Source organism: Cloeon dipterum, chromosome 3, assembly GCF_949628265.1.
Source record: "Cloeon dipterum chromosome 3, ieCloDipt1.1, whole genome shotgun sequence".
NCBI lineage: Eukaryota > Metazoa > Arthropoda > Insecta > Ephemeroptera > Baetidae > Cloeon > Cloeon dipterum.
This window is the reverse complement of record NC_088788.1, coordinates 7,428,018-7,536,608: the sequence shown is the minus strand read 5'-3', so window position 1 is coordinate 7,536,608 and position 108,591 is coordinate 7,428,018. Positions and strand designations below refer to the sequence as shown.

The window sequence follows — 108,591 nt, the reverse complement described above, 5'->3', positions numbered from 1 at the left end:
TTTTGAAACAGCGTCGCATTCACTATAAACTTTAAATCGAACCGTTTCTGCGAGAACTGGAAAGCTCGGAATTACTTTCTTTTAATGAAAACAAGCTATTTTTGGCTAAATAAAATATTTCCACCGCCACAGAAAAAATCAAATTGTTGAAATAAAAACCGATCATTCCTTCGAAAATAAAAACAGAAAGCCAAATAATTTTCTTCGCTGAATTATTTTTTCTCTTAGCCTGATGAAACGGTGACCATAGAAGACACCCTCACCAGGAAGCCCATTACTCTGAGGATCAACATAAACAACGTCAACAAAAAGGTCAAGCTTGAATCAATACGCCAGTTTGCCAACGAGAAAACTAAAGTTGCACCTCGAGAAGCAATGCAATGCCTAGACTGGATCCTCCACCAAGCTGGCTATTCAAAGTAAGAGATAGAGACCAAAATAAGTAGTACCGCATTTAATTCTTATCCCCTACTGCAGCTACTTGAAAGTTGGCCGGAATTATTACACTGGAGAGTTGACCGATTTGGAGGACGGAATGACACTCTGGCAAGGCTTGTTTCAAAGCACCTATCTCGGAGAGTGTGGTGTGCTACTCCCTACATCATCCAAGAAAACCAAAAGATTCGCTGATAATCTGAAGCCTCAAAAGCTCTATTTAAACGTGGATGGTGAGTTACGGTTGCTAAAAAATAAAGCAATTAATAATTTGTGTTTTCCGTGCAGCTGTCTACAAAGCCTTCGCGAAACCCCAATCGATCGAAAAACTGATGGAAGATGATCTACGAATCAACACAGAAGGAAACTATATTGACCGAAAGGATATCAAAAAGCTTCAAGATTACTTGAAAGGTAAGATTCCAAATTAAGGGCATCAAGGTTAATTCTATTCTGTTTCGTGCGATAATGATTCATCTTTTTATTTTAATTTGAAAACTTTTCTTTCAAAATTCAACCAAACTTGATATTAAAACTTCTTACTTCTGACAAGAATTTTAAAGGATACCAAGGATGCGTAGTTTCAAAATCTTTTTAGTTGGGTTTTATTTTATTTTATTTTTCGCAGGGCTCAAAATCATTTACTCCGTCCCTCAATCTGAGAAAGGGGCGGAACAGAAGACATTAGTATACATCGTGCGAGCGGTTGCACAGCCGGCTAATGCATTAAGGTAAGTTTTATCTTGAATGAAATTTTGCTGGATAGTTCCAAATCTACTTTTTGCATAAAAATTAATATTTTTTTTATACTTTATCGGGCTTAAAAAATACTGATTTAAAAAAAATAAAATCAGTATTTTTTTCAGTAAATCTGTAGCAAATCTAAATAATTCATACAGTTTGGATTTCCAATTCAACGGAAAATTGATTGATTGGGTTTACTTACGATATTCACTGTATTTTTGACAAGAAAAATGAAAAATATGGATGCTAGAAGAAAACAAGAATCTATATCTAATCCTGAAATTGTAGCTTCACTTACAAGGAACAGAAGTACACTGTGGCTAATTATATGCACAAAGAAAAGAAACGTACTCTAAAACACGCAGGCTGGCCGTGCCTGGAAGCTAGAAGTGGAGATAGAACGATCTATCTGCCCATAGAGGTAAGCTATTTTTTTAAATTTCACTTGGCTTTTGCAGAGGATATAAAGAACCTATACTATAATAATGAACTAAAAATTAAACAATATTTATGTAAATTTAGTTGCTCTATGTGCTGCGATTTTCTGCTTTTCTGAACGTTTTTTCATCATTGGGAAAACATCGAGTGCGCTGTTTTTACATTTCCATAAAAAATGGTTTCATTATTACGCGCATGTGAAAATCAGGATTTATCTCACAAGAAAGAAAATTTCATGATTCATAAAGGTTAAAAATAGCGCCAAACAAACAAGCACAAAGACAAATTAGTTAATTTTATCTAGACAGTTTTAGTAAAATATGCTTTTTATTGTTGTCCCCTGATTGAAATAAATTTTGCAAATCAAAGTGAAAAGTGGAGCTAGAGAACCCATCCGCGAAATCTTGGGATGGGTGTGTTGTTTGCCCGGTTTTTGAGTTGAATTTTGGTCCGGCGGCTGAGCATTTTTTTTGCGCAAAATAAAAGATTTAAAGTGAAAAATAGCGACCCGAAAAGCTGGAGCTAAATTTTTTCAAAGACACTTTTCATTTTCTCTTTTTTTTATATATAAACGGTGTGGCTGACACTGCTGGCGGGGCTTGCGCAGCTTAGCCAAATTCACGGTGGCCCAAAATTAGTAATAATTGTTTGGTAAAGTCATCTCAGCCTGCTGAAAAAATTGTTTTGGCCCTGAGCCATCAAGAACCATTGAAATTGATTTTTAAAAATTCGACAGCCACCGCCTCGAAATCGCGAGGCTGGCTGAAATCTATAATAATTATAAATAAAAACTTATTCCTATCTACAACGAGATCAAGAGAAATGAAATGACACTATAAATCGTTTGGTGTATGTCCTAACAGCTCTGCAGCGTGGCTAAAAATCAAGTAACGACGAAGAGACTGAACGAAACACAGAAAAGCACCATGATTTTGAAAACCGCCGTCAAACCTAGTGAACGGGAAAAAATAATTTTGACACAGGTCAGTTAGTACTCTTATATTTATTTATCTCTTCTAATTCAAAATATGCTGCCCTTTAAACTGGCTGAGCACGAGTATTGAGCTTTTTACCAGTCTTTTTCTTTAAATTTAATTTTTTATCCATCAAATCTGGAATAGCTGACAAAGCTGGATCTGAACCAAAACCCCTGCATGAAAGAGTTTGGAATCACGGTGGAGACTTCGATGACCTCAGTTAAAGGCTGGCGTATAGATTACCCTGTTCTTTTTCAAATTGATCCAAAGAAAGAGAAGCCAAACAAAGTGATAGATGGCTTCTGGGAATTGGAGAAGTTCAAGGACTCGGGGAAGGCCAACATCAACCTTGCGATTGTCGACTTGCTTGAAGGCCATATCAATAATATCACTGAAGATCAGGAAAAGCTATATTAGTATGCACCAAATAATGTTTTCTTATAAATTTTATGCAAATGTAATTAATTTTGACAGCGGAGTGCAGGCCCAATTGTTTCTTGGTAATTATTTGGGAAGTGCTGCTGTCAAAAATAGCCATAGGATTTGGCCAGGTAAGAAGTTGACTACAATGACGGAACTTGGTGAATTCTTAAAAGAAAAACTGGCAAACAAAAAGTATGACTTGGTGATCATTTTGATTCATCAAAACATCGGTGGAGAAGACCCATATGGTAAGCTTCAATTAAAAGAGCCTGATATAGTTTGTTTGTTTTTAGTCGGATGTGATTTTTAGCACGATATTTTCAGTCAAATTATGTATATTGGTAAAGTTTATTATTAAAACTTATTCCTTTATACTCCCATTTTGGTGGAATCCGGCTGTATTTTGGCCTGCTGTTTTACATCTAATATTTTCATCCATTATTTATTTTTTAAGGGACTATAAAGCAGATAATGGATCAGGAACTGAAATTGGTCTCTCAATGCATCTTGAGGTCAAATGCAGCCAAAGCAATCGAAGCAATTAGCAAAGAAAACAAAGCACTTCCAAACTCATTGAGGGCTGCGGATATAGAGAAAAAAAAATTCTCCCAGATTATGCTCAAGATCAACGCCAAATTGGGTGGCACAAACTTCGGGTTTGATGTCCTTCTAAGGTGAGGCTGACTATCCCAGAGCCAATTTGGTATTAAAACTGAATTTCATAACCGGCTTTAGAGATTCGTATATCAAGCCACGCACCATGATTATGGGCGCTGACGTCACTCACCCTGGTGCGGGATCGACCAATGTTCCCTCCTTCGCAGCCGTGAGTTGAAAAATTGAACGCAATTCAGTTTCTTCATTTCTTGAAAATGTGTATTGTTGTTTGATTAATTAGGTGACAGCGAGCTACGACGAAGATTTCTTCAGGTACCACATGAATTGGCGCGTGCAGCCACCAAGAGAGGAAATAATCGCTGACTTGAAGGAGATGACTAAGGAGCACCTCCTGTACTACTACAATCATAGCGAAAAAGAGAAACCTAACCAGAAAAGACCGCAATACATCGTCTTCTACAGGGACGGCGTCAGCGACACCCAGTTCGCCGAGGTGAGAGCTCAGTGTGTAATGTTTAAACAATGCGAGCTTAATTTTAATTTAATATTTCAGGTGAAACGGAAAGAGTTGGCAGCCATCCAAGAAGCGTGCAAAGAAGTTGCTAAACAGTATAAGTGGGAAGAAGATTTCAAACCTATAATTACTTTCTTGGTTGTCCAGAAGAGGAACCACGCCAGGTGAGAACTCAATAATTAATTGTTATTCAGAGAAATACAAAAATATCTTTTAAACTTCCGATTTTTATATTTGATGGGTACGAATTAATGGTCCATTTTAGCAGTGCCTTAAATTTGTGTCCTCCCTTGAAAACCAACTAATCTCTTTAATCTTGGAGTTTTAAGCTGATCATTAACAACAATTTTTGTACATATCTGCTTAATTAAGCCTTGAGGTGTGGTATAATATTCACTTTAACTGTTTAGATATTTTTTCACCAACATTTTTCAACATATGCAGCTTGTTATAATCACACTTCTCCAAAAATATGTAAAGTTTTTGTTGAAATTTCGATAAAAATATCATTTTTGAAGGAATTATTGCACCGCAAATGTTCGTTTTTAATTAAATTTTATTTTGATTGTTTTTTCCTTCAAACAGCAAATTTAAAAAAATGCGCTCATTTTTCTTTTCAATGCCATTTTAATCGTTTTTAGAAATAACTTCCTTTTACTTTTTTTAATACTTATTTCCACTTCTTTTGTGCCATCAAAATTGACAAAGGCAGAGGTTTTTAATGTAGCCGAATTTGTGTGTATATATTATTAAAGTTTTTCGGGAGTAGTAACATTTTCTTTGCTATATATTTACCCTAAGAATGCACTTTTCCTCGGATTTATATTCGCTTTAGATGGTTTATTAGACGTTACTTGTGGTTTGAGATGGTATGAGTGTGGGTTAAATGGCTTAAAATTGCATCAGTTGGCGCTGATTTGGTGATACGAATATGTTGGAAAAATGGTTTGTTTTAAATTCACAGCCCTCCTTATGATCCATTTATTTTTCGGCCTTTGAACCACTGCTTTTTTTCTGCAATTAATTTGAATTTGACCGGGAGCTGCAGGATATAATCTAAACCCTAAATAGAGTATTCAGCGACTCAATTTTTCCTTTCCAGGTTTTTCCCCGTCTGCCCAAACAATAAAACACCGGCGGGAGTTGATCCCAAGCAGGGAAACGTAAAGTCTGGCTTTGTTGTGGACACCATCATAACGCACCCCTGGCAAATTGATTTCTTCCTTGTCAGCCAAAATGCGGGGAAGGTGAGTAACCTAAAACCCTACATATTTTTTAAGACTTCATAAATATTTTTCCCTGACAGGGCACGGCTTGTCCAGCCAGATATAGATTGCTCTTTGATGGTGGAATAAAAATTAATGAGCTTGAAATCAAGAGAATGACCTTTTACCTGTGCTTCCTCTACGCCAGATGCAATCAGAGCGTGTCCTACCCTGCCCCCACCTACTACGCCCACTTGGCTGCCGCCAGGGTCAAGCTCTACTGCAACAACAAGTTCGATGATATCGACACTTCTGCTGGACGGTAAGTCCCACCTGCTCTGCTGCATCTTAATTTTGCAGGAAAAAAATAACGGAAGGTTTATTTTTATTAGAGAATCCACGTTCTCGTATATACGACATTCTGTATTTTATTAATTATTTTTCAAGCTTTGAAAATTTGGCAAATTAGTAGACAAACTCAGTTTATTATGGCTCTGTAATTGTAGTTTTTTTCTGGTAAATATTTAAAAGACTAATTCATATTTGTTTTAAATGCTTATAATCTTTTCTACGCTAGCAATAAACAAATTCTCTCTACTGGCGATTTTTGCAGAGACAAAGAAGAGATATATCGGGATTGGAAAGCAGCAACTGATAGAGTCAATGATGAAACTGTTAAGAATATGAAGACTTTCATCGACAATAACCCCATGTACTATGTCTAGAAACCTGCTGAGTTAACCCGCATACAGTTTTTTACTGCGTCTTTTTTACGCTCGTTTATTTGTACTTCTTGAAATTCGTTTGATTATAACAAAAATTTTATGTATGTTATTTCAAAAGGAAAAAACACGTTGGATGAATTTAATTCTACTAATTTTAAAATATGGCTTCTTCCCATAAGCAAACATCAGGCATGGAAGGCTACAAGTAGCCATTGTAAATAAATCAGAAGAATTTCATTCGTACAGTCATTGAGAGTTTAGATTCAAATTTTGGTTTATTACGGATCAGCAGGGCAACTGTGCCCCATACATCCACATCCAGAACTTAACAAGGAGTTTAAACTTCAGCTATGTTTAAAAGTTGAATATGTATTATGTTAAAAAGGATAAAGATGAATATTTGTTGAAAGAAATTTAATTCGCTTCTGTGAGAAGATTGTTATTCTAAAGAGGGCATTTATATATGTTCTTGAAAATCACTAATTAAAAGAAATCATATGTTAATATAAGCCAAGAGATTTTTATTCCTGCGCGCACCTTCCTTTTTAAACACAAATGAAGCCATTTAATTTTAAATGATCTCGAATGTAAAATTCCTTGCATCATTTTTGCACAACCTGAAAGATCTGGAGAAAAACTAACAGAAAAATATGAAGTTTTTACCCATGTTTGAAATAAAAATTCCAAAACTAGTATGGTTTCAGCGCACTTTTCCGTGCCTAATTAAATATTTTCATTAGTCTATTTTCGACAGGGAGAGAGTTTTAAAAATTATTGGTCATTTGATTCATGCTGGAATGCAAATTAAAATACTTAATTCATTTGAATCGTCATGTGTGCATTTTCCCAGTCTCGCCTTCTTTGCCCTTTACGCTGTGAAAACGGTTGCAAACTTTTGGTTTCTGCAGGCGCTCTTTATTTCATCAATAAGTGCACTCACTATCAGACAACGTTAAGAACGGAACTCTTATCAATTTTCTATTGATTATCTGCTGCAAGATAGATACGGTAGTAAATAAGAGAAATTTATGCCGATAGTCAATTGCTAGAATCAGACTGGAGCAAGATGAAGCAGCTGAGAAAAGCGGAAAATGGCCAGATGCTTTCTGAAGAAAGGGCAAGTTCCATTATTTCCATCTGACAAAATCAATTCAGATTATTTTCTATATTTTTCCGGTATATTACAAAATTCTTGCTGGTACCATTTATTTCTAATTTCTTAAAATTTCAACATTATTGGGAAAAAATAATCCCTCCTCAAAATCATTTTGTTAAATAATAAATCCAAAAATTAAAATAGGCAAACAATCTTTCAAATCAATAAAATTAAATCTGCTTCCTCAGCGTCCGAAGGCTGCAGTTGGCCAGTTGGGTCCGCGCCTGCTGTACATTCTTCACATGCTGTGTGGCCAGCACCTGCGGCTGCCGGGGGCGGGGGGCGAGTTTGGGGGCGTGCGGCGCGTGCTGATGTGCCTGCACGCGGCCACCATCAGCCTGGCCACGGTGTACTGCACGCTGAGCGGCGGCTACGCGCTTTCCAAGCACCTGGACAACTTCGGACACGCGCTCTACATCGCCACCGGATTCCTCGGCATGGCCGAATGCCTCGTTCGCATCCTCTACACGGTACTGCGTAAGAGCACCATCGAGCGCATCGCCGGCAAGCTCCACCACGCCCTCCACCAAGCACAAATCGACCCTGAACCTGAGCACTTCGTCAGGAGAACTTCCAAGTAGGGGGATTATACAAGTTTTTTTAGATTTCAAAATAAAATTGGAAGGGTATTCATTTTTTTAATTAGAAAAAACATTAAAGGATGATTTTTATTTTTTTAGGTAGTTGAAATTGTTTAATTTAGGGGTTGGAGGGTGAGTATTTGACAGACTGATAAGTGTCAAAAATTAATTTACATTGTTTGTTATTTACAATATTTTTGAGTGGGCATACCTAACAGCAGGCTGATTTTTTTATTTAAATTCTTGCTTTATTGAAAAAAGGTGGGGGTTGAGCACCTTTCTAATCCCTTCATTTCTTTAGAGGAGATAGAGACGAGTCTAGCGGTGTGCAAATTTTGCAATTCTGACGGCTAGAACCCAAGATTAACCGGTGCCAAAATCCAAAATAGGCAGATTTAAAAAAAGCGAGTTTTTTCTAGGTTGAAAATTCTCAAAAATTAAAGCAACTACTCTATTTAATTCATATAAGATTAAGGAATACTTGACAGATTTTTAAAATATTACTGCTTTTTTATAAATAAATCTATAGATACCAGCGGGGTCCAGATGACGCGCAGATATGGCGTCCGGTGGAGTAAGGCGCGAAAAAACGGTCACGTGAAAAGGCGCGAAAAGAACCAAGTTTTCATCAAAATTGTGAAATAATTTGCATCACTTGTACTAATTGTGTCTTTTGGATCGAAAAAACAAACTCTTGACACTCGTACGGCAATCCAAAGAGAGCTTTTTGTTTCCCACATTCAGACGCCATCTTGGATCTGCGCAGTGGGAACCAATTTTATCGCACATCTGGCCCCCGCTGATAGATACTTGCGATTATTGTCAAACGACACATCATGCCTTTCACTTTTCCCTTTTACTTCAAAATAAAACAACTCTAAACAAATTCAGGGTGACGGCGGTGTTTCTGGTGACACTTTTCTCGACTTTTGGCGTGGCGATTTGCTCCAGCTACACGACGATTTTCGCGCAGATCGGCACGCTGATCGACAGCTACATGCAGAACGGGACGCAGGCCGAGGACGCCGACCTGCTGCTGACCAAGAGCGAAGAGGTGTCGATCGAGATCCTGGAAGCGTGGTACTACGTGCACCGCTTCTTCAAGATGTGGCCGTACGTGGCGCTGGTCAAGGCGTACGCCGCCTTCGTCTACGCCGTCTCCTTCCTCTCATTGGGCCGCGTCGTCGTCTCGGACATCCTCTTCTACTCGTGGTACGCCACCCTGAACCACCTGTACCGCGTCCTCGTCGACGCCCTGCCCCAGGCGCTCGCCGCGGACACCGCTGCTGACAGGAAGAAGGCGCTCGCTGACTGGATCAAACACCACCACTCACTAAATCAGTTAGAAATTTAAATTTTTAAATTGATTTCAGGTCATTTAAATTTTATAAGTATGTTTAAATCAGCGGGGGCTAGATTCGTGCGACGCGCTGATGCGGCGTCCGTTGGAGTATGGCGCGAAAAACGGTCACGTGAAAATGCGCGATAAGAAGCAAGCTTTCGTGAATATTGTGACATAATTTACATTCCTTGCACTAATTGAGTCTTTTGGATCGTAAAAACAAACTCTTGACACTCGTACGCCAATCCAAAGAGAGCTTTTTGTTTCCCACATCCGCACGCCATCTTGGATCTGTGCAGTGGGAACAAATTTTATCGCATATCTGGCCCCCGCTGCTTATAAAGAAGTCAAAAATTACCTTTAAACCAGAGAATGGATTGGTACCTATTATTTAACATCATTACAAATATTTTGTAATTTTAAAAAGACTGATTTCCGTTGAAATTTGTAGATTGCTGAAGGAAATCAACTCGCTTACTTCACCAGTCATAGTGATTGCAGTCGTTTTGACCGGCTTTCGCATTTGCATTTTGTACTTCGTGCTCTTCAAGGTACACCAGCTCTATTATATGCCCTTTTCTTATACAAAATTGCATATTTGTGCTCTTTTTGTTTAAATTAAGCCAAAATAAGCCTTAAATGGGAGTGGGGGAGCTGCTGAACCCTCTGATCTGGCATCCCTTCCCCTCCAAAAGAGAAGGGAGCCAATCAGGACGTTTCTCCTCCTCCTCTCTTTAAATCCATGCTCAAATTTTTTCTTTCCATTCTTTGAATTAAATCGATCTAATTATTTATACATTTTTTAAACTCCAGCTTGCTGATCCAACCAGCATTTTCTTAATCATGGTTTACGGCCTTTCGTCGGTGCAGCAGGTCTTCGTTTACAGCATCCTTGGCCAGAGGATCAAGAACAACGTATGAATAAAAAACAATATTGTTCAATTTGCGTTAAATTAACCAATTTTAAAAGAATAGGTGACGCATTTGCACGCGCAGGCTTACAAATCGGCGTGGGTGGAGAGTGACGGGACGGTGCAGCACGCGACTCTGATGATCTGCACGGCGGCCAGTGACAAGATTGGACAGAGTCTCCCTGGGGCACCCTTTTTCTCCATGTCTCTTGAGTTTATGGCTTCGGTAATTGTTTCAAAAGAAATGAAATTGAATTTTAATAGGCATATTTTTTTTGCAGATGCTAAGCGTTGTGTTCACCTACTTTGTCGTTTTGTTTCAACTTCAATAAAAATGTTTTTTGTTCTACTCCTACAGAGTGTCTATATCTTTTATATTTGACAAAAACTTAGCAAATAAGCTTCGATTTTGCTTATCTAATGATAGAAATAAATCAATCACTTCACTCATTGTCAGTCAAAAAAAGACGGGCGCAATGGAAATCAGCAGTCTCTCGATTTCATTCCTGAAGAGCCAACAAGTGCTTTAGATACATACTTTTCATTTTTTAGTTCTAATTTAGTTAAATATTATTCAGAGCTGGTCACGAAAACCAGCTGCTTTGGCCTCCGCTAGACTGAAATCTGGGTCTTTTACCGCAATTTGTTCTCAATTTGCTCTCCCTGCTCATTTTCTTCGCGATATTCTGTTATTGCTGCTCACCCTGAAAACCCTCTTTCACAAACAATTTGACTTTTTTGTCTACATTTAGGCAAGGACTGCTCAGCTCTCACTAGACTGCTTCTTGAGACTTTTTTATACTTTTCGTATAGTGTCTCGAAAGGGGAAAATCGATGAATATAATAATCTCGGCTAAACTTCAGCTTGCACTCCACAATTTTTAAAATTCAAACCATTGACTCGAGAGGATTTATCAGTAAAAGTCCATGTGAATCGATTTTATAAGTATATTTTGTTCTGGGATAAAAATTTTCTTATTTTAAATGAAAAAATGGTTTAAATCACAATATATTAACAATAATAAAATAAAAACTTCTTACCTCAATATAATATCTTAGAAAACTTCGCAATATGGCATTCGTTAACAGATAAGATTGCAGACGACAATAACGAGCAGATAAATTTCGATTTCTCCGCCAGACCAGTTATAGAAATGGAGGAAAACAAGTATTTTATTTGCGGCTCTGATAGCTCCAGCGAATTTCAGGAAGAGGTAACAAATTTAATTTTATAAACCATTTTTATTAAATTTCAAAATATTTCAGGAGAAGATCGCAAACACGTTTGGTTCAAAACTCTTATTCCTGGTGCACCTGGTGTGTGGACAGTACCTGAACCTGCCGACACCGCGCTGGACAATAAATCCGGCTTTGAAACTAATAATTGGATTTTACGGGGCTGTCTCCTTTCTCGGCATTACCTTCTTCGTCACAGTCACCGCGTCGACTCTCGTCAAAAACCTGCACGATTTTGAAAACGCCGTGATGCTGACCGCCGGGTTTTTCGGGTTTCTGCAGTGCTTCTTGCGCATCGTCTACACAACGGCCAGAAAAGGGAAAATCGAGGAAATCGCCGAAAAGGTGCACAGAGCTTTAAACAGGCACGGACTGCAGAAGGATTCGGTTGATTTCAACAAGAAGCTGTCAAGGTTTTTTATTGCATACATTTTGTACTATAATTTTGAAAAAAATGAGTCCTAGAAAATGGATAAAATTTTAATTTCATCCGTAGATCCTGAATAATATTAATATTTAAAATGAATTCCAAGGTTGATCACGGGGTTGCTGCTTTTGTGGTCGTCGTGTTTCACTGTCGCCGTGATTTCAATAGTTTCGGACAACATTAAAGCCGTGGACCAAGTACTGGAATATATTGCGGCGAACCAGACTGGGGTTGAGAAAATTAAACTCAAGGATCGACTGACTTTCGAGACGACCCTGACATCAACCAAGGTACAAAAAAAAATTTCATCACTACATAATTAAAAATTGATTCTTTTATTACATTATTAATTTAATCAAACAAAAATTATGTCAATTTTAAGGTAATTCAGCGACTTGGAGTGCCTCCGTCACAGCTGGCGGTCAGACTGATCGTGGCCGCCATTTTGGCCTCGAACTACGTGGCCATCGGACGCCTGATCGTCTCGGACGTGCTCTTCTACTCGTGGTACAGCGTGCTCGTGCACCAGTACCAGCAGCTCATCGACTGCCTCCCAGAAGCGATTGCAGACGGGGGAAAGAAAATGAATTATTGGGCGCATTACCACACTGTTTTAAATGAGTGAGGAAAATTTGATTAAACCGACAATTTAACAAATATAAATATAAAATAGATTATTAAAAGAAATCAACGCGTTCACTGCTCCAGTCATTTTGGTCGCCGTCGTGTTTACAGGAATAAAAATAAGCGTGTGCTCCTTCGTAATTTTTAAGGTGTGTATATATTTATTTAAATAACTATTTTTGGCATTTTAAATTTAATTGTTTTCTGCAGTTTCACAACACTACGGCTGTCCTGCCATTTATCGCTTTTGGAATCGCCACGTTGCAACAAGTTTTTATCTACTGCGTTCTTGGCCAAGCTCTGCAGAACAAAGTATGGGCCCTTAAAAATGGTTTCATTTTTTTTTAATTTTAGTGGTTATGCAGATTGAAAACCTGAATGCGAAAGCGTACAAGTGTTCGTGGCTGGAGGGGAAAGGAGGGAAGCAAGGGGCGGCTTTCATGATTTGCCTGGCCGGAAACGAGAGGAGTGGATGCAAACTGCCTGGCACTCCGTTTTTTCCTATGTCCTTGCAGTTTTTCGTCTCGGTATTGTTTAATTTGTAATTGGCCTGTTCAATTTATTGTTATCCATGTTATTTTCAGATGGCCAGTGTCGTGTTCACCTACTTCATCGTCCTCTTACAACTAAATTAATATACATCCCCCTTCTTTTAAATATTTCAGTTGATTAATGTAAAAAATAAATGTGTGAAATATTAAGTGAGAGATGTTTTCTTAATATCAGGACCGTTTTTAAAAATAATAATGATAATACGGAAAATGGCAATGATGTTAAAAATTAAATTTATTTATTTTAAGATAAAAATACAAAAATGTGATTAAAACCTCAGCAGCTGCAGACGATGAATAATGAATTAAATTCAATACATCCAATGGAGAGTAACAGCGCAGGCGAGCTGCTCATGCACCTGTGATAACAATGGAACGATAGAAAGACTGGCTGACTGGCGTACCTGCGCGGCAATGAATGGGTTCGAGGGGGAAAGACCGCCAACAACATGACCGCCACGAATGAATGAAAAACCCGAACAACCTGTGAGAAGCGGAGCGTTTAAGAGAACGCACACAACAAATAATTTTTTCTTGCTTTAAAATAGCAGTGTAGAAAAATATTTTTACTAAAATTAAGGCAAGGTTAAATTTTGTTCTTTTTAGTAATTTTTTGGGATACATTTTTGAAATCTGACTTGGGTGACGTGTCAGTGGTTATTCAAGGCACAAAAAAGGAGGCCATCTTTGCCCTGAATTGAACGAAGGAATCTACTATATATTGAGCATTGAGCGGCAAGAGAACGCACATAATAATACCCACTTGGCAGAAAAGCAAATAACGCGGCGCCGCGCGCGACACGCAAAGGTCAAAGTTATAAATCGAGCACTTGAAATATAGCCACTGTTCTTTTCATTCTCCCCCTTCCCTTATTATTATTAATGGCCGTTTTTCTTCTCGTTGCACGCTGATGATATTCCCCTAGAGCAGATGAGTCGAAAAGGACTTAATTTATAAAATGGAGAAAACCAAATTAAAGTTAAAAATGATAAAAAATCAAATTTTAATTTCTTACAGAGCTAAATGGCATTATAACAAATTTGCTGATTAAATACAACTCGAGTTTAGGAGCGAGAAAGGTATTTATCGGTGAAACTGTCGCATTTCTGTGGTCTGGCTAGAACACACACTCTCTTAAAAGCATTAGGAAACGGAAGCCTCGCACATACTTAGAAGGATAGGGGTATATAACATCCGTTTCTTGAAAGAAGAGCCGCATTGTGTAGTATTACGACCACTCTTTTTAATTTTTTTAATGATTTACTCTACATGCCAGGATATGTATTTATTTTTACTTGTCAATATGTAATAAAAAAATCATCCGCAACAACATTAGAATCAAGTAGTATAAGTCGAACAGGGGAAAATAAACCATTCTCTTGAAGAAACTTCTCAAAACTGATTGTTAATTGTGTCAGAAGACGATTTTTTCTCCTCCATATACGGAGAAATGTTGATGTTTGAGTTAATGATTTATTTTATTTACTCTGCGTAACAAAGCAATGAGAATGAGCAAAGTTCAAAGGGAAATGACTGCCGCATCTCCCAGAAACACTCAGGAATTAAATGAAAAACTTAAAAAAAAAACTAAAAATGACAGTGCATTCTGCTCCAATATTATAACTAATTTTATTTTTAAAAATTTATTTTGCTGAAAAATCTACGAAACAATATTTTTCTCTTAAAAATTAAAACGTCCAGGTTTTATTTTAATTTCGAAGAAAACCCCTTAAATTTAGCGATTGAGGATTATAAATTATATTTGAGCAGATGAATTTTCGCTGCTTCCTATGCCATCCTGAACGGATACAAGAATTCGTTGCAAGCCCAAAATACAGAGAAATCGCATCAGTCATTCGCTCCTCCACAACCGCGCCGTCGAATCAATCCAATTGTTATGGCAAATGCATCTGAAATAATAATACGGCTTTAAAAAAATAATCGTTCTTCAGAACAATACAATTTGAACCTTAATTTTTTTACTTTTAACCGAATTTAAAGTGTTAAAAAAAATTATAATTATACTGACCATAGCCGATAATGGCATAGAACCGCCAAGCTGGTATGGGTATTATCAATACGCCATTTTTATTCGAAAGAGAGTGCATGAAGTGATCGTTGATTCCATTTAGGACGCAGCAGACAAATGCACTGAAAATAATCTGAGACTTGCGGCTGAGCGCGAAGAACGTCGACAAGCAGGCAATATTAAGTAAAATTAAATCCACGTGTGTCAACTTGTAGCCTTCAAAGGGTACTATATAAAAATCAATGCAAGTGTTTGTTAGAATTAATTATATTCTTCCAATAACCAACTGCAAGAGAAATGATTTACCTAAAATAATTAACAAGATCCACAAGAATTCCGCAAGGACAGCACCAGTTGCGTGCAATTTGTTTTCCTTTAAAAATAATTAAAACGAATTTAAATTGTATAATCAAAGGAAATTCTGCTCACCTCCCAAATTCGTGAAATTTGGTCTTTAAAATAGACGTACGTGCAAGTGCCAACCTTCAAAATAGGAATATTTTTTAGGTAAGAATTTGTAAAGATTATTTGCACCTTTTACCATTGTACCTTCACTAGAAATGCCTCCAGCTTCTTCCGGGGGCACATAAAAATAGCGCAAACCCCATGTACCAAGCTTAAGAAAAATGTACTTAAATAAATCAGTATATATATAACAGGTCATTTGTATCATTACTCTTTCTTTAGGTTCTGCACCCGAAATTTCATCAGTTACAATCGAAGGCACCGACGCAACGTGTTCACAACTGCTGCTGTCTGCGGTCATCTTCTCCTGCTCTGCCTGGCGAAGCATTTTCTGTTTCAAAGAGCGAGAACTCTTTGTTTATTAGCACAGCATTGGTAGCAACTAACTGTAAACAAAGCTAAAGTTCAATTATTGCTTCTTAAAGTTTAATGTTGCCTAAAACTTCTCAAACGAAACTTTGTTATTATGGCTTTTAAGAGTGCGTATCCGTAAAAGATATCCTTTTTATTACGTACCTGCAAAGCAAAATAATAATTGTCGTGAAAATAACTGCCCCAACGCGCGAAGGACAAAGAGCAGCTTCACTTTAGTTCTGCTCGGACTTAGAAAATTTTCAGCAAAAACAAACCATGCGTTTTTTTGAAAATTTGAAAATCACTAATTATGAGCCAACACTTCGCTAGCTGGGTACTAATCGCTTTTAGCAGTTCAAAAACCGACTGGTCCCTCGTGATTTTTATTTCCACTTAACTGTGACAAAATATTGATATTTAAAAAGTGCAGTTCTTAAAGTGACTAAACAAAATAAAAATGGTGGATGAATAATTTATTTATTATTCTTACGTCATTGACATTTTAAAAACATAAATTCATTCAAGACAATTTGCTTGGACTTAAATTGTGAGAACACCTATATTTTTGTTGATAATTTAAAAGCACACACTCCACGTGATCCTCAATTCAGGGCTTGATGTTGTATGTGATCAGATACTGCGGCAACGCCTGCAACAATCGAAACAATTTACGAGTTGAAATTCATATTCTGAAAGCAGTTTCTGCGGTATTGGAGACCAATAAAGGAGCAAGCACTATATATTTTATCTAAACCGAGCTTGGAGATGGAAATAATTTACCCTTACAAACATTATTAATATGATTGTGACTTTTTATGAATATTTTTAGACAGCTCTATGGAATAGTATTTAATTTTTGTGCCATTTATATAGATATCTCCAATGTTCTATGTATATATTTTGAATATTTCACCACTATTCTAAATTTTTCACATCTTTGTAATAAAATAGCTGGTTTTAGCAGGGCAGTTAAAAACAGACAACTTTAAAAGTCTTAAATTTTTAAAATTCCAGGTGGGGATGCGTTCTATACTTCTTGAATTATTTTAATTTGTTAATTGACCAGTTGCATAACCCTTAGTTATTGAAGCCGCCAACAGATAGCGCAACCACAGACTTTCTTAAAAATTTTGTTTTAAGCGGTTTTAAGGTATTTACGCTGCGATTTCAGACTCAGTCTAGCTATTTTGCTTTTTTTAATTAATTTGCTAATTTTTGACATGCTGAAAACCAAAATCGGTTCAGCCAATCGCCGTAGAATCGTAAAAAATTATTTTTTTAGATAAAAAAATCTTTTCCGACATTTCTACGGCGAATGGCTGAACCGATTTTGGTTTTCAGCACGTCAAAAATTAGCAAATTAATTAAAAAAAGCAAAATAGCTAGACTGAGTCTGAAATCGCAGCGGAAGTGCCTTAAAATCGAAAGTCTACGGTGGCGCCATCTGTTGGCGGCTTCAAACACTTAGGGTTTATGCAACTGGTGAATTCCCTGAATTTTGCCAATTTAGCCGGCCAACATTATTTTTAAAAAAGCCGACATTTTTAGATCATTGCCATTTGCAGAGCCAGACCTGCTGAAAATAAATGGTGTTTTTCTTTTGTAAAATTTAGGTGAAAGAAGAATAAACAATAACAACAGCAAGCAAACGCTACTGGCACCTGGGCACTGTTGAGTATGGCGTACTCAGGGTATCGGAGGCCAGACACGTTTGCCGGCTCAGCGATGACACTGTGGAAGCCCCTGGGCACGGGCTCATTGGCGCGCGTCGGCTTGAACGGCTTGCCCATGAAGCACTCGCAAAGCAGCAACTGGCGTGGACAAACGCAACAAGAACGGCTCCGGTGCTGCGGACACCCGGCGTTGTTGCCCCACGCGTACTGATTGCTCTTTGACGACAGCGCCGCAAAGTAAATGCCTGCAAAATTCAATTCAGAGGGGAAACTTTTAAATATTTGCATGATTTACCTTTGCCAAACATATTTTGAGTAGCCGAAAATTCGACATCGAATCCGCCAAGGGCGATTTTCTGCGCATTTGGACTGCCGTGATAAAGATGCAACGTCAGTGCATTGGCTGCATCTTCCTTGCTCATTTCCATTTTGATCATCTTGATGATTGATTTGTGCTGCGACTCCAACTTCGAATTAACCACCTTTTCCACCTGAAAAATTAAAATGGTCAAAAAATACAGTTTGGGATTATTGCATTCGTACAAGTCTCCTTTTGATAATTTCCGCTTGGATTAATTGGTACTGTTACAGTTCTCGTCAATGTATGGATCTATTTATAAATTTATGTACATAAATAAGAGAGTTTAATTCATTCACCTTGGTCACGACGTAATCCGAGAGCGGAATTCCATTCCTGTGGGAGACAATGGATTCTTTCATTTTCTTCACCACATCCGTGTACTCAGGGTCAGTCTCACGCAACGCTTGCAGGACAGACATGATTTCCTTTCAATTTCTACGATAGAATAAAAATTGCTACTGATGATACAATGGCGATTAATTGCATTAATTACCTTCGCGATCTCACTCTAGACGACGTTAGGCATTAATGATTAATGTATACAATGCCCTTTAATTGTTTCTGGGTTTTCCCCGTCTTCTCTTCACACAGCTGATTAACACAACAAGAAGAGCAGTCCGCAGGACGAGACAGAATGCAAGCAAGGGGAGGGGATTTGGTGCAAGAAAGGCGAAAACGAGCATTAATGAGCCAAAAGCCACAAGGGGTCAGGGAGGGGAGACTAGCACTGCTTTAACTCTTTATGGAATGGATGATCTTATTAGCCCGTTCTGCTGATTTTTGCAAAGCAGAAACGTGACATAATGTAACAGGAGAACATCATTATGGGGAGTATAGTAGGGGAAGCAGAAACCCAATTAAAAGAATCACGAAACTAGTAAAATTCTGCTTGAAAAGATTGTGAGACACGCACACACGGTGTTTTTCGTGAAGACTAGAGCACAAGTCAAAAACAGGAAGCTTGTTTTTTTAAAGAAAAGTCTAGGATTTTTTTTAATTTCATAAGCGACGATACTGGTATGAGGTTAAAAAATTATTGGTGGGTTAAAAACAAAAAATAAGCAATATTTATGAGTTAAATTTATTGCCAATGAAGCATTTATGCGGAAAAAACTCCTCGTGGAAGACGCTGATGCAACATCATCATATAGAGCTGATGGCTGATCGCCCCATGCGGAATTAATCTGCAAATATCACCATTTAAAAATTGAAATTAAAAAATCTGAAAGGGAAAAAATCCTACATAATGCTATCACTAATCCAATCGCAATGCCGTGTAGTGTTGCGCAAAGCAGGGCGCCATTAAAATTAATATCTTTGTAGTTACGTCCCTTGGAAAAATATATTTTTATAAAATAAATAAAAAAACAGCCAATGAACCTGAAAACTTGCAAATCTGGAAGCAGTGACTGTCCCGTTGTTGAGTACTTTATACTCCTGCAAATAGATACATCACAGAAGAAATTAGTTTAAAATAAAATCCATTTTTATTACCAACTGCGGTCCGCCGATGAATATTTTGAATATTTTAGAGGAGATGGCCTTGAACAAACTAGATCCGATGGTTGTCAACGTCTGTAAAAATTGTATATATTTTTAAAACGGCCATATTAGTAATATATTTTCTACCTGCGATTCCGCGTTGTAAGAAGAAGCAGTAGCAGCAGCAAATCCAGGTGCTCCTGCTCCGTAAAATATTTTATAGTCCACCATTCTATAGAAAATAGACTAACTCTGTTTTGACTTCAGTTCAAAGTAGTGTAATGACGTTATATTTTTTGGTTGGTTCCTTTTACTGTATTTTGATAAATCCGTAGAAAATGAAAACAGCTGAAAATATTTCAAAATATTTTTATTTTGCACTTGTCACGACTTCTTCTTTTGTTTCGGTAGTGAACAAATATTTTTTTCCATCAAAGGTTGCGCTCGAGGATTCATTCATGAAAGAAATAATGGGACATTCCTCGTTGAAAGAGTCTTATCTTACAAAATGCGTTTGTATCTTAATTTAATATTGTTGCTGAGTTTTATTCATGATATACAATTCAGTCATATATATGTTTTACACCCTTACATACGTGCTTTTCTCCGCAAGAAAGGAACAACATTATTTTCCAATCGCTTTAGAATTCCAATGCTGAAGGTGCAGATAACTGAAATTATTAAACATTGTTAGATTTAAAATTTCAACAAGTGACGAAATACTAACCGAAGAAATTGACGAGATGCCACTTCCAGCTCAAGTCATACAACGTGAATTCATTTTCTCCCTCGTAAGTTAGAGATAAATGGTCTTGATATAGAACCAGGCACAAGAAAAACGACGGAACGGCTCCAATGAAGGCGGAAAAATCATAAATGAGCAGTGGTGGCAAAATCGTCACCGAGAGGAGCGCATATTCCGTGTAGCTGAGATCGCAAAAATACGCAACTTTTGGAAATGGAAAATTAATAGCCATAAAATCTAAGGAAATCAAGCGTGTTTACCTGCATAGATGAAGATGTAAAAAACAAACGAGAAGAAAAAGCTGAAGAGAAATGCTAAGACGTATTTTGATACAGCGTCAGTGGACCAGCTCTCGTTTTCATGATTTGCTTTGAAAGCGTCGAATACAATTTCGTGTATATTAATAATCCCGTGTTCCTCCTGCAACGAAAGTTCATTTAAATATTACATTCAACACTCACAAATTTGGTTGTTAATACTCTAATACCTTCGCTTTGGCGCGGTAAACCGGAACATTGTCCCTTGGGATCAGCGGCTTGTATTCCATCTTCTTTTTGGGTCTCTCAAAAACTCCCAGCTAGACGAATAGGAGTTCCAACAAAGAATGGAAATTATCATGTCATGTAATGATATTCTTATACTTTAAAGTGTTTTTCAGTCTTTAGAATAAACACGTTACATTTTCCTGAGTGATAAATAATATTATTACTTTGTTTTTAGTATCTGACCCAAGAATTTTATTGCTGATAATTGATATGGTTCTGTCGAAAAATATTTGGAAATATTAAACAAAACAAATTAATTTGCAGGATAATTGACAAAGCACGGTTGGATTGCAATTTATTTAGTACAACGGCACAATTTGCCATTTTTGTTATATATTCATCTACTTAGATTTAAATATTTTGGCCTCCAAACAATTATTTAAAATGTTAAAAATTATGTACTTTCTGCTTCAATAAGATAAAATACAAAATACAAGCAACTGAAGGACATAATTTACAATAATGATTTAACATTTGACTGCATTTCACTTTGAAATTAAATTTTAAGAATAGAATTAAATTAAAATCACCGTCGCTGACTCTGCACCAAAACCAGAGCGTATTAAAGCGTTTTTAAACATTTGAAGAACAGCGGAAATTTCTGAAAACTTTCTCCTTACATCAATCGGAGGATTATAATACATTTAAATATATAATATTTGTATGATAATTGAATACCTTTGCTTCGTCATCGACTGGGCTATGCGTTGTGGAATCCCAAAACCTAACCTCAGTAACCTCTGGGTCGTAATTACGCATCATTTTGGTGTCTGATGTGATTCCATGCACTAACAAATCAGCCGACTATGACAATCAGTAAAAAATAAAAATTTTATCAGCATGTTATTCGTTAACTTGTATATACACGTCGATTTCGTGAAGACAAGAGCATAAGTCTTAATCAGGGAGTTGTTTTTTTTATAAAAGAAAATTATATTATGATTATTTTAATTTCATAAGCAATATTACTAATATTAGGAGATTAAAAATATAGTTAGTTGGTTAAAAACTAAAAACAAGAAATAAGCAATATTTTTTTTTAATTTATTGCCAATGAAGCATAATATATATGCAGAAAAAACTCTTCATGGAAGACGCGGGTGCAACATCATCATAGAGCTGATGGCTGATCGCCCCATGCGGTATTAATCTGAAAATATAACCATTTAAAAATTGAAACTAAAAAATCTGAAAGGGAAAAAATCATACATAATGCTATCACTAATCCAATCGCAATGCCGTGTAGTGTTGCGCAAAGCAGGCCGCCAATAAAATTAATATCTTTGTAGTTACGTTCCTTTGAATAATAATTATTTTTATAAAATGAAACAAACTAAAAAACAGCCAATTAACCTGAAAACTTCCAAATCTAGAAGCAGTAACTGTCCCGTTGTTGAGTACTTTATACTCCTGCAAAAAGATGCATCACAGTAGAAATCAGTTAAAAAAAAAATACATTTTTAATACCAACTGCGGTCCGCCGAAGTATATATTAGAAGAGATTGTCCTGAGTAAACTGGAACAGATGGTTGTCAACGTCTGTAAATCTAAGTATTTTTAAAGCGGCCATATTGGTAATCTATTTTCTACCTGCGATTCTGCGTGGGAAGAAGAAGCAGTAGCAGCAGCAAATCCAGGTGCTCCTGCTCCGTAAAATATTTTATAGTCCACCATCGCCATTCTAGAAATTAGACTAACTCTGTTTCGAATTGAGTAATGACGATATATATTTTGGTTGGTTATTTTTACTTTATTTTGATAAATCCGTAGAAAATGAAAGCAGCTGAAGATATTTTCGAATATTTTTCTTCTGTCCTTAGTCACTATACATATACTTCTGATGAACAATATATTTTTTCCATCAAATGTAGCGCTCATGGAAGAAATAATTGGACATTCCTCGTTAGTTGAAAATGTCATACTTTTTATGCTTAAAAGCGGGATGACAGAGTGCGTTGAATTTGAATTTGAGAGAAAGAATTTTAAAAGAGAGATAAAAACTTTGGAGAATGAATATGAGCTGTTGAGCTTCCACTAACAATGATAAAGCCAACAATGTAAAATTTATTAATTGTTGGCATGTAATGCTCGTTCTTAAAAATGGGTGTGGTAAAATTATATTCATTTCAAAAAATCAATGTTTTTTCATATTTCTGAAAAACATTTTCAAATAATTTGAATCATTTAAAGTGTAAAGAACCTAATTTAACACAGGAAAATAATTTATTTCAATGAAAGGCAAAAGCTCTTGTTCGAACACTTTTGATGATAAATTTTTATTTCATTACATGGGAATAAAACCATCGTGGTTATGATCAAATTAAGGATGAGAAGATATTGTGATAGAAAATTGTATACACATAGTACTGACGTTTTGTAAATCTATTTTATAACAATAATATGTGTGTATAAACATAATCTAAAATATTTTACCAAGAAAACGCTCACAAAGTGGAATTTTTAAGTACAAATTTTTTCATGCTAATATTAATTTTCTAAAATTAAAAGATAAATGTTTAGAATTAAGACCAAATTATGATATTTTTCTGAAAATGTCCTATACGTTTAGGAAAAATTGTGTTGTGATACTATTTTGACTCAAAAAGATTTTCCAGCCGCAAAATAAATTTATCTACATAAATATCAGCATCTTGATCTTTTTCATACACCATAAAAGGATCTTTAACCTCGTATTCTTCTTCCCAGTCATTTATTCTAGATTCTAATCCATCGTACTTTTCGTTAGACGAGAAGAATTTGACATTGGTAAGTTTAGGAAGAAAAGCACTTGAATTCTTCACGAGGTCGACCAGTAAATCTCTCAGCTCAACGTCATCCTCAACTCTCTCTCCAACTGCATGGTGCGCGTGTAATTCGAAGGTGTGCAGCTGGGCCAGGATTTCATTATTTTGAATCATCGAGATCACCTTTCTAATGCCCGCCTTATCGAATTCCCAACCATCAATCGAAAGGATCTCTAACTTCGGCGCTAATAAGATCCTTGACAAGTTCAGAAGTCCATACCTAGCGTAGCCACGAAATTTCCATTCGAATTCCTTCAGCTCAGCGAAAAACTTGATCTGATTCCGCTTGGTGTTAATATTCAGCAATGAAATCTTCTCCAGGTTGGGACACTGTTTGAACAACGAATTCAAATCTACAAAGCGCTGGCCATTTTCGTGGGATAGGAAAAGCGTTTGAAGATTTCTGCCATATGCTTGCCAAAACCTCTGCTGAAAATCAAGGAAAAAACTCATATCGTAGATGTGAAGACACTTGATTTTAGAAAATCCGAACAATGAATCAATATTAGGGGATCCGCCATATTGGAAGAAGTCAACCTTAAACATTAGAAAACATTAATTTTCAATATTCTAATTTTTCTCTGTAGAATTACCATGAGATCAGTAGTGTTTGGAAACATATCGGGAAGAGAGGCTATGTTAAATTCGGATTCACGGACGTCCACACACAAGTGTCGCAGGTTTGAAGATTCAGTGAATCCGAGCGAGCGTATTTTCTTGTCAGAGCGATAATAAGAGCCAAAAGGCCTTTTTCTTGTTACTGGACACACATTGCAGTAAAGCTGCACAACCTCAATTTTTGGAAGATTTTGAATGCACAAATCCCTCAACCAATAGTGCTCGTCATCCGTGTCGTCTGTTGATTCAAAGATAAATTCCTTCACGTTGAACAAGCTGCTTTTAATTTCTTCTGCTGAAGGATGGTTTTTCGTAGATTCTAGTCTCACATTGAGGAATTGCAGGCTCGGTAGATTTTTACACAGATCTAAAATTGCGCCGACCTGAAATGAGTACAACTCGACGAAAAGCCGGTTTAAATTTAGCATTTTGCTCATCATTTCCAGCATTCTCGGGGTGCAACGCTTTGCTCGAATATTCGTTTTAATCGCATGGTTTCTCTGGATAGTCAGCTCATTGATGTTTGGAGCCAGTGTTGCGGCGCTATTAAGCAATTCTTCGCAGTAAGGGAGTGTCTAGAATAATAAAATAATTCTTATTTTCAATTGCTTTTGTAGAGAAAACTATTATCAAAACCTTTTTGAATGAATCGTTCACATATCTATCAGGACAAAAGGATAAAATTCCATTCAGTTCGATGGAACGTGTTCTTGAACTAAGTAAAATTGGGAAGACATCCATCATTATTTTAAATTTTTCCTCTTCTCTAAATTCCGCGTTACATTTTCCTCTCATCATCTCTTGCAGCAACTTTTCCCTCAAAACACGAGCTATCAATTTCTCATTTACACCTGGACAAATATAAATCATAATAACTCACGCAATTCTAGCAGGTTTTCCTTCTTATCCGGAAATTGAGCGTAGTACATCAAATTTCGAATTATATCTGTAACAGCCAGATTCTCCAACGATAAGCTATTTTTCTCTAGTTTCATCGTTTGAAGCTTTCGTTTGGTCAAACGCAAAATCTTTTCTTCGTCCATCATCGGAAAGCAGAGCTGAAAAAAAAATCAAGATCACAAATTGGATATGATGGGCTCAAAGCTAGCCGAAGTTAATCAAAGAGTGAGTTTCCATCTGTTTGTCAGAATTATTTTAAAATATTTACAAAAGAATGTGTGCTTTATCAAATTAAAAATATTCAATCCCTAAAAAAAGAAATGTTTTCGCAACATTTAGAGTAAATTAAAATATTTTACCTTTGTGGTGGAGACTAGAACATTGTTGAAAATAAAACCAATGTTGGACCGGTGTTGACTGATCGATCGCCAGCTTAATAATAATAGTCATTGCTGTAAAAACACTTATTTGTAGAAAAATAATTCTGTAAGCGTTACATAATTAAGTGTTAATTGAGCAATTAGTGTCATGTTCATTTGTGGTCCCTGTATTCTCACAAAAATTTGCTCTGAAATAAAAACAATTCAAGTAATTGACTTTTGTAAAGACATAATAAATAAGAACCGATTTTGCTAATCATGCTTTGCCTTTTTTAGTGTTTTTTCTTTTATTTGACTGTAAATATTTACTTCGTGAACAATAACTTAAATATATGCACGGTTACTCGTCAAGTTTAGAATCAAATTGATTTGCCAGAATATAGATGACAGAAAACTGCAATTAACGTGGAGATGTAAGATTGACGTCGTTCTTCTTGGATCCGCGAGGACATTTCAACGCATCGGTTAATTCTTTGAGATTCCTCATCGGCACATTGACCATGAACCTTGCAGGGTCGTGCTTTCTATTTTGTTGCTCTCGCTTTTATCGGAGTAGAATTATATTTTTCTTTAAAGTGAACGGTTTTGGCTCGAGCAGGAAAACTAGAATAAAAGAAAGTATGCAACCCGCGGCGTATAAAAGAAGAGCAAGTTGCGAACTTCTTCACTTGACCATTTTCCTCAGGATGTTGTCCGTTGTCCTCATTGAAAGGTCACTACTGCCAGGAAAGTGGTCTTTTACTGATAAATCATTGTTGCAAGAGGTTTCTCTTAAACCCAAAATTGACCATTTAAGAAATAAATGCTGAAAATTTAGCATGCATATCAAATTGTGAGGACAAACTCCATGCTACTTGAAGGCTCATGTTATTTCAGAACAAAGACTTTACTCAAAATATGTCATTTCACCAATCGCTCTTGAAAAAGACACGTTGAAAGTGATTATGACATGTTTGTTTGTCTTGTTACGGCTCATTAGAATAGCTTGGCTGTGAAACAAAATTTTTATAGCTCTCGTAAGCAATATCAGCTACAGAGAGAGCTAGCTAAGAAATCAAAAAAATTAATTCATTTTATAGATTTTTTTATGAAATAATCCTCCAACAGTTTCCCATAAATGAACAAGCTTTGAACTTGTCACCTTTATTACATCTAAAAAAATATTGTATATATAAAGTGTCCTAAAAACTCATCAAAATTTCGTGAATTTCTTTCTTATTTGGCTTTATATGTGTTGCCCGTTCAAAAAATTATTTATTAATTGGATTTGTTGTGTGTTAAATATTTTGATGGTGACTTTGGTACTCAGAGAATACACAAGAAAACAAGAAAATGAGAAAAATGTTGAATTTATTGTCAATCAAGCATGCAGAAAGAAAAATCTCTTCGCGATGTTGATAGCCGCGTTTATCCCACTATTTTTTCATGTTTGAGATGTAGGTTTGACTACAATAAAGGACGCCGAATGTGTGTTGATTGCCAAAATATCCAAAATTAAGTTTAATACTCCAGTTAGTCATCATCATCGTCATCATCGTCATCATCATCACCAAAAAAATAGCATCTGCAAATATCACAGTTTTAAAATAAAAATTAAATAATCTGAAAGGGAAATCATGCATAAATGGGAAACTTAGTTAGACAATCGACTATTTTTCCCCAAAAACATGAAATCTTCACGAATCATGAAAAATGACGACGATTGACATCCACTTCAACTTGTCTAAATTGCCAAAAATTATCTAAACCCGTCTAAAACCGTCTAAAATACCGCGAAATAGGCCGCTTGCTCGGGAAATTCTCATAATATACAATATAACAGAACGCAACGTTGATTTGCCGCGATTATCTATGCTCCCAGAATCATCTGTAGCCCCTATCATGTTTGTTCATGACGTCATTTCACGAATTCACGACTCTCGACCAATAGAAATTGCTCGTTGAATACTGAAACATGTTTCACCCTGCTTTCGCGGCAAGTTTCCAAGTTATTTTTTTCTACCGGGACATCGGACAGCGCAAACAACGCCAGGATTTGTGTTTTGTTTGAATAATTAATTTTTTACTTTTCTCGAGGGGGTTCAAGTATAGCATCTTACGGATTGAGGGTAAAACTGGACAGGGCAGGTCGTGACGAGTCCAACGGTGGGTAGTTATTGCAATTCTGAAGGTTAGAACCCGAGATTTGAGATTTGCAAAAATATCATAATATTTGCAAATTTTCATTTTTTTCGCGCGCCGCTTTTACTTGAAAAGTTTGAGAACAGTACCCTTCATGCTCTACCGAAAATCCTCAAATGTCGTCGGCGGTGTCATTTGTGTGACAAAAAATAATAAAGATTAATAGTATAAGTACATTTTCCTACTTTTTCCAGGAAAAACTTTGGTGATATTTAAGTGAATTATTTGGCCCATAATTTTGAATAATTGAAAGAAAAACTGAAAAAATATTGAAAATGCATGAAATTGGCACCAGAAATCAGCCTCCTCAAAATAGTCTAAATCACCAAAAGCCGTCTAAAAACAGTCTGTTTGAGGGCAAAAAGCGTCTAAAATTTTGCAAAAAAAAAAAAACAAAAAAAAACAATCCAAGTTTCCCAACCCTAAAAATATCACTGTTCCAATCACTATGGCGGATACTGTTCCACCAAGAAGGCCGCCAAAGAAACTCGACTTTCCGCAGCAACAATCCTTTGTTACAAAAACCTAAAAAAATAATTATTATTTATAAAATAAAATTTAAACAGCCAATTATCAACCTGTAAACCAGGATAGGTGGAAAAAGCGAGCGCTCCTCTCGCGCTGTCGAGCAATGTAATCGCCTGCAAATTTATCACGGTATAAAAAAGTAAAAAAAACCACACATATTTATTACCTGCTGCGATCCGCCGACGTTTGAGTTGGTAAAGAGTGCCGAGAGTGAACCAGAACTGATGGTTGTCAACGTCTGAACTCAAATATGTATTTTTTAAATGGTGATTTTGCTAATGAATTTCCTACCTGCGATCCCGCGTGGAAAGAAGAAGCAGCAGCAGCAAATCCAGGTGCTCCTACTCCGAACATTGTCTTGAGGTTATCCATCTCTATTCTAGAAAACGGACTAAGTTGGTTTTCAGACAACTTGAGTTCAGAGTGATATATTTTTGCTTGTTGTTGGGATATTTTTGTATAGCAAATGACACATCACAAACTATTTTTTCGAATATTGTCACTTATTTCTGTTGTAAACATTTCACTACAAATATTTTCATCAAAGAATTTGAGGATTCTTTCATGGGAGAATAATCGGACATTCCTCATTGTTGAAAAGTCACATTTTCATATTTGATTTCGGCTGTTTCAGCTTCATAAATTAAAAAAAAAATGGAATCTTAGTGCAGAAGGGACCACCCACAGATATTTTTACTAGATTTTAGCTTAACTATTTCATGAATTTTTGGAATGATATAAAAAAACCTTTCTTAAATAAAATGATTTGCGTGATAGGGATTGCTGGAAATCGATTTATTGCGATTAAAGGGCAAGATAAGAGATAAGTAGAACTGGAAAGGTCTCTCAAGCTAAGGAAATAAACGGCCAAAGAGACTATTTTTCTCATCCTACCATGGCAGAGCGCCGAGAGGGCTCGGTTTTAGTCGGATTTCAGCATCATACAGAGGTAAAATAGTAAAAATGAAGAAGGATTTAGTTTTGATAACTGAAAAACTTTTTTCATTATACACCAATTAATTTGGAAAATGTGAGCTTTCATTATATTTCTCAAACGAGGATATTTTTTAATTTTCTTTCTAAGAGCAGAAAAGGTTTATTTCATTTCGTATTAAGCCATTTTATTCTGTTGTTAATTTAGTGTAATTTTGAAGAAGACATTAAAATTTGGCATTGAGATTATTCGGCAGTTTTAAAAGATGTGACAATTTTTAATTTATTATTGTTCGAATTTCCTTAAATTAATATGGCCCGTCAAAAAGGTGAGGAAAAGCACGTTGGGCATTCGTCTTCTTGTGTGGATGCACGCGGCGTGCGGGCAGTTACTCCGTCTGCCGAATTTCGAGCGACGATTCAGGGCGAGCAGCCGCTTCCTAATATCGGCGCACGGTGTGTTGGTGGTGTGCGGCGTGCTGTGCTTCCTCGCCTCTGCCGGCGTTGTGCTCGCCTCCAACCTGCAGAAGTTCGATCACGCCGTGCTGCTGACCGCCGGCTTCATCGGCACCCTCCACTGCCTCCTCCGCATCCTCTACACCACCGCTCGCAGGGAAAAAATGGAGCAGATCGCCCAGAAAATGCACAAAATCTTGCACCAGGACCTTTTTGACGCTGGGGATTCGGAAAAATTCGAACTGAAACTTTCCAGGTATTTTATTTATTTTTTTAATAAGACTATGAGGAAAAAATAAAGCCTCTAAAATTATATATGAAGCAGTGGGGTCCAGATTCGTGCGACGCGCAGATATGGCGTCCGGTAGAGTCTGGCGCGAAAAAACGGTCACGTGAAAATGCGCGAAAAGAACCATGTTTTCGTCAATTATGTGACATAATTTGCATTACTCTTAACTAATTGTGTCTTTTGGATCGTAAAATCAAACTCTTGACACTCGTACGGCAATCCAAAGAGAGCTTTTTGTTTCCCACATTCAGACGCCATCTTGGATCTGCGCAAAGCGAACCAATTTTATCGAACATCTGGACCCCGCTGATATAAAAAACACAAAGCATTATTGTTCTTCATTTTTACTTTTAAAATTTACATTTATACTAATTAAACTCCAGAATCATCACAAGTCTGCTGCTTTTGTGGGTGGCTTCCTGCCTCCTAGCCGTGGTGCCGAGCTTCAGGTTCCACGTGCAGGTGGTCCTAGATGCAAGTGACCTGTTCGACCTGAGTGACGAGGAGGCCGACGTGCGAGCCATGCCGATGCATAAACAACTCATCGTGGAGGTTACGCGCTGCGTGGCCCGCGTGCTTGGGCTTTTTGGACTCGGGGACTCGGTGGCCGCCATAAATGCTGTATTTTGCTTCATCTTCGCCGCGTGCTATTTTGCAATCGGCCGCCTCGTTGCGTCCGACCTGCTCTTCTACTCGTGGTACTGCGGCCTCGTCCATTTGCACCAAAAACTTGTACGCGGCCTCTCCGCCGCCCTTGCCGAGAGGGAGAAACTCAGGGATTGGGCTGAGTACCACTCCTCGATAGACAAGTAACGTATTTTCTTTTCATTTAAAAAACAAATAGTAAAATCCTGTTAATTAAATTGATTTTAAGAATATTTTTTGACCTTTTTAAAATAAAATATTTAGGTTCAAATGGGTGCCCGCAGTGTTTCACCTGAAATTAGAATACCAGAACAATTTTGTGTTAAAAATTTATTGAGAATGGAATACCTGACGGTTTTCTCCTCGTTCTTCAGTGCTGGGCACTTCGCTGATTTTCAGGCATTCCAATTTTCATGTCTCTTTCGGATAAAACCAGGCGCATTGTTAAAATAATGACACTAGAGATTGGTTACGTTTCATATTCTAAAATAAAATATTTTTGAATTTTATAATTTAAGAAAAATAAAAGTAATAGAAGGAAATATTTATTTTGAAATAATTTTCAAAAGGGCTCATCTCCTATAAAGTGTTGCTTATAAGGTAATAAATTTTATTCAGAAATACTTATAGAACCAAATTAAAACAAAATGAACCTATAACCAGAATTTCGATATGAAATATACGTAAATTTTCCTTCATAATTAATCCACTTGCTTAGTAAGGAAATGCAGCATTTTATTTATTTGTATAAATAGAGAATTTTTTTGAAGGATCAAAGTTGAAAACGCGTGGGTTTTTGCTCTTTGAGTACTAGCGGAAGACGAAAGTTGATCTAATGTTTGAATATTTCAGAATAACAGATTTATGACGAAATGAATATTATTACCGTTGCAAATTGTGGATTATTGTTTTGACGAACAATTGAAATAAAAATAATCAAGCTGTGTTGGCTCACATTGTTGTGCGCATGCTTTGCTAAGGGGAGAATACTGCAAAAGCCTGGAAAATGCTTGTTGCCAATGCATAAACTTGTCCTTTAGGATTCAGTTAAAGCCTAAATTGATCTAAGAAGCACTGTAATTTTTTGAGAAAATTGGCTGGAAAGTTAGCGTGCTTTTCAAATGGTAATGGCTGTCTCCTTACTTGAAATCCGAATTAATTTCAAAACCAAGAGTTTCCCCAATAAGTGGCATACACCGTTGGACAGATCTCGACGAGAGGAATCGGAATGTGCCAAGAAAATATGTTCAAACACTGTAAATTTTGGAAAAAATTGGCAAAATTTGAATTTTTATTGTAGCACGGTACTTTTTTACTATTGCAATTTGTTGAAAAAATTGCTTATCGATCAATTGCTTATGGCATCCAACAATTCAAATAATTTTCAACTGTTGCCCTGTATCATTCCACTTTAAATCTGGCTTTGTGAGAATTGGAGTGATTTTTGTAGCTCGAGTGCCAGCATTGTTTTTTATTACAGACTGTTGAAAGAGATTAACGCATTTACCGCTCCTGTCATCCTGGTGGTGGTTCTTTTTACTGGAATAAAAATCAGCGTTTGCTCCTTCATCCTATTCAAAGTAATTTCTTTCAAATGTTGAAGAAGATTTTAACCTGCAAATTTTATAATTATTTTGCAGCTCCACGACGAGACAAGTATTGCTGTAGCGTTTATTGCCTACGGATTGGCGTCGGTTCAGCAAATTGTTGTCTACTGCGTCCTTGGGCAAAAACTGCAGAGCAAGGTTTCTAAAAATAATTATCTCTGTTGGTTCAGGTTTCAACGGATTTATTTATTTTTTTAAGTTGGAAAACCTGAGCAGTGAGGCGTACAGTTGCTCGTGGATGCTGGGAAAAGATGAGGAGACGAAGCGAGCCACCCTCATGATTTTCCTGGCAGCGAACGAGAAGTGCGGAAACAAACTGCCCGGGGCACCGTTTTTCTCCATGAGTCTGCAATTCCTCGTCTCGGTGCTTATTTTATATATCATCTCCACAGATTTTTTTCAATTTAATTTTGTGTCTCGTTTCAGATGGTCAGCGTGGTTTTCACCTACTTCATCGTTCTCCTCCAACTCAGCTAGACAATTTGTGATTATTTTTAATTTGGATAAAATTGTTATATTTTTTCGTCAGAAAATCTAATTGTTTAAGAAATCAAAGATAGAAAATAAATAGTAATTTAGCATTGAGAAATTAATTCGAATTACGAATATTAGTGTAACGTTGATGATCAAATAAAGTTATGAATAGAAAAAAACGAGAAAAACAGGTGGCTTTTTATTATTTTCCTCTTAAATTACAATCAAGAGACGAAGTAACGCAGACGTCGGATGATGCCATAGTGAAATATTAAAGAAATAAAATTTATTTAAAAAGTGAGAAATTAATGCTTCGAAAATGAAGAGGATTGTAAATTAATAGCTTGAAAACATCTTTGATTTTATTCTCCTCTGTAAGTAAAAATACACAAACAGTAAGCGACTGAATTTTAGGATTTCCTGTAGTGCGTACAATACATAAAAGCATAAATTGTAGTAATTTTAATTGGTAGTTTTACGCTCTTAAGATTATTCTGCACAAAAAAAACTAATCCTCTGTTGAAAGATGAGTTTATTTATTTAAATCGGTAAAACAGGAAAACAGTCTGACAGAATTTGAACTGACATTTAATAAAACTCAAAATTGACGGGAAGAATTAATCCACAATTTGTGTTCCTATCAAAAGGAGATCAACGTGTCGGACGGAGCAGGCGGCTGGGCTGGCGCGCGACAAGTTTGAGGAGAATCCACAGGTGGCATGAGAATTAACGGATGAGACAGAGGAAGGACTGTATGGGTCGGATATACTTTGAAGAGATCATCGTGGTTTGGACCGTTGTTGTAGGTTGTGTGTGTGCGGCGGGAGGAAAACCAGTTTGCCGGCCAGTGAGAGTGTTTGTGGTCGTTATTTCTCGACGCTCCCAAAATCTTGGATTACCTTGTTTTGACATCCTTTGAAGAGCACAAAGTAACTATTTCAACTGGGATTATTTATTTACTGTTATAATGAGCAAATTATTAAACAGTTTTAAAGAAATCGTAAATTGGAGAATCCGATTATTCAAAGCGCAAACAATTGATAAATAATAATTCTTTTGACATTGCGTCCTCGTGCCGTTAAAATTACACATTGCTCAACTACCAAACTCAGTTTTCCTTCTAAAGGTAACAACGCCTAAAACATCATTTTCAACGATTAAAATTTAAGTATTTTCTGTAAAGCAAAATAAATAATTATGCGGAAATTTAGAAACTCTGAATAAGGTACCTATGACACTTTTAATGAAGATATATAGTGTTGCGTATTCTCCTTAATTTATAATATATTTTTTACTTTTACTAGCAACAATTTGTGTAAAATCGTAAAAATCCTTTATTGAAAAATATGTTCAAGTCTATAATTAAAAAAAATAAATTAAAATTTTTTAATAAACAAAATAAAGAAACTGTTTTATTGTCTGTTAGTTATTTATATACTTTAAATTTTTATATTAAATAAAAATTACAACAATTTTTATACAAAATACATATTTTATAAATTTATATATTTGTATATTTACTTAAATCGTTGACTATATCCATTGCACGGTTACATTCTGAGAGAGTCGGACTATACACAAGTTTTGGAGCTTCGTTTTCACTTGCTTTGGCCTTGGGCCTCGAGAGTCGCGCTCACGTAATAGGCGCATAATTGGACGCAATTAAATTACCACAGTTTTGGCAGCTAGGCCCATTATTTTAATCAAATGTATTAGTCAAAGAAAACCGACACAACTCTAAGATTAAGCCTATACAAAATTGACAGATTTTAAATATGAAGAAGTTAACTTTAATTTATTTTAAAAATGCCATAAATTGAAGCATGATTTCTTGTAGCCTTATATGGAGATAATTTAATCATATTTTTATGCAAATTAAATAGTTTTGGCACATTTTAATACCTGCTGAAATTGAAGAGTGCATAATTATGGCCTTACAAGTGCAAATTATTCAGGAAACGACCTGACTGAGCATGACTGCAAGATGACAGGTCCAGCGAACTTGGGATTTTTTGAGTCTTCTATAGACGGGCACCTCGTGACCAGACGTGCAGAAAAGTAAATTATTATTATTTTTATTTTTTATATTTATTAAAGATAAATATTGCTTTTCTTACAATTAGCGTTTGGGTTCTGGTCGTCCACTACGACTACAAAGGCAAAGATGTTGTTCGCAAAGGCGATGATGTTGACGTGAAAAACCTGAGGTCGACCTTTGAGGAGCAGAGAAACTGCAACTTCCGCGATCTTTTGTCAGTTGATAAAGAAAATTTGCTGCTGCTTCTCTCTGACAACAACAAGCTTTTTACATTGTTCAACTTCAAAGGTTCGAGTTTGAAATATATTCACTTTCTAAAAACATAAACGCTCTTTTATGCAGACATTCCCGATGTTTTTGTGCTTTTCTTTCTCTCGCACGGTGCCGAAGATGGAGTAATTTACACCGACCACTGCGACCAGGATGATATGATTATTTATTTCACCACGGATGAAATATTCCAGTCCCTAAAAAGACTGAATGGATTCGATAAATGTTTGAAACTCGTCAACTTCGGCGTGAGTTTAATTTTCAATCGACGATCCGAGATATATATTATTTAATTTAAATAACAATTTCTGCAGCCTTGTCGAGGGGAACTTGAAGACGCAAAAATGAGATGCCCGAGACCCGACTGCAGTGATTATGACAATCGGAACTCGTGTAGAATTACTTTTGACCCCGAAATTCATAATTTGGTCATATTTTATTCGACGGTTGAAAGTGAGTTAGATTAAATAACTCTTTAAATCTTTTTTAATGGTTATTTGTTACTCAGAAACCCAATCAAATCGAGATGCAAATTGCGGATCGTGGTTTGTTGAAGCATTTTGTTGCGTTCTAAACTCGATGGAAGAAGACCAACTGCTTTTGGCCGTCCTATCCTCAGTTCAGCGGCGAATCCACGTAAAGTCCAGAGGCTACAACCTGGGGGCGCAAAAACACGACGGCCAAACGCCTGAAGCGAAGTTATTTTCGCAGGATGCACTCTTCTATATTTCAAAGTGAGTTTAATATTCTAAAAAAAAGTTAATGAAGCATTAATTTGTCTTTAATTAAAATTAAATTTTCCAGGAATCAGAAACCAACAAAAATTAATAATTTCACTGACGGGATTGGGAATACGAAGAACATTATTTTCGTTTCCGACTTTTACTCCTGGCGGTCGGATTCGGGTAAGAACCTGCGAGGAAGGAGGGCCTTCATCTTGCACGAAATTTCAAATGACGATTCAGTGGCGGCAATGTACAGAGCTCTAAGTCAAAACTTACACTTCGAGACCAGTAAGAGGAAACTAAGTGGGAGAGCCATTGAATTGCTTTTCAATGATGGTAAAGAGATTTCATTAGATTTCTTGCAATTTTGACCGAATTCATATTTAGTTACAAATTCTGACGAGGATGTTGGCTGCGTTTTGACTTGCATGTTCGGCCAAGTGAGCGAAAAAATTATTAATGAGAAACAAGCCGACTCGCAATTCATGAAAATCCCAAAGAAAGAAATCTGCGTGCTGGTGGATGGCGAAGAGAAACCAATTACAGACATTTTGCACAGATTTTGTGGCCCGCACAATGAAGCCTGGATTGGAAAACCGAAAATCTTTTTCATATTGGACCAGCCAAAAATTGAATCAGATTACGTAAGATCTCAACTTAAAATAAATAAATTTATTTATTCATAAATTTAATTGCAGCTTAATTTTCGCCAGAACAGCTATGAAATCTTGGCTACAAATCACAGCGGATGGCTTGTTCTAGTTTTAAAAGAAAAACGTAATTTTAAACAGTGCCGCCCCTTTTATTCACCTAAAATTTTATTTTTTTTTCTAGGGCATATTGCTAAGTTGATTGAAATCCTCAACGGCGATGATCTCAAGAAAGGTAAAAGTCTTCAAAAGCTTTTATACCCTCTTCTAGTTTGCGAAACAAAAGGGAACGTCTTGCTCAATTCAACGCTGCAGCATCTCCTCGATTTCCCTGAATGGCCGCGGTCTTTCGTCAAACCGGATTTCAAATTGAAACGCGGTAAAAACTCTGCTGAACAAGTGTTGACTTTCGATGATTTGCTGCAAGAGGCGAAAGAAACTCTGAAGGAAAATCGTGTGTGGCTCTTGAGTTCTGTCGCTGGCTCAGGAAAAACGACCGTTCTCAGGGAAATCGCGTTCCAACTCGGCAAAGCAGATTGCGATGTCAAAATTTTGCGAATTGTGCTTCCCAAATACAGGATCTATTTCCTGAAGAAACATCAGGTGAATGAGGTGGAATTTCTCGCAATGGCGTCAAATTACTCTTCAAAGGAAATTTCCGATTGGATAGCGAGTAGCAAAATTATTGTGTTCTTGGACGGATTTGACGAAATTTGCCCTGAATATCGAGAAAAGGTGGTAGGGCTGGTGAGGGTTTTAAAGGAAAGGGGGCTTCCGATGTGGATAGGAACGAGGCCCCACGAGGCGGACGAAATTAGGGATAAAGTTGCTCAAAACGCAGTGTCCCTTTCAATTAGGTCTTTCGATGAAACGAAACAAAAGGAGCTCCTGCATTTAGTGGCCAAGAGAAATGAAGAGGAAAACAGACTTTTCTTAAAGAGTTTCGTGGCGAATACCTTCCTGGGAAACCCGTTGCACCTTTCCATGCTGGCTGAATGCGGATTTGAGGACAATTTGTACAATATGTACAACAGAGTGGTGAAACAGAAAGTGAAATTTTGTCTGGAAAGGGAAAATGGAAATTATCTGGTGTCCGTGGAGAAGGTCGAGTTGGCTTTGATTCCACTGCGGCTCATAGCGTCTCGGTTTATTAGCGAAAAGTGTCTTGTCGGCCAGGGCGTCAGCATGGAACAAGTGGAAAGGATGAACAACTTTGGCATCGCGACCTTTCTGGACGGAGAGGTCACTTTCTTGCATCAGACGTTCGCCGAATTCCTCGCTGCTCAGCAATTCTTGATTGATTTTCAAGAATCTGGAACATCTGGTCTTCGTATGTTTGACCGCTGTCAATGGTGGGATTACGCAGAGTGCAGAAGGTTTGTCGACGCATATTTTTACAACAATAATGAAGATAAGTTCGAGAAGCACTCAGAAATAGTGTTGAAAATGGCTATTGACACAAGTCCCTATAATTTTCTCGATATTGTGTGCTGTGAGGATTTGAAAAATATTTTCAACCTTTTAAAACCGAACGTATCCTTCTGCTTGGACAAAGAAAGGCCTATTCGCATCCGAAACGGGCCGCGTCTGCTCCTCAGAGCAATTAAAAATGAAGAAATCGCTATTGGACTGGTAGAACTGGGCGCAATAGATGAGCGAAAACTAAAAAAGATTCAGCGTCAACTGTTGGACGCAATTTTAGAAAACAACGCCGCCAAGCTCTACAAGAGGCTTGATGATCAATTTTCCGGCGCATTCTCTCTTCTGATACAAGAAATGCAGTTCGAAACCAGAAAAAAGGAGCAGCTTTTTGATGCCGCTCGAAAAGGGAACGCTGAAGTCCTCACTCTGCTCATAGAGAACGGCGGCGATCCAAATGCGACTCACGACCACCGCAACGCAATTTATGCTTCTTGCGAGGCTGGACACATCAGGTGCGTCGAGATTTTATTCGCTAATAATGCCAGAGTAGCGAATTATTTCGGTAAAACCCACGACCCTCTGATCGTGGCCTCGGCAAACGGACACCTGGACATAGTCAAGTACCTCTTAGTGGCGGATCAATTCGTCCGGGACACTGAAACGTTGGAAATAGCGGAATTGAAAGAAAACTGGAATGCCTTCCACCACGCCATTGCCCGTAATCAAATGGAAACTGCTGCACATTTACTTTCAATTAGCTCGAATTTAAAGCGGATCAAGACGGAAGGTGGCATGAGTCCTCTTCAACTGGCAGCTCTGAAAAATAATCTCAAAATGTGTCGATGGCTGGTGGAAGAAGGCGCCGACCTGAAAACTCTTCTTCTACCTGGGGACTCGATGCTGGTTTGCAAAGACCACTTTCTCATGCTGCAAGGAGACGTAAATTACAAGGACGAAAGTGGGAAAACGGCCTTGCACTGCGCCACCCAATACTGCTACGAGGAATTAGTTATCGAGTTAATTGACGCGGGCGCCGACGTGGAGGCCACAAACCGAAATGGATGGAATGCTTTACATTTTGCTTGCGTTTGTAACGCTTCCAAGCGAATAATCAAAATTCTGCACAAGAAAAGTAATGCACTTGCCAGCCAAAGAACAAACAACGGCGAAACGGCCTTGCACATTTTCTTCCAGACCTTTAGAAAAGACAAAGCATTTGTGGTGGATTTCGTGCGTTTCCTCGTCGAGGAAGTTGGGGTAGACTACGAAGCCGTGGACAATCAAGGCAGACCAGCACTGAGCATGGTTTCGGAACAGTTTTGTTGGTATAAAGCGCCAAACTACGCAGCCATTGTGGTGAAAATAGGAAAATCCGGAATTAATTCTGCAGCAAAACGCGGTGATTTGAATGAACTGCTCAAGTGTATCAATATGGGCGCGGACATTAATTTGAAAAACAAAGAAGGGGCGACGCCACTGCATTTGGCTGCAGACGAAGGACATTTGAAATGCGTAAAATGCTTGACTAACTCAGGGGCCAACCTTCAAGCCATCTGGAGGATAAGCAGAGCGAACGAGCGGCGATTAAGGGACTTGAGCGAGGATTTGGAAGGAAAATGGTTCAATTCGGACTTTAAAGGGCTCGTCGGGTCCACAGCGTTGCATTTAGCGGCGGAAAAGGGGCATTTGCTGGTTGTGCAGTGGCTGGTAGACTTTGGAGCGAGTCTTGAGGCCAAAGATCACTACGGCAGAACTGCCTTGATGCTCGCATGCAGGTTCAACAAATTAGACGTCGTGGAATATTTACTGGGGAAAAACGCCAGCCCGAAGAAAACGGACAAGAGAGGAAAAAACGCGATGCATCACGCCTTGTTTAATTTAGAAATCAACAAACTGCTGCATGAAAAAGACAAGAAATTGGTTAGAAAGGTAACCGAGAACGGAAAGACCACGTTGCACCTGGCAGCAATTCACAATTCGGTCGAGGTCTTGCATTGGCTAGTCATTAAAATCAAACTGGACGTGGATGCCACCGACACGAGCAAACGGACAGCGTTGATATTCGCTTCTTACACCGATTCGTTGGAGGCGGCCAATGTCCTGCTCGAATTAGGCGCCGACGTGAATAAGGCAGACAAGTGTGGGAAAACGGCATTGTTTTACGCGGCGAAATGGCAAAATCTAGACTTGATGCAAAAGCTGCTGGACAAAGGAGCTCATTTAAACTGTGGCAAAAATGTTCTGCGCAAGACTTTGTTCGATCTCAACATGTTCACTCGGCTGCACCAGCGAAACTCGGATTTGGTGAAGAAACTGGACCAAAACGGTGACAACTTGTTGCACGTAGCAATCCGTAAACACCAGAGTTCGTTTCGAGTGGTGCGCTGGCTGATCGATGAAGGGCAAATCGACCTAAACGCCCGCAATAAAAAAGGGGAAACCGCCCTTTTGCTTGCTTGCATGTGGCGCAGGTGGGACGTGGTCGACCTGTTACTCAGCAAAAACGTCGATGTCACCGTCAAGAGCAGCGAAGGAGAGTCTGCTCTGGATTACGCTTTTAACTGGGAATTCTGTACGAATTGATTGTTGCTTAGTATCTAGTCTCATACCTCGAAAACAAAAAATATAATTTGGTTTTAATTTCATGCGCAGTTATTATTTTTATTCCAGGGTATGGACAATCACAACACGTTGAAACTATATGTTAAATTAAAAATATTTACCTAATTACAGTACACACTGTGTCTAATATTTACCAGATTATTTTATTTTTACTATCAAATCGTGTTTGACCACAAATTTTGAATTAAAAATACAAAATATTATCAAACCGTGAATTGTTTTTATTGGAACTTCACACTTCTATTCTTCCTGCTTGAGAGGATGCACGATATTTGCGAATACGTCTTGCGATTCCGATGAAGAATATGCAAATGACTGAAAGAAGAACAAATTGTGAATAAAGGAGCGTATATATAAAATTAATAGCTGACCAAAGTCAATGACCAAGTTCCACCATAACGACAAATCAGAGAGTCCGGACAGGTAGAAGGCATCGGGAGTGTTTTGAACAGGCCCTTTGATGCCGAGCTTGTGTACAATGAGTCCATAGGTCATGAAAAAGTTGAAGGCTCCTAAGGAAGCGGGAATGCTGAAGAGGAAGGCCAGCGATATTGGGATCGAGTTCATAATCAAGAATTGCAGAAAGCTTAAATTAAATTGGTCGGTAACTATACGCAGGGGAGTAATGTTAATTAATTTTCATTTTTAAAAATCTAAATGTTACCAAATACGCTGATCTGGTAGAATATATTTGAGTAAAACACGCCCCTGCACACCTCATGATAGAAATCTCGTTCAGTTTCGACCTCTGATTTCTGAGGAAAATAGAGAAGGATAATTTTTTGTAATCTTAAAACTCTCTACAAATACCTTTTCCCTGTTCGAAGAGGCTGGAGTGTTGATCTTGATAAATTTTGTCTTGCTTGCCATCCTGGACCTCGACTTCAACAGTTGTAAAAGCTGAAACAAAATGATACCAATTCAAAACATGTTTTGTTTAAATAGGTGCGCGTTTCTTAAAATACAAATATCGACTTGCGGACATTTTTGTAACCAGTTTTAGAAAAAGTTAACAACATCAGGCTGTATTTTAAAATATTAAATCCTTACAATGAATTAAATTAATTTTGGCCAATTCTATTAACCGCGGAAATTGCAAAAGTCGAAAAAAATGCGTCGAAGCAAATTAAGGTGCACATAAAATGAATGAATTATTTTAATCCAATATATTAGTCAAAGCAAACCGATACAACTCTATGAATAAGCCTACACCACATTTATTTATTACACTTAAAGAGGAATGATACTGGAAAAGCCTGGAAAATGCTTGTTGTCAATGCATAAACTCGTTCCTTAGGATTCAGTTAAAGCCTAAATTGACCTAAGGAGCGCTGTAATTTTTTTAGAAAATTGGCTGGAAAGTTAACGTGGTTTTTAAATGGTAATGGCTGTCTCCTTACTTGAAATCCGATTTTATTTCAAAACCAAGAGTTTCCCCAATAAGTGGCATACACCGTTGAACTGATCTCGACGAGAGGAATCGGAATATGCCAAGAAAATATGTTCGAGCACTGTAAATTTTGGAGAAAATTGGCAAAATTTGAATTTTTATTGTAGGAAGGTCCTTTTTTATTATTGCAAATTGTTGAACAAATTGTTTATCGGTCATTGTTTAAGGCATCCAACAATTTAAATAATTTTCAATTGTTGCCCAGTATCATTCCACTTTAATTGGTCGATTTCGAAAATGAAAAAAAAATTGTTATATAATTAGGTTTTAATTTTGAGGTTTGTTTTGAATTTCACGCGCACTTTTAATTTTTATTCCAGTGTATGGACAATCACAACACGTTGAGACTATTAAATAAAAAAAAATACCTAATAAATGATGCACTCTGTGTCGAATGTTTACCAGATTATATTATCTTTATTATCAAATCGTGTTTTCGCTATTTGACCAAATATTTTGAATTAAAAATACATATTATCAAACAGTTAATTGTTTTTATTGGAACTCATAATTGGAACTTCATACTTCTGTTCTTTCTGCACGAAAGGATGCACGATGTTTGAGAATTCCGATGAAGAATATGCAAAAGACTGAAATAAGAAAAACTTGTGAATAACAGAACGTAATTATATACAATTAAAAACTGACCAAAGTCAATGACCAAGTGCCACCAAATCGACAAATCAGAGAATCCGGACAGGTAGAAGGCGTCGGGAGTGTTTTCAACAGGCCCTTTGATGCCCAGAGTGTTGACAACGAATCCATAGAATATTAAACAATTGAAGGCTCCTACGGAAGCGGGAATGCTGAAGAGGAAAGCCAGCGATATTGGGATCGAGTTCATAATCAAGAATTGCAGGAAGCTCAAATCAAATTCGTTGGCAACTACGCAGGGGAGCAATGTTAATTAATTTTCATTTTTTAAAAATCCTAATGTTACCAAGTACGCTGAACAGGTACAATATATTTGAGTAAAACACGCCATTGCACAACTCATAATAGAAATCTCGATCAAATTCGGCCTTAATTTTCTGAGGAAAATGGAGAAGAATAAATTTGTTCTTGTAACCTTAAAACTCTCTACAAATACCTTTTCCATGTTCGACGAAGCTGGAGTGTTGATCTTGATATATTCAGTTTTGCATGCCATCCTGGACCTCGACTTCAACAGTTTGAAAGACTGAAACAAAATGATACTAATTCAAAACATGTTTTGTTTATGTAGGTTCGCGTTAGTAAAGTAAAAATATCGAGTTGCGGGCACTTTTGAAAACAGTTCTTGAAAAGGTTAAAAACAGCAGGCTGTATTTTAAAATAATAAATCCTTATAAACTTCTTAGGAAAATAAATTCAATCCCTTTTGGATTGTATCACACCTCGGAAACAAAAATGCAACGCGCACAACCTGAAAGTCTAGCGGGTTGCCTACTTCTCACTTACAGTTAATAAATCTTGCTTGGGACGATGAGGCAAATAATGGCTGATTTTCTTATACAATTTGAATTTTCAGTTCAAAAACAGTGCAGATTTATTTATTTTAATTAAAGTGACCCAGGGGTAAGGTCGAGTAATCGAAATTGTGCCAATCCTCAGCCATGTATCCCCTAGGCCCTGTGAAATTTTAATAAACTAATATACTTTTTGATCCTGAACAACGTTTAAATTTCCACAAAGTCTTGGGTCAAGGTTACCATTCGCAACCTTTTGTCGAAATTTCGATTTTCCAAGGCATGATACACAGTAGCCCCTCTTTTGATGTTTTTGGTCGAGTTGCTGGACCAAAATTTCTGCGCATTGAATTATTTCAGGCCAAATACAACCTGAAGGGTCTAAACCTAACGTGACTCTAAATGAAAAAACAGGAAAATTTGTCCTGAAATAATTTATTTTTAGTTATATATATATTTCATAGACTGTCTAAATCATTTTGTAAACCGTTTTTCATCATTTGGAAAAATAAAACCACAATTTGTGTCTGTTTAACACGATTCCTGAATTTTTATTCCTCTTTCTGAACAATTTTGGCAGTTTTACACGTATTTTTTTTCATTTTGGTCCGACATCAAAAATATTATTCATTATTTAGACATTTATACGGATGATTAGACAGTGCTGCGTATAACATTGTGCACTTGGCTTGGATTATTTATCATTAATTTGAATGTCATATGGTATTTTATATCTTAAAATTAGACTGGAACTAACGACTAACTCATTTAACCAGTGCTTGATACAACTTGGTGCGTTTCGCTGCCACGAGAGATTTTTATTATCACCACATCGAAGGCCGTCACTTCAACCTTACTTGCTACTATGTATTTCAACACTTTAATTCTTCTAGCTAACGCCTGTGTGCGATTTAAATGGCAATGCCAGGCGTTGATATGTGCACTGGAACGCAATCAGCCAGCCGAGACTTCTTAATAATAAATTATGAGCACCTGCCCTAGCTTATTCCTGCTTCTGAATATCACAACCAAGTTCGTTCAAAATTTTATGAGAAGAAAAAATATATATGTCGATCGAATGAAATCATTTGCATGGCAAACAAGTTTCGCAACACGGGTTTCGCCCGAAATTATATAATTTTTTTTTTAATTTTCCACGGGGGTTATTTCTAACAGTTAATTTTTTAGCACGCTTTGTGCAATTTCGAGGCCTCGGCGGGCCGGTTGTTGAAGAGGATGTCGACGATGGCCTCGTCGGCCAGCGTTGAGATGTCGCCGACGTCGCGTTCGTTCAGCGCCACCTTGCGCAGCACCCGCCGCATGATCTTGCCCGACCTGGTCTTCGGCAGCCCTGGCGCGTGCTGCACCACCTCCGGGGAAGCGAAAGGACCAATCTTTTCACGAACTGCAAAAACAAAATTTTGAAGGTAAAATGATTAATTTGTAATTTGAAGCTAAAAGAATTTAAATTTGGAGAGTAATTGGAATTTTTTAATTGGTTGCCGCGGTAGCCGTCAAGCGCTGAACAAAGAGAGCGGCCATATTGTGACGTCATCAGTGTCATGGCCACTTATGTTTCTGTTGTTCTTAGTCGATTGTTTGATTTAAAGAGCGTCAAGAACAACAAAGGAAATTCACACAATATATATATGTACCACTCTAAAAATTTCCACACCCTTATCTTTGCCGCCCTTAAGAAGGGTTGACGTCATGCTTTCTTTCTCCAGCTCTATTGCTAGCAAACAATGCAACTGATTAGAAAAAATTCCAGTGGCTTAAATATAAAAAAAATTAGCTCCGCATTAAAGACTGCAGTTTTTAGTCGTATCAATTTTTAGTTTAATTTGTACGCTATATAGTTTTGTTTTTTCTAAAAATTATAAATTAATTGTTAAATATTTAAATTTCTAATTTTTTAAGACTATGGAACAATATCATTTCGAGATGAACTGTAAAACGCTAATTAAATATATTAAATTAAAATAAATCGTTTGGTATTTTTTATTTACCTTTCTTCCTAAGTTGTGCGACGAGAGCGGCGGTGAAGGGTGCGCCCTCGTTGGGTGTGATGAAGCAGTAGAGGCACTCGCCCTTGACGGGGTGCGGGTGCGACACGACGGCGGCCTCGGCAACGTCAGGATGCTCGACCAGCGCTGACTCGACCTCAGCAGTGCTCAGCAAGTGTCCAGACACGTTCAGCATGTCGTCCATCCGACCAGTCACCCACAAATAGCCGTCCTCGTCCCGACGTGCACCTAAAAAACCAAAGTATTAAATTTATTAATTTATTTTAAAAGAAAAATTAATTTTTTATATCATTTTCTGACTAAATTTTTTGTATTAAATTTACCGTCGCCTGTGCAGTAGTATCCGGGGAATCTCTTGAAGTAAGTACTTTCAAATCTGTCGTGGTTGCCAAAGAGGGTGCGCATGATGCCGGGCCAGGGTCGGCTGAAGACCAGGTAGCCCTCGCCAGGGCCCTCGATCACCTTGCCACCCTCGTCAAGCAGCTCGGCCTTCACCCCGAAGAAAGGGAAAGTCTGGAAATTTCACACACCTTTTTAATTTCGCTTCAAAAGGCCTTGACACCGCTTTGTGGAAAATAAAAAGAAGCAACGAGCTCTCTCGAGGGTCAAGCGCCTCTCGCTTTTCCATTGTCACGCTCGGCTCGTGGAATAAATGAGAGCACGGCCGCAAGGTGCTCTTCACAATCGTTTTTTTTTTATATGTTTGCATCGCAGTTGGGAGGAATATTTAGTTTAAAAAATTAAAAATAACTAAAAATTGCATGGTTTTTTTATTTGTTAATAAAAATTTAACTCACTGCTGATCCAGGCTTCATTGGCGTGCAGCCGGGAAGCGGTGTGAGCACGTGTCCACCCGTCTCCGTCTGCCAGAAGGTGTCCACGATGGAGCACTTGTTCTGACCGACAAGCCGGTAGTACCAGAGCCATGCTTCGGGGTTGATCGGCTCTCCAACGGAGCCCAGCACCCGCAACGACCGCATGTCGAACCTTTTGTAATTTTACACAATTATAGACAGTGTCACAAAAAGAAGGGAATTGATTTACTTTTTGACAGGCTCGTTGCCGAACTTCATCAGCGCCCTGATCGCCGTCGGCGCCGTGTAGAACAGGTTCACTTTGTACTTCTCGATTACCTCCCAGTAACGGCCGTTGTGGGGGTAGAATGGCGTCCCCTCAAACTAAAAAAGAAAAAAATAATAAATTAATGATTATAGTAATGGGAAATTTTTTTTGATTAATTTTTTATTTCAGAAACTGCAAAAAACTTTCAGGATTAGTTGATTTTATTTCGTATTTTAGAATTATTGTTTCAGGTGTTTTATTTTTGAAGTAATTTTTACATAATTTTTTGTAATAATGATGGGAATTAATTTTTCTCTCACCATGACTGAGGTGGCTCCATTGGCGAGGGGTCCGTAGACGACGTAGGTGTGTCCCGTGATCCACCCAATGTCGGCAGTGCACCAGTAAACATCGCCAGGGTGGTAGTCGAACACGTACTTGAAGGTCGTCGCCGCGTACAGCAAATACCCGGCTGTCGTGTGCAACACACCCTTTGGTTTGCCCGTTGAACCACTGGAATAGTTTTATTTAAGATTAAAAATTGCTTGTGTATTTATTTTTATCTGCAAAAATTTAAAATTGGAATAAAACAGTAGATAATGTGGAATAAAGTAGACTATGAAAAATTATTTTCTAACATCAAAATTAAATGCTCTTAATAGGGAATTTATTTAAAAAATATATATTAATGTAAAGACATAAATTAAAATTTTTATAAACTGATCAATAAAAAATAGAAACAAAAAATAATTATCTGTTAGTGAATATTTTTACTATTACAAAACGGTTAATTTTTGTCTTCAAATAATTTTTACCTGGTGTAAAGCATGAAAAGCGGATCCTCAGCGTCGACCCAGGTGGGGTAGCAGAAGGTGGCGGCGGCCTTCATCTCGTCGTCCCACCAGAGGTCTCGGCCGGGCGTGAACGGCGTGGTGTGCGCGGCGCTCTTCTGGCCCGGCGCCTTCTGCGAGTGGGCGTTGCTCAGCCGGCTCAGGTGCGACACCACCACGCATCGCTCCACGTTGTGACCGAGGCCGGAGCACTTCTCCAGAGCTGAAAGAAAAAGATTTATTTATTTATTGAGCACACGATAATAATTATTGCACTTTAATTGTGTGAGCAAATGAGGAAGCGATTATATAGAGAAATTAATTTTAATTGTTTCTCGAAGGACATATGAGAAGAATGATGCAGGAATTAGTAATGAAAGAAATTATTTCCAACTAAAAAATTATGATTTAATTTGATAAAAAGGTTAAATAATTTAAATTGTTCAATGATATAAATGTTGATCTCATAGCATTTGCTTTACAATATATTTGATCAAGTAACGTGGTTACATTCCTACAATTTATTGGTTTTAAATTGAATAGTAAAATTAAAGAAATACGTTTTCAAATTTAAATTATTTATAATTACGAAACAACTATTTAGACAAAAAAATGCAAATTTTAATTAAATGATAAAATTAATACAATAAAAATCATACAAAAACTATATTTTTTACTAGTTATTTATATTATATTTTATTATTACTGACTAAAATAGTTTATGCTTACCAGTGTCGCAGATTTCCTTCAAAAGGAGGAGTTTGTCGCCACGCCAAACGCCGTCGGCGGTGACGAGGATTTTCGCCCTGCAGTCGTGCATCCGTTCGGCCAGCGAGTCAGCCGAGAATCCACCAAACTGCCAGAAAGTAAACCATTAGATTTTCCCAAAATTTAAATTCTAAATCTACTTACCACGATGGAGTGGACGGCGCCGATGCGGGAGCACGCGAGCATGGTGACGACCAGTTCGAGCACCATCGGCATGTAGATGGCCACGCGGTCGCCCTTGTCCACGCCATGGCTCTTCAGCACGTTGGCGAACTTGCACACCTGCTCCAGCAGCTTCTTGTAGGTCACACGCGTGTAGTCCTCGGGGTCGTTGCCCTCCCTAAACATATTGATGAAAGTTAAATAAAACTCAGACAAAATTTCGATTTATTTTTTCTTGCAACAACTGACCAGTTTAATTTTTTTTAAATATTTTTTTCCTGGAAGTAGTCTACAATAATCAGTAGGAATTTAAAATTAAAATTCCTCCTGTGCCAATATTAAACATTTTTTTATTTTAGGAAAACAAATTTTTACTAGGGTTTGCGTTACAAAAATTAGGCCATTATTTAAAAGAAAAATTCATCACCAGTAAGAACGAGCAATAAATCTATCATTAGCAAAATTATTATTGCATTTATTTAATTTGTAAATTACGCTGACACCTGATTTCTTTTTAAACGAATTATTATTTTAGGATAACTTCTGCAATTTTCTCTACCACAAAGCGTATTTTTCTCATGAATGCAGCATAGTATTGATCGAGTTATGCGTGGAATTGGAAAACCCGCGCGGGTGTGACGCATCCCAGTTTCCAGTCAACATAAAAATAAGTATATCGGGAGATACCACAATCATGCAGTGCTGGGTATCTCCCAGGGAGATTCCCTAACTTGCAGTGCAGTGTTTGTTTGCGGTTTTTTGCACCTCATGGTTTTATATTATTGAATAAATGCCTTATATGGAGAGGAAACGGGTTTTTGGTTTTTGCTGACTCGTGGGTTTTTAACCATTTCAAATGTAATTTTTCATGAACACCAAAAATGCAGGAGAAACTAGCCGCAAAAAAACGCAAAATTGCCCATGCCCAGCGCTGCACACAATTCATAATTTTATTATTAAAGCTTAGAAAAATTTATTTTTAGGAATTGTGTGCGGGAAATTATTATTTTTTTTCTGAGCTTTAAATGAATAATTTATACTAAAAAAAATCAGACTGTGAATAAAACTCTCGTTGCGCCGACCGGAATTTGAAAGTACGTCTTGTTTTACATTTTTTTTCTTTGCCCTCACGTTTTTTGCGTCACCTTGGTTTGTAAAAGGCAGTCCGGTCACCCAAGGCAAAGATAAAAACGATCAGTGCAGCTGTTAAATTAATGTAAATAAAAAGTAAGCGCACGATCAGCATCATTTAGTTGACTTTTTTATTGTTCCAAGGCTATATCGTTCTAATTATCGTTTCCGTTTCCCATATTACGCCTTGAAAATCAAGAAAGGAGAGTGCGCGTCGGCTTTGTATAATATTTAAATTCTGTTTTGTGGGCTTGTTTGTCTCCTAGAGCCAACAGATAATGAACACAATGAAAAAAATGTCGTTGTTTATCAAGGCACAACAACAGTTTGTTTTGAAATCAGATTGGCCCGACTCTTACAGGAATTGTTTATATTTCCGATTTTTCTTTAAACTTTAAAAGAAATAGTGTGGCTCCAGATTTTTCTAAATATAGAAGGACGAAAGTTAAATGTTGTAAAGTATTGGCTGGTTTTAAATCGTCTAGCATTTATTTATATTGTGCTAAAAATAAAAAAGAAAGATTAACGGAAAAGTGAACTTTTTGTTAGATCTTATTGGAGCTTTTTTATTAATAGAATATATATGATTATATGAAATAAATCAATATCAGCCTCGAGGATATTAAAATAAATGACCAAACGTTGAAAATAAAATAATTATTGACCAAATTTAATTTACTAGGAATATTTCACAAACGTAAATTTTTACTTTCCAAAAGTTAATTTAAAATTTAATATGGAACCCCCAATTACAATTTATTTTGTCTATGCTTTTTTAATTATTATTTCTGCTATATTAAGAAACAATTCACAATTTTGTACGGAAAAAATCGTCAAAATAGAAAAAAAATCATCATCAACATTTTTAGTGCGTCACAGCTTATCATTTTTTGTTTTGTTTTCAATATTTTTTAAGGAGCAAAAGATTAAAATCAATAACGTGTTGCAAGAATCCCGGCTGAAATGCATTGGTGCTCGGCGGTTGGCAATCAACCCGTGACCTTTTTGCAGTCAGCGCAGCGGCTGACGTAGGTGGGTCAGCGAGGGAGTGCGCGCTCGGTCGAAAATCGATATTTATCCGGCGTGCAGCGTGTGAACGGAAGAAAATCCGGCGCTGCTCGGCGAGCGGCGCGCGCCGACAACCCATTTGCCATCGTCGTCAGGCAGATGTAGAGCGTAATATTCCCTTTTCAGACATTATTTGCACGACAAAAAGCAGCCGAGCAGAGAATACGGCTCCTTTTGAAATTGCTGCTGGGGGTCAAAGGCCAAAAGAGATGCTAATTGCAGGCGCCGGATGTGCACGACGCATTTTTTCGAAAGGAAGTAAAATAGATAGGAGGATTAAAATTCAACAGAGATGCTTATTTTACAACAAAACTGATGAATTTTAATTCGTTGGCGGGTTTTTTCTCTCTTTAGTTCTGTTTTTTAATTTTTAAATACTCGTCAAAACAAGGAAGTTTTTGTGTTTGCTTGGAAATCTTGATTATTTTGATTTTTAAAAGTTTTGATAGTTGATAGCCCGCTTTTTTAATTTCGTGTGCTTAAATATCATTAATTAATAAAATAAAATTTGAGCAATAGAAAGACAAAATAAATTGCGATAGCGATCGTGATTGGCAGTTTTTAATTGATGACAATTTCGAGAGTGTTGACACATACACACTCATCGGCAGAGCGAGAGAATCGTAATTGCACGGCGTCATTTCCTGAAGCCGCGCACTCGCGCCTATGCAAATCGTGCCGATCGCGCGCGCGGCCTATTTTTCGCTGATACTGAGAGTGAGATAAATAATACTCGTCCATTCAAAGAGCGAGATTTCAAATTTAAAATTAGTATAATTTTTAATCTCTGGCTTAAAAAAATACTCATGACACATTATTCGGAAATAGCCTTTATCATTATTTAATATGTAGTGCCTACTGAATTAATTAATTTATTTAATTGTTTTATTTTTAACGGATAGAACTAGTGTTTCCAAAGTGCTTCCTAAAAATTCATAGTAAAAACGTCATAAATATATTCAATAAAGATAAATATTATTTTAAATGAAAATATTAAGATTTTAGCATGGAATGATTAAAATATTATTAAGTCTGTTTATTTTGTTTTTTTTCTTTTGCAATTAATTATGTTTAATTTCTTTATGCAACATATATACATTTTTAGACGGTTTCAAAGCCTATATCTAGACGTTTTTACAAGTCTCGAGGCAAGTACTAGGATTTTAAAATGAATTTTTAAATATTTAAGTGCTAAAAATTCGCTTTTTAGTGGGACTATGTTTAAATAAATTTCATCTCAGGAATAAATTGAAGTTTTTTATTTTAAATCAAACAAAAAAACATTGTTTCTGTTCTCTTCCCGTTAATTAGGCACCTAGAAATTAACTTATTTAAACAATCGTTTTAAAAATAAAAAGGTTACATAATATAATGTTTTTAAAAAATGGTAGAAATATTTTTAATCTAGTATTTTAACAAAAAAATCAAAGTGTACACTGCTTTAACAAGTGAGAGCTTACAGTTTAAAGTAAATAATTCTGAACATTTGAACAGTTTCTGTTAAGCTCAAAATAATTAAAAAAAACGTTAAAGAAAATTTTTATCAATATAACTTGATCCTCCAGAATGAAATTTTTGTTATATAATTTTTACTAAATTATTTATTACTGACCAATAGAAGGCGACCTTGTCTCCGAGTCCCTTTTTGACGTTGAGGTCGAGCAGGTTGTAGCAGATGTTGGTGGAGGCCTGGTGCATCCACCTGACGAACACTGGTCCCTTGCGGATGTCGAAGTTGAACTCGAAGAATTTGCCCTTGGTCGGCGCCTCCCAGTGGAACTGCTCGGCGATCTGTCCCCAGAACTGTTCGGGCTGTTCGAGCGAGCGCGCGTGCATTTGGCGGTACTGCTGCATCGACGAGCAGTGCGCCTTGGACGCCGTGCCAGCCGCCGGGTAAAACACGTCCGGTGCCATTGCGTCCGCCACAAGCACTGGGCCACAATCTGAAGCGAGGAAGGCTCGATGCGGCCGCGCGCACGCCTTTTATGCGCGCCGCCGCGACGCCCCGACTGGTGCAGCTGCGCCGCGCCACCCAGCCTCCCTCCAATCCCGCACACCTCACCTCACGTACGCTCACACAATCGGCCAATTCGAATTGCACTTTTTAAGCGGGATTTAAGTTTCATTTCTGTCTCGGGCCAAGATGATAAATAATAAATTTCGGAAAATATGCTTTTGAAATTTCATCACGAAAAGTTATTTCAACAGAATAGAGGGGCATTCTCGTGGCCAAACAGGAATTTTTCTTTCTAAACTTTGAGCAGTTCGTTAACACTGTGTAAACATGAATGATGTGTGGGATAGACATGTTTTCTTTCATGCAATCTAAGGGACGGACTTGCTTAAAAATCTTAAATATTTAGTTTAACTTTCAAAATTTGCTAAAACAAATTTTTCATAGATTTGATTCGGTAATTTGTCAGTCACCACCATGATTTTAATTAAAGAATCGTCTTTGACGACATTTTTGAGCACACCAATTGATTCTTGAGGGTCGAATTAGTTAAATTGGATATTTTTTCCGACCAAAAAATGCAGCGAGCTTTTTTCCCCGCCAAAACAATATGAACCTGTATGCGGGAATTGCGCATGCGTCAGAGCTGCTGTGGCCGACGTCAGCCGCTAACAGCTGGCGGTTGGCGTGTGCCAGCTCTGACGCATGCGCACTTCTCGCATATGGGTTCATATTGTTTTGGCGGTAAAAAAGTTATATTTGTGTTACGCACGTCGCGCAGTTCCTGTTAATACTATCATTTCATTTTACATTTTGTAATAATTAATACAATTTTAGCAAAAATGATTAAATCTCTACGTTAAGGACTTAATAAAAAATTCAATTATTGCTGACACTATGGAATATTAAAATTTTAAATATTTAAGAAAAAACCTAGTCTCTTATTTTAGTGCATTTTATATTTCTGCTCTCTGGTGTTAATTTGTAACTGCTAATAATTTAATTTAAAATGTTATCTATATTTTTTCATCTAAAATTTCAACATTTCAGCAAAATTTCCTAAAGTGTGCCTGCTGTTGGAAAAATGACAAATAGTAAGTTCAACAAACCGCCCACCCCCTCGGCTCTGCAGGGTAGTTTTGAAAGAAGTACTGTTCAGCTCAGTTTTTTTTATAATAAAATTTTAAATATTTGATATTGTGGATTTTTTAACCTCTTTAAATTTCGAATGTTTCCAAATCAGTTGAGGAATTTGTGCTGATCTACTAAAAAGTACTCGACCTTCGCTTCATTTCTGTAATCGACTTGATAGTTGAAAAGCGCAGAAAAAAATTAGCCTTCTGAAGGTTATCTAAATAATTTCCTGATGATTTCATTATTTTTAATCCTGATAGTGATAGCAAATAATTTAGTTTCAGTCAATTTCCTGGCAAAAGTGGATTAAAATTGGTATAAAATATATTATTTCAATTTTTTGAGTAAATTAGATCATAATTTTCTAACCAATTTGGGAAAATTTCATTTGAAAAGTCTTTAAAAAATCGACTTGAAAACTATACAAGTGGAGAGATAGTTTTTTTTCTTAAATCAGTAGACTTTGCAGACAGAATCTTTTTAAAAACTAGCATTTGCGTTTGAAAGTGTGGATTTTTGTGCCGCTATATATTTTCATTGAATTCAATTGTTATGTATTTCCAAGGCAACCCGCTATATTTAGTTTTATTTATAAACATTATTCGTTCAATTTATCTTAACAAAAAATGAAACAAAGCAGTGTACTTATAAAATTTTAGTGCTATTTCGTATCATTAAATTTTAATTCCTCAAATATGTGATGTCATTATTAACAATTTAATTTTTTATAGATTAGGTGACAAAATTAAATTTTATTTTCATTCCAAAATTGGTTTAAAATTAAAAATACTATTTAAATAATAATATTCTCTTAATTAATAATTCAATATTAAATAAACAATAAATTGCACGTTCCTGTGATTGCAACTCTAAGCTTGAGCGCTGCAAAATAGCGTGAGTGTGATGTTTCTAGTCGCTATGAATGGATTTGTAGGTCAATATAGTCGAGCTGGCGGTCGATATTTCCTTTTGCTCCGCGCCTGGAGTGTGTGTTACGGCAATATAGCACAGGCTGAAATATTTCATTAAATGCATACCGTGCACCATGCTTCCATCCTAAAATTCCACGATGTGGAATATCATATAAATTGTGTTTTGTCTCCGCAGCTACACTCCTGCTCACGCGAGATGATTCGGACTTTTGCAGTGTGTGTCGCCGTGACGCAAATCCCGCAGAATTAGCTCTTTTTTACTCCGGTGTAATAATGCACAAACTACGTCTTGCGTGACGTCAGCACGCGTCGTTTCTTCGCAAATCGCAGCGGCTCAGGTGATTTCAGAGGGATTTCTAATTAAATTAGAACAGGAACTGTTCCAGAAGATGGGATTTTGGCAATTTCGGGCGAGGAAAATTATTTTTTAAGAGTACGAGGATTGAAAACAGGTTGTTGCAAGATGACTACTACTTGCTGTTTTTCCCTAGAGTGGAAATTTTAAATTTTTTCATTCATGCGAGTGACGTCCATTGGGAATATACGCGCAATTAATAATATTATGATCCACGCATCGCGTGATTATTTTTTAATCTAAAAATGGCTCGTAAAAATAACTGTTTTTCATTAAAAAATTACGTGGATGAATAATAATTATTCGTTTTTTTCTAATTTCAATTTGAATTTATTTAAAATATATTTTCTGCAGCAGGAAAACAGAAAACGTTCCTGTTCATTAGACAAATTTGAGATGAGTCTAGGTGTTTAGTTTTTACGATTCTAATGCGGTTAGAATCCGAGACATAGCAATGAAAAAATGGGCAAAAATTCAAATTTTTAACTTTTGAAATGTAATTTCTAGAAAATTATAACTAAAAAAATCCAAATGATGATCATCATTCTAATCTGATGTTCATTTGATTGAGAGGACTAATATTTTTTTTAATTTAGACCTGGAGGATATCAAAATATTTAACAAAATATATGATCTATTAAACCAGAAAGAAAAAAAAACCATTAATTTACACAAATTACTTTTTTAAACTTTATCTTTCAATAGAATATCTAAATTAAAGAAACTGACGATTTATTTAAAACAAAAAAACAAAAATCCGGCAGTTATTCCAGATTCTTCTTTTCAGCATAATATAATTTGATGCAATCGCGGCAAGCCTTTCGTCGAGTGGGTCAATGAGTTTGCATGCTCGAGTCATGTCAGCAGCGCCTGATAAATCAGCAGACACTCGTGCCCTTGATCCCTGCCTCGACTTTGTCCTAATTGAAGGAAATCTCACCAAAGTTCTGTGACTCGACGGATTTTTATTATATTTTTTTTATAACCCATTTGACAGCAAAAAAATGCAGCAGCAGCAGCTCGCACTATCACAGATTCTCGTCCACAAAAGCTGCAATTTCATTTCGTTTCACACAATACAATGACTGATGGTTGTTTTTCGTACTACAGAGGCTTAAAAATTAATTAATCGGCTCTTTGGGTCAGTGGTCGTCAGTCTTCAGGAACTTTTCGTACTGAGCCTCGTCCATCAGCCCGTCCAGCTCGTGCAGCTTGCTCAGCTCTAACTTGAACAGCCAGCCTACAAATAACAATATTACACTTCGTTGAGATTGAATAAAAATTTTCATATTTACAGAATCCAGAGGATTTTTTTTTTAATTAAAAAACTTTAGCGAGATGGTTGTTTTAAAATTTAAATCTGAATAAAAAAGGTTCAAGATGAGGTGCTAAGGCTGTTTGCAGAAACCAAAACTCATGATATTAAATCAGTTTAAAAATAATAATTAGAAAAATAGTTTTTAGAAGCATTCAGTACATGCTAGCTTAAAAAATAAAAATCTTTCTGTACGCAAAATATATCTAATTCAAACCAAATTAGACTATTTTTATCCTTTATAAAATAAATATGCCTGGAATGTTCCAGATAAATCGCATGATGAGCAATAAGTAACTAAATGCATGTCAACAAGGTTGGAATTTTTAAATGAAAATTAAAAATAAACAGTTAATTCAATTTTAACTTTTCAAATCATAGGAACATCATCTTTAAAAAGTCTTGACCGCTATGAAATAGAGGGAAATTTATTAATTCGTTCCTGAACGACTGACAAATCTTTTTTCAATACTATTTGATGGCTAAGAATTTTAAAGGATAAAAAATGAAATGGCTAAAGGCAAATATTACTGAAACAGCAATTTTTAAATAACTGACAATCATATTGCTTCCCATGCTAATTTATTTAATAAAACGCAATTAATCATGCTGCAATCAAATAGTTGTAAATCTATTTCTGCTCCAATTAATATTTTAAATACCATGCCAGTAAAATGGATAAAATTTTCTAATTAATAAATTAATTTCAAAAAATTAAAATTAAATTCGATTTAATAAACTAAAACCAATTAACAACTTTTATAACTTTGCACTTTTGCAATGGCCTCAAAGATTGCTGACAAATTAATGACCAAGCGTTTTATTTTATTATTCATTCCATGTTAAGTGCGAGTTATGGCGCCGGCATAGCTGGGGAGCGTGGCACGTTGCCTAACTAAGAGTTAGCAGTGAGCAGCAACTGACCTTTTTCGTAGCACGATTTGTTGATCAGTCCAGGCGTGTCCTCGACTTCCGTGTTTTTGGACACAATCTTGCCGGACACCGGGCAGTACAGCTCGCTCGCCGCCTTCACACTCTCCAAAGCGCCACACTCATCTACAAAAACAAACAAAAAAATCAGTCATTTAAAAACTTTTTCTTAACTAGCCGCCAAAATGTAGTTTTCTTTAAGAAACTAATAGTTTTTTTTAATTTCTCTTTTTCCAAATAATGAAGTTGGAAGAGACTGAAAAATTAGTCAAAACAATGAACAAAAAAATGGAAAAGCAAGATAATTAATAAATTTGTATGTATTAGTTTGTTTCGTTACTATTAGATTATTTTTGCTCTTTAATATTTTTAATAAAGTAATATTTTAATTGCAAGCAGATAATTTTAAAATTTAAATTAACCCAGCATAAAATTCGCAAAAAGATATTAATGATCACATGGTTTCAGAAAAAATTTATAAAAAAAAAAACATAAAAACTGGACATTGATTATTTATTTGTACTAAAAAAGAAAAAATGATTTAAATATTTAAAACTAATTCATGTTAAAAAATAATGTTTATACAAAAATTTTGTAAGTTTATGGAGGTGATTGGCAAAATATGATCCGCAATATGAATTTAATTGAGCGCCTAGATCTGTGGAGTCTGGAGTGGACACAGCAAAAATCTTGCTGCTACTCGAGAGGAGCAAGATAAGATTATATCTCTATACTTGATAATTTTTCACACGGTTAATAATCACTGACTGCTGGACAAGGTCAATAATAACTGAAATTCCAAACCTTAAACAAAATTTAAATTGTATAATTTAAAAGGAAATAAATTAAACATTTAATAAAATTAAAAAATACGAACCCATTTGTGAGAATTCCTGTCCAGGGTCAGGCAGTTGTGCGTAGACGACATCCCCCAGGGCGTCCTATATAATAATTATTCAAAAATTATTAAAATTAAATAAAAATAATTTAAATAATTCCTTATATATGTATTTTTTTACCTGAGCGTAGTGTGTGATTCCGATTGTCCCGATTTTTCCGTCGACCTGCACCCACTCGTGTTTGTCCGTGTACTTCCTTTCTACAAATAATTCATTAAATAAATTTTAAATTAAAATTTCAGGGTTTTTGCACACCATTGAACTTGACGGGGGTGGAGGTGACCCATCGGAGGCCGGTGAAGACGTGCCTGGGGGCGGCGGGGGCGGCGGCCAGCAGCCTGCGGACGACCACGGAGCACACGACCATCCTTATCGCCTCTTCGGACGCGAATCGGATCAGTGATCAGACCCAATTACATAAAATATTGCTCGCTCGGCCGGCGTGTGTGTTGACAAAGAGAACAGCAGGGTTGCCGCATCCCACTGGAGCTTGAGGAAAACGCCGCTCGTGGCGCTGCTGCATTTGGCGCGTCGGGAAAATGAGGAATTCGCGGCTGCGAGAGCCAAATTGGCTGGAAAATCGTGGCTTTTAAAGGTTTTGAATGATATTATTGGATTATTTAATGATTATAAACGTTTTCCTGGAGAAAAATCTGGTTTTAACGGGTATGAATGCCAATTTGTTATTATATAATGATTATTATTTTGAATATTTTTTAATTTGGCATTCAGTTAATTTAATATTTCAGGGTTTTTGTGTCCTAGTTGTTGGAAACGGAGCTTGTTGGCAACTGTGGATTACAAATGTGTTCAGTTGACCTCATGTTTATCTCGAGAAACGCCGGTTCACGCGGGGTTACGCCTGCCACTGCCACGGGGGGCACAACTGCGTGCGTGACGTCAACCGCTTCTTTTCATTCCTCACAGATAAGTCCAACACGCGCTCGAAGATTTAAATAAATGTTAACATTCTTATTCATTATGTTGCTCGTTTTTTTAGAAATAAATTTTAATTTTCAAATTATTCAAATAAGAGAAAATTTCTTGAGTTTTGTTATTATAACCAACAATTGATTTCACAAACATAAGAAACTGATTTTTTGTGGTTCTTCAAATTAAAATATAAATGATAGGGTCTATTTGATATTTAATTAATTACTTCGTGGTAAATTCTTTATTGCTCATTCGTTATTATATCAATCTGGATTGAGAGTCAACTATAAATTTAACCCTTTAAGCGTGAGTAATATCCGAATTGTAGCGGCAGTGAGCGATCCCGGGTTAGATTTTTGGATACCTTTTCACTGCAGCCTTGATAGTAGTCAAAATCGCTGTAAAATTTTAAAGGATGAGCACGAGGGACATGAGGGTACGTTATTTAGAGTACAACACTAACACCAATCCCTTTTACGATCACCCCTTAACGATTTACCACCACCTAAAACGTGAATTTTCAATGTTTCCCCTCCTTGGAAATAAGTTCATTTGTGTCAAAGTTGACTTAAAGATTAATTTTCATCAGGGGTTGTTTTTATTTCAGCCATGAACCTCCAAGCAACCCCTTTACAACCCCCAAACACTTACAGATACCCAATCCAGGCACTATAATCAATTTTTTTAATGCCATCGAAAGATAATTTTATTTTGTTTAACGATCTGCCAATTTTTTTAATTTATTTAATTTTTACCAAGCTGAAAATGCACCAAATGCCTTTATATTAGCACATTTAACACAAGCGTAGTACAAGAAAGCAAAAGTCACAAAAGCGTGAGCGGAATTCAAATCGGCATCGATCGATCTTTTTCTCCTTTCGGTTCGCATTTGAATAAAACAAAGTGTTGTTGGCTGTGGTGATGGTGACGAGCTACATTTCGCCGCACTCGAGTGGAACGTGTTCGAATTGGACTCTTTTCAAGATCACCAGCGCCGCGTAAACGTAAACCATCAAGCCGATGTGCTTTAGTTTCATCTTCCAGCCTTGCACGATGCGCGATAGAAAGTGTGAGGGAGTCTTTCCCTTTCCTTCGCGCCGCGCCGGCCAACGCGAGTGAATAACCTTTCACTGCGCAATAACAATTCGTCTAAGCCAAATTTAACTCTGTTGTATATTTGCTCGGTTATTCCGCGACGCAAAAGGCACAGCGAACCGATTTTTTCACTCTGTTTAACTCAAATTCTTTTAATTTATACTGAATATAATTGCGACCAGGTTAGAGAGTAATAAAATTATGTCTAGATTGTTAATTAGTACCGTTTTTAAATTTATTAAATAACAATTAATTTAATTATTAGATATAATTCTCTCCGAGAAATAATTTTAAATACCCAGCCTGAAATTTAAAAATAATATTATTATTTTTTAAATTAAATGCATTAAATAAAACTTCCAGTAAAATAAACAACTTTCATTTTTCATTTTTTTTTAAGCTCTTCAAGTGTTGCAAAAGCGCGAAATATCCTTTTTGAACGGATTATTATGATTGGAAAGCGGCTTGGTACGGTTAACGCTGTGTTTGCCGGCTCAAAGGCAAAAAGCAGTCCAAATAAAAGGTGCTCTTTCATCATGCACTCTCGTCGTTCTTGCTGATTAGCAGTTGTTTCCTCCTGAATAGGTCGCTGAACTAAAGAATCATTTTTTAGCTCATTATTGGAGCAGGAAAGCTTTGGCATAAACCAGAGGAAGATAAGATAATTAATTTTTTTCTCACACCTCTTGATTGAGTTTCTCTCCAGCACGCGGAACACCGATTAATTACAAAGAATACCGGCCAAGCGTGTTTTTTTCTAATTCATGCGTGATATTTGATGTTCTTTTAGTTCAGAATGTTCAGACAAGTGAAACTTTATTTTTAGAAACATTTTTTTAATTGTTAAAGGATTAAAGACAACTAATTCCAGGATTTTTAGGGGGGCAAAACATAATAAAAATCATTTTCAAACTTAGTTCTAAATAATTTGGTGCTAAAAATGTTTTAAAAAATATTTTTTTAAATAGAGGATATTAAATGAAAAATGTTAAGTAGATTTATAAAGATGCCCATAAAGGCAGAAATACACGATGTTTTTAGTATTTTTCATTTAATAGTAAATGAGTGCTTCCTCGCTTTTTACAATTCCGAGTTTCATAACAAATTTCCAGTTGCTTTTTGATACCAATTTTTTATTTACCGCATGGTAATTCTTGGTTTGTGTGGCATTTTTATAAAACCGCGATTGCATGAAAATGATTGTGAAAATGATTTAAGCTCTGAAGCTTAATTCAAAATTATTTTAACTAGCCCTTTTTTAATTCTTTAAAAAAATTATTCCTTAGGTTGAATTTTGCAGTAACAATTCTCTTAGAATTTTAAAGAAATCATTAATTAAAAAAATCCGGAAACACGAGAAGCAAGTTATAATTTTTAAATTATTGCAGCACTGTTTTTTTAAGGTTAAAAAGTCAATAAGAAAAACAGGTAATACCATAGATCTCGCTGTATAAAAATAGTTAATTAAATTTAACAGAATTTCTCTCCAGAGTGAAGAGAAACTGTTCTCAAAACGAGTTTACTTAAACTCATCGCTCATCGGAGCGTGTTTACCAAATTAATTTGCAACGCGGCCGCCGATGCTAGATCACTAGACCAGCGACATTGACACCGTGCACGCTTTTGAAGGCCAATTTTTGCCATCTTCAGCGATCGCCGTGAGAAGTGGACGACAAACTCCAAATAGCAGCTGCGATTGCGATAATAAGTGGCGCGTGCAATAATTTCGGAACTGATCAATTTTTTCCCCCCGAGTGAAACTGTGACGGAGCGAATGCATCAATTACAAGAAAACAAGGGGCCATCGGCTTGTCGTGTGTCTATTGAAGCGAGTTTGGACCTTTTCCTGATCCACCGTTGCCGCCGGCGCCGCCGCCTCGCAATCAGAGCAACAAAGCTCGTCTATAAAGCACCCGCGGACACTTGCCAGCCTCCCAGTTGGCGACAAAATGCGAATTGTGCTCCTGGTGAGTTTGCACGACGCTCCTTCTGTGATGTTGTGACTAGTGAATCGGTTTATTTGGAATACGCCTCGACTGCTGCTTCTAAATTGTATTCAGTGGAATTAATTTGACATTTTTGCAGGTCTTTCCTTTATTGCTAATATGCATAGTCTCGGTCTCCGCTAAAAAGTAAGTACTTTTTGAAATTATTAAAATTAATATAAGCCAAGCTGGAATAAATTTTAATTAATTTAATGATCAGATTCAGTATTTTTACTGTTGAGACAGTTAGTAATTGTTTATTTTATTTATTTTTAACATTTTTTTCCATTTATGAAGAGTAAAATATTACTTAATTTTCTAAATGTAAGCCTGCTTTAACTTTTTTAATAAAATAATTTATTTTTAATTAGGAAGAAAATCATAATCCATGTGCCGTTGAAAATCAAAACGCACCACCACACGCACACCATCTACAAACATGTGTGGGACAAGGAGGAGCCGGTGAAGCACGGCGGCGACCATTACTCGTACCACCACTCGCACCACCACCACCATTCGGACCATGACCACCACCACGGGGGTGGCGGAGGTGATCACCACCACCATTACGGAGGGCACGATGACCACCACGGAGGAGGGGGAGGCGGCGGAGGGCACGACGACCACCACGGAGGAGGGGGAGGCGGCTCAGGTGGCGGAGGGGAAGGTCACCACCACGAAGGAGGGTCAGGGGGTGACCATGGTCATTCCGGAGGCGGTGGAGGACACCACGGAGGTGGAGGGGAAGGTCACCACCACGGAGGGGGCTCAGGGGGTGATCATGGACATTCTGGAGGAGGTGGAGGAGAGGGTGGATCAGGGGCCGGAGGGGAAGGACACCATTATGGAGGGCATGATTATCACCATGGTGGCTCAGGCGAGGATCATGGTCACGGAGGAGGAGGAGGGGAGGGTGACTCAGGTGGTGGAGGGCACCACTACCACTATGACCACCATTACCACCATGACCATCACCATCACGACTACCCCGACCACAACCACGTGGATGACCACCACCACTCGAGCCATGAGGATGGAGGGGAGGCGCACAACTCATTCATCCACGAGGACAAACATCAAGACTCAAACGGCTACGATGACAAGGGTGGTTCCACTTGGGGTCACCATTCTGCCCACGCTGACTCCTACAGCCACGGTGACCACCACTCCTGGCGCAGGTCTAATAAAAAATTTTAATTGTTGTCTTGGGGGTTGTGCAAAATTATTAGAGAACGAGGAAAAATAAGGGAAAATATTAATACGAATGAAATTATTTCTTCTCTCCTTTTTAATAGTTTTATTTTTCTGCATTTTTTTCAGGTGACTAGTTGTGGTTTTGACCGTGCCCGCTGCCATTTGTGCCACGCTGCTCGCCTGTTTCTACGTCCTGAAATGATTTATTAAATTTATGATACCTGCATCGCTGTACGATAACCACAAAAGTGTTAATAAAATAAAGTTTTTATTTTTAAAAAGATCTCTCCGTTTGAAACATGTTGCATTTAATCCACCGCTCCACTTTCGTTTTCCATTTGAGTGATGATTTCGAGTGGTCATTACCGCCGGAAGAGTTTATAACAATGGGGAAATGATTTGTGCACACCACTCGCCGCAGATGTGCGCGGTCATTACTCTCTCGTGAGCAAGAAGTTGAATAGAGAGGTGACATAATTCGCAAAAAGTCCGTGCAGAATTTCCTTTCTTAATGCAAACACCTTTCTCCTCTGGCAACAAATGCCGAAAAAGCAGAACGTTTCATAGATCGTTAAATCCATAGCAGTTATTAATATGTATTTTAAACCTGTTGCTTCTGCAAATATCGTTCTCCACAGTTTGCAATAAAATTAGAGAGAACAAAGTAACAGGGAAATTTCTTTTATTTTAATTTTGCAATTTTATTTAGAATATTTTCAAAATGTAAAAAAGGTTTTGATGCTAATTCTGATTTTTGTCTTAAAATAATTGAAAAATAAAATGTTTTTTGTTAATGTAAACTTACTATTTTAAAACTAAAAATTTGTTTAAAAAATATTCGTCTTAAAAGAAAAAGAATGGAAAAAAACTTTAACAGTAAATTTATTATGTTTTTAATTTATTTATATTATTAATGTTTATTTTATATTTTTTAATATAATTTTAATGATAAGTATTAAAATACTATTATTTTTTATAAATATTAACACAGCCATGTGATTTACAGTATTGTGATAAATTCAACTTGATTTCGTTTTTTTAATTTCCCTTATAGTACAATGTCTACCCGCAACTCATATATAGGTGTTCTTACATAAGCCTCGATTATTTATGCTCTCGTTTTCATCTGGTTTTTGCAAAAGCACGCGTTGCTCAAGCCATCGCGCTGCGTGGTCCAGCACCAACACACAATGAAATTGCGTTGTGTGCAAACAACACAAGCGTTTTGGAAAGTGTCTGCGGAGCAATGTCTGGCTGCAAGCGAGCGATGCAACGCTCTGATACTCGGCGATCGGACAAACGCGATAGTTTTGCATTCTCGTGCGTCTTTTTTGTCACCTGCTTTCTTCGCCGGGCCGTCCTTGACAGGCGTCCGCGGCGGGCGGGCGGACGAGCGGGGGGCGGGACAGCCGCCTATAAAACGCTTCTGCATTTTTCGCCGCAACTGCACTTTTCGTTTTTCCTCTCTCGGAGACGCACACACCTGCAATATGTCCACCAAGACACTGGTAATTCGGTTTCAAAATTCTATTAACGGGGTTTTAATTAAATGTTTAATTTAGCTCGCGGTGCTGTTACTGGCGGCGATCGCAATCACCCTCAGTGAGGCTGGTGGAGGCGGCAAAAAGGATCAGTAAGTCTCATTCTTTGTAATTTCTAAATTTTCTGATCAAGCCTACGTGCATAATTATTTTCTTTGATTTAAATTATGAGAATTGTCGTTTTGTCGTTATTATTTAATTCGAATTAAGATACCTCTCGTAAGTATTTGACTATTTCATCAATATGCATTGTATTTATTCATAGTAATCATAATCAGGTCTAGAGCAGTGTAGAATATAAAAATTTTTGAATTTAGACACATAAAATAATTCTTCAATAATAATTATGAATTTATAATAATCTCAAATTAAATCATCTTAATTTTTTAAAAAAAATATTTATTTTTTTATAATTAATTAACTTTTTATTTGACAAAATAATTGATATTTAAAAAATAAAACTCAAAGTAAAATTTAAAAAAACTAGAAAATTGTGTTTTAAGTGTGTATTTAAAATTTTAATTTCAGCAAATATTTTTACGACAAAATATAGAACACAATAAATAATAAATTCAAATTTGATTTATATTAATTTTAAATTTTTCGAATGAAAGTTATTTTCAAAATGAAAAATGTATAATTTTTGCAGTGTTCACATCAAGATCCACGTTCCTTACTTCGTGAAGAAGCACACGCACACCAAGACAGTATACATCCACCACAAGAAGGGCGGACACGGAGGCGGCGGTGGAGGCGGTGGTCACGGTGGCGGCCATGGAGGCGGCCACGGAGGCGGTGGAGGCGGCGGCGGCCACGACCACCATTAGCTAGACTGACAAAAAAAATCATCCAACACGTTCCTCAAACTGTACAAACTCTAATTTTCAACCTGTTAACTATTTTGTAATGTGATTTTTGTTGCAATAAATGTAGATAACCTTTTATTTTACTATAAAAATCTTACGGTTTTTGCTTGAAAAGAGATTTTACGGCTGTGTGGGTTGCGCGGAAAGTGGACCGCACGCAGTTTTCTGACTGATGAAATGGAGCGAGTAATCGCCGCGCAGAGTCAAATAGATGCGCCCTCCGCCACGAGAAAGAAAGTAAAAATCACGCTGCGTGCAATCGAGTTATCCGCATACATCACTCTCCCGCGACCACGAAAATTCAACTCAACCGTAAAACACACGCATTTTTTCAGCTGAACGTGAGAAAAACACAGACTTTCGGTTAGACGGATTAAAAAGTTAACCAAGACGATGAACACACGAGAGGAAAATATGTGATGATAATAATAAATAAAAGATGAATACGTGATTTAAAAATAGCCTCAATAGCACAATTCAAAAAATTTAAGTCTCTATTTCAACACCCAATTTTTTGCTTAAAATTACAAAATTAGTTCCCGCTTATAGGAGAATGATCCTCTTTTAACCAGCTATATTTGCTTTAATATATCGGAAAACCCATTAAAATCACTGCTTTCTTTAGCTTAACATGACTCATTAAAATGATTCGTAGAAGCCATATTCATTTAACATATTTAAGTTACTAACAATTAATAAAAAACTTGTTTGGAGTAATTTCTATTTTATTTCTTTCATCTAGAGATGTGATGTCTAGCCAGGTTTAAATTTATTTATCATGTTTAAATATTATTGGTGAATCTTAGGTTTCTAGGTGTTAGATTTCTATAAAAAAATATAAAATCAGAATTGAAATAAAATTTAAAAAATAAATTAATATTATAAACAATATTTTATTAAGTTAAAATAAATCATAAAATATTAAATACATAAACAAAAATAAAAAATAAATTATAAGTTTAAACAAAATTACTGTTTAAAATTAATGCTACTAAATAAATAGTCAAACAATTTAGATGTTGATCTAAATGTTTCATTGTGATAATACAACAACTTTCAAGAGATTAATTAAATTATTCGATTATTTTTCACAGACATTTCAATCTGCTTTTGGGCGGCGATGAATCGCTCCTCACGAGTGTGAAAAATATAATCATAATTTTCTCCTCGTGGGCGCACGTGCACACATTTTATTTTCCTCCTCATCGATCTCACTGAGAGAGGGCAAAAAATAAAGCACGTCGTCTTTCCATTTGGCTTTTAATGGCTCCATCGTTCTCGCTTCTGGCGCGCAAAGCAGTGAATAAAAAAGGAATTCTGACCTTTCACTCTGGAAACGGTCCATTGTGCTCCCAAAGAGGGACATTTTCATGAGAATCACGTCAAATGATTCCTTTCTCTCTCGGACGAGGAGAGAAATTTCGAACGTATAAATATAGATAGAAATTGCTCATGTGGAAATAGAATATAATTGCAAATGAGGATCGTTTTCAATTGTACAGTTGCTGCTCTACTCTAATGATAATCGATCTGCTCCGGTTGTGCGGTTGCGTTCAGAGGTGTTAGACTGCGTCAAAGGAAACATAGTTCTATTTATTACAAAAACGGTTGTTTATTTATAAAAGTGAGAGCAGTAGGTTACAACAACAAAATACAATATGTAAAAAACGATGGCTGCTATTTACAAAACAGTAAAAATGATGAGCAAAAATGATTCAGTCAGACTAGTCGCGAACCAAGTATACCAGTTAGCGGACGGGGACGAATTTCTTCATATTTTTGCGGGAGGAACTTGGGGGCCCCGGACAGATTCGCACCTGAGACGACATTCACTCGGCTTATCAAATAGTTTTTGGGCGGTTAAAACGAAAATTAAACAATTTTTCTCAGTGGTGGTGCTCGCAGTTGCGTTCGTACGAGGCGTATGAGGAGGTCGCGTAGCCGTGGCCGCCGTCGTGGCCGCCGCCGCTGCCGCCGTACGAGGACAGGTCGTTTCCACCGCCTGAGTGGCCGCCGCCGCCTCCAGCAGAGTGGCCGCCGAGGTCATATCCACCGCCGCCGCCGCCTCCGGAGGTGTGGCCGCCGCTGTGGCCTTGGTCACCGCCGGCAGAGTGGCCGTAGTCGTAGCCGCCGCCTCCAGATTGGCCGCCGTGGCCTCCAAGGTCGTAAGAGTGGCCGCCTCCACCTCCAGATTGGCCTCCGTGGCCTCCAAGGTCGTAGCTGTGGCCGCCTCCACCTCCAGATTGGCCGCCGTGGCCTCCAAGGTCGTAACTTCCGCCGAAATCGTAGCTTGCGCCACCTGAGTGGCCGCCGGCGTCACCACCTCCGTGGCTCCCGGATCCTCCGTGGCCGCCAAGGTCGTAAGAGTGGCCGCTGCTGCCGCCTCCGTGGCCTCCAGCACCGAAATCGTAAGACTGGCCGCCTCCCGAGTGGCCACCACCTCCAGAATGGCCGCCGGCGCCTCCGCCATGACCTCCAAGGTCGTACGAGTGTCCCGCGTCATGTCCTCCAGCGCCTCCGTGGTCTCCAGAGCCTCCGTGGCCACCCAGGTCATAGGAATGACCTCCGCCTCCAGAGTGGCCGCCTCCTCCTCCACCGTGACCGCCGTGGCCGCCGTCAGAGTGTCCAGAGCTGTAGCCGCCGCCGTGGTTGCCCGAGTATCCAGCCCCCAGGATGTGTCCGTACGAGTCGAAGGCGGTGACAGCCTTTCCTTGACCTCCATGACCTCCTCCGTGACCTCCACCATGTCCAGAGCCTCCTCCGTGTCCGCCGTGGCCTCCAGATCCGTGCAATTTGACAAGGGCCAGAATTCCTGAAGAAATAATTCAACAATTAAATTCACTGAACTCAACAAAAGTCTCAAATCTCACCTTTAAGGCTGTCGTGACCACCTCCGTGACCGCCTCCGTGACCACCTCCGTGACCGCCTCCGTGACCACCTCCATGACCTCCATGTCCAGAGTCATGACCTCCTCCTCCGTGTCCGCCTCCGTGTCCGCCGCCATGGCTGCCAGAATCTCCATAACCCTCTGAGATTATCTGATAAACTGGCCCGGCGTCGTGTCCGCCGCCTCCGCCATGACCGCCTCCGTGACCACCTCCGTGACCTCCGCCGCCTCCACCGCCTCCGTGGTGGCCGTCATCCTCGTGGAAGATGTGCTTGTAAACGGTGTGCGTGTGGTGGTGCACCTTCACCTTCAGCGGCACATGGATGATGTACTTTTTGTGTCTGTTTTTTTTTAACAAAAAATGAAATTAATTCTCGTTTGTCGGGAGAGGATTAAATATTAAAAACTTACCCGCCTCCACCGCCGCCTCCAGCTTCAACGCAGGACGAAACCAGCACTACCGCGAGAACGCTCGCCAAACCCTGGCAAAATTAAATTTAATCCTCAGTTATATTAAAAACAGTAATCAAAGATTAAGAAGTTAATCAAATTATGTAAAATTAAGTAAAAACGCAATTCTCTCATTCCTGATATATTTTTTAAGAAGGAAAATACCAAAACGCGTCAACAAATCTCAATATTTTCTACATTTACAGAATTCTCTAATCAAATAATTATGCAACATTCAAAATGACTTCCTCCAGAGATATGAAAATTTAAAACGTACCAAACATTTTAAAAATAAATAACTAGCGTCTATTAAAATAAATTTTAATTGATAACAATTAAATTGACAGTGTTTTGAAATAGCTGTTTGAATAAATAATATTTTTCGATTTGTACTCACAAGGCGGAAAGCGAGAGACATGTCTATGCTGTGCGGCGAAACTAAAACTGCATCGGCGATGGCGACGCTGTTGGCTTATATATGCGGCGAGAGGTCCGGTGCACTCGCATATTTTTTCACGGTGTCGGCGCCCGAAGAATGGGTCTCGGAAGGAAAAAAGTGTGAGTGCACCCTAGCCGAGAGCGAAATGAGGAGGAGCTTCTCTCTCGGACAGAAAAGAAGGCTGAGCGCAGCGGCAGGGCCAAAGTGAAGGGCAGCTGGACCTGAGCGGCCACTCACTTTTCTGCATGCCGCCTCTGTTTTGTCACAGCCAAGAGTCAAGAGCAGCACGGAGCCAAATATGTAACGCCGCCGCGCGCGATGATTGATATCAATTTATTTATTTGGACCTTTGTGCGTCCAACGCTTTCTCTGTCAACGGATTAGAAAACAAAGGGCGACAGTGTTCCAATAAAATCGCCCATTTTATTCACTCACAATCAGACTATTGCCAAAGTCGTAAATTCCAGATGCGACGCATCATCGCCCAAATATGGCAGCGGTTTTTATTTGATGTCATTTGGCTCCAAATTTTTGGCTGATTTTCCTGGCAATTTTTCCGCCAATCCAAAATGCCGCAGGATTAATTAATAAATGACGTGCAAATTCTTTTTAAGTTTTATTTTTCGTAAAATCTATTTATGTGATGCTTGAAGAGCCTCCAAACATGTTTTGTAAATTATTCTGTTTTACTCCACCTGTATAATTAAATTTTTATTTTATTTATTTCCTTATTTATGTGTACTATTTGACACTAACTGCGTTGACTTATTTCTCAGAGTGGCATTTTTTTCCGAAATTAACTTCTGTGGTTATTCAATGTCTAATTTACTCATAAAATATTTTCAATTAAAAATTTGCAGAAAATATTTAAAAACAAAAATCCTACATAAGAAGTTTTAATTAATTGCAAACTGCGTAGTACTTGTTAGCCTTGGAATTAATTGATATATAATTAATTTTCTTCGCGGCGTGCGGTCAGGTGAAACAGTAAGAAAAGTGCACTGCTCTTTTCCACTTTCGCTGCCCCTGCCCGCGTTCTTTCGCTGTTGCGATTCAAGCTCAGGTTCAGGGTTAGAGCAGTGAAAGAGCCACGAAGTGCGGCGTGCCGCATATCCTCTCAACGCAACATATTTCAAATCCGCATGCGAAAATTTGCATGCACGAGTTCGTGTTCGCGCGCGGCACAAACTTTTGATGGTGAGAACTGATCTGCGGGCCATCACGAGGAGAAACTGATATTTTGATGTTTGTTTATAATATGTTGTCTACTCGCTCTTTAAAATGCAATTTTTTTTTATATAGATGTCAGATAACATGTAATGCTCAGCTTCAACATGAAATTGAAGTTGAACTAATTTAACATAATTTTAATGGATTAAACAAAAATTATTTCATGAGGAGAAACTTTCGAAATTACTTCCTTATGAGTCTTTGATGAGCTATTTATTTTTTTTTCTTCATCTGTGCATCAATTTAAAACGTCTTAAGATCCTCTCCATCCGAGTGTAATTATATTTATTTTGTGGTGAGACGAGAGGAGTGAAATCCCTGTGAGAGCTTTTTGCAGATCCTCCAGATGGAAAGAGCGCGCGGCTGCTGCTGCTGCTTTATAATTGAGATAAAGTTTGCGCCTCGGTCGGATGACTGACCACACAATCACTTTTCTCACTCTCTTTTAATTTCAACGAGCGAACGAACGACGCACCTTTGCGACTCCCCTTCTCCGCGGCTATTTTTTTTCCGTTGGCAATGTCAAATTTGTTTTGCGTGATGTGTGTGTGGCTGACACAAACGCTCTAGCTGACGAGAGTGATTGAATAGAGAGTGCAAGTGAGGCCGCGGGCGTCGCATTTCTCTTAAACAGAAAAGGCGCAAAAAATAGCTTGACACGCCGAGAATTCATCACTAGCAAGCGTGAAAAGCGGGCTTAAAAATGCTGGGAAAGCAATTGGACATAAATGACTCGTGACACTTAATTTTTTTAAACAAATCTATTTAAATTATATTTTCAAAATTCACCAGTTGCATAAACCCTAAGTGATCGAAGCCGCCAACAGATGGCACCACCGTAGACTTTCGATTTTAAGGCACTTCCGCTGCGATTTCAGACTCAATCTAGCTACTGTGCATTTTTCAATTAATTTGCTATTTTTTGACGTGCTGAAAACCAAAATTGGTTCAGCCAATCGCCGTAGAATCAGGAAAAACTATTTTTTGAAATAAAAAAATATTTTCCAACGTTTCTACGGCGAATGGCTGAACCGATTTTGGTTTTCAGTACGTCAAAAATTAGCAAATTAATAAAAAAAATCAAAATAGCTAGATTGAGCCTGAAATCGCAGCGGAAATGCCTTAAAACAAAATTTTTAAGAAAGTCTGTAGTTGCGCCATCTGTTGGCGGCTTCAATAACTAAGGGTTTATGCAACTGGTCAATTGCTAAAATTAAAATTTTGCTGATTTTCTTCAAAATTTAGAGCATTTTGCCATAATTTCTTAGAAAGTTTCGATTCCTCACATTGAGATATATCCAATAGTGTATCAAAATTTTTGGGGAACTCTTTTGTTGTTAAATAAAATAAGAATTTAATTTTTAAAACAGTCAATTACAAAAGAAAAATTTTCCATGGAATAACCTAGATTAATTTTGGCATAAACTGAATTCTTACAGGTCATAGGGATTGATTTTCCGGGGTTTTCCAGTATCACAAATTAGTTCATGTAAAGGAAGGTTATTGCACTGTTGCATGTTTTGGCAGTGTAAAGTGAAAATTTAATTTTATGGCAATAATATTCCTCCCGCATTGAGGCTAAAGTTTCGGACCAGAGCCAACTGCATAATAATCTCTTTACTGCATTGCGTAAAGACTTAAACGTATCATTTCCTGCTTCTCAGAGTAGAAAAAAAACTCATTACTTTTGCCGAGTCTAGAAATTTTAAATCGGAGCATCTGTTTGAGGAATTTTAACGATTCTTTTATCACCTCCTCTTTCTCTTGCTGGACAAGTGCTTTTTTACGTGCTCTGCTGCGCGGTCACGCTTCCTTAGGATCGAAATTTAAACAATGCAATTTATGCTTAACTGCAGGCTAAATTATCTGTCGACATTTTTGCACGCAGATTAGCAAAAAAAAATGAAAAGGGAAATTTATTAAGATACTCCTGGTTTATTTCATATTGTTATAATTTTGTCGATGACTACACTGCATTCAGAAATCTTTTAGAATAAATATGTAGGCCTTTGAGGAAAAGAGAAACTTAAAAAGCGAGCACTGAGAAATGTTGATATAAATTTTGCTAAATTATAAGAAATAATTCAGCCTAAATAAAACGTTGAAATTTACAAGAGCAGCAAAAATAATAAGTAGAATGTGATTGTTTTGTGACTTATACTTGAATTAATGTACATTTTAGCCGAAAAAATTTATAAATATAAATTTAAAACGTTATGCTGATCATGCACTGCCGTTCAAAAATAATTTTCCACCATTTTAATTTCTTAAAATGAATTCTCTCTCCATTTTCCCACTTGCATTTTTTTATATTTTTATTCTAATTTCTCAGTTTTAGAAGAACTGATACCATTTGAGATAAAATGAATCGTCTTGACTACAATTAGCAATAGTTGTACTTGATCGTATGTTGATAAAAAAATGTGCAAACATTAAATCAGCGCCAAATTTGCCGAATTTCTCGACAAATTTAAAGTTTTTTCTATTAAATTTGGCTTGACATCGTTTTTTGCTCGTCCCGGTGCGCGATTTATGAGATAAATTTCCCCTCTGGTGAAATACATCCCACCAAAATTGATTAGCAGTTTAACCTCGGAGCCAATTTTCTCAGTAATTTTCAAGAAATCAAAAAATCAATCAAACTCCCAATTTCTAACAATGTAATCCATCAAGCTAGTTCCATTGTTATAATTTTTTATTTTGTTCGAAACAGAGTGTTTCAGCAATTTCTCTCGCAATGAATGACACGTCTTTGTGCGAAATTGGTGTCTCGTAGTCAAATAAATGGCCGCGGGAGGAATTTCTCAAACAGCATTCATTCGCGGTGTATTGACAGCAGAAGCAGCTTGTCCGCCGCACGTGTGAATGGAGAGCATACTATATTATATTTTTGCAATTGCACACCGCTCTCTGTGTGCTGGGTCTGTGAATTACACACTTTCGCGCATTGCGGGCTTTCCCGGCGGCAGACGCGACAGCTGCGGCGAAGGAACCATTTCGTTTTTTGCACTCTTTGAGGAAGCAGCTACAGCTCGCACATATTGTGCGCCGAAATTAGCAGCTTATTTGTGCTGCACTTTCCCCGCTAATCCAATTCTTTTTTTTAAAGTTAACACACGGAAGGAATTTTTATAGAATTTAATTTGATATAGTTGTACGCGATTTCTATAAATAAATAATCCACTGAAATTTCCCTAACAAGAGAGATTTCATTATATTTAACGTTCTAGGATTTTTCTATCCTTTGAGAAAAAAATCCCATTATTAGCCCAGTTTTTAGGGAATTTTTAAAACCATCGAATTAAAATTTAGCAATTTCTCTAAACAAATAATCCATTGAAAATTTCCCTAAAAACTGGGTTAATATGATTTTTTCTTAAATGGTCTAAGAAAAAGTCTAGAACATTGTTGTAAACGTTGAATATAAATAAATAAATAGAAATCAGGTGTAGGTGTTTTGAAATTTTCCTATTTCAAGGAGAAATTGAGCGTCGCTGATGAGGCAAAAGTGCTCGCTCATTCACCTTTGTCCGTGAATAATGAAATTATCATTACTTGCCGGAAATTCCCTTTCTCTCTCTTTAGATTCGAGCATGTGTGTGTTTTTGTGTGTTTTTGTGAGGGGGCGTATAATGATCTCTCGTCGTAATAAGCTGCGATAATCAAATTTAACGCACTCGTCACACACTAATTCTAAGATAAAAACTTCCCAGGATTATCTCCTTTCTCTGCCTCCAGTGGTAAAAAATACAAAACACTTAAAATATTTTGTTACCTTATTTATAAATCCTTTGTTTTCTAAATTTCAATAAATTTAAATGTTCAAATAAAATATGTTTTTTTTCATAAAAAAACAAAACTTCAAATTTTTAATCTTTTCATTTTTTTAATAAATTAATTGATGACTTAAATGTATGTTATTTAGATTAAAAATGTTAGCCATTTTACTTGGACAATTCAATTATAAATATTTGGAAATCTTGACATTCATATTAAAATTTGTACCACAAAATTAATAAGCCATGAAATAATTATGTATTTTGACTTTACGTGCCGGTAACGCATCTTCATCAAACTGACGCAACAATTTACGCTTCCCACGAGACGAAATGCGATGCAGTCTCAGGAGCAAAGCCGGCAGGCGGCAGACAAAGCGCATTATTCATGATAAATAAAATTAAAAAATCGGCTTCCGCGTGTGCAAATGGCCAAGGAGGATGACGGTGCGCGCACGCAGTCAAAGAAAGTGCATTTTAGCTCTCACCGCGCGCGCGCGCGCGTAATAAATCTCAATAAATTCTCTGTAGTGTTACAGTTTTTTTCTCTCTGACCGTAAGGTTTCACCAGAAGCATTTTGGCATCACCGGCCGAAACACGATTTTAATTGTCACGTACACATGTGGTTTTGGCGTCCATTTGCGCTTTATCTCGGTGTGATATCGATTTATGCGCCTGCTTGGCAAGCGTATCTTGCGAAATGATCTCGATTGTTACAACATGGTAATACATGGCACTCGCGAACGCGGAATTCTTTTGTGTCACAAGTATAAAGGAAGTTAAAATTTCACTTGGAAAACCTATCACAAAAGATGATTGAAAATCATTTGATTATTTTCTGACTCTTTGAAGTCTGCTGTCGGCGAGTGACACGAAAGAATTCCTTCCTCGTTAATATCATGTTGGACCAATCTTTTCAAAACTTATTTATTGACAAAAAAGAGGATTGATACTGCGGAAGCCTGGAAAATGCTTGTTGTCAATGCGTAAATTCATCTCTAAGAATTCAGTTGATGCAAAAATTGACCTGATTAGCACTGTAAATTTTTTAGAAAAGTGGCTGCAATGTTAGCATGCTTTTCGAATGGTAAAAACTGTCTCTCTACTTGAAACCTGATTTTATTTTAAAACAAAGAGTTTCCTTAAAAGGCTTCATACGTTGTTCGATATATCTCAGAGAGAGGAATTAAAATCTGATAAGAAATAAGAAAATGTGGTCTAGCGATGTAAATTTTCATTTTTGCTTTAGCAAAACGTCCTTTTTATTAGTGAAAATTGTAGAACAACTTGTTTATCGGTCAACTGCTTATTGCATTCAACAATTAAAATAGTTTTAAGTGTCGTCCTGTATCGATCCAATTTCTTAAAAAGTGTGCCAGTTATTCTTTTTTAAGACCAATATGATTAAGCTGCTGCTGATTTTGTTTTTAATTTCGATAGCTTAACAAACAAAGCGAGAAATAATTTTAATCGATTTTTAATTATTGCATTTGTTTTTGCAGTATTTTTAAGGTTTCATAAATTAATGTATTGTATGAAAGAACACAAAAATGTAAGCACATACGTGGCACACTCACACACATTTATATAATACAAACCAGATATAAATAATCGAACCAGATTTGATATCAAAAGCCTCTAGCGCTGTGTTCTTGATTCGATGATGTGGATAACAATTGATAATGATTTGCATTAGTTTTCATTCAAGTTGCATATATATCAAACTCTAACGAGTCTAAAAAGTGCACATAAATTTTCTCAGACAATTTTGACAAAAAATTGCAACCTCAAAGAATATTTTAAACAGGTCAACAACAAGAATTAAAAGGTGTTAAAATATCCGCAGAAGATCCACAACCTCAAACGCTTTATCTCTTGAATCTTTTTTTTTCAAAATATTCCTCCCTTCATTCGTAAAAGTTTATGTTCTGGAAATTTGACTATGTTATCACTCGATGATATAAATATTAGGCGTTGAGAGTGGTTAAGAATAATAGGAATAATAAATATGTCTTTGACGCCTACGAACATATTCAGCGTGAGAAAATGATTGATTGATGCGTTTCCAGAGAGCCTCTTATTCTCAATAACAGCAGCGATTTTGTATAGCCAGGAGGCGTTGAGCGAGCGTTTTTAATAGCTCAATAATTATGTCTTTTACGAGGGAACTCATTCGTTCCGGTGAGAAATTCACTGCAATATGCGCTTGGCATAACACGCGTGCCGCCGATGATTATATTTTGTAAAAAAAGACGAGAAAGTTGACAATCGCTTGTCAACCCCAAAATTGAAACAGAAACAGACACTTTCGATTTTGGCCAGCGGCGCCGAAATTAGCAGGTCTCTCTGTCGCACTTTCGCCGCAAAATGAATCATTTTAACAAATTTTTAAACAAGGAAGAAAACCTGTAATTTAAAAACGAATGATACAGCAAAAGCCTGGAAAATGCTTGTTGCCAATGCATAAACTCATCCCTTAGGATTCAGTCAAAACCTAAATTGACCTAAGAAGTACTGCAATTTTTGAGAAAATTGGCTGGAAAGTTTACGTATATTTCAAATGGTAATGGCTGTCTCCTTACTTGAAATCCGATTTAATTTCAAAACCAAGAGTTTCCCCGATAAGTGGCATACACCGTTGGACAGATCTCGACGAGAGGAATCGGAATATGCCAAGAAAATATCTTCGAGCACTGTAAATTTTGGAGAAATTTGGCAAAATTTGAATTTTTATTGTAGGAAGGACCTTTTTTACTATTGCAAATTGTTGAACAAATTTTTTATGGCATCCAACAATTCAAATAATTTTCAATTGTGGCCCTGGTATCATTCCCCTTTTTAAGCAGAGCATGAAAATATTGGCTCAAATATAAATTGAGTTGCGTAATCTGCAGAATGAATTTTTAACGCATATTATGGCAATAAAAATGCCAACAATTTACAATGACGATTTAGTTAAATACGAGAAAGTTGACCGTTTGCTCGTTGATCCCGAAAATTTTAACTTCTCTCTCTTTTGATTTTGCCCGGTGGCGATTTTCTGAGTTTTAAACAACGAACCAAAATTACAACTTTCATTTATCCGCTCACTTTGTTAAATTTATTTTTTGTTGTTATCGAGTGCGTAATAATTTTTTACTCACTCGCAAGCCGAGTTCATTTTTCATCTCGACCCCGCCTGCGATCGTGAGATGCTCTCTAAAAATTTCACACGCGAGAGTCTGCATTGTGTTGCGACGAGAGGAAGGAAGCAGCAGCAGCGTGATGCGGCGCATTTTACTCTTTGCTCTATGTGTGTGTGTGTGTGTGTGTTTCCCTTTCATCGAGTGGCCCGCGGCGCTCGTTACACACAGATCCCATTTTTATGCAACGACACAATAAAGTAGAAAAGCCTTTCTCGGAATCGCAATTGCATTTGCATAGAAAACTCAAATCCGTGCGCGGAGAAAATTCTCCTTTTATTCGTCGATCCGCGTCAATCAAGCGCGCCTCGTCGTGAACCTTTTTTTACGGCACGGAATGTTTGTTAATTAATTTTGGCTTTTATTACCTATAAAAATACCGACGGTGTAATGAAATGTGGTTAAATGCTTTATTAGTTTATTGAAACAGGAACAATATTTATTATGGTGTTCTTGAATGTTCTACAAGCTAGAGTTGTTGATCTTACAAGGAAACTGTTACAATTTCACATTATGTTTTTGGTGGTAACTTTCTTATTTGCGCACGAGATGTCAAGCCGGTTTAGTGGTCGAAATTTTTCTATTCGACAGTATCAGTGGTTATGCAGGGGCCTAAAAAATGGACAAGAAATTTAAATATTCCGTTTTTGTTCCAGTGAGATTAATTCTGAAAGTGAAATAGGCAAACCTTAATTGTACGTAGAGCAAAAAGATTGAAATAATTACAAAAAGCTATAATAAATTTATTTTGTATAATCAAAATTTTCTTTTAATTTTTTAACGAATCCCGAAATTTCCAAATTTATAATATATTTAAATTGAATATTACTTTTAAGGTTATTGCTACAAAGAAAATATATTTCCAGGCAAGGCAACATTCCAGAATTCCCTTGCGGTAAAATTGCAATATTAAAATAATGGATTAGAAATATTTCTCGTAAAAAAAATTGAGTCATTTTAAAATCCCGAACAATGAGCAATCTTCCTTGTCAAAGTAAATATATAAGGGAAGTTTCCTTAAAATTTGAATAAAATTTAAAAATAAAATTTGAAATCTTTGGTGTTTGCCTATTTTTAGTATGCCCCAAAGGACATAATATTAGTGATTAATTTTATTTTAATTCAATTATTAAGTAAGAATTTTCAAATTTTGTTTTCAATAGCGAAACTCGTTTTAAAATCAAAGTAGTTAGATTGCAGCAAGGGCAAATTGTATTTATTTTTAAAACAATTTTTCTAAACTCTGATGGTTTCCGAAAATTTATTCTCGTTAAAAAGAAATAAAGGTTTCTTTTACCAGTTTCACAATTTCATGTCCAGGTTGTAGATAAATATATATGATAATAAAAAGTAAAATTAAATATTAAAATAGTACAATTTTTAATTGTTTTCCAAAATACTTAGTAGATCAATTATAAATTTTTTTAACTATTCCTGGATATGAGAAAATACGAAAAATTTATTTTACTTCTTAAACTTTGTATTATAATTGGAAAACCCACCCCTGTTTTGTGTTGAAGTTAATATTTAAATAGCAGAAAACTGCAATATTTTTTAATGTTTGTCTTCAACAATGTTTATTTTCTTTCAACTCTTCTAAATTAATTTTGACGCGAAAAATAACTTAATAAGGAAAAACTAAACAGAAAACTATTAATTTAAATTGCAAGATTTGTACTCAATACAATTCCATTACTTGGTAACACACATGCACCAGAAATATGTTGTAAAAGTTGAAACACAGCCCTAATTACAGGGAAAAGCACGGACTACATAGTGTTAATTTCAGTCAATGAAAACGATTTAAAGCAATGAAAAGTAGAATGAGTTGTAAATATGTATAATTTCTCTCTCTTTCTCGTTCCGTTCCTTCCGTTGAAACCGCGGCGAGTTTATAAATAGCCTTTATAATAATCTCGGAAATATGTCTGTACGGTCAGTGAGGCACGTCGAGTAAGAAAGAAATCAAACGCGCGCGCACATGATTATTTTACTAAATTACAGCGCGCACATACGAGTCGTTCGTCGGACGGAGATAAGCGCGCGCGAGGCTCATTAACCGGCGAGATGATGGGCTCGAAAAAAGCGGTGTTCGCGCGCGAGAAGAGAGAAAGAATAAAATTACGACGAGCGAGCTGCCCTTCACTTTCCGTCGGTCGGTCGGTCGGTCGGATGCTGCACTGCAGAGAGCGCATTGCTCCCTTCTACTTTCTTTCAACTGCAGATCGTTTCTCATTATCAAATCGCGAGCAGTGCAGCTTTTCTCCGCGCTCGTGAGAATTGGTGGTCAGTCAGCAGTCAGGATCATGGACAGTCTGAATTTCAGAAGGCCATTGTCACGAGAGCCAGCCTTGTTATATACTTGTTACGTCAAATGCACGCTCGACCGTTACTTCTCTCTGCCCCACATTTCTCCACTGCAATATGCAATAAGACCGAATAAACAGTGACTAAGCCGCTTTTCGGTTAATTTAATGGGTAAAGTAATAACAAGTGCAAATTAGACTACTTTTTTAAAAGATGCTCTAATATTTCATTTCAATTGTTTTAGGTAAGACAATATTGATCTGGATTAATTTTTTAAGGTTTTATTTTTTACATATGCAAATTTAATTATAATTCAACCCTCGATATTATGATGGAAAAGGAATCTAATATTTTACTATTTGTACCATATTAATTATAAATAAAAATGTGCAAAATATGTATTTTTAGAAATTTTATTACAGAAGATTATTAAAAGAAAAATATTGAATTTATTTGATTCAACCCATTTTTCTAATTTATTATATTAATATAATCACTTCTTTATTTAAAGTGGAATGATACTGGGCAACAATTGAAAACTATTTAAATTGTTGGATGCCTTAAACAATTGACCGATAAACAATTTGTTCAACAATTTGCAATAATAAAAAAATGACATTCCTACAATAAAAATTCAAATTTTGCCAATTTTCTCCAAAATTTACAGTGCTCGAACATATTTTCTTGGCATATTCCGATTCCTCTCGTCGAGATCTGTTCAACGGTGTATGCCACTTATTGGGGAAACTCTTGCTTTTGAAATTAAATCGGATTTCAAGTAAGGAGACAGCCATTGCCATTTGAAAAGCACGGTAACTTTCCAGCCAATTTTCTCAAAAAATTACAGCGCTCCTTAGGTCAATTTAGGCTTTAACTGAATCTTAAGGGACGAGTTTATGCATTGGCAACAAGCATTTTCCAGGCTTTTGCAGTATCATTCCTCTTTAACTATTTTTATTTTGTTATTGTTTTTATTTAATTTGAAATTTTAAAAACAATCGACCATCAAGAACTTTTACCACAAAGTGACCATTTAATTGGCCATCTACAAATAAGAACACCAAACATTAGAAAACTCATAATCTAGATCTTAATAATAGCGTTAAATTCACTTACAAAACAGTTTGTAACGATATTAATGGGCATCCTTTTCTCAGGATATTTGATTTAGAGAGTAGGAGAAAACAATTATTTATTTTTAACAATTACTAAAAAAATATGGGAGCAGCAACAGCGCATCTGCATGATATCAGCTTGTCCTAAATACTATTTATCAAAATAATTAATTTAAAAAATAATACATATTCCTTATTATTGTTATTGCGACAGATAGCAACAATTTTCCAAATGGTAGTAGGAATTGCTGGCAAATTAAACAGAATATATTCGAAAAATATTTATACAAAGTTCCATCCAAGAAATTTAGATAAACCAACTGTTTACAAATTAAAAACTTAATCAATTTTTTGCAATGAAAAAAATGCCATTTTAATTTTAGCATGGAATCAAATAGATTAGTCCTCATAATTTTTAAACTATTTTGGAAGCCGAAAATTAATGAATGCGTTAATCCTTAAAAGACTGGAAGCTAAACCTCACTGACCGTTATCTCATTGAATAATTTCAAGATTGCACAAGACAAATCTAATCTAAACAGGCGATTGAATGATTTTGAAAATAAATATCATTTTAAATAATTTTAGTACTTGTAATTCTCAATAAGATTTTTATCTGCTATCGATTTAATTGCATAGTTGACCCGCATAAATTAAAAAAAAAATCAAATTCAAAGCGTTTAAGCTGTATAAAAATATGAACATTTTAAAATCCGATATTGAAAAATGTACATAAAACAATAATTGGATAAATAATGGAAGGAAACACGAGTTTAAATTTCATATTCATACCTAAATTTTTGTTGCTAGCAAATTATAATTTCTTCGCTCTCATATCATTTACTAACAATAAATTTTATTGGTGCAGTGGAGACGATATGAAGAAAAAGTTTCACTTTCCCAGTGCAAAATTAAAGCCAGACGCGGTGATTAATTAATGCAACAAACGCCGGAAATTTGCATGCAAAATCCCACACACCCAAACTCATCCTGTATATAATATAGGCAAACAAATTAACAGCTCGGCACGTCTAATTGATGCAGTTTCGCCGCTCTCGAAAGTTAGAAGAAATTATAAAAGCAGTGCAACGGCGGCGCGCGGCGACAGATGGATTAGGCACAATGCATCAATTAATTTAACTAATTGATTTTCCCAAGGCAAAAGGGAAAAAGGCGCGCTCTCCTCCTTCCGATCTGCGCCTCTACGTCTCCCCGGCGCGTTTGTTTGAAGGCGCATGGAGCGGGCAAAAAGAAGTGGTGAGGAGCGAGACGCACTCGCCGCCTCTCTTATATATATAACAGCCACGCACTCGTTTATTACTCGCACTTTACGCTCGCTTCCGCGCCGATCAGACATACACACAGCCGCCAATACTCACCACAAGCACCAGCAATGAGGCAGAAATTTACTGTGAGTACCGATTTCCACGTCATTTTGTTATGGTTTCTAAGGATAATTTCTCAAAATGTGAAATGTGATCTTTTTTATTATTTCAAATCATTGAAATTTATTTTCTGTAATTTACGGGTCAGGTTTAGTGATAATGAAGGCATTTTAATTTAAAAAGGTACGTTAATTTTAGACTAATGCTGCTCAGTTAGGAAAAAAATTTCTAAAGGGCGATCCAAATTTAAAATTTTAATAGGGATTAACGTTTCAATATTCTCAGATATGCTACAAAATTTGTAAATGCTTTTAATGCAGGTGTGAGTCTATAAAAAATTGGGAATCATTAAATTAATAAATTTATAAAAATTAAAATAACATTTTAGGAGATTTTAATTTAAAATCAGGCTCGAAAATTGGTTTACTCCGAATATTGATTGATGTTATGAATTTATTTAATTTATCTCCATCGTGGGATTACATTTATTTCTCATAGAAACAATCGGATCACAATTTGGAAATTTTAAGACGACTGAATTTATTTTACAGCTTCACAACAAACTGAAATATACACCTTTAAAACGGATAATAATAAACAATTTCTTTCTATACATCAATTTAGTCATTTTACTTGCTCTAGTATGTTATATTTCACAGACTATATAAAAAAATAATTTTAAAATTAAAGACAAAAACGTTTTACGATGCTAAATTTAATAATTTGCACATTTGAACAATTTGGAGCATTTTCTCCAGCACTTTACTCGTCAATTTGCATGAAGAAAGCAACTAGTTAATTACCGCAGCACCATTAAGAGCAGTTCTATTGTTTCCGCTCTCTCCCACACTATGTCCGAGAGTAAGATGGAGTGTGTGTGGTCCACTCCGCACGCGTTTCTTTCGCTTTTGATTTCATCCGTGAGATAAGACGAGCAGCGACGCGTGTTCCTTCGTCGTTTTGCACTCATCCACGCACGGGGGGTCGGAAATCAAATCTTGTTTTTCATTTTTACTTTCTCTGCTAATGACGATCTGCATCTCGTGCACCGGCGTCGTGTTCGTTCAAGTTCGCGCCATTCTCACGATCTCAAAGTCGCGCCGCGGATGCACACGTTTCTTCAATTCTCTCTCTCACTCACTCTCGTGGAAATAATAATAATGTACACCTTTTTACTCTCTCACACATTACCGCCCTGAAATTTCTTACTCGTGTGTCAGCCTGAATTTACTTGCAAATTAAATGTTAATTTCGCGTGGCAAAAGGAGAAATTAAACGTTTGAGCTTTTAAATGGTTTTTAAATATTTCAGATTTTTTAAAAGAGGGCAAATATTTACTGAAATATTTAACCTGAATTAAGAGTCAATTCAACGCACGGCATGAAGAGAAATTAGCAATAATTTTCGTGTTCGCGGTCAATTCGTGATTTTTTACGCGGTCAGCAGAGAATAATTTTCAGTGCAGCCTTTCGTGTCCGAAATTATTTTCTCTCTTGCTCTCTGGAATAATGAACGCGTCACGAATTCCAGAGCCAACTCGATCACGAACTCGCAGCGATAATTACCGCTGTCGTCTGCTGGAATTATTCTTGTTCAATTTCACTCGCTCCAGACAAGAATGTTTCAATTGCATGTTGCTATTTTTTATAACTTCATAAATAAAAGCTAAATTTGGTTTTCTTTTGGTAAATTATTTTATTATCTTTTATGTTTAAATTAATTACAAAACATTAAATTAAATTTTAATTCTATAAGTAGACGCTACCAAATAACAGACAAAGCTCAAACGATATATTTATGTTTTCTGGGTGTCTACTATCTTTATTTTTCCACTTCTGGCGTTTTGTATGTATTTAAACAATTTATAACAGTTTTCTGCAATTTCTCTGCTCCAAGTTATAGTACTACTAATTTGATAATAGTAAAAAATAATTATAGGAGATAGTTGTGGAAAAATATTGCTCATATATTAAAAAAAGGGTTTTACTAACGAATTTTTTCGGTAATTTTTATAAGATTTGAACTCACCTATCACGAAGAAGACAAATAACAATTTTGTAATTTTTTCCATGCCTTCTTAATTTAATTTTGCTCATACAGATCCAGTCTTTGCTGCTTGCGGCTTGGTGCGGAATCGCGAGCGCCTTTTTCTTCGGCGGACATGAACAGTGAGTATCGATTGCATCCAGCAGTGTCAGTCTCCTGTTTAAACAAAAGAGTTTCGACCGCAGAGTCGTTTATTTCTCACGCCTAGACGATATATCTTATTATTATTTATGCCAGGCCGACGTCTGCGGCTTTCTGTTAACCGCTAATACGTGTGTGTTAAAAGCCGGAATGGGCGTGTAAACGCTTTTTTATTATTCAGCATTGGCAGCATCACCTATTGTCACGCCAACAATTGTCGGCTGCATTTTAAGCAGCTTTCTAAAAAAATAAAATTTGATGGAAATGTATTACACGCGGACGCATAAATCATTTTTCACTCACTCATATACACGCACGTGATTAGGCATAATTCCAATTATTTTGGGATTAAATTGACATGCGTGTACGCACTCTGAAAATTTAAAAAGAGAATGGAGGATGTTTGGGTTTACACTTTCTAAATTTTAAATAACGTTGATAATTCTATGACACTATTAATTTTAAATTTATTTTCACTATTGATTTATGTGCTATGCAGAGATTCAAAACCAAATTGTAACGACATTTTATTTAATTTTTACTGGATGGAATCCACGAGAAAATAATCAATGATAAAGTCATCTTTAATCTAAACCCAAATTTAATTTCATAAATTTATTTAAAAATCTAAATAGTACAATGAAAAATGACCAATGATTAAAATTAATTTTAAAACTCCCATCATTAATCTTAATTTCATTTTTTTAAATTAATAACTATGCTTAATACAATAGTTATTGTTTTAAAGAAATATGCAAGTAAACAATTAGAAGTGCTTCATGTTTCTTTACATTTAGATGAAAGATTAAATCACTATTTTAATTAATTAATTTCGCAGCGTTCACATCCGGATCCACGTGCCGGAGCTGCACCACGACGTGCACCACGAGAACCAGATCTACACGGTGCACCACGTGGACGAGCACGTGCACCACAACGTGCCGACCATCAAGGAGTCATACAAGAGCCATGGAGGCGGCCACGGCGGCGGCCTCGGCGGCGGCTACGGAGGCGGCAATGACGTCGAGCACTACGGCGGAGGCGGTGGCGGCGGCGGCGCTTACGCTACCTCCGGAGGCGGCCACGGCGACTCGTACGCCTCCGACGGCTATGGGGGCGGACACAACGCCGCTGCTTTCTCCTCTGGGGGTGGATACGCGTCCGGGGGTGGATTTTCCGCGGCCGGCGGCCACGGAGGTGGTTTCTCTAGCGGCGGCGGCCACAGCGGATACGCCTCCAGCGGCGGCGGTTACGCCTCCGGAGGCCACGGAGGCGGCTTCTCGTCCGGCGGCCACGGAGGTGGACTCTCGGCCGGCGGCCACGGTGACTACGCCGGCGGCTACTCTTCCGGCGGCCACGGAGGTGGACTCTCAGTCGGTGGCCACGGAGGCGGACTCTCGGCCGGCGGCCACGGCGGTGACTACGCCGGCGGCTACTCGTCCGGCGGCCACGGAGGCGGATTCGGCGGCAGCCTGGGTGGTGGCGGCCACGATTCTGGCGTCGGCGGCGGCCACGGCGCTGGCGGTCACGGTTCTTATGGCGCTGCGGGCGGCCACGGAGGCGGCCAGGCGTACTCCACCTCCAACAGCTACTCCAGCGGCTTCGGCAACGCCGGCGGCCACTCCTCCGGCGGTGGCGGTGGCGGCGGCCACGGAGGGTACCACAAGAAGTAGGCTCGTTTGATTAATTAACAGTGAAAAGACTAAAAAAGCTGCAAGTGTAAATAGTCATAAGTGCCTTGAGTCCCGAGTGCTGAGAGTCATCCCCCTGTAAATACTATTTTATGCTCAAACGTGCGCATTTATGTGTGACTTAAATACATTTTAACCTTTTTGATAATAAAAATAATGTTTTATTTTATATCCTGGCGTGATTTAAAAAAATTTAATATATTAAATTGATTCGATACCGGACAGTTACAAAATTATTTGAATACGTAATTGTTGGATGCAATAAGCAGTTGATCGATACAATTTGAAAGAGTTAAAAAAGGGACATGCTACAGTAGAAGTTCAATTTTTTAAAATTTTCTCTAAAATTTACGACGCTTGACCACATTTTTTTTCGCAGATTTCTATTCCCATCTCGTCGAGGTCTGTCCAATAGCGCATGAACCTTTTAGGGAAACTATTTGTTGTGAAATAAAATAGGATTTCAAGTAAGAAGACAGTTCTCGCCATTTGAAAAGCAAAATTAATCCAAGTAGCACTGTACATTTTTTAGACGAGTGGCTACAAAGTTAGTTGGATTAATTTTGGCTTCAACTGAAATCTTAGGGATATTCATGCATTGGCAACAAGGATTTTGCAGTATATGAATCCTCTTTAATTCAAAAATTATTAAGGGCTGAATAACTTGTCATCCTCGAAATTTTGAACTAATTTTTCTAACGGCCTCTCTGGGAAACTAGGCAGAAAATATTTTTTCATCAAAAGCAAAAATTTATAAATTTCATCTGCTCCCAAAATTGAAAAGATTTTTGATAAAGCTCTCATAGCCATTTTCCTATTTGAAATTCCACAAGGAGTAACTTTTTGAGTGTTATAACTCGCAAACTCCATCAAATAATAATTTTAAATTATCTTATAACTGATAAAGATTTTTTGACATCAAATCTTGACTAAATGTTATTGAGAATAAGTTAAAAAAATTCCATTAAACATAATATTTATTAAGCAGTAATCAGTAATCAGCAGACGCACTGACAATGAGAGTGTCCATTTTTTCCAAACTTCACATGAGTGTCACTGAATTTGTTCAAAGTCACGGACCGTGAAGAAGTGGACAATCCTCTTGGCGACCTCATAAGGAAGACTGCGTTTGGAGGAGCCGAACTGCAGCACGGTGAGCAGCCCGATCTTCTCCGACAGCGAATCACAGTTGGCGAAGGCGCCTCGCATGTGCGCCAGCGTCGGAAACTTTTCCACCACGGCATAAACTGAGTCCACAGACGTTCCCTGAATCTGCAGCAACAGCTGAGCAAACATCTCCCGCACCGTGAAATTCTATAAAAATGATGATTAGTGTGAATTGTTTAATTAAGACACTTTAGAGAGAATTCTTGGGACTGATATATTATTTTAAAAAGATTCCTACCTCAATTTTCACAGATCCTTGCTGGAACTCCTTGAATGAGTAAAGACAAAGCGTTTGGGCTGAAAGTGAATATTCGGGACTGTCATCCACGCCGCAGCTCTTAATAAATTTCCCCTGCAAACAAATATAAATGAAACAACCCCTTAAAGTTGTTCTAGTTCTATTTCTAACACTCATTTTTCTCTGCAAAACCCTGGTCATGGTGGCCAAATAGGAGACGGTCTCCTTGACGTTGGAAGTGTTGTGCACGCAGAACTTGTCGACGATGTTGGTGTTGGTCTGCGCCTGGTAAAGCGTCTCCTGGGGCAGAGCTGTGTGATGTTTTGTAGCTTCAATCAGGTAAATCACGTTCAGACCGCACATCTTCAGCCGCATCTGAACAAAAAAATTAATTAGACCTGTAAAAATGTAAATTATTTCAAAAATTCTAATTTATTTTCAATAACTATAACACTCTTTTTATTTATTGCAATTTTCTCATAATTATTAAACTTTGTTACTACTTGAAGATTTTGAATTATTAAAAAAAAATAATATTGAATAAAATCAAGCCATTGATCAAATTAAAATTAACGTTTTCTTTGCATAAGAAATTAAAAATATAAAACAATTAAGCCTTTTATTACTAAAAAAATTCAATTTAATTTTCATTTTGAAGATGTAGGTGATTTTTAAAGTAGTGAAAAATTAGCAAGGCTTTTAAAATAAAAATGAGCGTATAGAACTAACTTTTTGCTCATGGTATCGACTTCCTTTGATGCTGTGCGCGAGATCGTCGCTTCTCTTCCTTTCGACAATAAAAGGCAAAACGAGTTCAGTTCCGTCAGGGGCGATGGCCAGCCAAAGGAAATCACCCACATTCAGGTCTCGCACCTCGTACGGAATACCCTGCAGTGCCAGCTCCTTCGCAGTCATCTTTTGAGAAGCTTTCTGTGCCGCACTGTGCGTAAAAATTTTTAAATTATTATTTTTCAGCAAAAATGTTGCGAATTAAATTACGTTTCACTGCAGTCTACGATCAATTTGACCTGGACCTGCCCTGGGGCAATCTGCACGGAAACAGTCTCGAGATCCTCCACAATGTCCTCTTCAGGCTGCGTCTGCTTTTTCTTGGCAGGAGCACGTCGCTTTTTGGGCGAGTTTGCTTTTTTTGTCGGAGATGGTTTTGGCAGGCTTGACGCTTCACTAGAAAACCCTTGAAAAGTACAAAAATTATGCATTTTTAAATTTTAATTACATTATTACTCACTTGTGTCATCGGGGTTTGCGGCTTTGTACTCTTCGATCCTCTTGTCCAGCATGGAGCAGAGTTTTGCGCCGAAGTTTTTCAGCAGCGAACATTCCTTCCCCGACTTGAAAGGCAGCGGATACAGTTTCAAGGACGCCAGGGCCTGCAAATTTCTCAATATTTAAGTCTCTTTCATACAGAAATAAAATAAATAAGCAGACCTTGTTGTAGGTGTAGGCCGTTTGCAGACCTTTTTCCTTGGCCTCGTCTCGCCACTCAGTGATCCACTTTTCAAACAGGGCGTTCGGCCTGACATGTTTGACTTTCCGTCTTTTCGCCGTCTCTTCACTCGAGGCCATGCTGGAAATGCAGTGACAACCCCCTCAACCATCAATTTTCCAATGAAATTCTCAAATAATCTAGATGGAAATTATCCGGCTTCACGTTTGTTTTGTTTACATTACACATTACCAGGCGGAATAAGAGCCGAGCGCTGATTGGCTGATTTTCCTGAAAGAGCGTTCGGCGCCACCTGGCTGCAAATTTTCAGAACTAGGCGCGCGAATTCTGTCTGTGATTCCTGCGGCGAGACGGCGACGGCACATAATGGAGCAAAAATGTCTTTTTTCGAATTAAGAAGTGAGTTTCTATGATGAAATTTATTTTTTACTCAAAAACCGGTGCAGGTTTCACGGACATGATGCGGACACTGGGATATCCGAGGTTTATCTCGATTGAGAGCTTCCGCCAGCCGAATTTTCCGCTCGTGGCCGATATTCTGGTGTGGCTCCTGTCCAAATTCGACATTGACATCCCTTCTGAGTACGAGACAGAGCAGCAAAGGGTTCTTCTCATCCGATCTGCGGCTGAAATGCTGGTTATCAATTGAATTTTCCGTATATTTTTATTTTAATAAATTTTTTAAGGCTCTGAAGGTGCAAATCAAAGTGAACACGAAGAGGCTGTACCAGGCGGACAACTATGCCGTGAAAGAGTTGCTGAAAATCGTGACAGTGCTTTACAACGCATTGGAAAGTGACAAATCAGAGGACGATGATGACGATGACGAAGGCGCCAGTTATGTTCCTGTGGACATTTCCTCAAAAGTATATTATTGACTCGTGTAAAAAGGGGTGAAAAATCTATTGGAATAATTAAAACAGATTGATGACATCAAATTAGCCCGCCAGCTTGCCTCGGACATTACCACAAAAGGGGCCAATTTTTACGGGTTGCTCAACAAAGAAGTTTCTTTGCGAGTAAGAATTCTAATTTTTTTTTAAAAAAAAAGCTCCTTAAATAAAATTTCATTCAGGAAACCCGGTCAAACGCGTTGTCGAAGCACATCGAGCTGAGCAAAGCGGAGCAGGCGGTGAAGGAGCAGACGCAAGCGGCCAAGGCTGAAATGGAGGAGGTGCAGCGCCAGATTCACGGCATCGCCGGCGCCGAGGCCGCGCTCGACGCCAAAATCGAGAAGAAGAAACTCGAGCTGGAGCGTACACAGAAACGAATGGAGGGCATGCAGCGAGTCAGGTATTCTCACATTTTAAATAAAAATTAATTTAAAAAAAATTAAAAATTTTAGACCAGCGTTCATGGAGGAATACGAGAAGCTGGAGGGCGAGCTAGCCGTCCTGTGGGAGGAGTACGTGGTCAAGCACAGGATTTTAGCCTATCTTGAACAGGCTAAAAATCAGGTGGAGCAGGCCCAAGAACGACGCCACCAGGAACAAATTGTGATTAATTTATTTTGATGAGATTTTGAATTATTTATTAAATTAAAAAAGGCTGCGGCGAGGAAACTGCTTGAAGCGTCCAAAACGCAGGAGCAGGAAATGAAATTTTTGGACAACAACTCCATTGACAATCTCGCAGCCATAGAGGATGACAGCAAACCTTTAAAAGCCCCTTCGAGAATGGATGGTGAATTTTCTCTTAAATTTATAAATAAAAAAAAACATTTTTTAACAAATTTCAGTTCCAGGAACGGGACGGAGAGTTTTCGGCACGATGTCTGGTGCCGGTTTGGAGGAGGAGGACGACGACAGTGCGAGTCTGCTTGGATCAGACTCTGATCTTTTGCTTGGCGCAGGTCAGGACTCGGATTTGGGCACGGACGACGACGATGAAATTGCCCTCGGCGATAAAATGATGGCTAACGTCGCTGCTGTCACTGCTGTAGCAAATAAGCCTGTTGATTTGAGTGATGATGACTTTTAATAAATAAAATTAAAATGTCTTAACAAAATATTGTTTGAAATTTTCCCGCTTTACTGAAGGTTTAAAATTTCTAACAATTATACTGCCTACTTTTGCATGAGAGCCTGATCAAATTTAAAACTTTTCCGGCTAGAAACAAACAAAACTGAAACTTTCCCGTCGCGGTGACACAGTTTCCCGACCAGCTGCGGAGGCGCCCATCCGTGACGCCGGCCGGTGGGTGCTCGTGCCTGCCTGAAACGTGTCTTTTTCCATCCAACCATGTTTCGCATCATCGTGATTTTAATCGTGCGCGGCATCAACAACGTCTGGAAGCGAGGAAAATATGCCGAGTTGAACCGCAACTGTCTTTGCTACGGCTTGATCCTGCTGGCGCTCATCTACTACAACTGCGTCATCCGCTCGGCCATTAATTCTGCAAGGCGGGTCCTCTCGGAGCCCGTGGCCGAGCTCGAGGACCTCCGGTTTGAGCCAGACACCTCGGTTGTAGAGTATTTCCTCGACCCGGACGAGCCGACCAAGTCCAGGCTGCCGGACGCCTACATCATCGGCGTCCGAAAATGCGGCACCCTCGCCGTTGCTGACTTTTTGGGGGTCCACCCGGACGTCGTCCTTGTTGATAAGGAGCTCCATTATTTTGATAATTTCTTCTCCAATGGCATCGACTGGTACAAGTAATGAAAATTGTTGTTTGAGATTAATTTTAAATTTTGGAGACAAATTTTTAAAGGGTTGGGTTTTACACAAATAATTATTTTTAGTCCTTATTCCATCCAATTTTTAAATTTGCAGAAGCAACATGCCGGCGGCCGCAGACTATCAGGTGGTGGTCGAAAGATGCCCTTCTTATTTTACAAACGCTGCTGTACCTGAGAAAATCTTCAAGACAAACCCTGACGCAAAAATCATCCTGGGCGTCAGAGATCCGATCCGAAGATCGATATCAGAATACGCCCAGATGGAAAAGTCCGTTTTAAAAGAAAACCAAAGATTTAAAATAAATAATCTTTAACTTTAGAGAGGCAAACGGAAAGTTCTTCAAGCCTTACCGCGAATTCGCCTTCATCCAAGGCAACATGGGCCGCCTGAACGAAAACTGGACGGCCCTGCAGGATGGCCTGTACGCCAAACACCTGCAGCCCTGGCTCAGGTACTTCCCCAGGCGCCAACTCTTCATTTTCAAGGCGGAGGACCTGGTCGTCGAGCCCGCAAAAGTGCTGAAACGGCTGCAGGTTTTCTTGCAGATCCGCTTCTACGTGAGCGCGGCGCACTTCAAAGCGAACGGCACCGGCGCCTTTCCGTGCATCGTCGACCCCACGGACACCGAGCGGGAGTGCCTGAACGGCACCCTGCGGGCCATCAGCGTGCAGCATCCGCGTATCGAGTGGGGCATCATTCACAATCTGAAAATATTTTTCCGACAGCCCGTGAACGACTTCCACAACATCACCGGCATTAGATTCGGCTGGATTTGAGACGGGAATTTTGTTTACATTTCTTAAATATATATATAAAAAACGTGAAAATTGTTTTATTACAATTGAAAATATATAAAGCACAATATTATTAATCATAATCAGTCGTTTTCCGGTTGAGATAGGAGATACACAACGTAAATAAGCAAATTAAAATACAATAAATTCTTAATGCAAAGGCATAGCGCAGTGTGTTGGCGCCGTTGTGACGTCACGACCAATAAGAGAGCAGCGATTCGTAGCGAGTAGCGAGCGACGTCATTGGCCGGCAAGCGGTGTCCATGATTGTTGTGTACTGAAAAGCGTGCATGAAGACTGCAGCCGAGTGTTTTTGTACTTTTCCTCTAGATTTCGGGCAGAATGGAAATTTCGGTGACTCTGGAAAGCCTGCAGGCCGAGTTGGAGCAGGCCAACGCCAAGCTCAAGGGCGTCGATGAGACCATCAAGCGTTTCACGGGCCGCGACCCCAACGAGCCGCCGCTGTCTCTGCAGTGCGTATTTTTCCGTCCTTTTCATTCGATTTTTAGCTGATTTTCGCATTTTGGCAGGCCCGGCACTGGATTGAGAAGGGTGGTCAGCCTCGGAGGTCGGCCAGACGTCTCCAAAGACCGCACTGGCCGCGCTGAAGCTCCTCCGGGAAGGTTTGTTTTTGGCAGAAAATTTATTCTGGGCGGCATTGACATTTTGTAAACAGGAGGAGAATTGTGCCTGGCGGAGTGGAGGCCGAGGACGGCCCGCCAGCTATGAAGAGGCGGTCAGTCGGAGGCAGTGTCTTCAGCAGGTGAGGATGGATTTGGTTTTTAGCTGATTAAAAACAAAATCTAAAATTTAGATCTGGCGGTTATCACTGCGACAGGTGACGTTTTGGGAGGCTTTTCTGGGTTTAATTTTTGTTATAATTTTCTTGCAGACTATCCGGGGTGCCACTTCGATCCAAAAGGACTGCAGAACCTGAGGAGGAGGAGGAAGAACGGCCGGTGAATGTGAGTCGGGAGTTAAAAAGTAAGATGGTGAATAAAATTTAATAAATATGTTAATTTTTAGCGAGCACTTCAGTCAAAGGTTATTCCGTCAAAGGAAATGCTGGTGACTCGTGAAGATGTTCTCACGGCGCAGAGCAAAGATGAGAAAAGCAAAGCCAGGTAAATAATTCCGTATGAAATAAATAATTTAATCTTACATTTTTAAATTTATAGAAACCGTAGAATGTTTGGAGCTCTGCTCGGTACTTTGGTCAAATTCCAGAAGGAAGAAACCCTTTTAAAAGATAAGGTTTGTGTGGATATCTTCCTTTTGAGCTGTTGATCAATTAATAAAATAAAAATTCAGGAGGAAAAGAAGGCCAAGGTGGAGCAGAAGCTGGAGGAAAATGCGCGCCTGGAGAAGGAGCAAATGCGCAAAGACAAACTGGAGCTCTTCGCCGATCGAAGGGCAAAGCAGATCGAGGTCAAGAAGATAGAGCAGAAAGTTGGCAGGATCAAAGCTGTAAGATCTCTTTTATCTTTTTGATGGCATCGTTTTATTAATTAAAATTCTGTAGCAAGAGGAGTGGGAACAGAACGAGAGGAATCTGGTTAATTTTATTCGCACGAGTGCCAAACCGCAGATATTCTACTCGCCAAAGGTGCACACGCCCGAAACGCTCAAACTGCTCGAGGCTTCCAAGGAGTACGTCGAGAGTAAGCTGAAATTTTTATAAATTACGAACAATCTATTGTCAATTTTCATGTTTAGAGCGGATTGAAGCGCGGCGGGCGCAGCTGAAGGAGGACCTAGAGTTCTTTGAGGAGCACGGCAAGTGGAGACCAGTGCTGCGGCCCCAACGGGAGGAGCGTCGGGAGCGACGGTCAGGTGGCCGGAAGAGGTCCAGGTCGCGGTCGCGCAGCAAGGACAGGCGGCACGCCCGCAAGTCGCAGATCGCCACCGTTGACAGACCAACCTTCAAAGAAATGGACAGTGAGTGTGGATTTTCAATATGAGAAAAACGACACACAAATCAATTGGTCTCGCCAAGGGGAATTTTTCCTAAATTATTTACCAGTCTGTAACTTGAAACAATGCTAGCAGGGAAACTGCATATATTTTACATCAAATATGTACAGGTATTTGATTAAAATGTGAACCGCCAGTCAAAATATTAAGCATTGCCTTCAAGTTGAACTGGACAAATATTTTGAAAAAAAATAATTGCTGTTCAATATCGATAATTTTTGGAATAGAGATGATTCTTCTTGACGAGACAAATCAATTGGTGGGTCACTAATATTTTCCCAACAACCACTTTATATTTACTTTTTTGTCATTTTGGCCAATTAAATGTTATAAAAACTAACAATAACACTAAATTATTATTAATAATTCTGATTAATTGTCTAAATCGGCACAGAAATCGTCTAAAACCATCTATTTCTCGCCAAATAACAGTTTAAAAATAGTTACCGAAAAAATCGTCTTATTTTCAACACTAGAAATCCCCACGAGAAGGTTAATCTCCTTTTAAATCACCTTTTGTGCTATATATAACCTATCATTGATCATTTCCCACGAATTTCATGAAAGTGTACAACATGTCTCATTCAAAAAATAATTAAAAAATCAAATTTCGAATTAATTTTTAATATTACAAACCCGTCTTTTATCCTTTCAGGTGACTTGGAGCGGGAGGCTGGTCCGGAGCTGGACGATGGCGGAATTGCAGGTAAGGAGGGGGAGGAGGGGTCGAAGGGGGTCGCGTTGCGGGGCGAGGGGGGCGTTGAGCCGCCGCCGCCGGGCACCGAGGCCAACGGCCAGGAGCCTGAGCAAGGGCAGGAGAACGGCGGCGGCGGCATGCAGGTCGAGGAGTTCGAGCCGCTCTACGACTGAGCATTTTTCTTTGCGTGTGTCCATTTCCAAGCAGCAGACCCGCGTAGAGACTAGTGCCACCAGTTTAATTTCGCACGTCTGCCTTCCACACAACACACACTTACAAGTTTTTAGTCAGTTTCCTCGCTGTACATGAGTGAATAAAATATGAAATTAATTGAAATGCCGATCCCCTTGAGACACCTGCCTGTTCCACTTGATGAATACATATTTTTATGATTTGGGGCGCGCCAGACAGGCCTCGTTTGTAAATTGTGCACCAATATGGACCATTGATATTTGTGTATTTCATTATTCATTGGTTGCGACGATTGAAGCCTTGCAAATAAATTAAAGCTTCAGAATTAAATCTGCGACTTTTATTCCATCTTTATATTACACATAAGGTTGTTTAATGAAATGTATCGATAAAGAATTATTAAAAGAGCAGAAGTAGATCCAATCAGAAGGGCAAGATGGTGTCGTCCAGGGTCTACCTTTACCAGCTGATCCTTTAGGTGTTTTTATTTTTTGAGCTTGACGTGAATATTCCTTTTTTTTAATTTATTCCACTACTGTCGCAAATTTGTCTTTTGAATTAAAAAATTGGATGAAATAATCAGCCATTTTTAGGTCTTACTCCAGCAGAGGCCATATTTGCGCAGCTTGTTAATTTGTTCTCCCGTTTGATATGACAAAGGATCAGAAAAAACTGAAATTTACTTTCAGTGATCTCTTGAAATATTAATTTTTGTTCAGCTGAATGAGGACCATGAAGTAGGTGAAGACGCCACTGGTCATCTAAGAAAACATATTTTTAATTTAAATATTCATATAAATTAACTTGAAACTCCTACAGAGGCTAAGAACTCAAGCGATAACGAGAAGAAGGGGGCTCCTGGAAGGTTGCACTCGTCCTTGTTGCTTGCGGCGGTCACCATCAAGGCCGCGTGTTTTTTCATTTCCACATTGTCCACCCACGGACACTTGTACGCCTCGGCCTTCACGTCACTCACCTAAAAAAAGTCAGGAATAATAATTTCAAGACCACAATACGCTTTCGCTGCTGGAGTTCCCTAGAAGATGATTGAGACACTTGCATCACAGTATTTTTAAGAACTTCAAATTATTAATTTTGACAGTCCTTTGGTGTTTTATGCCGTCAACAGATAGAGCCACCGTTCATTTGCAATGTTTTCTGGTACATTATTGCTCAGCAATTTTAGATTTGATCCTGCCACTGTGCATTCTTAGCTTAAAAATACTGATTTGACGTGTTAATTTCTGGCTTTTAAAATGTTTTTAATGTTTAAAAATTGAATAATAGTTATCTTTGATTTTTGTAATGAATGTTAGTGAAACTTGTTATTAAAATTAATTCTTAGAGATGATCTTTTAACGTTCTAATCTATTATAAACAGATTTGACTCCAGTTAGCGAGAGGGGGGCATGTGTGTAATTGCATGAAGCAACTAGGACAAAATGGTGTCTTTCTGTAGCAAGATTTCGGGACTAAAGCGCCTTCAATATGGCAAGAAAAAGAGAAAGAGTTTCAATGAATGGTTTAAACCCGCCACTAGAGGCGCTGACATCTCAACTCCAGTCTGTGAAGGGGGGCTGAGTTATTTCTAATTCGAATAAAAAAAACTCACGACATCCTTGATTTTCTGGCCAAGAACGCAGTAGATGACCAGTTGTTTCATCGACATGATGCCGAAAATTGCGAAGGAAATCCCGTTCATCTGATCAGAAAGCTGAAAAAGCAATAAATTGTTGTTAATAGAATGCAAATATTTCTAATAAAAACGACACCTTTATAATGGAGAATGAAAATATGCTGACTTGAAGACCAGTAAAAACCACAGCTGCGATGATTACCGGGGATGTAAGCGAGTTAACCTCCTTCAGCAACCTTAAAATTTTTCACTTAAATTTAAAATGGTTGAATTTCGCAGTCAAATACCAGGAACTATATAGCCTTTAATTTAGTTTATGCTTTGAAAGAAAATGGCAAAAAATTTTAGTTTATAAATTAAAATCGCCTATAAAAAGTTGTAATTTTTCCATGTTTGTACATATATAGTTTTACGCCGTTGGCGTTTAATAAATCAATCAATAAATTAAAATCATTTTTACTCATTGAGAGTATGGTGGTACTTGACCCAATCCTCTAATTTCTCCTTCTCCGCGTCCTCGTGCAACACTTTGCCAAGAGTGTCGCGCAGCTGTCGATACTGGTGCACGATAATACTGTACCAAGAGTAGAAAAGCATGTCGGAGAGCATGACGCGGCCGATAGCGAAGTAACAGAAGAAGAAGATGAGCGCGGACACAATCTTTATCTGCATCGGCGACGGCACGAACGGCATTGTCTGCACTGCGAACATCCACGCCTCCAACAGCTCGATGGTAAATTCGCCGCGGCCGTGGACCAGCAGCTCGATTTGCGTCTTGTTGGTGGCTGCGTGCTCCATTAGAACCGCCAGCCGCCAGTAGTTTTCAAAGTACATGTAAACCGTGGTGCAGAAAAATGAGCCGAAAAAGAAGAAAATCAAGCCGCTGATTATTCTGAAAAATGCGGAAGACAGAGTTGCATCTGATTTTTTTTTGCCATAAATATATAAGAAAAAATTAAATCCCACACATTCAACTGCTCAAACCTGGACATTTTGGTGACGAAAGGCTGCGGATCAGTGCCCAAGTTGTGGTGGTAGAGGGCAATGTGCACCCTGGCGGCGACAAACTCGATTTTCTTCTTCCTGATGGACGTGTAGACGATTCTAAAGAGACACTCGAGGCATCCGAGGAAACCGGCCGCGATATAAACGGCGAACCCGAAATTCTTGTGCAGGTAGGCGGAGAAGCCTAAATACGAGGAGACGACGCAGTACACGGTCACCAGACCGATAATCAGGGCGTGCAGGCTGAACAGCACCCTGGAGCACAAGCTGAACTTGCGGTCCATTGGGGGGATGCTCAAATGCTGCCCGCAAAACACCATCAGAACCGATAGTAACTTGTAGCCGAAGCTGCTGTTCACCGTCTTCCGCATCTGGAATGAAAATTTGAATAGAATTATAAATTAAAATTTATTACAGAATAATTTGCTATAAAAATTCGTCCTTGGCTTATTAAATTTGCAGATACAGACTCTGCAGAAAATGATGAAATAATATTATATTTTTTAATTTTTTATGTTAGTTCAAGCTATCAAAATCAGAAAAAAACAATTATTAAATTTTTGAACTTGCCTGCTTTGGTATTAAGTCGAGTTTGGAGCTCATCGCCCGCTGTTTGTAGGCCGGCATGCTGATTGTTTTTGCTAAAATGGTAGAATAACTGGCTGCCCGTGGCATTGCTAGAGATTATTTTATTGATTTGTGATAAAATATTGCACACAATCGTAGCCAAATACGCACGATGTTTCGTTTGGTGTGCAAAATAATATGGTTATCAAATTTTTCTATCAAGTCCATTTAGAAATGATTTGATTTATTTGGTTTGAGTCGGCAAAAAATTACTCATCTTTCTATTAAGCGTCAAATTTATTCAAAAGAAGATATAAACATTAAATTAACAATAATTATGTTTTAAAGTGATTAATTGAGCTGTAGAAGGACGATGAAGTAGGTGAACACGACGCCAATAATCTGAAAACAGGCAGGAAATAAATTAAGATTGTTTAGCAAAATTTATTTTGGCGTACCGAGACGAAAAACTGCAAGGACATAGGAAAAAACGGTGTGCCAGGCAGTTTGCATCCACTCCTCTCGTTTCCGGCCAGGCAAATCATGAAAGCCGCCCCTTGCATCCCTCCTTTCCCCTCCAGCCACGAACACTTGTACGCTTTTGCATTCAGGTTTTCAATCTATAAACGGCCAAAAATGAATAAATAATGCTCTCAGATAAAAATAATCCATACCTTGCTCTGCAGAGCTTGGCCAAGAACGCAGTAGATGAAAACTTGCTGCAGCGACGCAAGTCCAAAAGCGACGAAAGGCAAAACCGACATATTGTTGTGCAGCTGAATTTAATTTCCATCATGAATTAAATACTGAAATTAAATTTGTTTCACCTTGAAAATGACAAAGGAACAGATGCAAATTTTTATTCCTGTAAAAACGACAGAAACCAAGATCACTGGAGCGGTGAATGTGTTGACCTCCCGCAGCAACCTACAAAAATGTTTTGAGGCTTTCACAATTCCAAAATGGTAATTGGTTGGAAAAAAAATTAGTCATTAAAACGTTTTTAGTGAATTTACCAGCAAATTTTTGGAAATTTATTTTGAGAAATAATTTGAATTACTCGTTCAAATTTGCGTGGTAATGCGCCCAGTATTTTAATTTCTTGCCGCCGTCCGCAATCGCTTCTGGGAGGCAGTCGATGAGCTGCTGGTACTGGTACACGATTACGCTGTACCACGAGTAGAAGAGCACGTCCGAGACGACGAGTCGTCCGATGGCCCAGTAGCAGGAGGCGAACAATGCGCCCATGACGCATTTCACCGTCAAAATCGACGGACGCAGACCCAAATTCTGCATCAATTTCGTCGTGGCGACGGTCGCTTTGTAACTGAGCCGCATTTCGACCCTCATAGTGTGGTCCAGATCAGTCTCGTTGGCGTGAAAGTCGTGCAGCATTCGGTTCACAGTCACACCCGACAAGTTCACAGTGACTATCGAAATTACTGCGAAGGCGAAGCTGCTTGACCAAACTATTAGCAGTGCTGTGATTGTCCTGAAATTAGTATTTTAAATAAATATATTTAAGCAATCTCCTTTAAATTAAATGCAAAGCAGACCAAAGAAAAAACTACAGAATCTGTTACTGGTCAAAATTGAATAGAAAAACTAAAATTCAGATAAAATAGTTGGCAGCAGAAAATTTGAAACTCGCTTTTATCTAAAATCTTTAAAAAAATATTTAAAAAGAAAATATTTTTACCAGGATAGCCTCTTGTTGAAATCTTCCGAGCCTGTTCCAAGTGCGTGCCTGTTTAAAGCTCTGTGCACCTTCTCTGCAATTCCCTCGATTTTCCTTTTCCTGACTGTGGTGTAGACGATGCGCAGGAAGCACTGCAGGAAGCCGAAAAGGCCGCCGGTCAGCAGGACGGTGTTCTCAAAGTCGTGCAAATTTTGGCCGAGGATGTAGCCGGAAATGGCCACGAAGAACGCAACACCCACGAAGATGAGACCTCCGAACAATCCGATGATTATTTTCAAAGCCGGATTTAATTTCCAGCGCGGCGTCGGCAGGTTCAGGTGCTGCCCACATGCCACGTGCATCAGAAACAAGAGTTTCGAACCAAACGTGCTCTCCATTTTTTCCTAAAATTATTGATATAAAATAAAATGAATCGTATTAAAAATTTTTAAGTATTTTTATTACCATGCAGGTGCTCTTGGAGTCGTCTTGAAAGAAATGCTCGTTTTCTTCCATTTTCTGAGCTGCTTTGACGAAGAAATAGAAATTTATCTGTTATAATAATATCTTATCTGCCAATCACGCCGTATTGCACGCTTCACCGTGATATTTTATCAAACCTAAATAGATAAATGTTTTTTTTTCACTTTACATCAAATGAAAGTTTTTGTTTGTACCGGAGTAGTGGTTCCTGCCACGCAGTGGAGTAGCATAAAACAATTAAAATCAAGCTTACTCTTTTAATAGCATATCAACAAATTATTATTTTCTGCTATAACAATCAGGACTTGGACCAAATTAGAAGACGCCGTTCAATAAATTGCTAATTGTAAGGAAAAGGGTTAGAAATAAAATATCCCAGATAAACAATTAAATAAATAGCATGGAGAAGATGCTCTCAGTTTTAAATTTTAAAATTAATCGTCAGTTTATGAAAAAATAAAATTTAAAATTATCAAAATACGAAAACCAAAATTAATCTGGATGGAATTCTCCAGAAAATTACGCCAGACGTAATAAAAAAGAAGTAAAGCCGGCGCGGGCAAGTGCTTTTGATGTCGACAGGGTGTCAAAGGGATTTGCCAGATGGCATATCCGAATAAACAGCGATGTATGTTTGCGATCAATAAATGTCATAAAATTTATCTTTGCCCCTCTACTATACTATCTAGTTGCTGGTGTGCGGTGTGTGCAAATTACTTTATGAGTCAGTTACACCCTGTGTATGGATGGATCCACAGTTTTGAAATTGACACTTCTTATTTTTAGTAGGAAAATACTTAGTTTGGTTCTTACAACTAAGAAAAGCTGGACATAAAAGAGAGGATTTTTCTTCTGGTAAGATATTTTCATTCTTTGTATTTAAAAATTCAAAACTTGGTTTTGAAAAATGTATTTTTATTGTTTAAATTTTAACAATGCTCGTCACTCACGTGAACTTTTAATTTAATAAAAGATATTTTGATTTTTTCCAATTTTTTTAAGAAATATTAATTATAAATACGAACTTGTATTATTTAATCTGAACATCATTTTCCTTTCGAAAAATATAGAACGAAGGATGTCAATTCATTTATATACAACAAGCCTTTGTGCGTTCTCATTGAACAATAATAATAATTCTCAATGCTTTTTGATCAGACAGATTATATGTAAATATTTAATTTGAATGTAATGTGATTTTCAATCAGGTTAAAAAAACATAAAAATTTGCGAGTGATATTATTTGTAGAAACGAAAGGACGGTAGTTACTGTCCGCCTTGCTGCCGAAATCAAGCAAAGAAAGCCGACAGACGACAGACAGTATTCAATTACGAGCGGCACTCGCAAATATTTACCACTTCTCACATTCACTGACAGATAAGGGGCTGTGAGAGGCCGCCTTTTCATTTGACAACCGCGGGAGTCATCCCGAGGTTTGGCAAATTCAGACAGTTTTTTTTCTACAAAGAGAGACGACTTTTTTGTGATGGTTTCGCGGAATTCTATATATTAGTAAATAAATTTAACTCATTTTTGTACACGCAACATTTTAGAGAAAAAATTATGTTCGCGAGGGAAATTAAACCCCATACGCTTAAAAATAGAAATTAATTAGGGGAAAATCAGGAAAAATCACTTTAAGGAAGAGATCGAGGCAAATTAAATTAGGTTCGTGGTCATTAACAGTGCCAAAAAATAGATCTGGTGGTTTAATTGTTTATTCCCACCATCTGGCAGATCTCTTTCACATCCTGCTCTCAACACTGAAAACACTGTCAAGCGTTGTTACAGGAACACAAGTATCAACAGTACCCTGAATAACCTGAAATTAAATTTTCAATAGGGGCTCTGATTGCAGCTCTCACTTAACCTTATCTTGTTTTCTCCATCACATTAACAAATTCTGTTTAAGAAATATTTTGCTAATAGAGGATTAATTTTTTCACTCGTTACTGGATTTTGGCAAAATTTACTTGCCAGCTTAATGGCTGATTGTGAGAGAAGTTCACCCAAGCCGTGTTTCGCTTTTTAATTTAATTGGATATTTTTGTTTGAAAATAAATTAGAGTGTCTTATATTAACCCTTATTTTTAAATTCCAGCTACCAACGCGCCATCGCCATTGGAACTTTATGGCAGTTGGAAAGGAATTTTTAATCTCCTTCGCATCGTCCGCCATGAAGTTAATAAAGGATTTGATCATTTCTGTAAGTGCTCTAGGCAAGGATAGAATTAATTAAAAATACTCTCAGCAGAACGCAAGATTCTTTCTAGCATTTTCAACAACAATTTATGTAGCTACAAAATTTTAATTTCTCTTTTCATCCCCAAATTTGGAGATATTTAAGTCCAAGTCCAGCCGGAATGAGAGCGAAAATATCGAATCAGTTCCCCCCTTGTTGGATGCGACAGAGCAGGTAATTATTTTTAGGAGAGACGTATCAATTAAATTAATCCAGACAATTTCCTTTTAGAGCAACGAATCCTTTAGAAACTCAAGATATAAATTCCTCTTGGAATTTTCTGTAAGCACAATCATTTCCTCATTTTCTTTCATGACCAACATAGTGGGTAATTTTTTAATTAGATTTTAATGTATAAAAATAATAAAGTAATCATTTCCTGCCTGCGAACAGTAACCCAACATTGTAATTGGAGCTTCTTGCAATACCTGATGTTCAATGCAATGACACTGTCGACGATGTTTGTCTTCAGCATTCCCGCCTTCTGCGGTGGCATTTACGTGTTCATCTCCTACGGGATGGTTGTCTACATGCTTGGCATCAGAGGACCCACCGTCGTCACACCAAAAGCCTTCTACCAGGCTGGATTCTCTGATTTGTCCGCTTTTTGGCTTCTGGTCATCGACTATGGTCAGTTCTTTATCGTATATGTACGAAAGCCTTTTTAAACTCACTGATTTTGTTTTCAGTCATTTGCACCATGGTCATCGGAATTGTTTATCGCGGCCTCCTAAGAGCTAAATCTTCTCAGCAAAATACAGTTTCATCCTGATTGCTATTTTATTTTAAATGCCTGAAATTCAAGCTGTAAGAGAGACTATAATTAATTAAGCAATCTGATTAGGCAGGCATGTGTGTTTTGAGTTTCGTCGTTCTCATCGCCATAGCCTAGTATATATAAGGTGCTGACGAATTTATATGACACTATCTTTTATTTCAAATCCACCATATTTTTAATAATTTACTTTTAGACGCTTAATGAAATATAAATAATAAAAAATTGATCTGTGAAGGAATGCCACGAGTTTGTGAGACTAAAATTAATATGAGATCAAGCAAGATTTAAAAAATTACTCAAAATTTGGGCATTAATCGTTGAACTGCCAAAAATATATTTTATATTATATCAAAGCACCAAAAATAAACAGAATGTGACATTGGAGTTACAGCTGGAATTTGGATGATGCACAAGTAACTTCTGCGGCATGGTTGACCGTCATTTTAGAATTTAATAATTGACCTAATTTATTTGTTATTAAATTTTTCAGCTCAGGACAAAAACAATAATTAAAATTCTCCTATTTTACCAAAAGTATTTTATTGCGTTTTAAAGGTTCGTGTTACAATATAAGCAAGTTCTAAATTATTAGACAGACACGCCTCTAAAAGTGATATCGATTTGCATATTAATCGAATAAGCCGGAGCAGCATTCGAATACGCTGCTGCAGCACAAAAAGATGGAGGCTATAACGATCAACACAACCAAGAGAAAGCCGATGAGGATGTACATCCACCAACTTAAACCAGAATCTTCATCATCATTCTTCGATGGTTTCGGGGGTGTGTGCATGCGGATTTTCCTGACACGGTCTTTGCTGTCGAGGAACTGGAACATGACGTCGAACTTGTCGAGTCCGGCGATGCTCTGGTCAGCCAGGTCCATGGAAATGGAGCACAGCTGGTTCTGCGGGATTTTGGCCCACGCGACCCAAACATTGCCGTCGCCGGGCATCACGTAGACAACGGATGTGTCTTTGTCGTCTTCGTCGGGCAGCACGAATCCCGTGATCAGCTTCACGCCCGATGGCAAAATGCCCCAATTTGGCGTTCTCGTCGTGTATTTTTCCCATTTCTTATGGAACCATTGTTTCGTTGTTGATTCTTCGATCGACACCACGACTGTGCTATTTTGGTATGAATTTTGGACGCCGGGGAAGAGACTCAGGTTCATCGGTACTTGGTAGCTCCAGTAGCTGTTTTTCCACGCAAGACTTGCACATTTTTCATCGATGGCTTTGTCTTTGTCGGCAGTTGGCGCGCCTTTGACACATTTGTAGTTCAGCGCGATCAAAACCAAAACGAAGAACCAAAAGCGATTCATTCTCCTGAAAGAACATAATGTTATTTTAATGATTATTTTTAAAAACACCTATAATTAACGATTGAATATGTAAAAATACAGCCATATTATTAATTTTTTGTTTTTCATCACTTTGCAGGAAAACAATCCAAAACTATAAGTTTTTTTGGCTACATTGATCTAATAGTTAGTTATTTTAATAATTTTTTTCTTCTATATAGAAAAATCAAAAGAACAGGGGCCTCATTATTCCAGTTTAAATTCGAATTTCACCATTTCCTGAACTTTCTGTGTTTGACTATATTTATTTTCTTGGCAGATTTCGATATTTCTTCTCGTAAAGAGATCAATGCAATAGTGCTTTATGGGGAAACCCAATTAGCTTGGAAATAAGAATAGATGTAGACTGAGCTGTACATGCCATTTTAAAACAAAATAACGTTGCAACCCATCTAAAAGTAAAACAATATGCTAAAGAAACACCCTGAATAATGCCTCTGCTCGCAAAAATGATTTTAGGAAAAATATATTAAAATATCTAACACCCTATAAAAATTAGGGCTACGTAAAACATTCTGATTATTCCTAAATTCAAACAATGATAAAAAAGAACCTGATTCCTACCTTAGTTTCAGAAGGCTGCAACACACTTTACACTAATCTGAAGAGAGCAGCCGAGCTTGACTGGTTTCTCCTGGCTCGCACTCAAATATTAAATGCTTTGGTACCCCAAGAGTCATCCACCTAATATACGTTTTCAAATTTTTACTTCGTGCGCAAGTGGCCCTCACACTGACGTAACTGAAAATAAATTGTTTTTGTAATGCTTAGAGTTTTAAAGAGACAGTTTAAATATAGTTCATTACTGATGTTATTTTATCCCGTAATTGCATCTTTCCCTCGTCAATTCCTATTCATTTTTTGTTATAGGAAGTCAAACTCATATTTAAAAGTAATTTTAGTCCGTAATAATTAGGGCTACATGTCTTTTTAACTATTTTCCTTGTACGCATGAATGAAATGATGGATTTTAAATGGGTATATTTTTCAAGCAATTAAATTAAAAACAGTGGTAAAACGTTCGCACACCTTGTGATCAGTGTTAAGGTTAAGGCAACGACCTTAATTTAATCATTTCGGGGATCTATTACACTGGCTGCCAAATGTCAGAGATGCCAAAAGTTTGGTTAATTTGTTGAATTTAATGCTCAAAAAGCTCAAACGGGCTGGGAGGCGCACCGGCGTTGACTCGCCACTTGCTGGTTTTCGCACCTTTCCAGCAGCTTTAGGGACAAATGTTTCATTAAAATAATGCCTTGGTGCAAGGAGGCGAAAAGATTGAGCCCAATAAGCTCTTGATCAATAATTTCTAGCTAAGCATCAAGAAATCCAAGTAGCCTTTTTAGACATTTAAAATAGTTTATAATTTAAATTTTACCACTCAAAGTACCATATACAATTTAAAAAAGTAAACTTCACTTTGGCTCGTTTGCTAATTGTTATATGTCTTTTTATTGAAAACCAACTAAATATTCCAGTTCTTGATGTTGCAACTCAACTCAAAGGCTAATCGAATTCTAATTAAATAGAAATGCAAAATGAATGACGCAATCTGATGTACCGGTAGCGGTTCTTTGATGAATAGCTGCATATTGTTTCTTGCTTATAAACCAACATAAAAATCAGCTCAAATTAAATTGTTCTTGATAATCTGTAGGATGTGTTTGTGAAAAATGGTTTTCCAAGTCCTATTCGTACCTGATAAAGAGAGTAAAACAGACACTTTAAAAAATAATGCGGATAAAAAAAAGAAACTTTGCGGGACTTAAAAATCAGGATTTTTTTTGCCAGGAGAGAAAGTGAATATGCATATTTCGAAAGCAAGCGAAAATCATTGACAAACCCGTTTATTTTTTGAGAATTTAACAGTTATACTGTATCCTGATTTGATTTCTGCAACCATAAATTAGGAGGCACAAAATGTCTAATCTAAAAATAAACTTGAAATTTATATTAGATTTTTTAATCTCACACTAATTTTGTCAGTCAAAATACATTCTAAAATGCGAGAAAAGGAAAAATAAGTCGACCATAATAATACATTTTTAATTAATTTCTCCAATAATAGAGATAATATTAAAACTAATATTTAAACTTAATGGTATCATGTTGTGAATTTCTGCCACACAGCGAAACCAGAAAATATTTTTAGTGCCTTAATATTCCGACCCCTTAACTTACTGCTCGCAGACCTGACGAGCTAAAAGCAGAGCTCGCTGCTGCGGCGGCATCTCTCTTGTTCGTCGTCGCGGCGGCTGCCCGCTGCCCCTAACATCCGTCCGTCTCTTTTATTTAATTATTGCTATTTGTAATAAATTCCCTCAGCGGCCAGAAGGGACCAAACTAGATCTAATGAACAAAGGTTTGCCACAACTTATTGATGAATCCAGGAGCCAATCTTAATTATTCAATAACCAGGATATGCGCCGCGGTAATATTCCTTTTCATAATTTAATTTGTTTTAAGTGCCAAAAAAGGCTATTCCTCTCAGATTACTTTATCTTTGATTTAATTATATATGTTGCTGGTCAAGAAGAAGTTTATTTATTATTATTTTTTTGACATGTACATTTTTGTATGGTGAGAATAAATAAGGAGGACAAAATAGTGAAACAGCGTGTGTTGAGCTTTAGAAATTGAGTTGGTTTTGGTTTATTTTGCTCGAAGCGACTCTAACATAGAGAAAAACACATTCGATCGCGAAATTGGCCGTAAATTAGTTAGCGCAGGCGAGACTTTGAAATTATAAGGAAAATTCTTCCTGTGACTGGCAGGCAGAAGGCGCGCAGGAGTGATGATGCTCATGGGGGTGGAAAAATACATTTTGGGACGTGGAAGACACAAAGGCAGTTAAACAGTGCTCGCCGGATGATAAAGGAGAAAAGCCAATTTTATACATAAAACAGCGGCTCTTTGGTTGCGGCCGGCGGTCACGCGTTAAAACGCGGCAGATCGGGCAGAGAATTGTCAATATGGTTCATCTTCACCCGGAGGCCCGTAGGGGATAAACTCAGTGCTTCCATTTTTATTCTTGGCGATGAGTGTATTCAGGATCTCACATAAACTAAGAATCCGTTCGCTGAGCTTATTGTATTCCCTAAACGTCCAGCGAAAGGCGTTAAGAGGGACGTCCGTTTTTTTATTCGCTTTCAGCCAACCAGTTACTCCCTGATAGAAAACTTCCTGATTCCAATGAAGAAGAGCGTCCAGCAGGAAGGCATCGGGGGTCTGCATATTATCCTCAGCAGGGGCGTCGGTCGGCATCACTGCCCCATCAGTCGGCTTCTCCGTGACGCGGGGAATGGCGGGAATCATGTCTAACGCACTTTCCTGAGCGACAGGTTTGGCCATGCACTGAAATCAAACACAATCAATAATTAGTTGTATTGAAATGTTTGTTTTTTCAAGTTTTGAAAAAATAGGCTAATTTATAAAAGTTATTTTTTTGACTTCGTGGACAATTATTTAATTTTCTTTGTGAAAAAAGTTTGAACTCTTCTAAAAGTCGTCTTTTACTGTCAAAACTGTTTTTCGCATGGATTTTAAGGCTCAAAATTTGATATTGATTTTATTCAGTTTTTAGTAGTTTAGGAGCATTTTGTAAAGTCAGCAGCTCGTCATTGTTAAAACCCGTTATGCTCAAAGAAGTAGGCTTGTGTTTTGTTTATTATAATTTTTTAGAAGAATTAAAATACATTTTGTTAAAAATCATTTACAACACCATTGGCCAAAAAAGATATAATTAAATTATTTTAAATACCTGGGAAAGGCTGGTGAGGAGGAAGATGGCGATCG

At 37.6% G+C, this 108,591-nt stretch overlaps 16 protein-coding genes and 2 long non-coding RNA genes across 23 annotated transcripts; 11 read left to right on the top strand and 7 right to left on the bottom strand.

Annotated features, from left to right (window-relative positions):
* The first annotated feature begins 3,632 nt into the window (after positions 1-3,632).
* LOC135941219 (protein argonaute-2-like) lies at positions 3,633-6,079 on the top strand. Its single transcript, XM_065486564.1, has 7 exons — positions 3,633-3,691; positions 3,753-3,843; positions 3,916-4,128; positions 4,189-4,313; positions 5,252-5,396; positions 5,456-5,676; positions 5,968-6,079. The coding sequence occupies exons 1-7, from the start codon at positions 3,633-3,635 to the stop codon at positions 6,077-6,079; spliced, it is 966 nt and encodes a 321-aa protein (XP_065342636.1).
* A 1,066-nt stretch (positions 6,080-7,145) lies between these two features.
* Positions 7,146-11,808, top strand: LOC135941211 (uncharacterized). Its single transcript, XM_065486553.1, has 8 exons — positions 7,146-7,196; positions 7,424-7,812; positions 8,708-9,157; positions 9,610-9,709; positions 9,972-10,073; positions 10,134-10,295; positions 11,336-11,718; positions 11,802-11,808. Exons 1-8 carry the CDS (start codon positions 7,146-7,148, stop codon positions 11,806-11,808), a joined length of 1,644 nt encoding a protein of 547 aa, XP_065342625.1.
* A 4,422-nt stretch (positions 11,809-16,230) lies between these two features.
* LOC135940354 (poly [ADP-ribose] polymerase tankyrase-1-like) lies at positions 16,231-18,224 on the bottom strand. The gene is made up of 4 exons (XM_065485199.1): positions 18,087-18,224; positions 17,725-17,920; positions 17,418-17,674; positions 16,231-16,405 (listed from the first exon to the last, which is right to left on the bottom strand). Exons 1-4 carry the CDS (start codon positions 18,207-18,209, stop codon positions 16,364-16,366), a joined length of 618 nt encoding a protein of 205 aa, XP_065341271.1. The 5' UTR covers positions 18,210-18,224; the 3' UTR covers positions 16,231-16,363.
* Positions 18,225-33,229: 15,005 nt separating this feature from the next.
* On the top strand, positions 33,230-34,697 carry LOC135939487 (uncharacterized). Its single transcript, XR_010574744.1, has 3 exons — positions 33,230-33,306; positions 34,333-34,435; positions 34,501-34,697. It is a non-coding gene; the product is annotated as an uncharacterized LOC135939487 (long non-coding RNA).
* A 64-nt stretch (positions 34,698-34,761) lies between these two features.
* Positions 34,762-40,981, top strand: LOC135940425 (uncharacterized). The gene is made up of 7 exons (XM_065485296.1): positions 34,762-34,933; positions 35,000-35,138; positions 35,194-35,419; positions 35,490-35,746; positions 35,798-36,054; positions 36,109-36,187; positions 36,245-40,981. Exons 1-7 carry the CDS (start codon positions 34,844-34,846, stop codon positions 40,063-40,065), a joined length of 4,869 nt encoding a protein of 1,622 aa, XP_065341368.1. The 5' UTR covers positions 34,762-34,843; the 3' UTR covers positions 40,066-40,981.
* A 2,541-nt stretch (positions 40,982-43,522) lies between these two features.
* On the bottom strand, positions 43,523-52,018 carry AcCoAS (acetyl coenzyme A synthase). Its single transcript, XM_065483896.1, has 10 exons — positions 51,663-52,018; positions 47,834-48,029; positions 47,651-47,777; positions 46,907-47,144; positions 46,412-46,604; positions 46,074-46,207; positions 45,827-46,016; positions 45,353-45,542; positions 45,012-45,257; positions 43,523-44,407 (listed from the first exon to the last, which is right to left on the bottom strand). Exons 1-10 carry the CDS (start codon positions 51,962-51,964, stop codon positions 44,187-44,189), a joined length of 2,037 nt encoding a protein of 678 aa, XP_065339968.1. The 5' UTR covers positions 51,965-52,018; the 3' UTR covers positions 43,523-44,186.
* Positions 52,019-55,370: 3,352 nt separating this feature from the next.
* On the bottom strand, positions 55,371-58,050 carry ppl (pumpless). The gene is made up of 5 exons (XM_065485311.1): positions 57,825-58,050; positions 57,690-57,769; positions 57,548-57,611; positions 56,665-56,796; positions 55,371-55,665 (listed from the first exon to the last, which is right to left on the bottom strand). Exons 1-5 carry the CDS (start codon positions 57,934-57,936, stop codon positions 55,568-55,570), a joined length of 486 nt encoding a protein of 161 aa, XP_065341383.1. The 5' UTR covers positions 57,937-58,050; the 3' UTR covers positions 55,371-55,567.
* Positions 58,051-60,958: 2,908 nt separating this feature from the next.
* LOC135939600 (uncharacterized) lies at positions 60,959-63,059 on the top strand. The gene is made up of 4 exons (XM_065484068.1): positions 60,959-61,564; positions 61,683-61,729; positions 61,954-62,760; positions 62,903-63,059. Exons 1-4 carry the CDS (start codon positions 61,547-61,549, stop codon positions 62,904-62,906), a joined length of 876 nt encoding a protein of 291 aa, XP_065340140.1. The 5' UTR covers positions 60,959-61,546; the 3' UTR covers positions 62,907-63,059.
* A 1,121-nt stretch (positions 63,060-64,180) lies between these two features.
* Positions 64,181-65,275, top strand: LOC135939866 (uncharacterized). The gene is made up of 3 exons (XM_065484468.1): positions 64,181-64,284; positions 64,339-64,409; positions 64,967-65,275. Exons 1-3 carry the CDS (start codon positions 64,267-64,269, stop codon positions 65,142-65,144), a joined length of 267 nt encoding a protein of 88 aa, XP_065340540.1. The 5' UTR covers positions 64,181-64,266; the 3' UTR covers positions 65,145-65,275.
* A 1,495-nt stretch (positions 65,276-66,770) lies between these two features.
* LOC135940384 (uncharacterized) lies at positions 66,771-69,067 on the bottom strand. 4 transcript variants are annotated; one of them, XM_065485250.1, is made up of 5 exons: positions 68,919-69,067; positions 68,483-68,553; positions 68,054-68,412; positions 67,360-67,995; positions 66,771-67,317 (listed from the first exon to the last, which is right to left on the bottom strand). In XM_065485250.1, the coding sequence occupies exons 1-5, from the start codon at positions 68,937-68,939 to the stop codon at positions 67,070-67,072; spliced, it is 1,335 nt and encodes a 444-aa protein (XP_065341322.1). In that variant the 5' UTR covers positions 68,940-69,067; the 3' UTR covers positions 66,771-67,069. The 4 variants fall into 4 exon arrangements, with proteins under 4 accessions (XP_065341322.1, XP_065341321.1, XP_065341320.1 ...); XM_065485249.1 differs by having other exon boundaries at positions 66,771-67,995; positions 68,054-68,086; positions 68,123-68,412; positions 68,919-69,066; XM_065485248.1 differs by having other exon boundaries at positions 66,771-67,995.
* Positions 69,068-81,852: 12,785 nt separating this feature from the next.
* On the top strand, positions 81,853-85,991 carry LOC135940231 (uncharacterized). 2 transcript variants are annotated; one of them, XM_065485036.1, is made up of 4 exons: positions 81,853-81,982; positions 84,057-84,124; positions 84,982-85,505; positions 85,599-85,991. In XM_065485036.1, the coding sequence occupies exons 1-4, from the start codon at positions 81,965-81,967 to the stop codon at positions 85,814-85,816; spliced, it is 828 nt and encodes a 275-aa protein (XP_065341108.1). In that variant the 5' UTR covers positions 81,853-81,964; the 3' UTR covers positions 85,817-85,991. The 2 variants fall into 2 exon arrangements, with proteins under 2 accessions (XP_065341108.1, XP_065341107.1); XM_065485035.1 differs by having other exon boundaries at positions 84,982-85,991.
* An 811-nt stretch (positions 85,992-86,802) lies between these two features.
* Positions 86,803-88,919, bottom strand: mus81 (mus81 structure-specific endonuclease subunit). The gene is made up of 7 exons (XM_065485051.1): positions 88,689-88,919; positions 88,489-88,630; positions 88,239-88,434; positions 87,969-88,179; positions 87,411-87,614; positions 87,240-87,353; positions 86,803-87,148 (listed from the first exon to the last, which is right to left on the bottom strand). The coding sequence occupies exons 1-7, from the start codon at positions 88,824-88,826 to the stop codon at positions 86,888-86,890; spliced, it is 1,266 nt and encodes a 421-aa protein (XP_065341123.1). The 5' UTR covers positions 88,827-88,919; the 3' UTR covers positions 86,803-86,887.
* A 97-nt stretch (positions 88,920-89,016) lies between these two features.
* Positions 89,017-90,822, top strand: Cluap1 (clusterin associated protein 1). 2 transcript variants are annotated; one of them, XM_065485053.1, is made up of 8 exons: positions 89,017-89,106; positions 89,154-89,344; positions 89,394-89,573; positions 89,631-89,726; positions 89,783-90,000; positions 90,053-90,203; positions 90,255-90,390; positions 90,452-90,822. In XM_065485053.1, the coding sequence occupies exons 1-8, from the start codon at positions 89,085-89,087 to the stop codon at positions 90,685-90,687; spliced, it is 1,230 nt and encodes a 409-aa protein (XP_065341125.1). In that variant the 5' UTR covers positions 89,017-89,084; the 3' UTR covers positions 90,688-90,822. The 2 variants fall into 2 exon arrangements, with proteins under 2 accessions (XP_065341125.1, XP_065341124.1); XM_065485052.1 differs by having other exon boundaries at positions 89,018-89,106; positions 90,446-90,822.
* Positions 90,823-90,948: 126 nt separating this feature from the next.
* LOC135940247 (heparan sulfate glucosamine 3-O-sulfotransferase 6-like) lies at positions 90,949-92,184 on the top strand. Its single transcript, XM_065485054.1, has 3 exons — positions 90,949-91,361; positions 91,480-91,653; positions 91,706-92,184. Exons 1-3 carry the CDS (start codon positions 90,949-90,951, stop codon positions 92,160-92,162), a joined length of 1,044 nt encoding a protein of 347 aa, XP_065341126.1. The 3' UTR covers positions 92,163-92,184.
* Positions 92,185-92,410: 226 nt separating this feature from the next.
* Positions 92,411-95,373, top strand: Pnn (desmosome associated protein-like protein pinnin). The gene is made up of 10 exons (XM_065485007.1): positions 92,411-92,653; positions 92,711-92,803; positions 92,857-92,943; positions 93,073-93,145; positions 93,207-93,304; positions 93,359-93,434; positions 93,492-93,647; positions 93,703-93,841; positions 93,897-94,118; positions 94,810-95,373. Exons 1-10 carry the CDS (start codon positions 92,523-92,525, stop codon positions 95,022-95,024), a joined length of 1,290 nt encoding a protein of 429 aa, XP_065341079.1. The 5' UTR covers positions 92,411-92,522; the 3' UTR covers positions 95,025-95,373.
* Positions 95,374-95,718: 345 nt separating this feature from the next.
* LOC135941204 (uncharacterized) lies at positions 95,719-98,311 on the bottom strand. The gene is made up of 7 exons (XM_065486543.1): positions 98,255-98,311; positions 97,664-98,055; positions 97,140-97,571; positions 96,816-96,915; positions 96,656-96,757; positions 95,861-96,019; positions 95,719-95,804 (listed from the first exon to the last, which is right to left on the bottom strand). Exons 1-7 carry the CDS (start codon positions 98,309-98,311, stop codon positions 95,748-95,750), a joined length of 1,299 nt encoding a protein of 432 aa, XP_065342615.1. The 3' UTR covers positions 95,719-95,747.
* Positions 98,312-98,602: 291 nt separating this feature from the next.
* On the bottom strand, positions 98,603-100,445 carry LOC135941202 (uncharacterized). Its single transcript, XM_065486542.1, has 7 exons — positions 100,395-100,445; positions 99,951-100,333; positions 99,312-99,743; positions 99,079-99,178; positions 98,926-99,027; positions 98,710-98,871; positions 98,603-98,653 (listed from the first exon to the last, which is right to left on the bottom strand). Exons 1-7 carry the CDS (start codon positions 100,443-100,445, stop codon positions 98,603-98,605), a joined length of 1,281 nt encoding a protein of 426 aa, XP_065342614.1.
* A 2,072-nt stretch (positions 100,446-102,517) lies between these two features.
* LOC135940627 (uncharacterized) lies at positions 102,518-103,572 on the top strand. The gene is made up of 4 exons (XR_010574906.1): positions 102,518-102,619; positions 102,752-102,829; positions 102,887-103,285; positions 103,345-103,572. It is a non-coding gene; the product is annotated as an uncharacterized LOC135940627 (long non-coding RNA).
* The last annotated feature ends 5,019 nt before the right edge of the window (positions 103,573-108,591 follow it).

Excerpts from the sequence above, each read along its gene's own strand:
- LOC135941219 (XM_065486564.1), top strand. The coding sequence starts at position 3,633 with ATGCTCAAGATCAACGCCAAATTGGGTGGCACAAACTTCGGGTTTGAT. Across the intron at positions 4,129-4,188 it reads GCGACACCCAGTTCGCCGAG|GTGAAACGGAAAGAGTTGGC; the intron begins GTGAGAGCTCAG and ends TTAATATTTCAG. Across the intron at positions 5,397-5,455 it reads TCAGCCAAAATGCGGGGAAG|GGCACGGCTTGTCCAGCCAG; the intron begins GTGAGTAACCTA and ends TTTCCCTGACAG.
- LOC135941211 (XM_065486553.1), top strand. The coding sequence starts at position 7,146 with ATGAAGCAGCTGAGAAAAGCGGAAAATGGCCAGATGCTTTCTGAAGAA. Across the intron at positions 7,813-8,707 it reads TTCGTCAGGAGAACTTCCAA|GGTGACGGCGGTGTTTCTGG; the intron begins GTAGGGGGATTA and ends AAACAAATTCAG. Across the intron at positions 9,158-9,609 it reads CACCACCACTCACTAAATCA|ATTGCTGAAGGAAATCAACT; the intron begins GTTAGAAATTTA and ends TGAAATTTGTAG.
- LOC135940354 (XM_065485199.1), bottom strand. The coding sequence starts at position 18,209 with ATGTCTGTCCTGCAAGCGTTGCGTGAGACTGACCCTGAGTACACGGAT. Across the intron at positions 17,921-18,086 it reads CGGATTACGTCGTGACCAAG|GTGGAAAAGGTGGTTAATTC; the intron begins GTGAATGAATTA and ends TTAATTTTTCAG. Across the intron at positions 17,675-17,724 it reads TCAAAATATGTTTGGCAAAG|GCATTTACTTTGCGGCGCTG; the intron begins GTAAATCATGCA and ends TGAATTTTGCAG.
- LOC135940425 (XM_065485296.1), top strand. The coding sequence starts at position 34,844 with ATGATTATTTATTTCACCACGGATGAAATATTCCAGTCCCTAAAAAGA. Across the intron at positions 35,139-35,193 it reads ATTTTATTCGACGGTTGAAA|AAACCCAATCAAATCGAGAT; the intron begins GTGAGTTAGATT and ends TTTGTTACTCAG. Across the intron at positions 36,055-36,108 it reads CAAAAATTGAATCAGATTAC|CTTAATTTTCGCCAGAACAG; the intron begins GTAAGATCTCAA and ends ATTTAATTGCAG.
- AcCoAS (XM_065483896.1), bottom strand. The coding sequence starts at position 51,964 with ATGGCACCGGACGTGTTTTACCCGGCGGCTGGCACGGCGTCCAAGGCG. Across the intron at positions 47,145-47,650 it reads GAAGGAAATCTGCGACACTG|CTCTGGAGAAGTGCTCCGGC; the intron begins GTAAGCATAAAC and ends TTTTTCTTTCAG. Across the intron at positions 45,258-45,352 it reads ATACTACTGCACAGGCGACG|GTGCACGTCGGGACGAGGAC; the intron begins GTAAATTTAATA and ends TTGGTTTTTTAG.
- ppl (XM_065485311.1), bottom strand. The coding sequence starts at position 57,936 with ATGGTCGTGTGCTCCGTGGTCGTCCGCAGGCTGCTGGCCGCCGCCCCC. Across the intron at positions 57,770-57,824 it reads CACCCCCGTCAAGTTCAATG|AAAGGAAGTACACGGACAAA; the intron begins GTGTGCAAAAAC and ends AATTATTTGTAG. Across the intron at positions 55,666-56,664 it reads CAAATCGTGCTACGAAAAAG|GCTGGCTGTTCAAGTTAGAG; the intron begins GTCAGTTGCTGC and ends TGTTATTTGTAG.
- LOC135939600 (XM_065484068.1), top strand. Across the intron at positions 61,730-61,953 it reads GTCTCGGTCTCCGCTAAAAA|GAAGAAAATCATAATCCATG; the intron begins GTAAGTACTTTT and ends ATTTTTAATTAG.
- LOC135939866 (XM_065484468.1), top strand. Across the intron at positions 64,410-64,966 it reads GGAGGCGGCAAAAAGGATCA|TGTTCACATCAAGATCCACG; the intron begins GTAAGTCTCATT and ends TAATTTTTGCAG.
- LOC135940384 (XM_065485248.1), bottom strand. The coding sequence starts at position 68,939 with ATGTCTCTCGCTTTCCGCCTT. Across the intron at positions 68,413-68,482 it reads GGAGGCGGCGGTGGAGGCGG|ACACAAAAAGTACATCATCC; the intron begins GTAAGTTTTTAA and ends AAAAAAAAACAG. Across the intron at positions 67,996-68,053 it reads TGGTCACGACAGCCTTAAAG|GAATTCTGGCCCTTGTCAAA; the intron begins GTGAGATTTGAG and ends TTATTTCTTCAG.
- LOC135940231 (XM_065485035.1), top strand. Across the intron at positions 84,125-84,981 it reads TTCTTCGGCGGACATGAACA|CGTTCACATCCGGATCCACG; the intron begins GTGAGTATCGAT and ends TTAATTTCGCAG.
- mus81 (XM_065485051.1), bottom strand. The coding sequence starts at position 88,826 with ATGGCCTCGAGTGAAGAGACGGCGAAAAGACGGAAAGTCAAACATGTC. Across the intron at positions 88,435-88,488 it reads CGCAAACCCCGATGACACAA|GGTTTTCTAGTGAAGCGTCA; the intron begins GTGAGTAATAAT and ends GTACTTTTCAAG. Across the intron at positions 87,354-87,410 it reads TTTTGCAGAGAAAAATGAGT|GGGAAATTTATTAAGAGCTG; the intron begins GTTAGAAATAGA and ends ATTTGTTTGCAG.
- Cluap1 (XM_065485052.1), top strand. The coding sequence starts at position 89,085 with ATGTCTTTTTTCGAATTAAGAA. Across the intron at positions 89,107-89,153 it reads GTCTTTTTTCGAATTAAGAA|GTTTCACGGACATGATGCGG; the intron begins GTGAGTTTCTAT and ends AAACCGGTGCAG. Across the intron at positions 89,727-89,782 it reads ACAAAGAAGTTTCTTTGCGA|GAAACCCGGTCAAACGCGTT; the intron begins GTAAGAATTCTA and ends AATTTCATTCAG.
- LOC135940247 (XM_065485054.1), top strand. The coding sequence starts at position 90,949 with ATGTTTCGCATCATCGTGATTTTAATCGTGCGCGGCATCAACAACGTC. Across the intron at positions 91,362-91,479 it reads AATGGCATCGACTGGTACAA|AAGCAACATGCCGGCGGCCG; the intron begins GTAATGAAAATT and ends TTAAATTTGCAG. Across the intron at positions 91,654-91,705 it reads GAATACGCCCAGATGGAAAA|AGAGGCAAACGGAAAGTTCT; the intron begins GTCCGTTTTAAA and ends CTTTAACTTTAG.
- Pnn (XM_065485007.1), top strand. The coding sequence starts at position 92,523 with ATGGAAATTTCGGTGACTCTGGAAAGCCTGCAGGCCGAGTTGGAGCAG. Across the intron at positions 92,804-92,856 it reads GCTGAAGCTCCTCCGGGAAG|GAGGAGAATTGTGCCTGGCG; the intron begins GTTTGTTTTTGG and ends TTTTGTAAACAG. Across the intron at positions 93,305-93,358 it reads GATGAGAAAAGCAAAGCCAG|AAACCGTAGAATGTTTGGAG; the intron begins GTAAATAATTCC and ends TTAAATTTATAG.
- LOC135941204 (XM_065486543.1), bottom strand. The coding sequence starts at position 98,311 with ATGCCGGCCTACAAACAGCGGGCGATGAGCTCCAAACTCGACTTAATA. Across the intron at positions 96,916-97,139 it reads TACCACCATACTCTCAATGA|GTTGCTGAAGGAGGTTAACT; the intron begins GTAAAAATGATT and ends AAAAATTTTAAG. Across the intron at positions 96,020-96,655 it reads GCCAGAAAATCAAGGATGTC|GTGAGTGACGTGAAGGCCGA; the intron begins GTGAGTTTTTTT and ends GACTTTTTTTAG.
- LOC135941202 (XM_065486542.1), bottom strand. The coding sequence starts at position 100,445 with ATGGAAGAAAACGAGCATTTCTTTCAAGACGACTCCAAGAGCACCTGC. Across the intron at positions 99,744-99,950 it reads TTCAACAAGAGGCTATCCTG|GACAATCACAGCACTGCTAA; the intron begins GTAAAAATATTT and ends TACTAATTTCAG. Across the intron at positions 98,654-98,709 it reads CCTTGCAGTTTTTCGTCTCG|ATTATTGGCGTCGTGTTCAC; the intron begins GTACGCCAAAAT and ends GCCTGTTTTCAG.